This window comes from Eptesicus fuscus, chromosome 5 (assembly GCF_027574615.1).
Source record: "Eptesicus fuscus isolate TK198812 chromosome 5, DD_ASM_mEF_20220401, whole genome shotgun sequence".
NCBI classification, from domain to species: Eukaryota; Metazoa; Chordata; class Mammalia; order Chiroptera; family Vespertilionidae; genus Eptesicus; species Eptesicus fuscus.
In genome coordinates, this window is record NC_072477.1 from 26,136,069 (window position 1) to 26,257,964 (window position 121,896).

The 121,896-nt window shown below is 47.1% G+C and overlaps 4 protein-coding genes and 1 non-coding gene across 5 annotated transcripts; 2 read left to right on the plus strand and 3 right to left on the minus strand.

Annotated features, from left to right (window-relative positions):
- Positions 1-2,075: 2,075 nt before the first annotated feature.
- Positions 2,076-4,196, plus strand: CCDC177 (coiled-coil domain containing 177). The gene has a single exon (XM_054715474.1). The coding sequence runs from the start codon at positions 2,076-2,078 to the stop codon at positions 4,194-4,196; it is 2,121 nt and encodes a 706-aa protein (XP_054571449.1).
- Positions 4,197-39,171: 34,975 nt separating this feature from the next.
- On the minus strand, positions 39,172-65,133 carry PLEKHD1 (pleckstrin homology and coiled-coil domain containing D1). The gene is made up of 13 exons (XM_008138908.3): positions 64,985-65,133; positions 56,186-56,279; positions 55,767-55,856; positions 55,445-55,521; positions 54,509-54,600; positions 53,515-53,567; positions 45,008-45,102; positions 43,539-43,632; positions 41,659-41,837; positions 40,964-41,096; positions 40,483-40,627; positions 39,761-39,907; positions 39,172-39,481 (listed from the first exon to the last, which is right to left on the minus strand). The coding sequence occupies exons 1-13, from the start codon at positions 65,131-65,133 to the stop codon at positions 39,306-39,308; spliced, it is 1,524 nt and encodes a 507-aa protein (XP_008137130.1). The 3' UTR covers positions 39,172-39,305.
- An 8,800-nt stretch (positions 65,134-73,933) lies between these two features.
- On the minus strand, positions 73,934-109,543 carry SLC39A9 (solute carrier family 39 member 9). The gene is made up of 7 exons (XM_054715961.1): positions 108,752-109,543; positions 101,171-101,279; positions 87,981-88,181; positions 84,109-84,177; positions 82,506-82,591; positions 81,119-81,253; positions 73,934-77,887 (listed from the first exon to the last, which is right to left on the minus strand). The coding sequence occupies exons 1-7, from the start codon at positions 108,845-108,847 to the stop codon at positions 77,657-77,659; spliced, it is 927 nt and encodes a 308-aa protein (XP_054571936.1). The 5' UTR covers positions 108,848-109,543; the 3' UTR covers positions 73,934-77,656.
- A 394-nt stretch (positions 109,544-109,937) lies between these two features.
- On the plus strand, positions 109,938-121,670 carry ERH (ERH mRNA splicing and mitosis factor). The gene is made up of 4 exons (XM_008138911.3): positions 109,938-110,059; positions 112,829-112,916; positions 115,465-115,585; positions 121,179-121,670. The coding sequence occupies exons 1-4, from the start codon at positions 110,057-110,059 to the stop codon at positions 121,279-121,281; spliced, it is 315 nt and encodes a 104-aa protein (XP_008137133.1). The 5' UTR covers positions 109,938-110,056; the 3' UTR covers positions 121,282-121,670.
- Positions 115,178-115,284, minus strand: LOC114230693 (U6 spliceosomal RNA). The gene has a single exon (XR_003616659.1). It is a non-coding gene; the product is annotated as a U6 spliceosomal RNA (small nuclear RNA).
- Positions 121,671-121,896: the final 226 nt, after the last annotated feature.

Consider the following 121,896-nt stretch of genomic DNA (forward strand, 5'->3'; position numbering starts at 1 on the left):
TTTACATATATTCCTAATATGTAAATCACATCAAATCATTTCCCTGCTTTAAGCCTTTCACTTGCTCCTCACTGCTTGACAAAGTGAAGGTTATTAGCAACATGGCTCACCCTGCTCTGTTATATCCTACCCAACCTCCAACCCCCTCTCCCTCAAGGACTCCTCCTTCTGACTCCTGTGGCCACTATCACTCAAAATAGGGGTGAAGGGAGAAGGTGTCTCAAAATAATACTCACTAAATGGTACTAATACTCACTAATTTGTGTTATCTTGAATCAGGAAGTCCTAAAATGTTGCATTTAACACTAGTCACATATTATGTCTGCCTCAAACCTATCGGAATGTCCTTAGTTTTTCTTCAAAAATAACATCACAGCCGAGGCCGGTTTGGCTCAGTGGATAGAGTGTCGGCCTGAGGACTGGGGGGGTCCCGGGTTTGATTCCGGTCAAGGGCATGTATCTTGGTTGCGGGCACGTCCCCGGCTGATCGATGTTTCTCTCTCATCGATGTTTCTAACTCTCTATCTCTCCCTTTCTCTCTGTAAAAAATCAATAAAGTGTATAAAAAAAATAACATCACAGTTTGGATCAGGAGCCATATCTCTACCCCATTATTCACTATCAATTTTGCTTAATAATCCCCTTGAGAAATAAACCAAAGTATTCCCCAGTTAAAGTATTGGAATAAATATATAATATATAATGTGTGTGTGTGTGTGTGTGTGTGTGTGTGTGTGTGTGTGTGTGTGTGTGTTTTAATTCCTCTTCTTCACCCTAGCAAACCAACCAACACTCTCGAGTGTCCACCAGGAGGCGCCAGGGGTATCGAAAACCTGCGGTACTTTCATGGCTGGAGAGGCGGCGGTGGATGCAGCAGCGATGGAACCAATTCTCTTTCTGAGAATCAGTGAGAGCAAAGGGAGAGGAGCTGCGTTATTTTAGGGAAACCTTGTCACTCTCCCCCTTCCGCGAGTAGGTAGTGTGTGGGGTGTGTGCGGGCCCCATGGAGAGGCGCTGGTGGCGGCTGCAGTGGCAGCTGGGGCTCCTATCGAGGCTGCAGCCGGCAGTAATCCGACCCCGCCGGCGCGGGGACTGAAGAGGCGCAGGGAGAGCGGCGAGCTGCTAACAAAAGCCCTCCGCGCAGGGCCAGATCCCAGGACGTGCGGTGAGTGAAGCGGCTCGGGAACCGGGAGCGGCGGGGCTATGTGACCCCCTCAAATCCACCTCGCTGGGATACGGTGTGTGGGAAGGGGGGGACTCGGAGGGCATCTGGGGGCAGGTGTCTGAGCCTAGACTGGGGGTGGATGGTGCCTTTTTAGCACATCAGACTTGGAGGGGATCAGGTGCATCTGGGAGGACCTTCTTCATCCCCGGCAAACACGGGGGTGGTAGTGGGGGGAAGCGTGGGCACAGCTCCTAGCAAACCCTAACCAAGAGACAGGAGAAAGATCCATCACCCCTCCCGGAGAGGCCTTTTGAGATTGAGGCATTTCTCTCAGCCCTTCCATCACCTCTGGACCCCATGCCTGGGTCTCCTTTGGCAGGGAGAAATCAACCATAACTTCTTCCCTAGGCAAATGGGGTCTTCGCAGCAGTGCACTGTGGGGGATGAACAGGCCTCTTCCTTTTTTGTTCTTGAAAAGCTGCATCCCCGGTTGCCCGCCTAAGCTACAAACAAATAGGCTAATCCTCCCGGGAATCCTCCAGCGGCCTCCCTGCCCGGCTCCTGCCTGCACCTCGATTTTTTCACCTTAACTTGCAGCAGGAAGAAAAAGCATCTAACGGGCCAGACGCCCTGGGGAGCTTGGCCACCGCCTCTACCCGCACTCCGGGGCTCAGGGAGATTGAGGCTGCGCTCTGTGCACCAGTACCCCACCCCACCCCCGGGGCTGCCTGGGTTTTCAGGGCATCCTTATTATGATTTACGTTCCATGGGGCCTCTAAACCTAATGCCAAAGCGGCTTAAGTTGGGATGGGATGGATATGAATGGGGAGGAGGGAACTGCTCTCAAATGGACCCCACAATATCCCTCCATGTCATTCGCAGAGACCCCACAAAAGGACACGTTTCCGCTATGGTGGACCCCATACCTGAAGAGGAGAAGGCGGGAGCCGAGGCTGGAGGCTCCGGAGGAAACGGAGCCGCTGCGTCCGTGCCCCCTGGCGCCCAAGGGGCCGAGCAGCCCTCGGCCTCTTCGCCCTCGGCCTCGGCCTCGGCCTCGGCGGCGGGGCCCCGCAAGGCCGAAGTCCCATGCGCAACAGAAGGCGGGCGGCGGGAGCAGTCCCCGCTGCTGCACCTCGACCTCTTCAACTTCGACTGTCCAGAGGCTGAGGGCAGCCGCTACGTGCTGACCAGCCCCCGCTCGCTCGAGGCCTGCGCCCGCTGCGCCGTCAAACCAGTGGAGCTGCTGCCACGGGCCCTGGCCGACCTGGTGCGCGAGGCCCCAGGCCGCTCCATGCGAGTGGCCACCGGCCTGTACGAGGCTTACGAGGCGGAGCGGCGCGCCAAGCTGCAGCAGTGCCGGGCCGAGCGCGAGCGCATCGTGCGCGAGGAGAAGCGGCGCCTCTTCACGCCCTTGGGCCACGCGGCCGCCGCGGCCTCGGCCTCGGCCCCGGCCCCCAACGCGGGCAGCAGCAGCAGCTGCAGCAGCGCCAGCCTCCCGGCCTCGCCCGCGCCGCGTGCGGCCCGCAAGGCATCCTCCAGTCCGTCCCCGGCTCGGCCCCAACCTACGCCCGCGGGCTCGCGGGCTGGTAGAAAAAGCCACTCACTGGACTCACTGTCGCGCCGGCGTGAGGGCGCCCTCAGTTCTGAGTCCGGCGCGTCGTCATCATCCTACAGCGGGGAGAGTCTGCGGGAGCTGCGCTGGCCACCACGAGCGTCTGCCAGGAACAGCTGCCCCGCGGGATCCTTGTCCTCTGCCCCCAACCCTCTGGGCCGCCCCTCTGCCCTGGCCCTGGTGCCACTCACGGCCCGCAGCTTCAGCCTCGGCGATCTGAGCCACTCGCCGCAGACAGCTAAGCATGTGGAACGCATCGTGCGCCAAGTGCGCGCCGAGCGGGGCCTGCGCGGGGTCCCGGAGCGCGACCGAAAGATCGCGGCGCTGATGCTGGCGCGACACCAGGAGGAGCGCCTGTTGCTGGAGCAGCGCGCCGCGGCCCACGGCCAATGGGAGCAGCAGCGCGTGTGCGCCGAACAGCGCCGGGAGCGCGAGGAGCGCGAGAAGCAGCGTGCCCTGGAGAAGGGCCGTCGGGCCTGGGCCGCGCAGGTGGAAGAGAGGCGCGGCCGCCGGGGCCGCGAGGAGCGCGAGGCGGCACGGCGACGACAGCAGCAATGCGAGCTTAGCGAGGAGCGGCGCCGGGAGCTGGCCGAGCGCCAGACCCTGCTGCGGCGGGAGCGGGCTGAGCGCGCGGCCCGGGAGGACCGGTTGCGCAAGCTGCACCAGGAGCAGAACCTGAAGCAGCGGGAGGAAGGCCTGCAGGAAGGGCGCGAGCGGGCCGAGCAAGTCCGCAGGGAGCGCGCCCAGCGCGTGGCTTGTACCAAGCAGCGGCAGGAGGGCCAACTGCAGCGGGAGAAGCGGAAACTGAGCAGGGCCGAGCAGGCGCGCCACCAGGCGCTGCTTCAAGGCCGGGCCCGCCAGGAGCGCGAGGAGCGCGAGGGCCTCCGGAGCTCCCTGGAGGCCAGCTTGGGTCGCGCGCAGGAGAACTACGAGCACTTGGTGGAGCAGCGTACCCGGGAGTTGCGGGAGCGGGCCCGGAGGGAGGAGCTGCAGGGTCGGCGGGCCAAGGAGGCGGCGGAGCGCAAAGATCGCGAGCATCAGGCGCACCTGGAGGCGCTGGCCCGGGCAGGCGAACGGCGGCTGCAGCACGCGACGCAAGTGGCGGAGGAGGCGGTGCAGCAGAAGGCGCGGCGCGTGGGACAGAGCCGTTTGGAGAAGGAGCGAGCCCAGCGTGCCAAAAAGGAGAAGGTGGAGAGGGACGAAGACTGCCGCCGGCGGGAGCTGCTCCAAGCCATCGGGCGCAAGCTGGAGCGCAGCGAGCAGCTGTCGCGGGAGCGGCGTAGCGCGCTGGAGAGCGCACGCTCCACAGCCCGGGCCTCCTTCCACGTGCGCGAGAAGGTGCGCGAGGAAACCAACACGCGCTCCTTCGACCGCATGGTGCGGGAGGCCCAGCTGAACGCCAGCCTGGACCGCAAATGACCGACACCCGGCGAGGGCCAGGCTGCCACGCTCAGCCCCGCGGGGCATCCCGTGGCTACTTTGACCAAACCTTGGGAGTCCTCCGTTGGGTCGCAGCACATACACCTCTCGAATTTTCCGACCAATAAGGCAATAAGAGGACTAACACGCCAGACCTGTCATTTCGCAGCCTTTGTTTTTAAAAACTGACTTCGTACGGAGATGACAAAGCACAATCTTTGACCATATCCACCCGTAGTGGCTCCCGCACCAGCTTTTGCCAAGCTATCATTTTGGTTGGAATAGAAAGCTGGGAGACAGGGGCTGGGTCGGGACCGGGGAGGGTCCCTGGGAGAGAGCGCAGGGATGATGGCCCCTCTACGCAGCAGTCATCCCAGGCACCTCTCATACATTGATGTCTGAGACCACTGCCCTTACTGCAGCTGAGGAGGCATCTCCCTGGCTCCTCCATCTTTTAAAATATGGCAAGTTTCACAAAGCTCAGAGGCCCACAGGAAAGCACAACAACTGGAAGGTGTTAGGCCACACCCAAGTGACCCAAAAAAGCTATTGATTTTTGTATACTTGACTTTGAATCTGCCACTAAGAGCAAATTCTGGTCTTTGTCCTGATAGGTGTTTTTTTTTTTTAATTTTTTATTCCCCTAAACTTTCTAGTTAGACAATCATCTACAAATAATGATCAATTTGTCTTTTTCTCCCCTATCTCCTATTCTCCCAAGTGACACACACACACAAATCAGGTGATTTGGTAACGCTGTTTAGCTTTAGCGGGAGCCCCCAGCGCCTGGGGGAGGCGGGTTCCTTAGGCAGCGGTGTTCCACAGGATTAAGCGTTCTTGCAGGGTAGTTTCCGGGGAGGAGGGTCTGATGCCCACTTCTTGGTGTGGAGCTCACTTCTCACAGACAGCAGCCATGCCTTAAGAAGCAGAGCTACCTTATGTGCCTGCCCAGGCCAGTCCTGCCTAAACCTCCAGCCCCAGATGCAGTCCCAAGGGTTGGCCCTGGGGAGTTTAGACTGTAGGATTCCCTCCATGAAGGAATCATCACAATGGCCCTAAGGGCAATTGACTGTGGTGGCTGAGAGCTGGAATTGCCTCTTGGCTGTTGAGAGTTGTGCTCAGTGTGGTTAACAGTGTATCTTCTCCTCTCCTCCCCCTTTAAATCCCCTCTCACCTATGACTGAAAGTATTTGATCGTCTCTCTGTGCCTCACCTTTCCCACTGGCCAGTACTCTTCTCCTGGTACCTCAAGGCCTCCCAGATCCAAAGCACCACCTCAGTATTATTTGTTGGTCTTCTTTGTGCCTTTTTTGACCTGGAGTTGGGAGGCAGGGGGGCTGCTGTTGGCTTAGTTTGTTTCTGGGAAAATGGATGCCTAGTGTTGGAAGGAGCAGGGCACCACACACAGATGGTCATTTAGCCTCTGGGGGAAAATACTTGTAAGACCATGCCGCTCCCTGGTCCAAAAAGTCCTGTTCGGTTGTCTTCAGGCAACTTAAACCCCTAGAGAATTTCCCTTCCCTGAAGCCAAAATCAGCCCCAGCAGTACCCATACACTGACTCTGCCTTCATCAGGAACGATTACTTTTTTCATTAAACCAGAATCAGGAAATAAAAGTTACCAAAAAAAAAAAATCAGGGTAGGCATATATCATGTATATTCTGCTGGGCAGAATTGTCCTTAAAATGTCTGGTATTCACACACACACACACACACACACACACACACACACTCATACATGTTTTGTCATTTCCCCCAATCCTAATCACGTGCCAACAGGTACAGGAGTATTGTGCAGAAGGAAGCTGTGTTTAGGTGTTATACTTAAGATGTTATGAAACCAGAAAAGGAGATATGCCAAGGTCTATTTCTTGAGTGGGTGAATTTTTCCTCAAATTTTCTTCTTGTCAATGACCAGGATGTCAGTGAGCTGTAATTATTGGCATTATCTGTGAGTTGGGGGCATTTAACTAAAATGTTGGTGTGATACTGGTAATTACCTTGTGATTCCTGATTTGCAAGAGGGCTTTTGAAAACTTAACAGGAGGTTCTACCTAAAACTTCTTACTTCCAAAGTAGGTGCATTCATATGAGAAGACACAATCTGGTGTTTTGGATAAGGCACTGGAAGATACATAGGGGATCTTACCTGGCCCTTTATTCAGTTTGTTTTCTGACCTCCTGAGTGACTGGGCAGATCACTTCTCTGTGCTCGGCTTCACACAAACACTGTGAGGAGGAGTCAGAATCAAAGTGGTGCTCTCAGTGGTATGACTGTAGAGCTGTGGGTACAGTCACTATAAAGAGAGAGAGTCATGTGACCATACTGTTCCCAGAGAGTGTATTATACTGTCGTGACTTAGTGCAGAGAGGAATGGTCTTGGAAAGTATGTTGCAGATCATAGTGTCACATGTGGCACTGAATATCACCAAATGAGAGTTTTGCACGTAGAGAAAAGCACTGTGTAAAGGAAAGAACTTTTGGATTCTTAAAAACAACAACAAATTGCCAAAACCGGTTTGGCTTAGTGGATAGAGCGTCGGCCTGTGGACTGAAGGGTCCCAGGTTCGATTCCGGTCAAGGGCATGTACCTTGGTTGCAGGCACATCCCCAGTAGCTGGTGTGCAGGAGGCAGCTGATCGATGTTTCTAACTCTCTATCTCTCTCCCTTCCTCTCTGTAAAAAATCAATAAAATATATTTTTAATTAAACAAACAAACAAACAAATAATACCATATAGCTAAGTAGAATTAAAGCAAACACAGAAACCAAACCTAGAAATAATAAAGAATGGTTCTTCCAAATTTCAGATTATCCTCTAGAACAGTGGTCGGCAAACTCATTAGTCAACAGAGCCAAATATCAACAGTACAACGATTGAAATTTCTTTTGAGAGCCGAAAACCGACTTCTGCGCATGGGCCACGAAGTTTCAATCGCACTGTACGTGCATGCCCGCACGTGGTATTTTGTGGAAGAGCCACACTCAAGGGGCCAAAGAGCCGAATGTGGCTTGGGAGCCGCAGTTTGCCAACCACTGCTCTAGAATATAGACCCATCTCTGTATTCTGGAATAAGTGGTCATGTTGTTCTCTGAGGAGGAGCAATTTCCAAGATTCTTTGTTGAGCCCTTTACTTATATTCTTTTTTTTTTTAAATGTGTTTTTATTGATTTCAGAGAGGAAGGGAGAGTGATAGAAACATCAAAGATGAGAGAGAATCACAGATTGGCTGCTTCCTCACATCCCCCACTGAGGTTCAAGCCTGTAACCTGGGCATGTGCCCTGACCGGGAATTGAACAGCAACCTCCTGGTTCATGAGTTTACCCTCAACTACTGAGTCACACCGGCCAGGATATTTATATTCTTCTCTTTGAAATTATGCCAGAGAGGAAAATTGTTTCTTATTCTAAAAACCAGCAGAAGAAAATTGGAGGTGGAGGTGTGGCAGAGATAATGGTGGAGAATGGCTTGCTTCTCCTGATGTGACCATTGGAACAAGTGCCCAGAATTTGCCTCGGGGCACCATGCGGAAAGTTCTTACAATCCAGTCCTCACCACACAGCTTTGAAGTGGCCCAAGACCTTCACCTTAGCCCTCTTGGAACATCCTGAAGTGAGGCGAGGAGGAATGGAAAGTGTTGGAAGAAGCTTTAGTTTGGTTCATTACCAAAGAAACAAGCGGGACGCTGTTTCAGATGGAATCACACATGAAGCTAGCCCAAGCAGTGAACGATGCTCACACCACACCTGGACAGGAAGATGGAAATGTACTTTCGGAAGCACATGGACTTGGAGTCTTCAATGGGAGCAGTAAGCAGGATTTGCCAAAGGCGAAGAGTCTGGTGTTCAAAAGGCCTATGAGAATGCAGCTTGTGTTCATGCCATTCTGTAACACCTACTGCTTATTCCCCCGCCTTTAAAACGTCCATTGGAACACAGAGGTGACTGACTCTTCATAAGGGGCTATGTCTTGTTTACCATTAATTCCCCTGTAGCCCACGGTTTAGCACTCACACAGGGTAAGCACATACATACTGGATGGAGAGAGGGATAGACGATAGATGGATGACGAACAAAAAAATGGTGACCAGGGTAAATCTGTATAAAATAGATCATGTGGACAGGCCTCCATTCATTCAACAAATTTGTATTGAGTACCTGCTGTGTGCTGGGCACTAGTCTTGTTGCTGGGGAGATGGTCTCTGATCGTTGACCCCAGGAACCATTTATGCTGCAATGTCATGAGCAAACACCTTTATTTCCCCATTGGGCTTAATTACCTTCCCATCCTGGTATCCATTTACAGGCAGACCTGATGGTTCTTAAAGCACTAATTTCAAGCATTTTCACTTTCCTGAGAACACTCTCTCTGCCAACCAACCATCACTTAAGTCTTTGTTGTTCTCTTTCCCTCAGAAGAACCTTGATTAATCAAATCAAATTCATAAGGTCTTGTACAAATGCTTTAAATTATAGTCAGAGAGATTAATTACCTTCAGTGGAGCTGGGCAGGCACATAAGGTAGCTCTGCTTCTTAAGGCATGGCTGCTGTCTGTGAGAAGTGAGCTCCACTGAATGACAGTGAGCTCCCTGTCATTTCAAGGGCATTGGTCTGTGTTGCCTTTAGCAGGGGCAGCATAAATAATGATCGTGGACCTAGAGAACCACGTCTCAGGCTGTGCAAAGTCCCACGTCACCAAAATGGGATCAGCCCCATCATTCAGCTGTTCTCGCTGAAACAAGAAACTCAACATTTCAGAAGCATTTCCAGTTTTAAAGTCCCAACAAGAAGATTTCTGATCAATACTAAATCCAGGAGAAAGTTCAGCGAACCAGAATATCCCACTTCTTAAGGCTTCCAGGTGACGGGGGTGACACAGAGGTTGCTGTGGAGACTTGCCTCTGTTTTCACCGTATGACTGCATCTCCACCCCTGACACATTTGGCAGAGGAACGTAAGGAAACTTGGTATTTCTTGGCACAGGCTGGATAGGGGCTTTCAGGGACCCAACAGAAAACTCATAGTTCTAAAAATGTTGTTTAGGCCTTATATGTGACACATTCGGCTTTGGGTGTCAGATGCAGCGCCTACAGGATTACACCCGGTCATGTGCTTTGCAGAAGAGCATCTTGTCTGCTCACGTGTGTGCTCTGTCTCACGGAGCTCTGAGGCAGTCTCCACATGCGCCTCCTCCCAGCCCCTGCCTCCACCACCACCACATGCCCCCAGCCTGGTGCTGATTTGGTTTCACATAGGTCAGGATGGGACAGGGTGGAGTTAGTAGCGTATGTTAGGATGTACTATAGAAGGAGAGAGTGGTTTCTCTCTGAGGAACACTGGTAGTCATTGTTCCCAGTGTGATTCGTCAAATATCGTCGTGTCCCACATGAGCACAAAAACCTAGTCCAAAGTGATTTCTAACTAAATTAGGTGTCATTTAGCAGTGTTCGATGGCATGTTTTTTGTCAGACACCTGCACAATTCACAGGACGGGCAGAAAGATGATCTAGATCTACTATATTTGAGCGTGCATGTGCATGCACACTTCGGTAGGAACCAATCCCAGCATCAGCAGTCTTGCAGAGAGAGGAAGCCTGAAGCCATCTTATTCTCCCAGGGAATGGTAAGCTCTGGTAAAACTGAGCTGCCCCTTGGTGGGGGTCCCTTGATTCACCCACTTCCAGCCCTAAGGCCCCTTCAGGCTCTGGCCTATAAGCATGGCATCTATATTTCCCAAGTCCCATCCTTGAGCCACATGGGTGACAAAGGCTTCTCATACTGCTGCTACCCTTCTCCTTCCTTCTACTTGGTGTGAGAGACTGGCTGGGAAATGGAATTTCAAAGCCAAAATGTTGATATTTGGAACATAGTGTGACAGAATGCTAATATTTACAAAATTCTGAAAATCCAATCCATGGTCACCATACCTCCAAGGCAAAGCGTTTGGCAAAGGAGCAAGAGTCTTGATGTATCCAAACAATTACTAACTGTTCCACATGCCCCTCTCGTCATCTGTAAAATGGGGACAATAAATTCTACTTGGTAGGGAGTTGTGAAATGAGCTAATGCTTGGAAGGCAGCACAGTCCTGGCAGATAGCATTCAATTTGTGGATACTGTTATTCTGAACTTAGGAGGGTGGAAAGGGAAGGAATGGAGTAGGTTGAACTTCAGCCAGGTGGTATTGGTGGACACCAGGCTCGGATGACAGCCCTTTGGGGTTGTCTGTATCCCTGGCTGTGTGGCATTCCCCCAGCCATTCCAGAGGAAGGGGCTCTGGAGTAATGGGTCCCCAGGAATGTGCTGTAGTCTGTGGCTGGGGGAGCGAAGGGCGCCCTTGTTTACCAAATGTTTGGCAATAACATTGACATCTGATTATAATATTTGAAACGATGCCTAAAATGACAGGAAATTTTAAAATTTGCATATCTTTCTTGGGGGAAAGATGGTGTGTTTCTGTCCTGGTGAAACCCAAATTCTATGAAAGCATCTTTAGTAGAACCAAGTGGGAGACACTTTGGGAGAACCACTGTTCTGGGGGCTCTGGTACTGCAGGATGTGGCACCTGGCAGGGAATCTGAGGTGAGCAGCCATCGCAGCTATGACCACATGGGAATGAGGAAGAGGGTCCGCGACAAGCCCGTTGTGGGAAAGGGCTATTGGGCTCACTGTAAGAATAGATATTGGAGCAGGAAGGAGAGGTAGGTGTGCAGTAGCATCACTTCATCCTCAACAAATGACTTCCTCTGGGAAGGCTGAGAAAATGCCCAGCCTCCTTTCCTGCCACCCCCACCCCCACCCCACCCCCCACCCTCTAGCCTACAGACAGCTGCATGGAGGTCAGCTGCAGGACTGGGTTTGTAAAAGTCTGTTTTCCACTCTGGACATGTATCAATGCACAGAGGTACTGAACAGGTCAACTGGTCCATGCTAGCTCTCACTGTGCATTGAGAAGTGAGGACTCAGAGTCGGACAAGATTCCAGGAGCTCGCCTGCTTTGTCATCTTTCTTATTATTCCCCTTGGATACCCTATAGGGAGGCCCCAGTGAACCTTAGAGGCCTCCTGAGCCCTCAGCAAAATAGTAGAGTAGTCAGACTGTGCCTCCCACAAATATAGGCTTGTTTGAAGAGATCTCACAGGGTGAGCAAAACATATAGCCAAAGGGAGCAATTTGCTAATGCTGGGATTGCAGGGCTAATGATAACTAATGTGTACGAAGCATTTACATTGTGCAGATGACTGTTTTAAGAGCTGAATCCTCACAAGATCTCTATGAAGTAGGTACACTATCACTCCCATTTTACAGAGGAGAAAATTGAGGCACCAAGTTTAAGAAACTTGTGCAAGTTCACACACCTAGTATTGGGCAGAACTGGGCTTGGACTCAAGTTAGTCTGGCTGTATAGCAAATGCTTATAACTAGTATACTTGGCTCAGCCAAAAACTCTGGCCTTACACTTCATAGTCTGCCTCCATTGCCATAGGTTGGTTGAGAATTCTGCCTGGGTTCCCACTTCCTGCAGCTGTTGGTGGCAAAACAGCACCAGGTATTACACCTCAGTTCAGCAACCTTGGTACTTGAATTCTGGCTAAGAAATAATTCAGATCCAAGACTCAAACTAGAAGAGAAAGTTTATTTAGAAAGTGACAGAGGTAGAAGAAGTGAGCCTTAGAAGAAATGGGTTCATAAAACAAAAGAGGGGCCCTTGGAGCTTAGGAGAAAGAGAGAGACAAAAGGAAAAATAAAACAAAACAAAACCACGCCTGGGGGAGGGAATAGGGAAAGGCACAGGGCGTGCTCCATAGAGAGGGCCATGCTGGGTCTTCTGTCCTGAGGGCTTTTAAGGGAAGGATTTTAGGGGAAGTCCCAGGGGGAGATCTCAATAGAATCTTCATCAGCTTTCCAGGTGTGTCCTTTCAGGGTCCTGGTTTCCACTGACTGCTCAGTGCCAGGGCAGGGGGTCATTAGTCAATGTAGCTGGTCCTGAGGCAGCCATGGCATCACTTGTCTGCTTTTGCTGCTCTTCTGGATCTGGAGTTGAAAAGCAACTGAGGCCTGGATGCTATCCCTAGGGGTTAATGCTTAAGGGAGTCATCATACAAGGACCCATATAGGAGTCACATGAGGCTGCCAGAAGCCAATTTCAGCATGTCATAATTGCAAGAGTTTCATCAAAAGGTTGATGGAACTTGGGGACTCAACAAGGGCTGAATCACATATGTTATCACCTGTTGGAATGGCTAAAGGCATTTCCCTCAATCCTGAAAAGGTTGATTGTTTACTGCCAGACAGCTCAGGGCTCCTTAATCTACATGTTATTGCCTCCTGTTGGCCAAACACCTGGACAGCCAAGCCAATTTCCCAATCTGACAATGCTTCTGTACGAAACCCTACCCTTTGAAGTGTATCTCCACCTTGCCTTAGGACAATTTGTGTTAATAAAAAGCAAGGGGTCCTGAGACAAGGAGAATTTAGCTCCTTTAGCTAAAGCTCCTCTGACCCCCAATGCCTTTCAAAATTATCTTTTGTCTCTGGACTCCTACTTAATCTACACACAGCCTTTCTCCAGATTCCAGAACCCTTCTAGATGCTGGATCAAGACCCACTGGCATTAAATGATGCCCCAATGTCCGGCATTATAAGGCCACTCTTCAGCCCCTTGGTTCTCCTCCAAGAGGGTTTACCACATGACCAGAGATGCCAGGGGAGGGAAGGTTGGGGAGGGTCCAAGCTGCATGACCATCAGTATGAAAGGTCAGGGGTCTAATCCACAACCAGCGACATGCTAGGGGAGGAAAGGCTACCCTGGGGGCCAGGTCCTACTTTTCCCAGTTTTGCCTGTTGCTGGGCACTCACTCGGGGCTTTCTGCCCTGGTGACCTCCTGTACCTGGCCCATCGTCCCTGCTCAGCTCATGTCTGTCTAACTGCCTACCACATAGCCGCTAAAAGAAGTGAAAACAAATGACAGGGAGGGAGGGAAGTGAACTTCCCTGGGAAGGGGAAGAAATGATCTATGGATGGCTATTAAAATAAGTAAAAGCATCATTATGTCCAAGAAAGGAGAAAATGCAGTGAGCACATAGACATACATTAGGGGAATAGAAAGAGAGAGAGGCTGGGGAATACTAGGATGAATTCACAGACAGAAAACTTCAGGGGGGATATGAATGTTGTGAACACATGAGCATGGCTGAGAAAGTCACTGCCTCAGCAGAGGAACGACAGGCCCCTCGCTGCAGCCCCCTGAGGCGGCCGAAGCAAGGTCCAGGGAGGAGAAAAGCGAGCCGGTGCCTTAGAAACTGACAGTTGCTCTTTAGGTCCCGACTCAAAATGTGATCGTAGTCTATAGGTGTCAGGTCTACATAGACCAGGGGTGGGGAACCTTTTTCCTGCCAAGGGCCATTTGGAATTTTATCATATCATTTGCTTAATGTAATTCATTTAATATAAATTGATGTTTCTATGAAAAGCGCTCCTAGATTTATTGAATTTTGAGTCTTGCCTTTGAGCAGAGCTGGACCAAATACGGCCCAAGGGCTGACATTCCTCACCCCTGACATAGACAATGGTAGGCAAGCTGACTGTAAGGGGCTTTCTAAACATCACCAAAACCCCTAGCAAAAAAAGAATGTAACAAAAACATACAGTTTCTTGTGCTTGTGATTAAACCAGTTAACAAATTCATGAAATCTACTAGAAAGTACTTTTTAAGATATTTCCTCTCTCTCTGGGCACCAAAAGTGACCTGGTGCCTGCCTCAAGTAGCAGAAAACATATACAAAGCTCAAGGGAAAGGCAGTGTGCTTTGTGACCTTGAGGGAGTGACCTTGAGGTACATCATTGGGAAGGTGACTTAAACTGTACACAGAGTGCTAACATTTAGAATGACTTAGGCTATATTTGTCAGGCAAGAGAAAAATCTAGTACTGGTTTTCTTTAGTGTTCTTTTCATCTAGTCCTGAAGATGCCAGATTGACTGGAAACTTTCAATTAGGCTGAACAATATGAAATTGTTGATATTCAACTGTTTTTTGACCCCAAAAAAAGCAGCTGACAATGGGGTGACTGGTGCCCTAAATGAGCTGTCTGAAGCCCTTGCAGGAAGGGGGAGTAGGGGAAGGAGGGAGCTGTCCAGGTGGCTGGGGCATCCAGGCTCATGTGGGAAGAGATGTCCTATAAGGAGCTGGCACAGACAGGTCAAGGGCAGCCTGCTGGCGTGCACAGGCAAAGGGCAGCTTTTCTGCCTGTGTGACGCATAAATTTATGCTAGTGCATCTAAATAGGAGCTCACTTGGTCTCCCCCACAGACTGGGCTGAATGGCAGTTCATTTCCCTAGAATCTGCAAACTTTTCTGCAGAGGCTGTCGCCTTCTGCCTGATGCACGCTCCCAGGAGTCCTGCGGGAAGCAAGCTGATCAGCAGCTGCTGCCTGTCCGGAATACCAAACAGCCAACAGCCAGCAGTGCAGACTCCCAACTCCCTGCTGCAGCCCGCTCCCCGGGGGCTCCAGCTCCAGCTCCGCTCTCTAAAAGCCCTTTATCTCCATCCATTGTGGCTTTTCTACAAACCCACTTGTTTCAAGGTGGTAGAAATAAGCCCACAATTCAACAACATGTTTCTAAAAGTTTCTCCATGACAACGCAGGACCGCAGGCTGCCAGCTCGGAGCCAGTCAGTGAATGGCCCTGGGGGCAGACAACACAGAGATAGCACAGAGCAGCTGGAGATGCTAAAATTGCCTCAGCGGTAAGGCAGTCCTGGGGTTAACCTGCCCCAGATTCTGGGGACGCAGTGAGTACATGTCTACAGATGCCCAACAATAATAATCCATAAACCTTGACTTGAGCACAGAAGCCAAATAGTCCAGAGCAGCTTGGACTTTTCTTTTGTTTCTTAAATGATGTTTTGCATCTGAACAAGAGGTGGGAATAATGAGACTGCAGAAAAGAAGGACCCGGGTTTTTAAAGGGCTGCCAGTGCTTTGTGATGGGCAGTTTCTTTTTAAATCTCAAGTATTGTCCAGATGGTGTGTCTCGACAGATGTCGCCTCCCTCCGCCCCCTCGTTTCACTCTCAGCCACAGCTGATCTCACGTGGCCAGAGCCTGTGGACGGGATCTGTCCTCCCCCGCCCTAACATTTGATGGCATCAGTAACCTTGCACAGAATGTCGGGCAGCAGAGATGGCTGCTCAAGACCCACGGAGCGGCTTCCTAGGAGACAGCGTGTAGCTGGCAGTGTGTGGGGGTCATCAAGAAAAATCACAGCCCTGGCCGGGGTGGCTCAGTTGGTTAGAATGCCATCCTGTGTGTGGGAAGGTCGCAGGTTTCATTCCCGTCAGGGCACAGACCTAGGTTGTGGATTGGACCAACCAATGTTTCTCTTTCTCTCTTTCTTTCTCTCTCCCTCTCTCTCTCTCATTTTCCTTCTCCCCCTCTCTTTCCCTTCCTCTGTCTCTAAAATCAATTTTTTAAAAAGAAAGGAAAAAGGAAAATTATAAACAAACGAGAAAGCCAAAGGAGCAAGGTAGGGGCTTATCTGTGAGTTGGAAACAGAAGTGAAGACAGGAGCCAAACCAGATGACACTGATTTTCCTTCCCAACTCTGCCCTTGCATTTAGCTTCTTTAGGACTAACTGAGAAGCAGGGCCTCCAGACCTGCGGGCAGCCTTTAGTGGGAGTCAGGGGCTTCCCTGCCTTCCTCGTACTGCACCCCCCTCCCAGCCTCCAGCCTTCACTCCACCTGTTTATTTATTTTTTAAAAAATATATTTTATTGATTTTTTACAGAGAGGAAGGGGGAGGGATAGAGAGTTAGAAACATCGATGAGAGAGAAACATCCTCAGCTGCCTCTTGCACACCCCCTACTGGGTATGTGCCCACAACCAAGGTACATGCCCTTGACTGGAATCGAACCTGGGACCATTGAGTCCGCAGGCCGACACTCTATCCACTGAGCCAAACAAGTTAGGGCCACTCCACCTGTTTAAACAGAGCCCTCTTCACTGGTTGGTGGTTCCATGATTTGGTTTCAAAACAGGGGACACGAAAGGCTCTCAACTCCAACAGAATGAGAAGGACATACATCAGAGGCATTGAAATCAGATCATTTGCCACCAGTCCAGGCATCAAACAACTCCAATCTCAAGGCGCCTTGAGCCACCTATCCCCATTCTCCTGGGATTTTCAAATAGGACCAGGGCTCCCTCCATCCCGGTTCCCCTTTACTCTTCTGATGGGGTCAATGCTGAGCTCCTGCTCTGACCTCAATACCACCTTTGGCTGCAGGGTGGGGCGGTGGACGTCTCCCTTGGGTTGCTTTCTATGGTCAGTGACTCTCCACACAGAGCTGACAAGGGACGCATGCCAGCTTTGGCTCTGGGGTAACTAATTCATGGCTGAGGCTCCTCTATGTCATAGAGGGTTATTTTTACCTCCGAAGTTACAGGACCAGTTACATAACTTGCAGTCCCAGTGCAAAATGAAAATGCATGGCCTCTCATTCAAAAATCATTAACAATTTCAAGACAGAGCGTTAAACCAAGTACAGGACCCTTCTGAGCCCAGGGTCCAAATCGTTGTACCTGGTAGAAGAGGCTGTAGCCAAACATCAGGAGATAAAATTTCTGGAGTTTTAAACTTTGAGAGTAATTAGGACGTTCACAGTGGCAAAGCCAGACTCATATTAGCCAGAAGAAATTCCGACACCCTAATTTGTTGTTTTTCTTTATCTAATGCCCCTTCAGCTCCTTCCCTACACACGAGTACAAGGGTTGGGGAGTGTTTTTCTAGGACCATCAGACACGGGTGATAGGACACAGCCTTTCCCAAAGTGGGAGAGCCTGGTGTCTGCCCATTTCATTGAGAATCAGCCCTCTTGCAAAAATTGTTCAGTGGTTAAAATTATAGAGTCAGACACACCTGCCCTTGGGCCACCTTGGGCAAAATTACATCATTTCCCTGAGCTTCTGTTTCCCCATCTATAAAGTGGGGTCAATAATGGTTCCTACTTCACAGGTTGCTCTGAGGAGTAAATGAAATAAAACACAAAGGGGGAATAGCACAGTGTCTGGAACCTAATAATGTGCTCAATAAATAGCTTTTATGATTATCCTCTCTCTCTCTTTTTTTTGAAGCTTTGGTTTGCATTTACTGTGAAATGATTACCACAATAGGTTCGGCTAACATGTAGATACAATAAAAAGAAAAGAAAGGCCCTGACCGGTTTGGCTCAGTGGATAGAGCATCGGCCTGTGGACTGAAGGGTCCCGGGTTCGATTCCAGTCAAGGGCATGCACCTTGGTTGCGGGCACATCCCCAGTAGGGGGTGTGTAGGAGGCAGCTGATCGATGTTTCTAACTCTCCATCCCTCTCCCTTCCTCTCTGTAAAAAATCAATAAAATATATTTTTTAAAAAAGAAAAGAAAGAAAAAAAAGGGAAAATAATATTCTCCTTGTGATAAGAACGTTTAGGATCCCCTCTCTTAACTTTCTTATATGTTGTACAGCGGTGTTAGCTATAGTCATCATGTCATACAATACATCCCTACGACTTATTTATCTCATAACTGGAAGTATGTATCTTATGGCCACATTCCTCTAACCCCCTCTCCCCCACCCTCTATACCTCTGGTCACCACAAATATGATCTCTTTGAGTTTGGGTGTGTTTCGTTTGTTTTTTGTTTTAGATTCCTCATAGTGAGATCCTATAGTATTTGACTTACTCTGCCTGACTTATTTCACCTAGCATAATGTCCTCAAGGTCCACCCAGATAGTCACAAATGGTACGATTTCTTCCCTTTTTATGGCTGACAATATTGCACTGTGTATATACAGTATATACCACAATTCCTTTATCCATTCAACCATCAGTGGGCATTTAGGTTGCCTTCATGTCTTGGCCACTGAGAATAATGATGCCATAAACATGGGGGTGCAGACATATTTTTGAGTTAGTGTTTTTGTTTCCTTTGGACAGTCCCAAAAGTGGAGTTGCTGGATCATACAGGGGCAGGCAAAAGTAGGTCTACAGCTGTTCACATGGAAAAAGACATGAAGGTTATGATTATAACTAGAGACCCGGTGCACGAATTCGTAGATGGGTGGAGTCCCTCTGGGTGGCCTGAGGGGATCGGGCGAAATCCACAGTCCAACACCTTCTGAAGCTCCTACCTGCTGCTCCCACTCATCTCGGCCCCACTGCACCTGCCATGGGCTCGTGCCCAATTGTCCCAATCGGGAGAAGCGCTCGCCAGCCATGAGCCCTGCATCTGGTGCCCTCCCAAGGGGAGTGGCCTGTGGGATAGGCGAAACCAGCTCTCCAACATCCCCCGAGGGGTCTTGGATTGTGAGAGGGCACAGGCCAGGCCGAGGGAGCCCACCAGTGCACGATTGGGGCCAGGAGGAACTGCGGGAGGGCTCCAGGGCATGTCTGGCCCATCTCGCTCAGTCCTGATCGGCTGGACCCCAGCAGCAAGCTAACCTATCAGTTGGAGCATCTCCCTCCTGGTGGTCAGTGCACTGTCATAGCGACTGGTCAACCAGTCGACTGTCTGCCCCCCTGGTGGTCAGTGCTCATCATAGCGAGTGGTTGAGTGGCCTTAGCATATCATTAGCATATTACACTTTGATTGTTGAATAGTTGACCAGTCACCGGACAACCAGACACTTAGCATATTAGGCTTTTGTTACATAGGATAATAAAAGAATAAAATCTGTGTTTCACATACTCACAACTACGAACCTACTCTTGCCCATCCCTGTATGTTCTACTTTTAATATTCTTAGGATCCTCCATACTGTTTTCCATAGGAGCTGCACCAATTCACACTCCCACCATCTGTCCATCTCCACATCTTCGGAAAGCATTTCTCTCTTATCTTTTTGATGATGGCCGTTCTAAAAGGTGTGAGGTGATATCTCATTGTGGTTTTAATTTGAGTTTCCCTAATGACTAGTGATGATGATCATCTTTTCAGTGTTGGCCTCTTGTATATCTTCTTTGAAGAAATGTCTATTCAGGTCCTTTGCCCATTTTTTAATTGGGTTATTTTTATTTTTGCTATGGAGTGGTATGACTTCTTTATATATTTTGGATCTTATCAGATATATGGTTTGCAATTTTTTTTCCCATTCCGAAGGTTGTCTTTTCACTTTGTTGATGGTTTCTTTTGCTGTGCATGAACTGGCTCCCCATGCACACAGGGGAGGCCATGCAGCCTGAGCCGGGCTCCCTGGGGAGGCAGCAGGGCTCTGAGGCCGTAGGCAGCCCCTGGGGAAGGGCTTGGTGGCACCCCAGGGGCTCCGGTGCTCACTGAGGGGGCATTGGGCCATGTGCTCTATGGCAGCATCCCCCAGCCTATGGGCCCTCACTCCACTGAGATCTGGCTCAAGGGGCCTCTTAATCTCTTTCTTTAAGTAGGTGGTTCTAAAAGTTGAGCTCGGTTGAAACAAAGGTAACCAACCATGAGCTGAATTATTTTTCTTAGTTTCACTTTCAGAGAGAAAATGCTGGAAAGGATGCAGAGAGCCTGGCTAGAGGTCTCCACGTTCAACCCAAATCATAGACCCTAACAGTCAGTCCATTGGGATGGGGTCATTCACCCTCAAGCTCTGGGGGTACCTGCTCCATCAAAGCTGAATAAAGGCAGTTCTCTTCCTAATTCTCGGACAAAATTAAGTCAAAAATATAAAACTGTCGATTTTAGATTTCTTCCAGTACAGTTTTTCTTAAGACTTTGGTTCATGCCTCTCAATAGCTGTACTAGAATGTAGTGTAAAATGGTGACCACTTAAAACCAACATATACTGAGTATTTTAAAGTTTAAGATCACAAGGACTCGTGATTTCCACATGCTTTGTTACCTGGACAAGATGAACATGAACTTTGGAATAGTCATCTTGCAGCAACATTAGCTAATGTGAATCCATGAGGGGTGAGCCGAGGGGATTAGTGGCCCTAGAGGGCTGCCCTGTTTGATGGCTCATTTGAGAGTGGCCTCCCCTCCTACCTCACCTTCCCTGTGTTCCACTGGGGAGGAAATCTGAGCATGGAAATCTGCACTTAGGAAGCCCAGTCCTTTATATCCCCCCACAAATGGGTGGGATTCTGGCTCAAAGACCAGGGACAGTTACACCACCGTAATCTACTTGTCACAGTAGAGGTCATGCCTGAGACAAATGTGGGGGTTGAATGCCCTGCTCTGAGGTGGTGGCATCTTTTCAAAATCACCAGCCTCCTTCTCCTTCAAGGGGGATAAAGGATACAGCCCCCTTACTCTGGGAGCAAACTCAACCCCTACAGACCTACTTATACCCCAGGCTGAGGTCCCTGGGCCCACTGAGCCCTAAGGAAAGCGGACGGTGTTTCTGAGCCTACTGAGCAGTGGCATCACAACTGTGCGTGTTTGGAGGTCGGTTTGGGGGTATGGATGGTGCTGTGCATTCGGACCCCGAAGCCGGGACTACTGGGTGGGGAGGCAGGTAGACTGCTGTTCTCAACTTTCAGGCTTCTGTGAGAGCTGTGGTTTGTACAAAGAAACCCAAAGGAGGATCTGGCAAAAGAGAAGGAAGCACTAATAAAAAGCAGCAGCATCTAACGGATGCCAAGGCCGATGCTCTTGGGAAGTGTCTTCAAGGAAAGGCTGGCCTGGGGCCAGAGCTCCAGCTTTCGGCATCGGCTGCGAAGGCCTCAGTCCATTGGACGGCGCAGAGTTCCCTCTCCACAGTGACCAGAGAAATTCACCAGACCGCCCCATCCCAGACTTGTACACAGACCTCCATAGCTATATATAAATTGGAAACAAGTGATAAAGGAGTTTGCACACATTTTTAATTAAAGTTGATTATGGATTCTCCCCTCCCCCCCCCCCCCCCCCCCCCCCCGGCCTCACACTGTTTACCAAGAGGCTCTTTTCTTCCCCAGGTTTTCAAGGCAAAAATAAACGAGCGAGGGTAACTCCTGCTGCACCTCACAGACCTAGGCAAGAACCAAGGCAGTTTGCAAGTGTGTGGTACTACCATTGATTTATTCAACATTTACTAAATGTCTACAATATTCCAGATCCTAAGAAGAGAAGGCAGGTGATATGGTGGGCCTGCCTCAAGGTGCTGCCAGTCTGGTGGGGGTTGCAAACAAGCCAACTAGTCCTTTATAGGACCCTCTGACATGTGCTCCAGTGAGGACACGGATAAACGCTCACAGGCAGTGCTGGTCCTAGGAGCGTCAGAGAGAGCTTCCTAGGGAAAATGATATCTAAGCTGCGGGCAGAAGGCTGGAGGAGGCTTGTTTTTCTTTTGCATGATAGTCCATAGGTAGGTGGGTGGTCCAGGCTCGGTAGATGGTCCCACGGCACAAGGCTGTCCAGGGTCCCAGCTTCCTTCTCTCTTGCCTTGTCTTCTAGGGCGTTTTCCTTATTTGCATGATCAAAGCTAACCCACCAGCACCACTTCTACATTCCAGGAGAAAAGAGGACATAGGAGGCCAACAATTTCCTCTTGCAGGAAGAAGTTGCATATATCACTTTTGCTTCCATCTCACCAGCCAGAACTTAGTCCAGTTACCACTTCTGGCTGCCAGTGTGGCTGGAGACTATAGCCTCTGGCTAAGCAGCCAGGTGTCAAGCTAAAACTAAGAGGGGATAATGGACACTGTGAGCAATTAGAAATCTCTGTCGCAGCAAGGAGAGAATGGTCTATGGAATAGCAAATACCACAGTCAAGGGCAAAATCTGAAGAGAGTGCAATGGATTTGGGGAAGGACATGCAATGCACTATCTGTACTAAGTACCTTATCTACATTATTTCCTTTAAACCTCATCCTATATAATAAAGAGCTAATATGCTAACTAGACTGAACAACCTTTCGGATGTCCTTCCAGACGACCTTCCAGATGAAGCTGGGGCTGCGAGGGCCGAGTCCCTTGCACGAATTTCGTGCATCGGGCCTCTAGTAATCCAATAAATAAGGAGTGTTACCATTTTCATCTTATAGAAGAGAAAAGTGAAGATCAAAGAGGTTAGGTGATTTTTCCAAGGTCACAAAGCTGTAATGGTAGAGCTAAGATATTAATCTAAGTCCACTCAGCTCCAGACCTGTTGGTCTCTCCACAAAGCTGCACTTCCTCTCCGTAAAGCCACCTAGAGGGTAGGAGAGGCTATGGGAGACTCCGGGAGTCCCTGGCAGAACGGTGCCAACAGTGGGGCATGCAGGGAGTAAATGAAGACTAGGAGGCAGGGAGGGGATTGATAAGAGCCGGCAGGTAAATCCAAGAAGCAACTTCTGACACAGCCAACCATTTTTGAGTCTAATAGAATCAAAGTTCAGATTTTGCTTTGAGACCAAATTATTCTTAGTTCAGGTAGTTGCATTCTAGAATTTCAAGATGCTCAGATGTGAGGATGATCTTGATTCCCAAGCTGATCAACAGGATGACTTTGAAGGATCATCCATAGACATCTCCAATCCCACCCAAAGATGGAGCCCCTCCCACAGCATGCCTGAGGGCTGCTCAGCCTTGCCAACACCTCCAGCTAGAGTCTCTGTCAGAAAACTCTGGCTCCCCTGGTTCCCTTCTAAATGGTCCAGCTCAGAGGAAGATGGATTCCACACAGGTGTAGGGGTTGGGTGAGGCCCTATCTGCTGGTGTGTTTAATTCATCAAGCCACAGATTAAAGAATTCAGGAAGACCGGGGTTCAATCCATGCAAGGTCAAGGCTGTCTGAGTCCCTGCACAGATCATTTCTCTTCACTGTCCTTGGCCCAGGGCCTCATGAAATGGAGACCTGGGACTGTCTGATTCTTTCTTTTTATATTTTTATTGATTTCAGAGAGGAAGGGAGAGGGAGAGAGAGAGAAAAACATCAACGATGAGAGAATCATTGTTCGGCTGCCTCCAGCACGCCCCCCCACACACACCCCCCCCTGGGGAACGAGTCTGCAACCTGGGCGTGTGCCCTGACTGAGAATCCACCGCAATCTCCTGGTTCATAGGTCAACGCTCAACCACTGAGCCACGCCAGCTGGGCTGGACTGTCTGATTTCTGATGGCATTTCTAAACTCTATGAATGTTAGGTGTGTTCATTAATCTTTTCACCCCATAGCCTCACAACCACAACCTTGAAGAAAAATCACTCTGCAATTTGCAATGGATTTGGCCTATGAATAATTCAGCATGGCTCACAACTCAGGGGAAGTATTCGGTTTCTGGTGCTTCTTATCCTACAGGAGACAGTAGATAGCTTGCCACAGGGATGCATCTGCTTAGATTTGAGTGAATGGATGGGAGGAGAGAGGGAAGGAAGGAAAGATAAAAGGGAAGAGGACAGAGAAGGGTGGAGAGGAGGGGGAAGGAAAGTTAGATATAGAATCATTTCCTGCCTCAAGCAGTCTTAGAAGCTCCCAGGGACTTCAGCTCATGCTGGGTAACGAGCTGTGGTCAGACTGTGGGAGCCGCCTCGGGTGACAGGCCACCCTGTCTCCCAGGGCAGCTGCAGGAGAGCTGGTAATTGAGTGTGCAGCTCAGGTAGGAACTTGGAATCAGCAAAGCACCTCACAGAATGTCGAAGGCTGCAGGACCCTCCCCCCATGCGGGGTTGGCACTGTGCCAAGCCTAGAAGAAACAGGGACCTGGGTCCAGAGGCTGAGTTCCAGCCCCAGTTCTACCCTTCGTGGCAGTGGGACCTTGGGCAGGTCACTTGTGTGTGGTGGGAGCAGGGTAAGGACAGGATGGCAGTATCTGGCTAGAGACCCTGTATCCTCCAACCCTATCCCATCACAGGGCAGAAAAATGCAAACCCTTTATTACGGAAGCTTGTTTGCCCTGGTGGACCAAGCTGCCCCTTGTGAGAAAAGGTAGGCGGAGGCCTCAGTGAAGGAGCCTACCAGTATTTTTCTTTTCTCTTGAATTCACAAAACTACTTACCACTCCCATAGTGAGGAAAGGTGAGTTCCAGCAAAAACACGCCAAGGAAAAGTGAGCAAGAATTTCTGTCCAGGATGCAGGCAGAGCATTCCCAATCCACACACCTCACACTCACTCTGGGAGGGAAGTCCTGGGCATGGAGAAGGGCCCACAGTGGCACCCCTCCCCATCGTGTAGGCCGAGAGTATTCGTCACTCCCGGCATCTGTTTTTTCATCATTAATGTATGTCTTTTAAATATATTTTTATTGATTTCAGAGAGGAAGGGAGAGGGAGAGAGGGATAGAAACATCAATGATGAGAGAGAATCATTGATAGGCTGCCTCCTGCACGCCCCCTACTGGGGATCGAGCCCGCAACCCGGGCATGTGCCCTTGACCGGAATCAAACTCGGGACCCTTCAGTCCGCAGGCCAACGCTCTATCCACCGAGCCAAACTGGCTAGGGCTGTTTTTTCATCGTTAAAATGAAAACTGTAAAAGCACCAGCTTCTGTTTCTTCTTGGGGTGACTGGTCGGTGGGGGAGGGTAAGCGGAGGCGATGGAGGTGAAAGTGTGCTATCAACAGCAAGGAGGGAGCCTCACAACATTGGTTATTGTCAGTCCCTGTTTCCGAAAGCCCTCTCTGGCCTGGAGATGGACAGTGAGCATATGGAGGCTGCAGCACGCCCCCTGGAGGGCACACAGGATGTGGAATACAGTCCTGCCTGCAAGCTGCTAAATGCTTGTTGGGAACAAAACACATTCCTGCAACACCCTGAGCAACAGCCTGGAACAGGCTCACTGCCGCAGAGAGATGGTTGTATGCAGTGAGCATGCTTGTTTTAGAAGAGTCCCAAGGCCTCCTCCAATCCGGCACCTGGCATCCTCCACACCTTGGTGGAGTCACCACAACTCCCAGCCCGGTCCTTGACTCCACGGTCCCAGATACCCTTCCAGAGACGGATCCACCCTGGGAAAGAGGTGCATGCCAGTCAGCCCCGAGTCCAGACGCCAGTGCATTCTTTGCAGTGGAAAAGCACACTCGTTTGCATAGAGCACACATCCTTCTGCGATGGCGTGAATCCACTCGAGGGACCAGAAGGTTTCCTTGTAAAAAGAATGAAACCAGAGGGCACTAGTCAACTTCACGGGGCATCCCCTATTGCTCCATCACAACTGCATGGTGATTGCCTCCCACGCCCTTCTCATCCAGTCTCCTTCTCTCTGGGTGTCAGGGAACCCCGAGTCCTCATTTGGGTGGAACAGTCACTCTCCTGACAATCCTGTGTCTCTCCTTTTTCTGTCCTCCATGACCCATTCTGCAAGAAAACACCCAGCAAGGCAGATCGCAGTTCACCTGGTGGCATTCCCACACTGGACATCGGGTCTCCTTATTAAGATTTACTGTGAGCTGCTCTAACCGGTTTGGCTCAGTGGATAGAGCGTCGGCCTGCGGACTGAAGGGTCCCAGGTTCGATTCTGGTCAAGAGCATGTACCTTGGTTGTGGACACATCCCCAGTGAGGGGTGTGCAGGAGGCAGCTGATCGATGTTTTTCTCTCTCATCGGTGTTTCTGACTCTCTATCCCTCTCCCTTCCTCTCTGTAAAAAATCAATAAAATATATTTTTTAAAAAATTTACTGTGAGCCAAATTTCCAAGAACTGCCCCACCTTGTCCCCAGGCTTCCAGCCCCAGAGAGCAGCAGTTCATATATAGAAATAGAAATAGAAATAGAAATAGAAATAGAAATAGAAATAGAAATATAGATATAGACATAGATATAGATAATTAGTGATTTCAGTGAGGAAGGGAGAGGGTGAGAGAGATAGAAACATCAATGATGAGAGAGGATCACTAATTGGCTGCCCGCCCTCACTGGGGATCAAGCCCACAACCTGGGCATGTGCCCTGACCTGAATCAAACTGTGACCTCCTGGTTCATAGGTCGACACTCGACCACTGAGCCACGCCAGCTGGGCATGGGAGCAGCAGTTCTTTCCGTGATTGGCCCAGCTGTGGTCACTGCCCCAAGGGCCAGCTCTGTCCTTCAGGGGAGATGCCATCCCCCCAAACAAAGGAACCTCCCAGCAAACAGTTTCTCAGGCTCTGATTCTCAACATTGTAACACTCATAGCCCACCCACAGAGTCAATCGAGCTTTACTACTGTCTGTGGTTTGATGAAGGAAAAAAAAAGCTAGATTCTTATTATTATTTTCATTTTAAATTCTATTAGAATATTGGATGTATTTTCAAACTCAGTTCTACCCAGTCCGCGTGCTGACACCCTACTTCCTCCCGAAAGAATGTTCCCTTCCACCCCCACTTTGTCGTGAATCACTGTTTGAGGGTCATCTCTTCAAATGGACCTTCTCACTGGCACTGCAGTGAACCAATTTCCTCCGGCACTGGGAGTGCCAGTCCCGGTGCTAATATGGCCCACCTTTTTATGGGCGCAGGAGGGTCGGGAGAGGCACAAAATTCAATAGTGACAGTTGTTCCTTTTTTCTTATTCTGTTTTCAAATTCTGAGGGTGGGTCTGGGGGGAGGGGTGGCACCTCACTGAATATGGGGAGAGCTATTCTGCTACAGAAGGAAAGATAGGGACCCTCCACAGGGAGCTGAGGGGTTCCTGGGGAAGGGGGCCTGGGTGCCCTGGCTGGACCACCAGGTGCCTCCGAGAGAGAGAGAGAGAGAGAGAGAGAGAGAGAGAGAGAGAGAGAGAGAAGGGAAGCAAGGACGGCCCCCTCTCGCCAGCTCCACCTGGACCGTCTGCACAGAGCCCAGGCCCCTTCACCGCATTTCCCCGCACCAGGCGGTGAGAGCCTGGAGTCTCCAACCAACGTGCCCCTCCCCTGCGGCGTCGGGAGGACTGGTGGGGCATTTGGGGGAGTTTCCTCATTGTTAATTATCCCGTGACCTCCCAAGGTTGGGGCCCCCATCAACCCAGCTGCGGAGGCAGAGCGAGCGCCCGCCCTCCCTGCCATCTCAGGGAGGAAACCCAACCCCAAGCCCACACACCCGCCCCTCAGGGTGAGACAGACCCCACTAGCTGGGCTTGGTCACTCCGGCTCTCAGCCAGAGAGGACTCGCCTACAGCAAATACCATTCAAAACAGTCCAGCTTCGCTCTTTTCCTTAAGACCCGCCCATCAGGCTGTTGCCATGACAACCACTGCTGACCCAGCCTTCCGGAAGCTGCTGGAGCCTAGGGACAATGTGGTCCCGCGGGTGTTGCTGCTCCTCCGCATCGCTCACCCCTGAGAAGCAGCGAGGGAGCCACAGCCCACCGGCTGGGGGTTGCATGTGCATGCGTTCTCTCTCTCTCTCTCTCTCTCTCTCTCTCTCTCTCTCTCTCTCTCTCTCCCTCTCTCTCTCTCTCGCTCTCGCTCTCTCGCTCTCTCTCTCTCTCGCTCTCTCTCGCTCTCGCTCTCGCTCTCTCTCTCCTGCCTCCATCCTCTGCACATATTCTCATATTCTTCCCACCTTCCTCTATACTCGCAGATTGCCTGGGCAATTATAGATCTGCATTCTCCCCGCCCACAGCAGTGATTCAACCAAGTGGTGGGCATGTGACCTGAGCTGCAGGACCGATTTATTCCCTGTGATGAATACAGGGAATGTCAAGAAAGAACTCTCTCCTTGGCCAGCATGCTCAGTGGTTAGAGCGTTGGCCCATGCACCAAAGGGCCTTGGGTTGGATTCCCCGTCAAGGACGCATACCTGGGTTGCAGGTTCCATCCCCGGCCCAGGTCAAAGCGACCAATCGATGTGTCTCTCTCACATCAATGTTTCTCTCTCTTCTGTCTGTCTCCTCCTCCCTCCCTGCCTTCCACTCTCTCTGAAAAGCAATGGGAAAATATCCTTGGGTGAGGATTAACAAAACAAAACACAAAGGAGCTCTCTCCCCTCTGGGGTGCCAAGCTGGGGCTGCCCTGTGGTCATATCCTCTCCATATCCTCTGCAGTGGGAGACAGCAAGGCCAACACACAAGGAGAAGCGAAGAGAAGCAGAGAGGGAGCCACAGCCCACTGGCAGAGTGCCCAGTTCTAGGCCCCGAGGTCCCGGTTCCTGTGGCTCTAACACTCGCACTCAGAGTCCTCCGCAGCCTCGTAAGCCTAGCGTTCTGCCATCACAGCTGGAAGTGTCCAGATGGGTCCTTCTTTCCAAGTGAACTCATCGCAGTTACCACCCATCCACCCCTTTGGCTGAAGAAATCCCTTCCCCTCTCGGTGCCATACTTGGCCCCGCTCTCAGACGGGGAGGGTGCATCTTGTTCCCAACCTCTCTTCGCTCTAGTAACTTGTTAAAGGAGCCAGCGGAGGCAGGAAGGCTTAGAGGACCTAGAGCTCAGGAATATGTCACAGGATCCAGGGAGTGGCAGACATGGTTCCTGTGAAGAGCGGAGGAGGGGCAGAAAGGAGCCAACCCACAAAGCTGGCCTGAGGAGGGGAGACAACGCTGTGTGCGTGGCACTTGACATGTGGGCTCCTCCTGGCACTGCCAGCCACTGCCAGCCACTGCCAACAGAAAATGCATTCTGTGATCACACGGGGTGAGAGGGCAGCCACAGCCCCCAGCTTCCCTCCCTTTCCCGAGATTTTTCCCACTAATAATGGGCCTCAGCCTCGACTTAGCCCTGAACACCAAATGGAGCAAGCTGCAGAGCATGCATGTGTGTGTGTGTGTGAGAGAGAGAGAGAGAGAGAGAGAGAGAGAGAGAGAGAGAGAGAGAGAGAGAGAGAGAGAGAGAGGGAGAGGGAGAGAGAGAGAGAGAGAGAGAGAGAGAGAGAGAGAGAGAGGGGAGAGAGAGAGAGGGAAAGAGAGAGAGAGAGGGAGAGAGAGAGAGAGAAAGAGAGAGAGAGAGAGAGAGAGAGAGAGAGAGAGAGAGAGAGAGGGAGAGAGAGGGAAAGGCTCTCAAACAAGTGCTTAGAAATGGTAACTGAGATGTAGTGAGCATGACCATAAGCAAGACCCCCGTGACTCACTTAGGAGGGCTCAGGCGGTCCGTCCTACGGGCAGACGCTATGTTCTCGTCATCGACACAGGACAGTGTTTGTAGAAAGCTTTACAATCCACCAAGGTCTCCCCTAGCTTCAGCTCTCTGGATCCTCCGAACCACCTGTGAGGGAGTGAGGGCAGGTGTTACGGCTGCATTTACTTTTGAGGAATGTGCTTTTACAACCGAGGAGTCCAAAGGCCAGAAACGTCAAGTAATTTACCCAAGTCACGCAGCTGTCGTTGGTGAAACCTGAACTCCTCCCCAGGATGTCTGATTGCCTCTGTGCCGGTCACCTGGTCTGTATCCTGTCGGCGGGAGCCCTGCATTCCCAGCCTGGCACACACTCTACTGAGCAAACCGTCCCCTCCAGCCCCCTGCGCAGGCGGCATCGGTGGCGGTGCTAAGTGCTGGGTGTTACAGGCACTCCTGGAAAATCTCTTCTGCCCTACAATATCTCACGTAGAGATTCATGGTTTAGGATAAGCACCACAGGTCCCATGAACTGTTATAGAACCTGGTTACCTACGGGGTTAATGTTCTGTCATAAACGTCTTCCTATTCAATGATGTGTCTGGTATTTGGGACAGCATCCCCAGAGACAGTGGAATGGCTCCGGACTGCTGGGACTCTCCCCCACCTCCAGTGTTGCTTACACTGTGTGGCTCAGACTGCGGCAGCCCATCAGCACCAATATTTACCTTTTTTCCTGGGCACTCAGCCAGACTACATTTCCCAGACTCCCCTGCAGGGGAATGTGGCCATGTGACTGAGTTTCAGCCAATTAAATGAGAACAGAGGCGCTCTGGTCCATTTCCAGGCACAATGAAGAGGAGAAAGAAACCCTTATGGGTGGCTGAAGACTTTGACCCCAGGGCAAAGCCTCGGTTGATAACAGAAAAGGAGCTGCCAGGTAGGTCCCCGAATGACACGTAAAGGGCCTTCCCCACAGCCAGCCTGCACAACCAGGGTTTTCACTCTTGTTCACTGTCACAGCCCTGGCACCAGAACAGTGCTTGGCATATACTACATACCATCCAACTGAAGACATCATTGAATAGAAGGCACACCATTATTTTATGTAGCACCGACACCAAAAATGCTGCCAATTAAACTATGGCACTATGCTTTCCCTCAGAATTTTCATTTTGCCGTTATTGAAGGAGCCCTTTTAGACTTGGTTAGTACAGGTTTTCATTACAAATCACTCTTGTGCATAATACAATGGAAAACAGAAGTAAAATAACTGAGCTAAGGTATTTCTAGAAGTTCTCATTCCAAATCCGAGTCCTGTCTCTGTGAGAGCGACCAGGACCATCTTGTCTCACACGCTGCCGTCCTCAGGCATCAGTGATGCAGCATTGCTCAAAAGAATCCATAAAAGAAGTAAGTGTCATATGTGCTGGGCTCTGAAGCCAGCTTTACAACTTTGTGGGTCTGGCTGTATCACAAGTGCTGCCAAACATATCGGATTCACCACCTTCCCCACAACCACTGAGTCTGATTTATTGTGCGCATGCTCTGTGAGTATTGGGGGATTGATTATTTTATTTTGGCTAAACTATTTTTTAAAATATTTTTATTGATTTTAAAGAGATGGAGGGAGAGGGAGCGAGAGATAGAAACATCAATGATGAAAGAGAATCACTGATTGACTGCCTCCTGCAAGCCCCCTACTGGGGATGGAGCCCACAACATGGGACCCTTCAATCTTCAGGCTGATGCTCTATCCACTGAGCCAAACCAGCCAGGGCTTTGCTAAACTATTGACATGCATTCTGCATGTTTTGATGCTGGAACTTTTGATGTCTGCAAAGGCAATGACAGTCTCACCAAGAAAGCCGTGTGGCCAGCAGCAATCGTAAGGCTCCATCAATTAAAGATACATCTCAATTTCAGGCATTTTGAGTTATGGGAAGATGTGTCAAATAATTTTTAAAAATATGATTGTAGGTTCCCCATAAATATTTGTTGAATGAATGAACAGAGGAAGTCTAGTGACTGAAAAATGCTTTGGCCTTCTTAAAAAAAGGCCTTAAAACCTGGGGATCACACAACAATTCTTAAAAAGCTAAGGTGACTATCAATTAGGCAGCTCTTGTTTGGAAATAACAGAAAATGAATCAAAGTGGCCTCAACAATAAGGAAAGATAAATTAGCTCACATAACAAGAAGTCCTGAGATAGGGCAGGCCGGGTGTTGGCTGACTCACTGACAACTCAGTAAGGAAGGACCAACGCTCCTCGCCGTCTTTCTGCTCGGTTACCCTTGGCACTCCGGCTTGGTCCTCAGACCAGCTGCCCTCATGGTTTCATGTTGGCTTAGTTCTAGGTGTCCTATCCGGACAGGAAATGTCCAGTGGAAGGAAAGGGATTGTATCTTCCCTATGACTTTTTTTTTTAAAAATATATATTATATTGATTTTTACAGAGAGGAAGGGAGAGGGATAGAGAGCTAGAAACATCGATGAGAGAGAAACATCGATCAGCTGCCTCTTGCACAGTCCCCACTGGGGATGTGCCACAACCAAGGTACATGCCCTTGACTGGAATCGAACCTGGGACCCTTGAGTCCGCAGGCCGACGCTCTATCCACTGAGCCAAACCGGTCAGGGCCCTATGACTTTTTAAACGTGGAAAAACCTGTCCCAAGAACCGCTAGCAGACTTCTCGTCTCATTGGCTAGCCTGGGTCCCATGCCCACCCCTAAAGCATGTCCAGCAGAGAGGAGCAACCCAGAATTGGAGAAGAGCTGTGAGAGCATCTCTCCCCTCACCGTCATTTCACAAAGGGGAGTTAGACAGCTCGCTCCTCTCTGTTTAATCACTGGCACTGCAGGGCCACCCAGGACTCTAGATTCCCAGCCCAGGACATTCCCACTGGCTGCTCTCTCCCCACTCCCCCAGAGGATTCCTGTTCCAGAGGACACTGGACTGGGAATGCCCGCTGCCGGACAGGACAAAGGAATATGAAGGTCAAGAGATTGCAGCCTACAAGTGGTTGGAGGCAGCAAGCAAACGCCTGGTTGTTTTGCAAAGTCCTTAGGACGGAGGCTCCGATCCTCAGGCCCTGCTATGTCGGACTAACCAGACCTCCAGGCAGGAAGATTTCTCTGGAAACTGTCAGTTACCAAGCAGCTGAGTCAACCCCTTAAGAACTCATAATAGAAAAGATCTCGGTGGAGATTCTATAACATAGAGGAGCTCAATATTTTTGTGGAAGAAAGAAAGGGAGCAAGGGGAGGGAGGGAGGGATAAAAAGAAGGGAGGGAGGAAGAAAGGAAAGAAGGGAAGGAGGAAACTAATTTAAAAGGTTCGTAAGATAATTTACATATTAATATACAATTATTTGGATACTTGTATATGCTAGAAAGAACACTGGTCCTTTTTTGGTGTTTCTAATAATTGTGTTTATTTTATTCATTAGATTCCACATATAAGTGAAATCATGATGGAAATTTTAACTTGGGAGTTTCTTCAGTTTGATTTATTTTTTATCCCTTAAAGAACTTTGGATCCCTCTTCTTTCTGGTCCTTATGAAGATATAATGATGAGTTTCAGAGTTTTACTTTAGCTTTGGCCTGGCAGCTCCCTAATTCCCTGTTTCTGGAAATTTCTCCTGGGCTCCATGCTGTGTAGCCCCAGGCAAGATAAACCTTATGTGCACATCTCTCACAGTACCTGAGATGCCTGATCCTGGTCACAGGTGACAGTCTTTAGCCTCTTCAGCCCATGCCAGTAATAGACAGGGAGGCGAATACAGGGGAGGGGAGGGAAAGGGAGGGGAGGGGAGGGGAGGGGAGGGGAGGAGGGGGAGAGAGAGAGAGAGAGAGAAGAAAGGAGGAGGAGGAGGAGGAGGAGGAGGAGGAAGGAGAAGAGCACATTGATCTTGAACTCAAAGACCTGAACCTCCACTTAGAAGCTGTGTGACATTAGGCAAAACCCTTAATCTCTGTGGGTTTCATTCATCTATAAATCAAGGAGAGGGATGTTGTGAGAACAAAAAAGGTAAGTCAGTGTGAAAGTGCTGGTATACAACAGACTCTTCATAAGTGATGGTTGAAGTGAAGGTTTTTGTTTCATATCTTAAAGGAGAAAGTAACTGGGAGATTCAACACAAATAATGCAGAGCCTCGGCAGCAACACAAAGCCCTCCCAGCTCCCCCATTTCTCCAGCAGCTACAGCTCACTTTCCCACTGGAATTTGCTGGCCCAGCGCTGAGCATGCTGCCATCTGCTGGGAAGAAGGGGGAGTGACACCAAAGCATTAACACCAGGCCACCGTGAGGAACAACCTGGGAAAGGGGAAGCATGGGACCCAACTGTGTGACCCTCTCACCCTGGCCAGCAGTTTGTCAGAAAAGTAAGATTTCAATCAATTTTTCTTTTGAAAAGTGACAGGATATTATTTAGCCTTAAAAAGGCAGGGAATTTGCCCCCTTTCCCCAGCGGCCGGTAAGGTGCTCGGTTCAGGGAGCTCGCCTGCATCTACTCAGCCCTTATCCTGCACGACGATGAAGTGAGGTGACGGAGGACAGGATCAACGCCCGCATTAAAGCAGCTGGTGTGTATGCTGAACCTTTCTGGCCAGGCTTGTTTGCACAGGCTCTGGCCAATGTCAACACTGGGGTCTCATCTGCAATGTAGGGGCTGGTGGACCTGCCCCTGCAGCTAGTGCGGCACCAGCAGGAGGTCCGGCCCCTCCGCCGCTGCGGCCCCAGCTGAGGAGAAGACAGTGGAAGCAAAGAAAGAAGAATCTGAGGAGTCTGATGATGACATGGGCTTTGGTCTTTTTGACTAAACTAGCTCTTTTGTAACACATTCAATAAAAGCTGACCTCTGTTGCAAAAACAAAACAAACAAACAAAAAAGGAAGGAAATTCTACCCTGGCCCATGTGGCTCAGTTAGCTGAGCATCGTCCCATGCACTGAAGGGTTGCCAGTTGGATTCCAAGTCAGGGCACATGCCAGGGTTGCTGGGCTCAATTCCAGGGAGGGGGCATGCAGGAGGCAGCTGACAGCTGTTCGGCTCTCACACCAATATTTCTTTCTCTCTCTCCCTCTCCCATTCTCTCTCTGTAAAAACCAATAAAAATGTTTTTTAAATAAAAGGAAGTAAATTCCAACACATGTTACAACATGGATGAACCTCGAGGACATTGTGTTAAGTGAAATAAGCAGCTAGTCACACACACTCACACACACACACACACACACACACACACACACACACACGACAAATACTGACAATTCCACTTACGTGAGGTATCTGAGGTAGTCCAATTCACAGAAACAAAGTAGAATGGAGGTTGCCTGGGGGTGGGGGTAGGGAGAAACAGGGAGTAGTTTAATGGATGTAGAATTTCAGGTTTGCAAGATGAAAAGTTCTGGAGATTGGTTGCACAATAATGTGAATATGCCTTACATTGTTAAACTGTACGGTTAACATGGTAACTTTTATATTATGTATATTTTACCACAATAAAAAAAAACATCAGTAAGTGATAGGGATAAGCACATGGTAGGTGCCTGACTTCATGGCAGAGTCATGGTAAATATTTATTGAATGAAGATGAGAGGAAGTGATGCCGACGGATGGCCACAGACCACAGGGCGAACATGAGAATGGACACCTTTCCTTTCCCAGGAAAGCCTTCCAAGCAGAAGCAATTAGTCACAATTACCTCGTGGTGATAAACCAGTCTCTTTCCTATTCTCACCTCTAAACTAAAAAAAAAAGATAAAATAAATATTTTTTATTTCATTTGATAGCAGCATGGCACCAAATCCAGCCTGAGCCAGAATGTTCTGTTGATTCCAGGGTTGCAAGTTCCCAGATCACATAACTTGAGAACTGTAAGGGCTCTGAGCAGCTGGTGAGATTTGAGGTGTATAACCTACTTAATAAGAATTTTATGAATATGTAAGACATTTTGTTTTTTAATTTTTTAAATATATATTTTATTGACTTCAGAGAGGAAGGGAGAGGGAGATAGAAACATCAAAGATGAGAATCATTGATCGGCTGCCTCCTGCACGCCCCCCACTGAGGATCAAGCCCACACCTGGTTTATAGGTCGACGCTCAACCACTAAGCCACACGGGCCGGGCTGTATATATATAAGACATTTTAAATAATGACTGCAAAAGCCACAGCTGGAAAGAGGCGAATCCTGACCTTTTACCTTCAGAACCCGCCCCCTCCCCCACCTCCCATTCCTCCACTCCCACAGCAGCAGGCAGAGTGTGGCAGCTTCCTCCCCGCAGCTGCTAGTGGACAAGGTCACTGCTCTGCAAGAGCCAAGTTTCTCCTTGTGGTCAGTGACCCTCGAGGCCCATCAGCCATAAGGTAAGAGGGCCGGTGAGTCTGTTCACAGCAGGGCTCTCAGCCCTGAGGCAGGTGTCCGATCCTCCAGGGGGAGGAGGGCGGAGTACGACGAGAGCAGGAGCCCCAAAGGCACCAGCTGGCTCTGCTGCTGTCTGGGTGTCTCCTGGGGGCCCTGAGCGGGGCCCTGAAGTCCGGCCTTTGAGCAGCCCTGTCTCCCTCCAACTTCCCCACCTGACTGCCTGATCGTCCTGTCTCACCCAGAGGGACACAGAACGCCAGACTGTAACAAACATTCAGTGACAGTTGCGGGGAGAATTCACCACAAGGGGATTTAGTTTATTGACCCACAACCCCTAGGATTCCTGTGCTTGGAGTGCTTCCTAAACTGCCCCTGAGCACGTCTAACCCAGCAGGATGGAGAGGGGAGCTCATGAGTGGAAGCCCAAGTCTAGGGAAGGGAAGGGGAGAAGGGATGTGCAGAGCCAGGAACTGAATCTGGAACATTACATCACACCTATCCACACCTGCTAGGAAGTTTGAATAACCAGTCTCTCCCAGTTGCTTTGGATGTCTGGGAGTGGATCTGTTTCCATGTGTCAGGAACACGGTATCCGCCGAAACCGGTTTGGCTCAGTGGATAGAGTGTCGGCCTGCGGACTGAGGGGTCCCGAGTTCGATTCCGGTCAGGGGCATGTGCCTTGGTTGCGGGCACATCCCTGGTGGGGGGTGTGCGGGAGGCAGCTGGTCGATGTTTCTCTCTCATCGATGTTTCTGACTCTCTCCCTCTCCCTTCCTCTCTGTAAAAAATCAATAAAATATATTAAAAAAAAAAAAAAAAAAGAACGCGGTATCCTCTCCCAACGCCTGGCAAAGGACATTCCTTCACCCCATCCCCAGGGGCAGGGCGAGATAAGAGAAGTCAGCAGCTTCCCCGCCGCCCCCCCCCCCCCCACCTCCCCTCCCCCATCAAACCTGCAGGGTTTCTCGCTTTGGGGAACCCTTGCAGTGGCTCAGGGGTCTGAACAACACCATCCAGGCTCATCACAGAAGCATAAGGTTCCCCAGGGGCTGCTGGCCTTTATCTGAGGGCTCCAGAGCAGCTCCCTCATCTGGTGGGTTTGAATAACTACCTTCTAGTGATACCAGATCCGACACACCCAGAGACTTGAGCAAGTTTCTGTTCCATCGTCCTCTTTGATGAGGGGCTCCACATTTCACGTGGATGGGACCTGAGCACCCACAGGCTGCCCAGGTCCTGTGGAGGTGGGTGGGATAGGATGGTGGGGGGCAAGAATCACATCCTCCAGAGACAAGTACAGACAGTGGACCCTTCCCAGGGGCAGACCCCCGTGTTTTACAGGTCTCATGCTTCATCCATTAACATATCATTGGGGAAAAGCGGGTGACCACGGAACTATCATCCAAACTGGAGCACGTAGGATGGCAAACGGGGGAGCCATTCTTAATGTTCTGAGACACAGCACAAACCAAGACAGTCCCGGAACGACGACAGATCGTCTATCGCATCAGGAAATAAACCACATGGGAGAAAGCAGTCATCACTATTTCTTGCTCTTCCTTACACGATTACAAAACCAAAGCGTGGTCTGTGCTCAAATCAGAACAACACCCAGCTGATAGCCCTTGTTCCATGGGGACATATTTCTCAGTTAATTATTTAGAAGCCACTCCTAGGAGGAGCCGCCGCAGGGAGTACTTCCTCGCAGGCCGAGAAACTTGGGTGCATGTTCGAGGTCAAGCCAGCGTTTCTGTAATCCCACACTTGGCCTGCAGGTGGCAACATCTCTCCAGCAATGACCAACCACAAGCAACAGTGCAGGAAACATTTAATAGGCCAAGGAATAAGGGGTTTTGTTAAAAAAAAAAAAAAATCAAATCAATATATTTCCAGTAATCAATGTCCACCTTTGCATATTTTCATATAGTATTTTGCTCTTTTTCTATTTACAGTGCTAGGTACATAGTGACTTCTTAACAAATAAATACTTATGAATTGACCAGTTGGGTGAAGAGAACCCAGATTTGCCTGAGGCATGGTTAAGTACAGGATGGAACAGAAGGAAAGAAACTAGGGATTGCTGAATGTGCATGGAAAAACATTTTCCTTTCTGGCTAATAATTTGCCCGGAGGGACGGGGGGTGGGGGGGGGGATGGGGAAATGCATTTGAAAGTTTCCAAAAGATCTTTCTCCAAGAGCAAACCATTATTAATCTAATTCCTTAAAAACAAAGAAACAAAACATAAAACAGTAATCTTGCTTTTATCCATCTTCCCCCTCATTTCAAAGTCCATCCTACATGCATATTAGATACACTATTTGCAGGTGTATGCAGTTTTCTACACGTTTAAAGATTTTACATTTAGACTCTGATTTATTTAGAGGCGTTGATTCTGAAGCCTCCCCGTCTGCCCCCACCTAGACTCCGAAGAGATTGGCGGAAGCCATCCAAGTCCCCCTGCCCCTGAGGAGGGATCACTGAGGTTAGTTTCACCAGCAGGTCTGAGCACAGAGCAGTGGACACGAGTCAACAGCACTCCTCTTCCCCAGGGACCTGCGCCTCATGGGACTTACCCTGCAGCCATGTCTGTCTCTCAGACTAGGCTCCTCACCCGGTTTTCCAAGCAGCAGAGAACCAGCACCTTCCATACCACCAGTGTCCCTGAGCCCCCGATCCCAGAGAGACCCTTTCTGGAGAGACCAACGGACTCGGGAAGCTTTGGAGGGTGGCCCAGAGGGAGAAGAGCTGGGTAGGCTGTCCACGGGCGAGGGACACACACCGCCCTCAGCCTCATGGAGGGTGGTGGTTTTCCACAAAAGCTGCGATGGATGTTTCAGCTTCACCCCTGATGACACCGGGCCAACCAATGGCTACTGGCCATTTCACAGGCCCAGGCCCCCACCTTCCAGGGTTCATGCTCACACTGCCTCACTGGGTAAAGCCTCTGCAGGGCGAGGTGGGAGTGAGGCCACCAGAGCAGGGTCAGCTGGGAGGGAGTGGTCTGCGATCCCACGGGCCAGCAGGGCCCCCGCCGCCAGAGGGAGCTGCCTCCCTGTCCGACCAGGAGAAGACAGTGAAGGAGCCAGGGCCGCCTTCATCCACTCCCCGACTGCCCTGTGTCCTCTGGGAGAGCTCTGAGTGTCCTGGCTGCCCCAGCTCCCCGCCAGCCCAGAGTCCTGCGTACCTAAGCAGGCGGGATGAAGGGGGGAGGAGAGGGTTCCATCACCCTCACAGGTCTGAGGCTGTAGAGGGGTGAGCTCACCTGAGGAGGGGAGTGAGCGGGTGATCCCACAGCCAGGGCCCAACCTCAGGAAAGGTGGTACTGTGGGGTGGGGTGTGTCATGTACCCAGAGCTGCTGCGCTAGGTCTTTCTTTCTGCCTCACAATGTGGCCAACGTGAGGGCCCGTGACGGAGGGATGCCCATGGGTCGCTGAAGCAAAGAGAGGGTGAGGGAGCCCCTCGGGGAAGCAAAGATCAAGGTGGGGAGGGGAAGCCTTCACACACCAGGACGGGCAGGTGGCAGAGTCACAGAGAGGTAGACTGGGCACGACAGAGAGCTGTGGGCCCTGCCCACCTCACTCCCCAACCGAGAAAAAAAAGCCTCCACATGCAGCCAGGCCTCTTCCTGGCCTCATCCTGACAAACGGACAGCACCCAGCTGGGGCCTGCACGGGCCTGGCATAGACCCAAGGGCAGGGTCTGGGGTAGGGGTGGTAAGGGAGGTGGCATCCTTTGAGGGTGAGGCGCGGGCCCAGAGGAGAGCTGAGAGAAGCCAGGTAGAGTCAGCCTCCCCCAGCACGTCTTCCCAGCCCCACCCAGCAAAGACTTGGGAGGCCGGGGTGGGGGCAAAGCCATCACTTTCCACCCCGGGGAGGAGCAAGCGCTGAGGGCGGTCCGGGCTGGGTCACCATGATGTGGTAGATGGATTCCCGGAAGCGCTGGTCTCGGCTCAGCCGCTTGGCCACCTCCTTCAGCTCCTCTATGTTGTTGGCTTCCAGCTGGGAGGTCATGAAGGACTGGGACGGCTTCACTGGGGAGAGGGCCCCGCCGCTGGTGAAGTCCTTCCTCCACAAGGCGTGGCCCTGCCCCCCGACCCCAGCCCACTCCCTCCCTCACTGCTGCTGAGCTTCTCCAGCCCCTTCCCCCCCACGGGCTCCCGTAAGCCTGGGAAAAGCCCAAGGCTGGGGGGCAGCTTCAAGGCCACATTGGCCTCAGAGCTGGGCCAGCTCTCCCACCTGCCCTCTTCCTACGTGTCCCTGCGGCCTGGGGCCATCCCCATCCCACGGGGCACACAGAGGCCCACACTCACTGTCATTCCAGGTGCTGGACCGGCGCCGGTGGAAACGGCAGCTCTTGATGCGGCGAGTGGCCGCCTTGTGGATGTACACGGAGTTCTTCATGATGACCGGCATCTTGGCCTCCAGCTCGGCGTTCCGGATGCACTCCTCGAAGAACCCTGCGCCCAAGTTCACGGCGTTTCCCCTCCGGCCAGGCCGGCCCCGCCCCGCCCCGCCCGCCCAGGATCCAGGTGCCAGGAAATGAGAAACACTTAGAGCCCATCCTATGGAAGACCAGAGCCACCTGCTGGAGGGGGCAGAACTGCAGGCTTTCTCCCCTGCCCCCTCCCCAGGTCCAACAGCTGAAAGGAAGCAGCATCAAGAAGATGCTGGCAGGCAGGTGTCTGGAGAAACTCCATCAACATCTAGAACAGTGATGGCGAACCTATGACACACGTGTCAGCACTGACACGCGTAGCCATTTCTGATGACACGCGGCCGCATGCCGAGGATGAAACATTTGCTGCTCCTGAGGATGAAACATGTGCGACTAGAGTCTTGGAGTTAGTTTTTTCCTCAAAGTGACACACTACCCGAGTTATGCTCAGTGTTTTGGCGAAGTTTGACACACCAAGCTCAAAAGGTTGCCCATCACTGATCTAGAACGTCTAGTGCACACCAGGCCCCGTGTGGGGCACTAGCCCTGGTTCAGGCTCCACGGGCTGAGGGGCCGGGCACCGAGGGCAGCGCTTACTTTTCAGATGGCTCACGTCAGCCCGCATCCTCTCCTCCTTCTCCTTGTTCCGCACCTTGGAGTTGAGCCCTTGTTCCAGGCTCCTCAAGGCCGCCTCGGCCTCCCGCAGACGTCTCTCCAGGTCCATACGGACCTTCACCTCAGCCTGAAGGGAGAGGGACGGAGAGATGTGGGGTTTTGGGGGGCAGCTGCCATCTCCCCTGGAAGCCTTGCCTGATCAGCCCTGACTCAAGTGGGCTTTCTCGCCTTTGGGCATGGATGGAAGTTACCACCTCCTGCCTCCTGTCTTACACCCTTGACCAGGCGGCCTGGACTCGACCGCACACCCAGCAATGATGCCCCACAGAAGTGGCAGGCCCGCTGCGTCCCCTCAGGGCGGCTCTATCGCCTGCCCCTGGCTGGTCAGGTGGGCAGAGATAATTCAGGCAGTTGCTGGTAAAGTGCAGGGATGTGAGGGGAGTCTCCCGGACAGGGGAGGCACCTTGAGCTCCTGCTCGGCCTGCTGCTTCTGTGCTGTCAGCTCCTGCAGCGAGTTCTGCAGCGCCTGGGACTGGCTGGAATAGAACTCACGCTCCTCCTCCAGGGCCCGTGAGCGCTCCTCGTTCTCCTTCATCCTGCCCGGGAAAGGCACTGAGTCAGGGCTCACTCACCAAAGGGGGTTTCCCCTGGGAGGACAGCCCCTCAGAGAGAACTGGCTGAAGAAATCTGAGGCCCAGGCTTCAGGACCCCCGCCCCCCCAAACATTCTGGGTCCTGTCACCCAGGTGATGAGGGAGCAGTGTGGTCAGGTGAGGGGAGCCTGTCTTACAGTCAGAACGCCTGAGCCCTGGGTCCAGGTCTTGCTGGTTCTGTGACCTCAGGAAAGTTATAGGACTCAGTCTCCTCATCTGTAAAAGGGATCTCAGAGGACCTTCCCAGCAGGCCACAAAGCACTGTTATACGGACCGAGTGACTGTCTGTATAGCTCACACCTTTGCAAGAGATAATGATCCAGTCAGTTCTGGGTAGTGAAGGTTCTCTTCCCATTTGCCTGGTGGGAAAACTGAGTCCTGGGCAGAAGGAAGTGAGCGACCTATCTGGGCAATGGCAACTAGAACCCAAAAGTCCAGGTGTCCAGTTCAAGGAAATTACCGATCCCCAGAGCCCATCGTGGACCCATGGGTCCAGGGCTCCTCACCGCTTCTCTGCCAGGAGCTTCTCTTCCAAGAGCTGCTGCATCTTCCCCTCGATCTGCCTCAGGTTGCTATGGAGACCCCCATTGGGAGAGGGCTGCTCGCTCTGATTGGCCCGTGTCTGCAGTTGGTTCTCATTCTCCTCCAGCATTTCCAGGGTTTTCTTCTTCTCTATGGAGAGCTCCTGGCGTGGAGGGATGGGAAGAAGGGAGAGAAGGGAGAGAAAGAGCCTAATTTAGGTTCCTCAACCAACATGGTTTCCCTCACCTGCCTTCCGATTCCAGGGAGCGGTGCCCTCCACGCTCAGTCCTGTATGAGGGACACCTGGGATGTCTCCTTTCTTCCCTTGAGGTAAAAGCCAACCAAGATCTCCTTCCTCACAACAAGGCAAGGTTACCCCTCCATCGTGGGAGTCAGAGAGGAGCCCAAGGAGGCGTCTAGGGGAGGTGGCCCTACTATAACCAGGGGACACCAAGACCCAAGGGCACCCTGACCCTCTGGGGTCCTTGTTCCTCCAGCGGCAAGTGAAGGAATGTGTTGGCATCACGTGAAAAACACCCAACAGGACCAGACTAAGAGCTGGTTTATGTTCTCCCCATTTATCAGACTGAGATCTCGCACATCCCAGACATTCTGGAGTTGAAACCATTCAAGGGAACCACCTCCTATGATATGAAATGGAGAAAGATAGACAAATAAAGGCCCCACAAACACCGCCCCAGTCAGTGGAGACAGAAGAGAAACGCTTACAGTCTGCCAGGCAGTTCATTCATTCAGTAAACGTTAAGATCCCCCTGCCATGCCAAGCTCACTTTAAGTGCTGGGCTTGGAAAGGCCTTAAGACACAGCCTAGTGAAGCTCACAGTTTAGGAAACACAGCCTAGTGCAGTGGTCGGCAAACTGCGGCTCGCGAGCCCCATGCGGCTCTTTGGCCCCTTGAGTGTGGCTCTCCCACAAAATACCACGGCCTGGGAAGAGTCTATTTTGAAGAAGTGGCGTTAGAAGAAGTTTAAGTTTAAAAAATTTGGCTCTCAAAAGAAATTTCAATCGTTGTACTGTTGACATTTGGCTCTGTTGACTAATGAGTTTGCCGACCACTGGCCTAGAGTGTTCAGTGCCATAACGAAGTGCTGTGGGAGCCCAGAGCTCAGAGCAAATTCCTGCTACGCAGCAGCAGGGAAGCTTGACCAACGTGATGTCCAAGCTGAGCCTTAGAAGGATGAAAGAGTTCTCCATCCTTAGAAGGATGAAAGGGGTGAAAGGACATGTGTAGAAGGGACTGTATGGGCAAAGGTGTGGAGGATGAGGGCACATGGTTTCGGGCGGGGGGGCATGTGGAATAGGGGGTCGGTGTCTGCTCTGGGTGTGGAAGGGCAGCAGAGGGCAACAGTGGAGGAGAGGCTGGGGCCAGAGTTTGCACTTGCATGCCATCCTGGAGAGTTGGCTCTTTGTCCTTGACACATGCCACCGTCCCCCCCAGTTTCTGTGGTATCAAATGGAGGTGACCTGGCAGCTGATTTCCCTCCCTGCTCAATTTCCCCCTGGATCAGCTAAACGAATGAGCCACAAGAAGAAGGAAGTGGTGGGCGGCCCCGCCTCCCATCCTAATCAATCCTCCATCTGCATAAAAACGTAAGCACTGAAGAAGGTGGATTTCCTGAGGCCATGGTCATAGCAAGGGCAAACTCGAGTTTGCCCTTCTGGGTCCTGCTTTGGGCCTCACAAGTCGGCTAGAGTTCCCAAACGTCCACAGAGAAGAGTCCCTTAGGTCAGTGCCCCTTTGCGCCCTGTTACCCTTGCGGATGGCTCAGTAACTAGGGAAACAGAAAACAAAACAAAACAGTATCACGTGGCCCAAAGAACCACCCGGCCAGCGGCCCCTCACCTCCAGCGTCTGCTGCAAGGCCTCTGTGAAGTGCCTCAGCTCCTTTTTCTCTTGCTCCACACCCTTGAGGCATCTTGCAGTCAGTTCTAGCTCCCTGTGGGGACAGAGGGCATGCGTATGGCGGTGCCCACCCCTCCTAGTCCCCTTTGTACCTAGAATAGCTTGTTTCACCTCCCCATAAGGCTCAGTGGGGTCCTTGGAAGGCCAGCCCCTCCGCATGGCTGGGTCCTGCCAGCAGATGTAGGGACCCAGGGCTGAGATCCTAGCCCAGTGGGATTGAAGTCACTTGCTCTCGATACTCATGCATTTGTCAGTGGGGTAAACCCAGGGCCACCCACAGGCAGAGAAGCACTGGGGGAACATAGGGGTCTCACCCCGTCGTCCCTGGACAGTTCCTGCTAGAACCCACACTCACTGACATGGGACATGGCAGAGGCCTTTCTCTGGGGTGACAAACTCCTTGCTGCTTTCGTTACAAGCCTGGGCCCCCTCAGGCCACACCTGGTTTCCCCTCCTCCTGCTTGGAATACCTTCCCCTTTCTCCTGCCCAATTTTTCAAATCCATCTTCAGGGCCCAGCTCAGCCCCATCTCTGTTCAAGCCCATAAGGATGGTGCATATATCTTAATCCCTGGAACACAGGGCTGCCCCAGGCCTCCTAGCACTTGGTTATACATTATTGTGTTGATGTTTCCTGGGTGTCAGTCTGATTTCCCCCACCAGATCTTCAGGGAGAGGACTAGTCTTCCGTTCCAGGGTCTGGCACAATTCTGAAAGTGAGCAGGTGTTCGGCTATTTACTTGGTAAGATCCTCTGAGTTTCTCCCTCCCTCAATTATATGTCAAATGACTTCCTTTGTAAGATGGTTGCTATCGCTAATGATCGACAGTGATGAGGACAGTCATACCACCACCACCGTCCCCAGAGCAGGGGTCTCCACATTCCTGGACAGGCTGCGTCCGAATGACCTGCGGGGCTTTTTAAAAATACAGATAACTGGGCTCTACCTTTAGGAGACTCTAATTCTGTTAAATGATTATAATGTGCAAACTGGTTTGTACACCAGACACAGGACTAAAGATCTCAAGGGATACCACTAGCCAGAATGTGAAGGGATTGTGCGAGAGAGACAGGGAATGTTGGGGGTCTTGGCTAATCTTGTCCTGTCTGCCCTGGGAAAGGAAGGGCTGACAGCGGCAGGAGGGCTTGTTGCTTAGGGGAGGCCTGTCTGCACCTGCCCTTGCCTCAGGCCTCAGTGGGCAGAAGTGGCCTGTTTGTGTGGGAACTACAGCTTTTTCTGGGCACACTCCGAGGCCTGGAGCATTGGGAAGAAAGACCAAACCAAGTCATCACGTACAGAGGACCTCCTGGGCGGGGGCCTCTCCCCAGGGCTGACCAGGAGCCTGTGCCTAATACTGTGCTAGCCCGGAGGCACCGCCCTCCCGCTCCCCTCCAGGGCACCACCACCACCTCTTGATCTGCTCCTGCTCCATTCTCAGCTCCTGCACCACCTCCTCAAACTGCTGCTTCTCAGCCTCCAGCACCTGGTTAAGGCGCTCGAGCTCCTGAAGAGAATGGAGAGAAGCAAGAGTCACAGGCAGCAAAGGGAACCCCCGCTCTCACCCAGGGGACCCTCTGGGATTCAGCACAGCCTGGGGCATGCGCTGGACCAAACTTGAAATTGAGTCTTGCTGAGCCCTGGTCCCCTCAATGACAGTCTCCAAACCAAAACCTGTGATGACCTGGGCTCACTCAGCAAGCTGAAGGCAGGGTTTAGAAAGGATCCCAGCATTATTTCCTGTGACTGGACACGATGATAATTCTACATGTCACTCCCACCCTAAGGCACATTGGCTGGCCCTCAAGCCCCGGAGGATAGAGTGGGGAGAATGTATTTCCATTAAAGATCCCTGAAGTGACATCTACTACAAGTGGCAAAGAGAAGCCACTCCCACCCCAAAAGTCAGAGACGAAGAATTATTTTTTCTCACAGCATCTTCGAAGCCATGAGCACAGGTGGCCGCAGCCTCCCCTATACTCAGCTCCAAGGGGACAGAAGAGCCAGAAGCCTCCAGGCCACACCAGTCCCTCCAGGAATGCTGATAGCGTAAGGGTGTCCCATCAAGCATGTGGCCTCGGGCTCCTGTTTTCTGAGCTCCAATGACAGGTGGTGTTGGGGGTACACTTCACGTGAAGCTTGGCTAGAGAGAAGCCTGTTTGTGATGACAGCTTTGCTCCCCCACATTTCACACTGTTGGAAGGATATTACTTCTAGATCCACTTTCTTTCTCATCTTCTAGCTCCAAACGATACTCTCATTTTCCAGCCAGGGGCTTTGTTCTCAAGGGTTATGGAAACCCCACCAAGGAGTGGAGCTGGCTGGAGGGGGACGTTGCCATTGGCTTTGAGGAGATACAGAGAAAGAATAAAACCTAAAGGAAAGATCTGATTCCAAACCCCAAGCCCTCCTTTCCTAAGCTTCTTACCCAAAGAAGTTTTTCTTTCTGATCTTTATTGTCTCTCTTGGCGTGGCTCACTGATGGTCACCATGAGGGCTGCTCACTGGCATCCTGATGCCCCTCTGGGCACACCACACAGCCACAGTGTACCTGCAAAAGCTGGGCGGGCCCATGGGACTGGCTAAGGCCAATGGAATGTGAGCAGAAGTATGTCACTTCCAGGCAGATGCCTTTAAGAGACAGGGCCTGACACGCTATGTTCCCTTTTCCCCTCCATAGTAGCCACTGTTGTTGCAAACGCTCGAGGCTGGATTAGCCTGGATCCCTGAGAGGAGATGTGGAGCAGAGCCCCCAGCTGACCCAGGTGGCTGAGTGAGAAATAGATGGTCGCCGTTCAAAGCCACTAATATTTTGGAGTTATGTGTCATTGCAGTAGACACAGCCATATATAGACATAATATAAATATAATTAAAACCACCAGGGAAGCTAGCTGGCTCTTATAGGCACCCGGCTCTTATAGCTACCTGGCTTCTGATGGTACAGAAGAGGTCACCCAGGACCCAGCTGGAGGATGCCACCCACACCCTTGGTTTCTTCTCCCTGGAGAGCCCCTTTCTCCAGGACTCTGACTTACAAATATTTCCCTGTACTTACCATGACACTGGAATATCTTTTTATATATAGGTATATTTTTATTGATTTCAGAGAGAGGACAGGAAAGGGAGAGAGAGAGATAGAAACATCAATGATGACAGAGAATCATTGATCAGCTGCCTCCTGCATGGCCCCTACTGGGGATCAAGACCGAAACCCGGGCATGTGCCCTTGACCGGAATTGAACCTGAGGCGCTTCAGTCCACAAGCCGATGCTCTATCTATTGAGCTAAACCAACCAGGTCTGGGATATCTTTTGTAATTGAAAATGGGAGAAAGTAAATTATTAAAATGCCATGGAAATGTCCATACACTGTTATAAGAGTGTAAATAGGTACAAAGTTTCTGAAAAGCAATTTGGCAACAGGCATCAGGAGTCTTTTTCCCCTAAGGGAATGTGTTTCCAGGAAACTAGCTCATCTAATCAGGAGTCTTAAAGGTTTTTGCCCTTTGCATCAGTAATTCCACCTACAGGAATCTAGCCTAAAGATATTAGCCCAGCCAGTGTGGCTCAGTGGTTGAGCATTGACCTATGAACCAGGAGGTCATGGTTCAATTCCTGGTCAGGGCACATGCCCGGGTTGTGGGCTCAATCGCCAGAGTGGAACGTGTAGGAGGCATCTGATCAATGATAATCTCTTATCATTGATGTTCCTACCCTTCTCTCCCTCTTCCTTCCTCTCTGAAGTCAATAAAGAAAAAATATTTTTTAAAAAGAAATAATTAGAGGCCCTGGCTAGGTAGCTCAGTTGGTGAGAGAGTTGTCCCAATACAACAAGTTTGCAGGTTTGATCCCCAGTCAGAGCACATGCAAAAATCAACCAATGAATTTATAAATAAGTGGAACAACAAATCAATGTTTCTTTCTCTCTCATCAATAAATAAAAATAAAAAATAATTTAAAAAGAAATAATTATAAAAGTAGATCAGGAATGATGTATAAGGATGCTCACTGTGATGTAATTTATAATAGTGAAAACAGCCTAGATGTCCCAAAATAGAAGATTAATTAAATTAAACATCACGTATTAACGAATCAGTACATGGTCACTAAAACAGATGTTTCCAAAGAATGCTGAATGACATGAAAAATTGCTGGATGTACAATGTTAATAAAGGTATAATGAAAAAGCAGGCCATAAAATGGAATATCTGATATGATCCTATTAAGCTTAAGATATGTATATATACACAATACATGTTTAAAAGACTGAGAAGAAACACACAGAGAAGTTGACAGGAGCTGTCTGTCAATGGTGAGATCAAGGGTAAGTTTGTTCTCCACAAAGAGCATGATCTCTACCATTAGTAAAAGGCTCTGTATTAAAGAGGAAAAAGAAAGACACTCTCCACCCCGGCCGCTCACTTCTTTTCCGCCTTTCATTTCACCTGTATGGCTCCTAAATGAAGCTGATGTCCAGGTGCAGCCCGAGAATGCTGATTAGAGTGAAACCTCCACCCTATAAACTCAGAGCATCCAGAACCTTCTGCTCCTGCAGCCCAGGATGGCATGAGTGTTCGTAGCAACCTTGCCACAGCTGAGGTCGGCCAAGACCTGCTTCAGCGAAAGCCTTTCTCCATCATAAAGCATTTGTTCTGACTCTCGGGCCTGACTTAAGTTGGAGGGGTATAAGGTTGGAAAGAAGTCACCAGATGGCAAATCCCAGCTCAATGAAAGAAAGAACTTTCAAATAACGGAGCCATAATGCCAAGGTAACGATCACAGGATCAGGATCAATATCCATCAGGAAGGTCAGCAAAGAGCCTCACCTTGAAGTGGGAGGTATTTTCCGACTCCAGGAGTCTGTGTTCTGACTGGAGCACCCCAGGAAGCAAGAAACCTGCCTGACTGCCCCTGGGCACTGCTGGTTTCCCATGAGCCTGCCCATGTGCAAGGCTGAGCACTCACAGTTCAGCCAAAAAAGAAAAAAATAGGCAGGCTGCCCTCCTCCAGGGAGTGAGAGAGATGGGGACACAGGGAGCCAGGGACACCAAAGGGACCTGGGACTACGGAAGAACATGATCTTCTGGCCCCAGGCAGATGAGCCCAGGGTGGCTGCCCCTGCACTCTCTGCTCATGCCCTTTCTGCTACGTGGAAGGTATCAGGGCTGCACCATCTCACAGCACACATCTGCATGGGCCTTGCCAGTTCACCAAGCACTCCCTGCTTTCTATTTCGTTGAGCCTCACAGCGACCCAGGAACTAGGTAGGCACAGCCATTACTGTTATCAGAGCGTCGCAGATGGAGAAACTGAAGGTCCGAGAGACTAAATTGTCCCAGGCCATACAGTCAGTGGTAGAGTTGAAACTCGATGCCCAACTGGCGTGGCTCAGTGGTTGAGTGCTGACCTACGAACCAGGAGGTCACGGTTCGATTCCTGGTCAGGGCACATGCCCGGGTTGCGGGCTCGATCCCCAGTGTAGGGAGTGCAGGAGGCAGCTGATTAATGAATCTCTCTCATCACTGATGTTTCTATCTCTCTATTCCCTCTCCCTGCCTCTCTGAAATCAATACAAATATATTCTAAAAAAACACAAAACAAACAAACAAAAAAACACCTCGAATCTGGGTCTCCTGATCCCACACCTTTAGGCCAAGCAGCCCCTCAGAGACCAGAGAATCTCCATCTCATCACTGGCTATTGTCCCCAATGCCTTTCTAAGTGGCACAAGGCACACCCAGACAATCTCCGTGACCTGGAGTGGGCAGGGGAAAGGTGCAGGGGACAGCAGTTCCATTATATGGATGATTAAGTGAAGGAAGAAAAAAACCTTGACAGAAGGACTCAGTGAGTTCTATTCCTGATCTGGAGCAGGCAGCTGACCTGGACTGTAAGCCTGGGCACAGTCCTCTCCCTCCGGCCTGCCCAGAGCAGCCTTCACCTCGGGAACCAGCTGGGCCCGAGTGAGGCTCTCACATTCTGTACCCAAAACCCAGGGAGTTCACAGCTGATAGGCTTCCCTCCTTCAGCGTGCTATGGCTTTAAGCGAGGCCTGTGTGCAGTGGGTCCCCACTGCCCTCATTTCCTGGCTAAAGACCTAGATAGAGTGTCTAAATTTTCCTGCGGCTGACTGCTGCCCCAGATTTAGCCTCTCTGATGGATAAGTCTGTCTCTCTCCCTGCCAGTGGCTGTGTCTGTCACTCCATCCCATCCCCTGGCTTCCTGCGTTACCTGTCTTTAAGTCACTGACAATCCACCAGAAGTCTCACTTCTCAAAACGTACAGGACGGCGTGGGAAAACTCTACGGCGGAACCTAGAATGAGAACCTGGAGACACGGAGGCCCGACCACTGCTGTCACCATGCCAGTCCTCAAACCCATGCGATCCTAACACAAAGCCTCAACAGGTTTTGGTTTGGGAGTTTTGTTTGTTTGTATTTTTTTTTGTTTTTTTAATCCTTACCTGAGGATATTTTTCTATTGATTTTTTAGAGAGTGGAAGGGAGGGATGGGGAGAGAGAGAAAGAGAGAGAGAGAAAGAAATCTCAATGGGAGAGAGACACATTAATTTGGTTGCCTCCTGCACCTGCCCTGAGCAGGCCAGGGGATAGAACCTGCAACCCAGGTACGCACCCTTGACTGGGAACTGAACCTGTGACCCTTCAGAGCACAGGCCATGCTCTACCACTGAGCCACATTGGCCAGGGCGGATTTGGATTTTTTTACTGTTGTTAATTGACAACATGATGCTGAAGTCCAGCTGAAAGAATAAATGGGCAAGAATAGCTGATAAAATTTTGGAAGAATAATGAGGGTGAATTGTCCTACTGGATTAGTCAAGATGTAATGTAAAATTACAAAAATAAAATATGTTCATTCATTGTTAAAGGATCTTCTTTAAGAAGAACAAGAAAAAAGATAAAAATATGAATAATAAAATGGCAATAAATACATTATCTATCAACAACTACTTTAAATGCAAATGAATTAAATGCTCCAACCAAAAGATGTATACTAGTAGAGGCTGAATGGATAATAAAACAAGACCCTTGCATATGCTGTCTACAAGAGACTCACTTCAGATTGGAAAATATACACAGACTGAAAGTAAAGGGATGGAAAAGTATATTACATGAAAATGGAAACAAACAAACAGCTGTGGTAGCAATACTTATACCAGACAAAACAGACTTTAAGACAAAGAGACAAAGGAGGACCCAGCAATTCCACTTCTGGGTATTTATCCAAAGAAACCCAAAACACTAAATCAAAAAGATATACATCCACATGTTCATTGCAGCGTTACTTACAATAGCCAAGCTATGGGAGCAGCCTAAGTGTCCATCAATAGATGATTGGATAAAGAAGTGGTCTACATATACAGTGGACTATGATTCAGCCATAAAAAAAAAAAAGAATAAAATCTTGCCATCTGCAACAACATGGATGGACCTAGAGGCTATTGTGCTGAGTGAAGTAAGTCAGACAGAGGAAGACTAACGCCATATAATTTCACTTATATGTGGAATCTAAAAAACAACAACAACAAAATAAACGAAAAAGCAGAATAGAAACAAACTCATACCAGCAGATGCAGAGAACATTTTGACGGTTGCCAGATGGGAGCGTGTTATGGGGATGGGTGAAAAGGTGAAGGGATTAAGAAGTACAAATTGGGCCCTAGCCGGCTTGGCTCAGTGGATAGAGCGTCAGCCTGTGGACTGAAGGGTCCCAGGTTCAATTCTGGCCAAGGGCACAAGCCTGGGTTGCAGGCTTGATCCCCAGTAGGGGGAGTGCAGGAGGCAGCCGATCAATGATTCTCTCACATCATTGATGTTTCTCTCTCTCCTTCTCCCTTCCACTCTGAAATCAATAAAGAAATAGGTTGTTGTTTTTTTAAAAAAAGAAGTACGAATTGGTAGTTACAGAATGATCACAGGGATGTAAAGTACAGCAGAGAGAATATAGTCAATAATCTTGTAGTAAGTATGTGTGGTGTCGGACGGGTACTAGATTCATTGGGGTGATCCCTTAGTTATATAATGTCTAATCACTGGGTTGTACACCTGAAACTAGTGTAATATTGTATGTCAACTGTAATTGAAAAATAAAAAATTATTTAAAGTTTAAAAAAATGTTCATTCACTGAGTCACTCCACAAACATGTATGAAGCACTCGGCCTGGGCCAGGGACTGGGAATGTCTGGGGTGCTATGGGACATGACTGTGCGGCCTGTTTCAGAGACCAGTACGGGGTGGCTGGGAAGGGTGAGGAGTAAGCAAGAGTCAGGTCGAGAGACAGGCACTGAGCCAGGGCTGATGGCCCAGCCCTGCGACTGGCCTGGCAGAGGACAAGGAGAAGCAGCTGGGCAAAGAGAAGTGGCCCCCCGCTGTGGGGTTCTCTGGGCAAGCCACCCTGCAGCGTTGGGCCTCAGGCAATTCACGTGCAAGACGGGCCCATAATTAATAACAACTGATTGTAATGCTAACAAACACAGGTATTCATTAAGCACACATTATGTGCCAAACATTATTATTATTATTATTATTATTATTATTATTATTTTTAATCCTCACCGAGCACAAGCTTAGAGAGAGGAAGGGAGAGAGAGAGAGAGAGAGAGAGAGAGAGAGAGAGAGAGAAAGAGAGAGAGAGAGAGAAAGAGAGAGAGAGAGAGAGAGAGAGAGAGAGAGAGAGAGAGAGAGGAGGAGAGAGGAACATTGATGTGAGAAACATTGATTGGTTGCCTTCGTGTCCCGACTGGGACCTGAACAACCTTTCGGTGCACAGGACGATGCTCAATCAGCTGAGCTACTCCGGCCAGGCAATGTACCAAGTTTTTATATTTAACATCTCACTTCATCCTCACAACATCCCTAATAAGATCAGTTCAATTATGATCCCCATTGTTTTACTTTATTTTTTAATATGTTTTTATTGATTTCAGAGAGGAAGGGAGAGGAAGAGAGAGATAGAAACATTATGATGAGAGAGAATCATTGATCAGCTGCCTCCTGCACGCCCTACACTGGGGATCAAGCTCGAAACCCGGGCATGTTTCCTGACCGGGAATCGAACTGTGAACTCCTGGTTCATAGGTTGATGCTCAACCACTGCGCCATGCCAGTCAAGCTATTATCCCCATTGTTCACGTGAGAATATTGATGTTCAGAGAGGTGAGGTAACTTGCCCAAGGTCACACAGCTAGAAGTGGTGAAGGTGCAATGCACAGCCAACCTGGCTCCAGAGCCCCCACTGCTAACCACTACCCTACTCTGCCTTCCGGGGGGAAGTAATGATTCCTCAGAAGAACAAGCAAGGCCCAATGATGCACGGAGATTCCAAATGAAGTGGACTTTACCGGCTCCCCACCCTGAATTGAAGCAAGGGCCTCCTTAACCCCATAAGGCTGCCTCAAGCCAATGCTTGGTCCCCTCAGGACTTGTATTATCGACATTTAGAGAATGAAGGAATCCCTGAGATCATCCAACCCAATCACTCTCAAGGTGCCAGAAACCCCCCTATGACTAATAGAGGCCACCCCAGCCTCCTGTGAATATCACCAACGGCAAGCAGCTCATTACCTACCAAAGCAGCTAATAAAATCTGGGGATGGCTCTTTCTCTAGGTGGTCACCTACCCCTCTACGTTCCTCTCCAGGCCTTCACCAGAAGACATACTAGTTAGTACCCTTCCTGCCAAGAAGCTACGGCAAGTTTCAAGCACTGTCATCCACTGGCCTCCCCTGCTCTGCCGGTCAGATTTTCCAGACAGTTCCCTGGGTGCACAGCTCCCCCACATCACTCCTGAATGCCAGAAACATGAGCCAGAACACCTCGGCTTGGCTGTTCAGGGGTCCACGGATGGGGCAGGGGTGGGAAAGGGCGGCAATTCTGAGCGGCCTCCATGGGCGCCTACCTCTCTCTGCTCCCTCTGCAGGCAGAGTTCCTCGGTCTCCTCCATCAGTTTGTCTGCCAAAGTGAGCACACACACTCTCAGGAAAAGCCCACTCCAGACCCGGTCCCGAGGGGCTGATGCCGCGGTCACCTCTGTCACCCCCCCGGCATCTCCCAAGGAAGAGGCCAGCACAGCCGCACCAGCCCAGCCGAAGGGTGGGGCCGGCTCCTGGGGGTGGGAGCTGCTACCCTCCTTCCTGTCACTGTCCCTGCATTGCACAGCCTTGTCCTTGGAAGCTCGAGAGAGTCTCGGCACCCCCTCTGCACTAGTGTCTGCCTCGTGGGGAAGGGCGGGCCTGGGGGTTGATGGGTGTTTGGAGCAGGCAGAGGGGAACCAGTGTTGGGGCCCCAAGTGTCTAAGGAGGCGGCAGGGAAGAGGGTCCCAGGCGAAGGATCAAACCTCAGACTCTTCTTTCCCAAGCAGCATGCTAACCAGCCGGTCAGGGCACAAGGGCCTGGAACCTTGTGGTCAGGTTTAAAGTGGGCTGGGGTGTGAGAGCTGGAGGCAAGCCCGGGATCTGGGGTCCAGGGCAAGGCAACACCGACTCCGTTTACGGAGCCTTTACTGCGTGCCTGACACAGTGCTTACAGGCATTTTCTCATGTAACCCATCCCCACAGCACCTCCAACACAGCCAGGGACTATTTCTGTCCCCATTTCAAGGATGAGGAAAGTGAGGCTTAGAGAGGCTGTGCTGCCGGAAGACATACACAGCTGATAGATAAGTGACAACGCTGGGCCCAGAGCCCAGGCCCCAAACCACCAGGCCCTCCTGCCCCCTGTCATGCTGGCCAACAGGACATTGATTAGTAAGCTCTCCAGGCTCCAAGCTGGTGTCTGGCTCCTCGGAGCCTGCTAAGCCCCACTCAAGACACCCCCCCTGGGTCCTCCAACAGCCCCTGGCCCTGAAGTGCTACCGTCAGGGAGCGTCAGCCCAGCCCGTCCCTCCAGCCAACCTAAATACTCCTGCTTCTCCTTGGCCAACTGCAGCCCCTGGGCCTCCAGGCTCTTGATCATGGCCTCTCCCAGCTGGGCGTTCTTCCAAGTCCTGGGGAGGGAGGGCAGATGGGACAGAGGAGAGAAGAGGAAGAAACACAAAATCGTGAAAACAGAAGGGTAGAGGAGAAAGAGAATGTGCGTGTTTTGTACTCGCCCATCCCTTCTCTCCAGAATCCCAGCTCTCATCCACCCTGGCTCCCCTGGCTCTGGGCATGCCACCAGCATGGATCGGTGTCAGTCCCTGGAGGCCGGCCCAGGCTGCAAAGTGGGCCACCGTGGGCCGGACCAGCAGCACTTTTGGAGCAAAGAAGAGATTGCTTCCTGGCTGCTTTCTACAGCACTGAATGCCCACCACCCGGCGCAGGGCCTGGCACGGGGCATACACTCAGTGTTACTGGTTGAACTGAAAGCATGACCCAGCTCGAACCGGCAGGTGCCAGGACCAGAGTTTACGTGCGAATGGACTGTGTTGGGCTGGAGGTTTCTGTGATGTGGACCCTGATTTGCAAAGCTCTGTCTGTGCTAGGATTCATGGTGGGCCTGGGGAGCTGAGCTGGGGTTGGGAGGCAGCCAAGTCCTATGAGTGATGCTGGATTCACTGAGAATGGGAGACAAATGGAGTCCACGTCTGCCACCTGTGACCCTAGGCAAGCAAAGCTCACTTTGCTCAAAGCTCACTTAGGAGACCCCCACAGATGCTCTCGCCCACCCTAACCAACTCCCACAGCCCTGTCCTCAAGGAGGCCCAGACATTTTCCTCCACACCCTGCCCTCTCCTGGGGCCCTCAGTGCCCGCCGGGACCCCGGCAGAGAGAGAGAGCAGGGTCAGTCCAGCCCACACCCCTCCCTCCCCCTTCTGGACCTCAGGCTGCCCTTCTGCGGGGAGCACTTACACCTTCCCCGACTCCTGCAGCATCTCCAGCCACTGCGCCTGCTCAAACTCAGACTCCGCTGCCAGCAAGATGTTCCCCTGCCAGGAAGAGGGGCCACGGTGCACCTGAGAGAAGGCCGCTCTGAGGACACGGAGGCCGCCCCAGGCCTCTGCAGGCCCAGGGCTGCTCCCCGCACCCCGAAATCCTATGGCACTGACACCGCCCCCCTCCCCCCCCCCGCCAAGGCCAGGCCAATGGAGGGGTTGCCCCCAGGCACCTGGAGGATCCCAGAGAAGCTGCTCTGTCCCGGCTGAGCCCAGGCTGAGATGAGAGCTTTACTCACATGAAAGTCCTGGTGGGAGATTTTCATGGCATAGGGCATGCTGGGCTCTTCCTTGGCCTCCACCAGGCAGCCCCCCAGAGGGATGACGCCCTGAGAAAGAACCAGAACAGGCAGCTCTCACCCCACCCAGCCCAGGTCACTCAAGGCCTGTGGGAGCCCTTAGCCAAAGCCAGGTCCTGCTGAGGGCCCCAGGCTGGGAGCCAGACAGAACTCTCCCAGAAAGGAGAGGCAGGGCGGGGCAGGCTCTTGGGCACAGGAGGTTGGGGGCCCAGCCCAGGACGGGCAGGGGGGTCTTGTGCCCCAAGAAGGATTTGTTCTTCAGACTCTGTTAGAACACAGTCCTCCACCCTAACAGAACACCCTCCCTCAGTGTTCCCCTGGGCCCTCCCCACGGTGGCCCTGGGGAGAGGCCCCCTCACCTTAGGATGTATATTGAAGTGTTTATTGGTTTCGAAGCTCTTTTTCTCACTTTCAGAGTAGTAAAGAAGGAAGCTCTCTTTGATGATGAAAAACCTAGAGCAGGTGGTGAAGAAAGAGGGACAACCAGGAGAGAAGGGTGAGGTTTCTTGGGACAACAAGAGCGTCCTTGGGGGCCCTGCACTCACATGGGGAGTCCAGGGGGCTACCACGACTCAACCTCACCAACTCAGTTCCACATCTGGGCAAAGGCCTCAGCTGGCCAGCTGCCTGCTGCCCTAGGCAGCCCGATCCTCGCACCCGTGGGCAGCTGATGGGAGGCCCTCAGGGCTGGCTCCTCCATCCCTCTTGAGCCGCCACCCTCAGCACAGGAGGGCACCTGTGATACTTCCTCATGGGTATCCTCAGCCTCTTGAGCCATTGTCTCAAGTCCCTTAGGGTCCATCCCAGGACGGGCAGAAAGGGTGGGGGAGGGGAGAAGAAGACACAAGATTCCAAGATGGGTCTTTTGACAAGTGATCATGAAGGCTGGGGGTCAAATGACTGTGGGAACCAAGCTCTGGGGCCAGGCCTGCAGCCTGCACGTCACATCTGCACTTCTTTCGCTCCACAGCCTCCTTCTGGGACTCGGGTCTAACTTAGGATCTCTGGGCCCCTGGTGCTTTCTGACTGTTGGGGAGACGACAGCCTTGATGCCCATATCTGGAGCTCTGGCACCCACCTGGGGACCCCTGTAGGACTAATGACTGGAGCTGACCAAGATAAGATGATCCCACTGAGCCTTAAAGTCCCAGGGCTCAGCAATACACAGGGTGGCCGGCCCCTTCCCCCCAGGGTCCCTGCTAACGCCACTGGTGACGTGATGGGCCTGGGAGAGCTGGGAGCAGTGGTTAGCTGGAGCATGCTCAGATGGGCTCACACCAGCCAGCAGTGTGACTCTCCTCTGCTCTGAGTTCAGTGACGTTGGGCGTCACAGTGGGCATATTTACACCAGGAAAATCATCAGACGCTACAAAGCACTGTTCCACCCCAGGAGAGCCCGCTGTTAACCACTGACCAGCACACCTCTGTGAGGAGCTTGGACAGTTGCTGGTGGGCATGATGAGGTCAGTGAATCTCTGAAGACTCCCCCAGCCCTGTGACCTTTCCTGAGGCCACAGCTCCTGCGGGGAGGGTCCCGGGACTGTCGACAGCTCCATCTCGCCTCCCCCAGGAAAGTGAAGCACACTCTGTCCTCCGGTGTGTCTCACGCGCACCCATGTTCTCTATTTGCACTGACCCTCCCGGCCCAGCCAGACACCACATGGAGCTGTGGACCTCAGAGGTGACCTTTTTACCCCTAGTGGGGAAAGAGCACATGAATATCACCCTCCGCAGGATGGCGAGAACATTCTGGGGCCTCCAGCACCTGACCCTTGTCCATTCTCAGCTTTCCCCCCCGCCATTTCTGCCCACCTCACTACGTCCTGCATGATCCTGCTAAGACCACGCACTTCTCCCTGGAATGCCCTCCCTCTCGCTCTTCATCTGGCTGAACCCCTCACCCCTGGTGGCCAGCCCAGCCCACACTGCCGTCTGAGCTCCTTCTGCACTTGCTGGTTGGGCTGCGCACTGGCACTTAGAGCCCCTGCCACACCCCGTGTGCCCATCTTGTCCCAAGGACCATGTTGGGCTCCTGGAGGGCAGGCTATGCCCCATCAGTCCTGTGAGCTGAGAGACGTTTCTAGGGAACGTCACAGTCATTGAGAACACAGGTTTGGCATCACACAGAACTGCCATTTCCCAGCGGGGGTGGGGTGGGGGTGGGGGCCCTGGGCAAGTAAGCTCACCCTCTGAGCTTCAGTTGATTTGCCTGTAGAATGCGGGGGGCGGGGAGGGGGAGGGAGGGGGCACAATAATACCGACCTCATCTGATCATGGTGAGGATCAAATGAGATTGTGCTTATCACTCTACCAACCTGCAGAGGTTCTAGGACAGGGCTGAGTGATGCATCCCCGTGGTCTGAACATCTGAACACACAACACCCACAGGAAAGTGTGAGCCCAGCAGCACAGGTGGCCCCCTGGGGGCCCGTCTCCTCCCTTTTCAATTCCATTATGGACTGAATTATGTCCCCTCCCCCAATCCACATGTTGAAGCTCTAACTTCCAATGTCTGTCTGGAGATCGAGTCTTTAGGAGGTGCAGTAAGTCCTCACTTACTGTCATTGATAGGTTTTGCAACTTTAAGCAAAATGACATGTAACAAATCAATTTCACCTACTATAACAAGGTTAAATGAGGTCAAAAGAGTGGGGCCACAGTCTGACAGAATCATGGCCTTATAAGAAGAGGAAGCAGCCTTAGTCAGTTTGGCTCAGTGGATAGAGTGTCAGCCTGCGAACCAAAGGGTCCCGGGTTCAATTCCGGTCAAGGGCACGGACTTTGCTTTCAGGCTCCTTCCCGGCTGGGGCCTGGTCGGGGCTCGTGCAGGAGGCAATCGATGTGTTTCTCTCACATCAATGTTTCTCTCTGTCCCTCTCTCTTCCACTCTCCCTGAAAATCAATGGAAAACTATCCTGGAGTGAGGATTAGCCAAAAAAAAAAAAAAAGAAGAAGAAGAAGAAGAAGAAGAAGAAGAAGAAGAAGAAGAAGAAGAGGAGGAGGAGGAGGAGGAGGAAGCAGCCCTAGCTGGTTTGGCTCAGTGGATAGAGCCTAGGCCCACAACTGAAGGGTCCTGGGTTTGATCCAGGTCAAGGGCATGTACCTGGGCTGTAGACTCGACCCCCAGCCCTGGTCTGAAGCATATGACGGAGGCAACCAATCAATGTTTCTCTCTCTGTGTCTCTCCCCCTTCCTTCCACTCTCTCTAACAATCAATGGAAAAGTATTGGGTGAGGATTAACAAAAAAATTAAATAAAGAAGAGGGAGCATTCTGTCTTTCTCTGTCACATGAGGACACAGTGAGAAGGCAGACGTCTGCAAGCCAGGAAGCGGATCCCTACCAGAGCCTGACTTTGCTGGCACCTGACCTTGGACTTCCAGCCTCCAGAACAGCGAGGAAATGAATTTCTGTGGTTTAGCTGAACAGTTTAACAGATGTTGACGTCTATGGTATTTTGTTATGGGGAGCCTGAGCTGACAAACACAAATACCTTCTTGCTTTCCTGACTTCCGGAGCCTCCTCCCCACTCAGGGCAAAGCACCGTGCCAGGGACTTGGGTTGGGGGTGGCAGGCAGACGATCACTAGACACATGGGCAGAGAGAGAACAAGGGCTCTGGAATCCAATGATCTCTCTCCCTCCAGCCACAGCTTCAGGCAAGCTCCCAGGCTGGCTGAGTCATCCTTTCCCAGCTCCTCTACAAAATGGGGGTGCAAATCTCTGTCTCATGGGGCTGCTGGGAAGATTCACTCATTGATTTAAGGAATAGGCCCTGCAGAGTTGGGCTGGCTGTGCAAAGGCTGGAGATAGTCACCGTTAATTTAGGTGTTCTCCATCGCCAGCTGCCGTGCTAAGTGCTCTACAAGAATCAGAGTATTTGATCTATGTAACTCTCTTGGAAGGTAGGGCTTTTTGTTCCCATTTTACAGAGGAGAAAACTGAGGCTTAGAGGTTAAGGAATGTGTGCAAGGTCACACAGCTAGGGCAGAGATGGAGCTGAGATTGGAACCCACGGCGAGAGTCCCTGCTCCTACTCCGCACACCACAGTCTGCTTCCTCCCTCATGTTGGCACCTGGGCAAGAAACAGATGGACCAGAGGCGGTAGGTATCAAAGCTGGGGTAGTCAGGGTCGGAGCTCTGCCACTTACCAGCAGTGTGACCAGGGCAAGTCACCTAATCTCCCTGGGCCTCAGGTCCCTCAGTGTAACTTGAGGATAATAATACTACCTATTGCTCTTAGGATTGTCCAAATAATTAAAGGAGCTTGTTCACATAAAGTCTCAGAACACTGCGTGACATATGGTAAATATTCAATACCTTTGACTTTTATTAGTACTATTATTATCCATTATTACTAGGTTCAGTGTCTGCTGCAGCCTCCCCTGACCTTTCTCATTTGTGCGCACCCAGTTCCTACCGGCGGGAGCTCTTGGCTCCAGCCCAGCTGGCCAGCTTCCTGTGCCCCAAACACACAGCACTTTGCCTGCCCAACTCCAGTCCTGGGCAAGGCTCTGTCTTAGCCCCAGCCCTTAGGACCCTCCTTGTCTGCCCCACGGGGCTGTGGTAAAGACTGGAGAGTGTGTGGGAGGTTAAGGGGTCTGTGTCAACCTTGGCTGCCTCCTCTCTCTAGTCTTAAAAAATAGTATTTTCACCTCTAGATTAAGGAGCGTTTACAGGTGCCAAGACACACACTTTGCTAAGTGTTTTATTGACATTATCTTATGTAAATCTCTCACAATAACTCTAAAGATGGAGATACTTGTTTTCAAGTTTTACTGATGAGGAAACTGAGAGAGGCACAGAGAGATTAAGCAACCAGTAAGCGGCAAACTGGGAACTCCGTCTGCTGACAAGCCCATGTTCTGTGTTGTGCTCGGTGATGCCCGGTCCGCCTCATCCCCCGGCACTGCTGTGACTGCAAGCTTCTGGTCGGCACGGGTCAGAGAGCATGAAGGAATCACATGGGACAGCCAGGTGCTATGCTAGGCCCTAGGGCAGTGATGGGCAACCTTTTGAGCTTGGTGTGTCAAACTTGGCCAAAAAACTGAGCATAACTCGGGTAGTGTGTCACTTTGAGGAAAAAACATTATTTCGCAAATGTTTCATCCTCAGGAGCAGCAAATGTTTCATCCTCGGCATGCGGCCGCCTCAGCGGCCACGTGTCATCAGAAATGGCTACGCGTGTCAGTGCTGACACACGTGTCATAGGTTCACCATCACTGCCCTAGGGCTTGAGGATTCCCTTCCCTCAAGGAGCTTATAGTCAAATGAGGAAGAGAGAGAGAGAATAGAAATCAATAATCTAAAAAGTAACTAATGTTTATTGAGCTCTTTCTTTGTGCCAGGCCCTGTTCTAGTAGCATCATTATGCACGTTAACTCATTCATTCCTCACATGGCCTGGGTGAGGTAATGAGCACAGAGAAGTTAAGTAATATGCTCCAGATCACACAGCTGGTAAGTGGGAAGCTGGGGCAATTTAAATGTTTACTGCAAGACTGTAAGGAACCAGGACACCCAAAGGCGCTGTAAAGCACCAACTACCTGGTGACATTATAAAAGCACCATGACAGTGACACTGATACCCTGAGACACTATAAGTTTGGATGAGATACAGGAAGAGTGCAGACCAGGAGGAATGAATGGTTTAGGTGTCTGGCCAAGGGAATTCTGAGAGGAGGGTTTTGAAGAATGAATAGGAGTATCTTAGGAATAAGTGGAAGGGGAAGATGCGTTCCAGGCAGAAGGAACAGAATGGGTGGGGTGTCTCGGGGTTGCAGCCACCGGCTCCATGGTTCCCCTGGCACTTAGTGGATTCTGTGAATCAGCTCCCTGAGGCAGGGACCTACCAATGGCCCACAAGAGCGAGCAGCTGCTGGGCTGGACGCAGGACCCGCTGGCCACCTTACACCTGGGGGAAGGAGGGACAGGAGTGCCGATGAGTTCACCTATGTGCTGGACCAGCCCTCCATGGGGCTGACTCTGGCCGAGGCTGGGACGCTCCAGTCCTTTCCTCCTTGCCTCTGAGCTGCCAAGGTTTTTGCCAAGAGCACCCGTGTCTCCACTGCTCGCAGAGTAAGCGGAGGTCAGCCATCAACCTTACCCTCTAAACACCTCTCCCTGATTCTCTGTCTCTGAGAAGTAATGTTTTTGATTCCTTCCTCCTCTTGTTGCCCATGGGAAAAAAGCTGACCCTTCAGCTCAAGGGCATCTTCCCAGCCCAGAAAGGGAAGGGCTGCTTCAGTGGCAGGGACGGGAGGCCCTGAGACAGACCTGAGCGGAAGAGGTTTTATGAAACCCAGCTGGTCACAGCTGGCTCCATCCTGCCCATCCCTTATTTATGCAGCCCAGGAGCCTTTCCAGGCCCCCTCCCCTCAGCTGCCCAGCGAGGGCATCGATCGCCCTAATGGCACAGCTCTGCGGTTGGGGCCTGAGCTGCCCCCTCCCCAAGCCTTCCTGTGGCCGCTAATTAGCTGAGGTCTAGAGACTCCATTTCACAAATGGGGAACTGGGGCCCAGGGGGCTCTGCTGGGAAGCGAGGGGTCTAAGCGTAGCATCATGCTTCTCCCACCCCAGACTCTCTCTGGTTGGCTCTGTTGCTGACCCAAGGCTACTAAACCATGTGTGTGTGCAGTTCCACAACTGTGACCATGGACCCAGGCCCGAGTGGGCAGAAGGGATGTTAGTTCTTTCCTGAGCCCCAGAGGAAGGGGCGTCTGCACAGAGGCAGCTCTAGAATTCTTAGACCAGATGGTTTTGGAGTGGCTGTGGGGATGCTGAGGGATCCTGGGGTGGGGGGGTGCTACAGCTCTCCAAGCCCTCCCTGGCTTCCCTACTGTGCTTTTAGCCAGGAGCCTTGTCCCTGACACCGCCCACCCCTGGAATCAACTCTGGGTGCAGGAGCCAGGCCCCCACACCGTGGGTGAAGAGGGGTCAGGGACATACCCTGAGGGTCTCAGGCTCCTAACATTTCCTAGGGATGACATCAGGTGAAAATGCCTGGCAGGCGAAGTCTTGGATGACAAGACCAAGAAGTAATGCCAAGGACAAGAGGCAGACCCAATGGAGGAGCGCTGGCCGCCTGGAGCAGCAGAGGCAGAAGAGAGCGGGCAGGGAGGCGCGCTGCTGATGGATCTGAGCCTACAAGCATCTTTCTGCCCGCCTCCCCCGCCACCGGAGTGTCCTGGTAGAGACAAGGCTGCTCCTGACCAGACCCCATGGGACCTACCGCTCAGACAGCACGATGCTGGAAGCCCCTCCCAAGATGCTCCCCAGGCTGCCCCAGGCCTCCAATTAGGGGATCAAAGAGAAGCTTAACTTCGCAGGAACTCAAGGGGCCTACATCCCACTAAATCCCGGAGAGAAGCCTGGCGGGGCTAATACAAGTGTGTGTGCGAAACCAGCCACGTAAATGGTTTCACATTTGTTCTGTGGTCTTGTAGGAATATTAAATTATTCATCAAAATAGAACATCAGAACCACCACAACCACAGCCCCGTGATCGGCGGTCCTGGGGACATTAGCTCATGGAGTGGGATGGGAAAGAGCATCTGGACACGCTCCTCGGCTCCTGGCAGGGTCACAGCTCCAGGGAGCCGGGTCAGGGTCGAGTTCCATAGGCCACTGCAATATCGAATCTCAGCTCTGAGGTTGCCTTGAAGGGGGAAACTGTCCAGATGATCCATTGCTCCCAGCCAACGTAGGGGGCTCCCTGCAAGTTCAGGGCTGTGAGCTCCCCCTTCCTTCAATACCTTTCAGGCCCATTCCTAAGTGGAAAGCGGCTACTGCGTCTGGGGAGTGGCCTCTGAGGTGGGGACCAGGAAGCTAGTGCCAAAGACTAAGGCTGCTCTGACCCCCACCACACCTTCCAAGGGATCAGTCCTTCTGATGGGACCATCCATCGCTCCCCCACACCCCTCAGTCTCAACCTGATCCCCGCCCTCGGCTTAGTCCCTCCTTCAGTTCCAGCTTCTCTGCCTGAAGTGCTGGAATCTCTCTCTCTTTCTTGTTAATTCTCATCCGAGAATACGCCCCCCCCCCAACACACACACACACACACACACACACACACACACACACACTCCCCAGTGATTTTTAAAGAGAGTGGAAGGGGGGAGGGGAGGAGACGGAGGAAAGAGAGAGAGAAACATCGATGACGCATGGATTGGTTGCCTCCCACAGGGGCCCCAACCAGGCCAGGGATGAACCTACAACCCAGGTACCTGCCCTTGACTGGAATCAAACCCCCGATTCTCTAACTACTGAGAAACATCTGCCAGGGCTGGGATCTCTTTTCCCACGGCCCAGGTTTTATTTTTAAAAAAATATTATTTCAGCCCTAGCCGGTTTGGCTCCGTGGATAGAGCGTCGGCCTGCGAACTGAAAGGTCCCAGGTTCCATTCCGGTCAAGGGCACATGCCCGGGTTGCAGGCTCGATCCCCAGTGGGGGACTTGCAGGAGGCAGCCGATCCATGATTCTCTCCCATCATGGATGTTTCTATCTCTCTCTCCCTTCCTTCCTTCCTCTCAGAAATCAATAAAAACATTTAAAAAAATTATTTCAATGTCTGGCTGGAGGGGTTGCCAACATCAGCTCGTCCAGGCTGGGCCCAGATCCTCCTGGCCCTTCCGCCCTCCCTGCCTGAGTCTTTCAGAAGCGCCCTCAGTGTGCCGGGGAAGGGGGTAGGCAGAGGGTGGGAGGTCGGACACCCTGCGGCCGGGGGAGGGGTGCTGTGAAGGCGGCGGAATTGGCCGTGGGGGCCCCAGGAGGCCACCCTGGGCTGGAGACGGAGCTTCTCCTTCCGCAGCAGTCCGGCCCAACCGGACCCAGCTCGGCTCCTACCCCGGCCGCGAACTCTTTCAGCCCACACCCAACCTCCCACCCAGACTTAATCCCTTCCACGGAGAATTCCCACCGCCCCAGGCCAGCGGTCCCGCCCAGCTCCGCCAGCCCCGGGGAGAGAGGAACCCAGCCCAGCCTGGGCTCCACGACTTCCAGGGGACCCAGCTTAGAGAGAAAGGGGGCGAGCCCAAGGTCACAAAGGAAGGCAGAGGCAGCGCGGTCAGGAAGGGAAGGGGGGGGGGGTCCTGGGGTCCTGAGGCCCTGGGATCCCTCCCCTCCCCGGCGGCCCTCCCGGGGCGCGGGAGGCGCACTCACCGCCGGGACCACTTGGCGGACGGCCGCCCGAAGGGCCGCTTCCACAGCACGCCGTAGAGCTGCACTTTGGTGCTGATGTCCAGCGCGTCCGAGTCAGCCTGCTCCAGGGACGGCGAGGGCGACACCGAGTTGGACTTGGAAGTGAACATCCTGCCTCAGTGGGGCTGCCCCCGGGCCGGCCCACCCACTCCCCGGGCCGGCAGGGACGCTGGGTTCCAGGCGAGGGCGGGCGCGCGCGCGCGGCGGGCGGCGTGGGGAGGCGCCGTCGGGGCGCGTCTCAGACAGCGGAGACCGGGAGCCGCCGGGTCGGAGCTGCTGCATTAAGGCGCGCGGACCGGGAGCGCCGCGCCGAGGGGGCCCGGGGTGCGGGGCGCGCAGCCTGCGACTTGGGCTCCGGATGGGGCGGGCCCGACGGGAACTCGGCGGGAAGGGAGCGGCTCAGCATCCAGCCGGCAGCATCAGCTCCCCTCACCCCGCGACCCCGCAGCACACACCTCCCGAAGGCAGCCCCGATTCCGGGGGCCCCGATTGGCTGGGCGGGGCAGGTGAGCGAGCGGGAGGCCGGCCGCGAGCGCCAATCAGTGCGGGCGCCGGCTAGAAGGCCGGGCGCCGCGCGTCCGCGTCCGGAAGATCCCGGCGGGTCGCTCGGCCGGGGAAGTGGTCACTGCACCGCCCCAACCCCCACCTCCCGCACGGATCTCTTCCCCGGGGTCCTTCTTGCGTGCACCGCCTACATCGGAACTGGGAACGCGTCTGCTTTGCGATGGGCTTGGAGTCACAGGTTCCCTACTCGCCGCTGGGTGAGGGAGAGTGAGCAGCAGGGATGTGGGGTCAGACAGCCGGGCTTGGAATCCTAACTCAGTCCTCACGTAGCTCCGTGAAGCTGCGGTGAGCCTTGGTTTTCTCACGGTAAAGCGTAGATGCCTGTACCTCCTCGGCAGAGCGGTGGCCGAGTAAGACGTGGGTAATTGTCCGAAGCGCCGGCTCCAGAGGAGGCTCGGTCCCGGCCGGCGGCCGCTCCCCGCCCTCCCCGCCCCTTCAGGTGGGTTTCACTTTGCACCGCCGCGGCCTCGCCAGGATCAGATTTCTTTTCTCCCGAGCTAGGCGTCTGCGTCGGCGTTTGGCGCTAGGGCCAAGCCCGAAGGGCAGGTGCAGTGGGTGTCCGTGATTTATCTGCGCACCTGACCGGTGCTCCCTGGGGCCCGGCGCTGCATCCACTTCCGCTCCTCTCCGCGGCTTCAGGTGACCGTCTCACTTTCAGGCTGGGGCCGAGACCAGTCCGATCCCTGGGGCCCGCCCGCCGGAAGGCTGTGGTCCCTGCTGGCACCGCTCCACGGGCAAAGGCGTGAGCTTGCGCAGGAACAGGCTGCGGGCTAGACCTCGCTGTAGTCATCCTCCTCAGGCTGACCGGCTGCCGGCCATCTCAGGGCAGCCGCGAGTCAGTCACCTGCGCCCTCGAGAAAGCCACTTTCCCCTCGGCTTGGCTCTGTGATTCCTCGTATTTTAAAGAAGTCCGAACAAAAGTTTGCAAAACTAGTCTGAGAGCCAAGTCAGCTTCTAGATAGACTTAAACTTGTCCAACTTAAAAAAATGAGGTACAATTACTATATGATAAAATGCACAGATCTTAAGTATTTATTTGATGAATACTTTAAAAGCAAGATGCAAAACATTTCTAGCACTCTAGAAAGTTCCCCCGTGCTGCTCCTGTCTAGTCAACTCCATTATCCCCCACTCCCTCCCAGACAACCACTTTCTAATTCTTAACATTTGCACGCCTTTTTTTTTTTTTTTTTCACTTTTTTTTTTCAATTAAAAATTTTAATGTCGCCCTTGCCGGCTTGGCTCAGTGGATAGAGCGTCAGCCTGCGGACTGAAGGGTCCCAGGTTTGATTCCAGCCAAGGGCACATGCCTGGGTTGCGGGCTTGATCCCCAGTAGGGGACATGCAGGAGGCGGCCGACCAATGATTCTCTCTCATCACTGATGTTTCTCTCTCTCTCCCTTTCTCCCTTCCTTTCTGAAATCAATAAATAAATATATTTTTAAAAAATTTTAATGTCTAAAATGGCATCTTCCGCAGAGCCACCATCCTTTGCTCAGACTGCTTCTCGCATTTATTGCCTGCCTGGCTCCTTGTAGGCATCTGACTTTGTATCCTCACTAGATGCTTTCCCAGGCCTTCCCAGGTGTTACATTTTATGAGTCTAGTTAGGCAGGGGCCTCCCAAAGTGCTCCACACCCTGACACCTTCCTCTAACCAACCCTGGGCTTCCCAAGTCTAGGCAGCATCCCCTTGCTGCTCACTGTCCAAAGGGCCCCATCTGAACTCGCTGTGTCCCTGTAGAAAATTACAGGCCAAGCCTTAGCACAGGGCCCAGGGTCTGGGCTCAGTGATCAGAGACAGGTCTATGAACATGATGAGAGCCTATGGATAGAGCGCAAAGTAGACATTTCACATGTCTTTGGCTATTTTTAACATGTTCTAATGCTTGGAAATTTTTCCACTCTAGGAGTCCTGCTTTTTTCAGATGGAAGCTAGAAAATTTGTGTTGGAAGCCCGTGGTATGGAGATCAGGAGCTCCAGGACAGGACTCAACTCAAAGTTTAAAGTTGCAGGTGACAAACATGAGGAAAAACCATGCCCAGGCAACAGTTTTCTCAGGGGAAGGCGATACTAAAGGCATCTGACTTGCTTTGGGGGCTAGCTGTGGCTGCAAGGTTGTGTTCCCAAATGCAGCAAGCAGCATTTGCATTGACTGCAGTAGCAGCCACCAGTAGGTGGGCTCCTGGCTGCACACAAATGGCAGCTCTAGTGCTCTGTGATGGCAGCAGCATGGTTTTGGATAGCATTCCTGGAAGCTTCACCTCTGGTCAGGTGCCTGGTTCTCTAGCCCTGCCAATAGCCTGTATAATAAAGAGGTAATAAGCAAATTAACCCTCACACCCTCATAAGATGGCTACCTATGACCAGGTCGGCAGGGGGGTTAGTGAGGGACAACCAAATGACTGAACAAGCAGGCTGCATGGGGCGACCAGGCCAGCAGGGGGGTTAGTGAGGGACGACCAAACAACTGAACAGCAGGCTGCGTGGGGCAACCAGGCCGGCAGGTGGGCCGTGAGGAGAGACCAGGCTGGCAGGGGGACAGTTAGGGGTGACCAGGCCGGTGGGGGGGTGCATTGGGGGTGACCAGGCCAGTGGGGGGGCAGTTAGGGGCGATCAGGCCGGTGGGGGGGTGCAGTTGGGGCAACCAGGCTGGCAGGGGGGGAAGTTGGGGGCAACCAGGCCAGCAGGGGGGGAAGTTAGGGGTGACCAGACTGGCAGAGGAGGGCAGTTGGGGGTGACCAGGTCAGCAGGGGGGGCAGTAAGTGGTGACCAGGCCAGCGGGCGGGGGGGCAGTTAGGAGTGACCAGGCTGGCAGGGAGGGGGCAGTTGGGGGTGACCTGACCAGCAAGGGGGGTAGTTAGGGGTGACCAGGCAGGCAGGCAGGTGAGCAATTAGGAGCCAGTGGTCCAGGATTGTGAGAGGGATCCCGGATTGGAGAGGGTGCAGGCTGGACTGAGGGGACCCCCCCCCCCCATGCATGAATTGCATGCACTGGGCCTCTAGTCCTTTTAATAAATTAATTCCTTTTCTGCTTAATCAGGTCAATACCAGCTTTGGCTGCTTGGGATGTAGGACTAGGGATGAGCTCGTGAGTCATAGATGGGAGAAAGGCAGGGTACCTGGAAAAATCATTCTTAAGGGAATCCTTCCCAAGCAGAAGGGCGAGGCGAGCCCAGATGGTTCCTGTGAAAGATTCAGTGTCTTCAATAGAAGAAATAGAGCACAAGTTTCTTCAGTGGCAAAGAGAAACCAAGCTTGCCCATCCCCGCTGCATACAGGACATCTGAACTGACCTTAACTAATGGCAGGTAAGGCTGGTGGGAAGACTGCTCTGAGGCAAACAGCATGGGTTTGAAGGAACACTAGATACTTAAGTGGCTTCTGCTTTGTTCAACTAATCAGCCCAGGTGATGCCAAGGCAGGCCTGGGAGAAGCTGCCTCTGCTTCCATGTGCTCTCTGGTCCAGCTGGTGGGAGCGCCAAATGCCTGGCATAGTTCTGGAAAGACAAAACAAGCTGGGTGCCAATCCAGTGCCTCAGACCAAGTGTGGGCCAGGGCTGCCTTATCTTATCGGGAATTAGATGAGACCAGTCAGGGATGGAAACTCAGGGTCCTGAGAGCCCTACAGGCTCACACAGAGCTGATGTTGTAAATATATTATTTACATCTTGTTTATTGAGATATGTATTACTTTTACTTTTTCCAGATGAGAGAAATGAAGTTCAAAAAGGTTGTCAGGTCACTCAGCTCGTCATTTCCTGGAACATGACAGGCCCTCAAATGTGTTGAATGAGGGAAAGTGGCAGGATCAAGATACAGTTACTTGATTTGGTCTGAATCCTAAGCCCATGCCCATCAAGCTGCATCATAGTGCCATGTGAAGTGCAGTCTAGGAAAATGCTAGACCTCTCTCTCAGTCTTTCCCTTCTTTTCTAGTAATTTTTCTCACCTAAGACTCAAAGTTTCTGCAGAACTGAAGATGCAATTCTATTTGCACTATGACATTCCAGCCTCTCAGCTGTTTACGGACAGACTCCTAATAACGGACACACATTTTCTTTTTCTTATAGTCTTTATTTCCCCCATTTATTAAGGTATGATTGAAAATAAAAATTGTATATATTTAGGTTGTACAACATGATTTTTTTAAAGGTATATAATGTGATGATTTAATATACATATACATTGGGAAATGCTTACCACAGTCAAACAGTTAACACATCCTCATTACTTATTTTTGGAGCATGTTGAGGACACTTAAGATGTACTGTCTTAGCAAATTTCAAGTATACAATGCAGTATTAACTGTACATTAGATCTCCAGAACTTATTCTTATAACTGGAAGTTTGTACCCTTTGACCAATATCCCCTCATCTCTCCACCCCAGCCCCTCGCAACCACCTTTCTACTCTCTGGTTTTGAGTTTGACTTTAGATTCCACGTGTGACATCATATAGTATTTGTCTTTCTGTCTGGCTTCTTTCACTTAGCTTATGTGTTTATGTCCTTTCCAGATTGAGCTCCTTGAGGAGAGTGTCCAGGGCATGTAGTAGACGCTCAACAAATGCTTAACCAAACTGTCTTCACTGGGCCCTGTTCAGTTTCTTGTTTCAGTTTGCCAACCCATGAAGATTTGCCCTCTCAGGCCCTCAGCTTCCCTCATCTATAAAACAGAATCTGTGAGGTGGCTGCGAACTTATGTGAAGGCACTCTTTAGATGGCTGACTTGTCGCCTGCTTTTCATGTTAAGATGGGTTTAAGTCCAGGCTCTGCCATTAACTGTGTGAACTCAAGACAATCACTGGACTTGTCTGAGCCTTCCAGCTTGCTTCATGTAGTCCTCTTCTGCTTTCCAAATGCCTCTCCCACCTATCTACAGCAGGATCCACCAAGAAATCCTCGCTCCCCACCATCACTCCTGTGATCTTTCCAAGACCCAAAGATGATGTGCGCTTCCTATTTAAAACCTTTAGCTGGTCCTCCATTCCTTGACTCCAGCGCCCAACTACTGACCTTTGACTGCCACACCCTCCACAATCTGGTCCTGACCTATTGCTGGGGCTCTCCCCTGTTGCTCCCCATCCACTCCAGCCACGCTGGATCTAATATTCTGAGAAGCCACCATGTTCAAATGGCTGCATTTCCCAAGGCAAGGGTAGGTCTTAGGCTCCTTTAACTGTTGTAGAGCCTGGCTGCGCCCAGGGGACCCTGAGAGAGAGGAGGTGAGGTAGAGGACATCATATGCAGGTTTGAAGCCAGTAGGCCAAAGGATTAAGGAGGCGGAGGGTCAAAGGACAGCATGTCCCCTAAATAAAGGAGACAGGAAGAAGCAAAGGATAGAAGGGGAAAGTGGACATCCCTCCCAGGCCAAGGCTGAGCCTCTGTATACAACTGCAACACAGATGTTCAGAAGTAGAATAAAGGGAATCCTTGGGCCCCAGCCAGGAAGTGGGGGAGAGAAGCATGGATAAGGGGTAAAGTCACTAATCTCCACCTTGAGGTGCCAGAGGAGCCACTGGTGCAAGGATCTGGAAACTGACCTACCATGTCCATGAGTCATCCATGTGGTGACAGGATCTCAGAGGTCAGCCAAGACTACACTTGAGAAGGGGATCCAGTTGGGGTTGAGGCAGGAATTACAAAGACCCTTATCAGGCCCAATTCTCTGTCGATCTACAATTTTAAATCTGGAAACTTAGACATCATCCAGGGAACCGACAAATATTGCACACCTCTTGCCTCCCCTCTCCCTCAGCCATAGGCACTTTTATGCAGAATCCACATTCTGTGCCACCAGGCCTCGGCCCACATGGGTTCTCTTGGTCAGAAAAACCTTCCTACCTTCATTAGTTCATTCTACTCAGCCTTTGAATTTAGCTCTGGTCTCATCTCCCTGAAGACCCCACTCTGGGTTTCTTGCCCCCACATGTTCTCTGAGCACCCTATGCTTTCTAGTCTCCAGTCCTTACCCATTGGCCACTGTGTTCTCTTGTTTGAATCCTTCAAGAACCACAAGCTCTTTAAGGACTGGCACTAATCCCCACTCCCTGTAGGAGTGCCTGGTCCATAGGAAGGGCTCAATTAACTGAGTAAGAGGTGAACAATACTAAGTGGAGGAGAGATGGGGCTCAGTGTACTTCACATTCTATCCTCTGGAGAATATAGGATCTAGGCTCTCCTGTACCTGACAGCCATTGAGTATCTGATGAGAGTTATCAAATTCTGCCCAAGAGCCTTCCAGTTATAGGTAAACTGTCCAGTTCCTTCCAGGCCTCCTCAGGGTCCTAGTTTCCATCTCCTCCCACTGGGCTTCCTTCTCTGGTGACTCCTGAGTATCAGGATCCCTCTCTAAATGAGGCAACCAGAGTGGGACATATGCTTTCACTCACATTTCTATGCAATATTTATAAAACTGAGCAATGGCTAACACTGCAACAGAAATCAGTAGCTAAGCCAAGAATGGGATCCAGATTTCCCGGACCCTAAATCGGTCACACAGTACTTTACTAAAATTAGTTAGAACTGGATTAGTAACCTGAACCTACCTGTACACTCAGTCCCATTTGTTTTCTGACTCCTAACCTCCTTGCTAATACCCAAGCAGCCCTCACTGTGTGAGACAAAGGCGGAGATACCCCCAATGCCAGCAGCAGCTGGTTCTGCCAGGGATCAGGGCAGCAGCTGGTGGTGTGTGGGAGCATAGATTAGAAAAAAAGTGTCTCCTAAGGGCAGACCAATTCAATTAACATACTTATTGATTTCAGAGAGCAAGGGAGATAGATACAAACATCAATAATGAGAATCATTGATTGGCTGCCTCCTGCACACCCCACGTTGGAGGGTATCGAGCCTGCAACCCTTGGCATGTGCCCTTGGCTGAAATCGAACCGGGGGGCCCTTTAGTCCACATGCTGACCCTCTATCCACTGAGCCAAACGGGCTAGGGCAACAAACATTTTTGAGAACTAGCTTCTAGGAGCTCATATTTTATCAAGATAGAGGGACAAAGAGTTATTATAAAGCAGATGAAAAGGCCATTAGCGCTATAGAAACAAATAGAACAGGGTGAGGAGCATTGGGGTGGGGGTGGAGCAGATTACAATTTTTAAAAAGGCAGGCATAGGGGGCCTAATGGAAGAAGACTTTGGATCCAGACCTAAAGGAGGGGAGGGAGCTAGGGGAAGGACATTCTAGACACAGGGATAAGACACGAGGTCGTTTGTTACTTACATTATAGAAACCACACTGTTAAGACAGCTCTAGCTTAGAAGAATTAGAAACGAAACCAAATAGAATAAGGATTGCTGGCTATTTGGGCTAAACCTATATACTGTATATACATTTTTTAAAAATATATTTTTATTTATTTCAGAGAGGAAGAGTGAGATAGAAACATCAATGATGAGAGAGAATCACTGATTGGCTGCCTCCTGCACACTCCCTACTGGGGATCGAACCCAGGACCCGTCAGTCCACAGGCCGATGCTCTATCCACTGAGTCAAACCAGCTAGGGCCTGTATTTACATTTTGACCTCAAGGCAGCAGGACAAAAGGGCCATTATTTAATGTTGGCTCTCTAAGATTTCAAAGGCACAGGAGGTATGTAGGCACTTTCCCCAAAGGCTTCTGTAAGAGATGGCAGCAATCATAGTGCATGTCGTCTTCGCCTATTCATGAGGACAGGTTTCAGAAAACATGTACCTCTGGGCACAGTCTTTGTAACTTACTGCAGCACACGTGATATGTAAAGAAAACCAGCACAAAGTGGACCAGTAATAAATAATGGAATCTAATGACTAAACATACAAACTGCATATTTAGGAGATACATTGCTGTATATAATGCTTATCTGTATATGAGTTAAAAAATGAGCTTCAGTACTAAAGTCCACAGAGAAAGAAAACATCAAGTTTACAGATTGCACATCTAAATAAACCTCTGTTCCCAGGGTCAAGTGTCCACAGCCCCCATGTCCTCAAGATAGCATATCTTTATCCTTTGAAATGAACCCCTGTGATTGGGACCTGTTGCCTGCTTCTCCTTTCTGGGGGTAGATAACTATCTTCATAAATAATATTTGCTAACAATAGCAAAGACAAAAAAAAAAGAAAAAAGAAAACTGCCAATGAATTGGTATGTTTGGGGGCAGATGGTGTATGGAATCCTTAGTGTCCCCTCCCCCTTTCCTTCCCTCCTTCTCTAAAGAAGGTGCACACAGTGGGTACATCTTTCCTCTGCCCTTCAAAGCTCTTCATTACCTTTTCTGCTATTCAAATATGGGTCAAGTATGGTCATCAAACAGAAAAACAAACTGGAGAATTAATGAGCTACTCACATAAGGTATGCACTAATAAAATTTTAATATCAGAAAACAGCAAAAAAATTTTTTAACCATTCACAATTAAAGTGGAAAGAGACAAAATTATAAGGCAGCCATACATGGAATGATTTCATGTTTACAAAGGACCCAGAAAATGGGACATTTAAAATCACTCTCTGGCCACTGCACCAGGGGAATTGCAGTAAATCTCATGAGTTTCCCAACTTGCTAGAAGATGCTATCACAAAAAAGATGAAAGCCAAGTTCCTTATGTTAGGCTGAGCATATTCCTAATGGTTGTTCTGTCCTTTCCTACAAGTCACAAGTTTCCCTCAGGTCTCCGGAGGTGAATCTAGATGTCTCAGGTAAGGGGCCTCATCGTTGGTTTTAATTTCATAGCATCTCCAACAGTGCTCTCTGGGTGATCCGAACCATTCTGTATTGAGCAGAAATTCCCCTGCAGAACACCCACAGAGGGCTCTCACCTGGCACTGAAGCAGTTTTGGATGAATCCGGTCATTATTCTCGGTCTATCAAGGGGCCCTGGGGCCCCACATGCAAGAACATTCTTTGGGGTCTTGTGCTGTTGACATACAGTTCCCATGTTTAGTACTAGCTACCATGTGTCTAAGGGGCTTAATACACTCGATGCTGGTGTGTCCTCCTAGTTCTAATCCTTGAAAAGGAGAAAAACCAGGCAGTGACACTTCGTAGTAGGCAGGTAAGAAAACGCAATTACATTTTCTCCTTTTTACAAAAAACTGACCACTCAAAATGGCCACCTCTCTCTTTTTTTCTCAAGATGATTCAAAATATAGGAACAGGGCTGACTCAGCTGATTTGAACAGGGGGAAAAAAAAGAGGTGATTTGGGGTGGGGTGGGAAGAGAGAACACAGCCTCTGTAGACGGTACCATTTCTAACCCTACACTCCAGTGAAGAACCTTTGCCTAAAGAAAAGAAATCGGGCACTAGTGTGCACAGGAAAGCCACCGGACCTGGAACATTGCTGCTCTGGAGAACTAGGGCCTGAGAAGCAATTCACTGGAGAACAAGTGACGGGAATGGATCAGTAGTATTTTTTTCAATTTAATTTGCCACTGAAGAGGGTATGTGGAATCTGAAGAAAGTCTATCCCTACCAAGGAAAGGGAGTCAAATTGCAATTAAGATTAACTTTGGTTATGAGGAAGGAAGGACTATACTTTTCATCATCAATTGCATCTTTGGTAGCCAATAATTCCATCTGTGATCATGGCAGCCACTTAAGTATCGCAAATGTTTTCAAATGTGTGAGAGCATTAAGGCATCCACATCTAAGGAGGCAGTTTAAACAAGACAGAAACAGAACTGAAATGTGTCAGTAAGTGATCATCAATGTGGCCTCTCCTGGGACACTGCCCACCATGAACAAGTTCCTCCCCCAGGAAAGGGAGGTCTCTACCGCGCTGCTCGGTTCCGTGCTGCCTGAAGATGCATTTGAGCCCTGTAAGGTTAGTATGGCTATTTCTGTCTGCTGACCAGGAGAGAAATGAGTAGTTCCTGAGGCAGCAGCTTTAAAATCCGGGAAAGCCCACAGGTTCGGAGAGCTGATAGGCCTTGAAAGGTTTGCCTGTTAATGTGAGGTCCAGAGAGGAAGGCAAATTTAGAAGTTAGATGGTTCAATCCTTGCCAGAGTTCAAGGCCTTAACCAGCAAGATATTCTAGCTAAACTTTTAAGTGTGATGGCAAGGCACTGCTGAAAGAAGCTTTGGCCAGCAGAACACATTTCTCATCACTGCACACGACAATATGATAGAAAGTGCTACCATCCAAACCAGACACTAAAATACCCTACTCATTTAACAAAGTAAATATCCAGGGAGAATCAAGGCAACCATGTCATTCTGAAGGACCAGGTGAAACCCCATGACTCTCATAAGTCACTGTTATCGGGAAAGTCACTTGGACTTTCCATACTGTGCCTTCCGTTGGTTTTAAGATTGTATGCAATGGTTGCCAGCCACTATACAAAACCTAATCCTATTTATACTACTTTGGTCTACAGCCAGCAGAGGGCTCACAAGTTCTACAGCTGCTGACCCAGTGACAAATCTAGGAAGGAAAAAAATCATAGGCATGCTGGCATATGCGTCATATAAAACATTTTACAAACTCCTAAATCCATTGCCCTGAAGAAAATAGTATGGTTCCCTCTTTACGCAATGTGTTTTGAAATGGTATAGAAAATCAAAATAAATAATATAATATTATTATACACTTGTTTGATAACATAAGGTTTACAGGGATATTGGCAAAGACGAAAAAAATCATCCTAGTTTGTTAAACATTTTTACTATCTCAATTGTTTAAGTTACCAGAATATTAGTGATTGTGTCATCTCATCTAAGAGAAAGTGCTATTTTAAGGGTTTAACAAAACTGCATTTGACACAAAGGAACTTCATTGAAGGGAGTAAGAATAAGGAATAGAGACAATATTATCTTCATCATCACAGCTCGAGAAGTGGTTGTCCTGATGAGAACTGAACTCACACAAATACTAACATCGCCACCAGCAGTAAGCAGCAAATTGTAGGGAGGAGGGACTGGAGGGGAGAGTTAGAGGAGAAAAATATGGAAAAGATGAAGAGACAAAAGACATTATTTCAATAAGCTTTAAGTGAACAGACAAACATTCCCCATTTGTGATACACCTTGACTTTCTTCACTGCTGCAGGTGCTGAGGTGACACTGACTGAGCACCTCCAAGAGAAACCCAGTATTTTGCCAGAGGGACTGCTGGTCTGCTAAGATCAATACTTAAGAAGAAAAAAAAGGACAACTTAGGTTTTGATAATCTTACTTTTAAAAAGGTTGTTACAAAGATGTCAGTAACTATCCAAATTCACTTAAAATTTAACACCACTTAATTTCCAAAGATACTTTGGGATCTGACTGTTCTTGAAGGAAAGCCTCGGCCTGAACCTACTAGAACTTGGCTCCTCATAAGAATGTGTTGGAGGCAGGTGTTCTGCAAAGGAGAACTTGAAAAGAAATGCTACTAAATACGAGTCACCTCTTTAGAAGCCAGTCCCCTGCTGTTGCTCTATGGCAGGCTCTCTTCAAAGAGGCACGTGCAGAAGGAAGTTAAAAGTCCTCTAGACATCCCCTTTGCAGGGGATAGCTCTTGAGTATAAAGTCAATTTTCAATGTGTCTTGCCATCATTTTTTTGACTCAAGCCCCAAATTAACTACAGTTATCTTTAGCATCTAAGACAGCAGGCATTATGACCCTCTATCAAGGCATGTGGCATAGATGCTAAAGCACCAGTTTTACACGGTGAGACCCATCTTAAAAATCAATGCATAAAGTGGCAGAGCCTCTAAATTAAGAGATTTTGCTTAATTACAGAACACTGTACTGTCATAATTACTATTTCATTGTGAGTATGAAGTTCTCCACTTTTCCTTAGAACTGCATTCCATCTTCCCTGAGAATAGGGTTAAGAGAAACATCAAAACTCAAAATGCCCAGGGCCTTTTAAAAGACAACACAATGGAATGTCTAGATCCACTTGTAATGTGTTGTTTCTACTCTAAAAGCTTTCCTTTACTCCAGGTTTTAATCTCACCTCCCTCCAGACTCTAGGAATACAGGTGGAGAGGGACAAGGTGAGACAAGAGACTGAGAAAGTGAGCAGCTGTCGTGTCGGCTGTTCTCACTGGATGGCAAACAGCCATGGACTGAGGCTGGAACCTGAACATTTAATGCTGGTGTCCTATTGACAGGATGAGCGGGATGATGCAACCCAGAACCAGGGCTGCCACCTCCAGGCGGCTGAGGCCTCTCCCTCCAGTGGCATCGGATTTGTGACTGTGCCCCATTCCGCCCACCTCAGGGAGGACATGTACTGTGGCAACATAAAGAAATGTCCCGGCAGAGAAAAGCATGGCCACTCCAGTGGCATTGACCTCTGAAAGGGCTTCTTTACTGCTCTGTGAATTCAGAAAGAGAGAGAAGAAAAATTAAGTCAAGTACAATTCAGGGTCAGGAAGAAGTCCCAATGAAAAACCACTCAATATTCACAACATCTTGAGATGAGATTCAATTTTATGTTGTTTATGGGAAGCTTCCAAAGAAGGTTTTAAGGCTATAGGTGATGTACACACTTCAAGCCTGGTTGAACATGGTTGGTCTGTATTATTCATAAGATGGAATCAACAGTATTAATGCAGATATTAAATTTCATACACTCGATTCATTTACTAATATTTAACAAACTAGTGGCCCGGTTTACCAATTTCGTGCAATGGGGGGAGGTGTCCCTCAACCTGGCCTGCACCCTCTTCAATCTGGGACACCTTGGGAGATAACCAGCAGTCAGACATCCCTCTCACAATCCAGAACTGCTGGCTCCTAGCTGCTCCCCTGCTGGTTTGATTGCCCCTAACCACCTATGCCTCGGCCCTGCACCCGGGACCCAGGATTCCTTCCTCCAGCCGACCACAGGCACCCGGGATCTGGGCTTCCTTTCCTCTGGTTAGCCATAGGTGCCTGGGCCGGCTGCAGCCGCAGTAGATGGTGGGGAGGTGGCTTCGCCTGGGCTGCAGCCACAAGTGCTGGCGCCCGGGACCACAGGGTGGGTGGCTTCTCTGTCTACCAGGCTGTAGCCAGCCTCAGGCACTGGCACCTGGTTTCTCCATCTCCCTCAGGATGTGGGGCAGGTGGACATGAGGCTTCTGCAGCTGGCTGCGGCCTGGGATCACGAGGCAGGCGGCTTCTTCGTCTCCCAGGCCGCACCCTGCTCAGGTGCTGGGTTCCAGTTTCTCTGTCTCCCCTAGGACATGGGGCGGGTGGACGTGGGGCAGGCGGCTTCTGTGGCTGGCTGTGGCCTGGGATCATGGGGCAGGTGGCTTCTTGGTCTCCCTGGCCGCAGCCATCCTCAGGCGCTGGCGCCCAACTTCTCCAACTCCCACAGGCCCAGAGCGGCTGGGGGGTGGGGCCACCTCCATATTTGTCAGGTTAATTTGCATACTCACTCCTGATTGGCTGATGGGCATAGCAGAGATACAGTCAATTTGCATATGTCTCTTTTATTAGTGTAGATCAGTGATGGGCAACCTTTTGAGCTTGGTGTGTCAAACTTCGCCAAAAAACTGAGCATAACTCAGGTAGTGTGTCACTTTGAGGAAAAAACTAACTCCAAGACTCTAGTCGCAAATGTTTCATCCTCAGGAGCAGCAAATGTTTCATCCTTGGCATGCGGCCGCGTGTCATCAGAAATGGCTATGCGTGTCAGTGCTGACACGCGTGTCACAGGTTCGCCATCACTGTTGTAGATACTGCCTATGTACCAGGCAGTAGGCCAGATGATTGAGATACAGTGGCAATCAAGATGTGTACCTGCCCTCAGAGCCTAGAAACATCTCATAAGCTAATTTTAGCTTTTCTATTTCAAAAGTGGACCTATGGACTGAGACAATTAATTAAAATTTTAAGAAAAGATTATGCCATAAATATAACTCCATGCCTCCAGAATTATCCTACATTCCTGTCAGAAGTTCTAAAAACTTACACTGATCAATGAAGTGATAAATAGGGTACTATTTTAAAAGGAACTATATATTGTTCATGGACTGAAAAAAGGCTCTTCAGGTGAACTGAAAGGGGTTTTATAGCACCTCATTTGATGGCACACCATCCAGACCAACAAATTCTTGATTAACAGAGCTTAACCACTCTTTAACCATCTCATTTCTCATGTTCCTCTTAATACAAGTTTTACTATATCAAGTATGAACTGAATGATACTCAGAAGACTCAATGACCTTCAGAGAGTACATGGGGGAAAGTAGTTCCCATGAACCAGCTCTAAGTTAGTTTGGTTCTAAAATTTTCTCCTATTGCCTGTCAGTTGACATTTCAGTAAAACGGGGAGGATTGCTGCTAAGAACTACATACCTAATAGACAGGATTATAAGGCATGGGAAGGTCCATCTTGAACAACAGGGTCTGAGCTGACAAATGACTCATGCCACTTCAGGTGATAAAGAACTAGATATTTATTTATTTATTTAGTAGAGGCCCCGTGCACAAATTTGTGCACAGGTGGGGTCCGGCCAGCCTGACCTGATCAGGGCCAGATCAGGGCCAAATGGGTCTGGCTGGACTGGGTGTGAAAGGGGACGAGGGAGAAATTTGCATATTACCCTTTTATTATATAGGATTATGTAAGTATCATTAGTGTATAATATTGTGTTAGTTTCAGGTGTACAATATAGTGATTCGAGATTTATATACCTTACAAATATGATTGCCTCACCAAGTCTAGTAATCATCTGTCACCATGCAAACTGATCACATTATTGACTTTATATTCTCCGTCATCTTTTTCAACCATCCCCCCACTCCCCTCCCCTCTGGCATCCATCAGTTTGAGCTGTTTCTATGAGTCTGTTTTTATCTTGTTTGTTTATTTGGTTTCTTAGATCCCAAGGAACTGGATATTTAATATTCAGTTGTATGAGAGCTGGGAGTAGAAGAATCTAAGTCTTAGCTGAATGTAGACATATCTGCTCAACCCCTAACTCTTCTCAAAGCTGCTGCATGCTTGTCACTCATACTTCATGTGCCTACTTAAACTTTAAATATGCATTGTGATTTATTATGTATCTGTCAAAATTAGCATGTCTGGTTAAGTTTAAGTTATATTATTTTAAAGGTCATATATTTGTGCAAATATTTTTGGAACTTATGGGAAAAATGTTTTAAAATTAAATGAATTAAGGAAATGCTCTAAATTTATGAAGAGACTTGGAATTAAGACATTTACCTTGTACAGGTTTTTACTCCTAATTTTATCTTTCTTTCTTTCTTTCTTTCTTTCTTTCTTTCTTTCTTTCTTTCTTTCTTTCTTTCTTTCTTTCTTTCTTTCTCTATTTCTTTTATTGATTTTGTAGAGAGAGATAGGGAGAGAGAGAGGGAAACATCTATTGGTTGCTTCCCATATGCACCCGGACTGGGATATGTGCAACCTGGGATATGTGCCCTGATCGGGAATCAAACTCGCAACCTTTGGTGTATAGGACAACACTCCAACCAACTGAACCACACTGGCCAGGGCCTAATCGTATCTTTAGTTTGAGGAACTAATTTAATTAAAAATTCAATGTAAGAGACCCTAAGTTCTAGTACATAACAAAAGAATAGGAATGAGTTAGACTTACCTTACTTAGTCCTAGGAATGTCACCATGGACATAACTGGTGCTGCCAGTGCAAAGACCAGTAAGTGCTTTCTGATTCGATTCCGCTCTAGGCCAGCATGCATTAAGAACGAAACCAGCCCAAAAGCAGCTGGTGCCTGGAAAAGAAAATTTACCCCTTATTACTTCCGAAGTGTGGACTGCTTCTACATTAAGAAGTACGTATCATTTTATTCAATTTTCAGGAAAAAAAAAAAAAAAGACTGACTCTGCCTTTTAGGACTTAATGTTCTAACCTAAGAAAATATATTTGTGTGTGTGTGTGTATGTGTGTGTGTGTGTGCATGTTTTTGGGTAGCAGAAAAAGAGAAATGGTCAAGAAGAAAGTATAAAAAAATATTTATAAACCAAAATTACTATAAAATATAGAAATCTAGAGAGAATTTAACAGTTTGTGTAAGACCATAATAAACAAAATCCTTTTGCCCGGCCAGTGTGGCTCAGCGGATTGAGTGTCTTCCCATGCACCAAAAGGCCCCAGTTTAATTCCCAGTCAGTGCACATGCCCAGATTGCAAGCTTGATCCCCAGCAGGGGGTGTACAAGAGGCAACCAACTGATTTTTCTCTCATCGATTTATGTTTCTGTCTCATCAATGTTTCTATCGCTCTCTCCCTTTCTCTTCCTTTCCTCTCTATCTAAAAACCAATAAAAAATATATATTTTTTTATTTTATTGATTTTTTACAGAGAGGAAGAGAGAGGGACAGAGAGCCAGAAACATCGATGAGAGTGAAACATCGACCAGCTGCCTCCTGCACACCCCGCACCGGGGATGTGCCCGCAACCAAGGTACATGCCCTTGACCAGAATCGAACCCGGGACCCCCGAGTCCGCAGGCCGACGCTCCATCCACTGAGCCAAACCGGTCTCGGCAAAAAACCAATTAAAAATATTTTAAAGCCCTTGCCGGTTTGGCTCAGTGGATAGAGGGTTGGCCTGCGGACTGAAGGGTCCCAGGTTTGATTCCGGTCAAGGGCACATGCTTGGGTTTTGGGCTCGATCCCCAGTGGGGGGCGTGCAGGAGGCAGCTGATCAGTGATTCTCTCTCATCATTGATGTTTCTACCCCTCTCTCCCTCTTCCTTCCTCTCTGAAATCAATGAAATCAATAAAAATATATTTTAAAATATTTTAAAAATACAAATAAATACAAATAAAACCGCTTCAAGTGAAAGTTTAAGAAAATGATAGCAAAAAAACAGCGAGGACAGACTTATTCAATTCTCTATAATGAACTGCAATCATGAAAATAACTAAAACAATTTCCCATTCCAGAAAAACATTATGACCAAAGACAATTTTAATTATGAACATATTCAATATTAAATCTTACACCAAAATTTTGCTTACCTTATGTAGCATTATTGCCACAAACACAATTAACTGGACACTAGTCTGTGAAGTAGAAGCTGCTGCTCCCAATGCAACACCATCAGCTAAATTTGAAAAAAGCAAAACATAAAGCACCATATATAACAACAACTATAAATATCAACAACAACTATACAGTGTAGTGGTTGACTGAGTGAACTGTAGAATCAAGTAGAGCTGGATTTAACTCTAAAGTTTACTTAACCTTTCTAAACCTTAGCCTTCTCATCTCTAAAATGGGTTCAATAAAGTATATATTCTTAGGATTTCCATGAGGGTTAAATGAGATAATATATGTAAACAGCTTAGCACCTGGCTCACAATATTTGATATGTCAGCTATTACTTTTGATGTTATTGGAAAAAGTATGATACTCAAAAAATCCACTGATAAGCCCTGGCCAGGTAGTTCAGTTGATTAGAGTGTCATCCTGACACACCAAGGTTGCAGGTTCAATCCCCAGTCAAGGCACATACAAGAATTAATAAATGCATGAATGAGTGCAACAACAAATCAATGTTTCTCTCTCTCAAATCAATTTTTAAAAATGCAATGATAATCAAATTGTAATAACATAAATATCAAAGCATTTCAAAGGAAGCATCTCTGCATCTTGTAGATGCAAAAACAAAGACACAAGACTCTGCATAGTTGATATATACATAATGAATAAATGTTGGTTGAACGGATAGATTTTTTGTTAGAAAAGCATGTGATACTAGAAAGGTCCAGATAATAGTGTGCCACCTTCCAGTCTTGTTTGTCACTGACAGAATCCTACCATGGGATCGGTTTTGGTTATGATTCTAAGGCATGCCCAGTCAGCAATGCTGAGACTTCTGCACTCTATAGCCCACCTCTGATAAACTGACACTTTGGGTATATACTGGGCAGCAGCGCTGTTCAGTATAAAAGTGTTGCCCTAACCAGTTTGGCTCAGTGGATAGAGCGTCGGCCTGTGGACTCAAGGGTCCCAGGTTCGATTCCAGTCAAGGGCATGTACCTTGGTTGCAGGCACATCCCCAGTACGGGGTGTGCAGGAGGCAGCAGATCGATGTTTCTCTCTCATCAATGTTTCTAACTCTCTATCCCTCTCCCTTCCTCTCTGAAAAAAATCAATAAAATATATATATATTTTAAAAAGTGCTGGGGCTCTTTTAAGATGAGATTCTTGAGCAAAGATCAGCAAACTTTTCGTAAAGGGCCAGATAGGAAATATTTTAGGCTTTGTGGGCCATTTGGTCTCTTGCAACTACTCAACTCCACCATTAATTGTACAAAAGCAGCCACAGATAGATTATATGGCTTTGTTCCAATAAAACTTTATGTATGGACACTGAAATTTGAATTGTATGTAATTTTCATGTGCCATGAAATAAACTTTTTTCTTAACTATTAAAAAATAAAAAAATAAACACTTTTAAGTTGTCGTCCTGCCACTGAGTATACTAGGGCTTGTGCTTGTGGTGGGGGGCTTCATTAAGTAACCCTTCCCCTGAAGGCCAGCCCAAGAGTGGTCCATGTGGATGGTCCCTGAGATGTAGTGTCCCTCTATGCAACAGAAAAGAAAAGGGTTCCCTACCTGCAGCATGGACGACCAGACCCAGCGTGGTGGTGATTTTGGAATTGCTAGGCCTTGCTGCTTCTGGATCTGAGGTAAAAATAAGCAAGGCAGACATTAAGCAATGTGAAACAAAAACGGTTAGATGCCCTCTAACCTGGAGGTAGATGAATCCTTTGAAAGCTCTTCAAGTAGGTTATTTTTCTCACTACTGTCTTTTTTACCCTCATTCTTTTTCAGTTATATAGAACTTCATTATATGTACACACCAAACTTCATTTATCCAATCTCCATTATTAGACATTTATGTGGTTTTACAATAATAAATAGTCCTGCATTGAATAACCTTGTACATAAGTATTTTCATATTGGAGCCATGTTATTGGAATGGTTTTTTGGTAACTACATATGGAGTTTTGTTATATATTGCCAAATTCCCCCTCACAAGGACTGTGCCATTTTGCATTCCCACAGCAACAGATGAGAGCCTCTGTTTCACTATAGCTTTGCCAATAAAGTGTCTTGTTAAGCTTGTAAGTTTTTGCCTGACAGGTGAGAAATGGTATCTCAGCAGAGTTTTGATTTGCATTGTTCTTATTTTAAGTGAAAGTGAAGAATATCTCTTCATATGCTTAAAGACCATTTTTATGAACTATCTGTTTGCCTGATTTTCTACAGTTCTTTTTAGGCCAAGGATTCTTAATCTGGGGTCCACAGAGGAAAGCACAGGTAGAACATAGGGGTGACTGTGACCTTACCTTGGAAAAAAAAATGCATTTTTATATTTACTAACCTTTAATTAAAAATCAGCATTTCCTTTAATTATGAATGTAGACAATAAATTACAAATAATATCTGCACTACTTATATTTTGCCAGAACCCATATAATTTCATATTAGTTGCAGATATCTTGATATTACTGCTCTCACTCATCACTACTTTAAATTAAGCACGATTAGTCTTCCTGTCTGTAGATGCTCATGTGACAGAGCTGGGCAACTATCAGGCATCTCTGCACCTAACAGTCATTCAGCCGCCAAATGGTAAAAGTCACGGGATCGCTGCCCACTAGGGACCAAAATATCTATGCTGCTATCCAGCAGTTCCTATCTTCAAAATTCTGTCAATGTATTTGAAAAGAGATATCTGTAAACCTATATCTATTACAACTCCTTCAAGTTTATTTCTACTATGATGCCTTCAAGGCTGTATCATGGATCAAAGATGCTGACCTCACCAAAGATGAATTTGGTGATCTTAAGACAAAAAAGTTACTATGACTGGAATTACATTTTAAAAGTCTTAGAGAATTCTAGTTGTTCTTGAAAGAAGTTTATCTTTCCTTGATAAGCAAGCTACCAATGTGCCTACATATATTTGTAAGAAAATATCTTTGTGAATCAGGACTTTTTAAACTAGTGACCATGAAAACAAACATCCAAATAACTGGATGTTCAACTTAACACTTATATTGCCTTGATAAAGTCCATTTCACAATTTAATGTTCTTAGTCAAGCTAAGCAACAGTAGTAGCTGTCATACAGATTTCCTAAAAAATAAAACTTAACTCTGCTTCTGATTTAAATGTATTATCTCATTATTTAATGCATTGATAAGAAAGACATATATTACTAGATCACAAATTTGTTTTAATGTTTTGGTAACCATAATTCAATGTAATTGGTTTTCTCTGTACCCCTACCCACTATGCTTTACATAATAAAACCCTAATATGCAAATCGACTGAACAGCAAAAAAAAAAAAATAGTCGCTATGATGCGCACTGACCACCAGGGGGCAGACGCTCAACGCAGGAGCTGCCCCCTGGTGGTCAGTGCGCTCCCACAGGGGGAGCACCGCTCAACCAGAAGCCAGGCTCATGGGTAGAGAGCACAGTAGCGGTGGCGGGAGTCAAGGAGACCCGGACTGCAAGAGGAATGTCTGACTGCCTAAGCTGGTAGGCGCAGGTCAGGCTGAGGGAGGCCCCCCACCCCAGCCCCCACACCTCAGTGCAAGCATGTTGTGCACCAGGCCTCTAGTGCTTTACATAATTAAAAACATTATTCCAAAAAAAGGTCCACAGGCTTTTTTGAGCTCCATGGCACAAAAAGGTTTAACCCTTTGCACTCGCTTGCTTTTTCTCAATTCCTGCTACCAATGCTAACCATGTTGAGTCACACTTGACATCCGAGTACAAAAGGTTAGGAACTTCTGCCCCAGTATGCATATATGCATAACCCATGCACACAGACAATAGGGTGATGAAGGCCTGGGATAAGGGGGTGAAGGTAGGGAGGGTATCAGTGGGCTAGAACTAGAAGGGATCAATGTGGGAGGAGGGAAGAGGGACATATATAACTAGAGGCCTGGTGCACGAAATTCGTGCACGGGGGCGGGGGTGTGTGTGTGCCCCTCAGCCCAGCCTACACCCTCTCCAATCTGGGATCCATCTCACAATCCAGGACTGCTGGTTCCCAACTGCTCGCCTGCCTGTCTTCCTGATTTCCCCTAACCGCTTCTGCCTGTGAGCCTGATCACCCCCTAACCACTCCAATGCCAGCCTGATTGATGTCTAACTGCTCCCCTGCCAGCCTGTTTGCCCCTAACTGCCCTCCCCTTTAGGCCTGGTCACCCCTAACTGCCCTCCCCTGCAGGCTTGATTGCCTCCAACTGCCCTCCCTTGCAGGCCTGGTGCCTCCCAACTGCCCTCCCCTGCTGGCCATCTTGTGGTGGCCATCTTGTGTCCACATGGGGGCAGGATCTTTGACCACATGGGGGCAGCCATATTGTGTGTTGGAGTAATGGTCAATCTGCATATTATTCTTTTATTAGATAGGATAGAGGCCTGGTGCATGGGTGGGGGCCAGGTGGTTTGCCCTGAAGGGTGTCCTGGATCAGGGTGGGGGTTCCCTTGGGGCATGGGATGGCCTGAGCGAGGGGCCTGTGGTGGTTTGCAGGCCAGCCACGCCCCCTGGCAACCCAAACGGAGGCCCTGGTATCTGGAATTTATTTACCTTCTACAATTGAAACTTTGTATCCTGGAGTGGAGCCAAGCCTCCTGCTCGCTCCGTGGCCAGCAGCCGTTTCTGTTGGGGTTTGTGTATATCTTCTATAATTGAAACTTTGTAGCCTTAAGCGGAGGCCTGGGCCGGCCAGGGTGTGTGTAAAGCGGGGGGCAACCGTAGCCTCCCGCTCTTTCCAGCTCCGTGGCTGCTGCCATTTATGTTTGGATGTTTACCTTCAATAATTGAAACTTTGTAGCCTTGAGTGGAGGCTTAGGCCAGGAAGGGCAGGCAGAAAGCTTGGCTTCATCCATTGCCTGGGAAACCCAAGCCTCAGCTCTCTGTGGCTGTAGCCATCTTGGTTGGGTTTATTTGCATACTCGCTCTGATTGGCTGGTGGGCATGGCTTGTGCATGTAGCAGAGTGATGGTTAATTTGCATATTACTCTTTTATTAGGTAGGATACTTTCAACAATAAAGATTTTAAAAAATAATTAAAAAAAGAAAATTGATGAACCACTGTTACATGTAACTAAATGGATATTACCAACATATATTGAGTGAACTATGCCAAATAAAAAAATACAGTACTTAAAAAAAAAGACTCTGCCCCAGACTCTTAACTAAACTTGAAAGTATTAAGATAACCAGGGCAATACTCAATAAACACTCTCTTGTGTCACATGTCACAACTCACTAGCTCTCCCAACTGAATAAAATGCTCACACAACTCACTAAGTTCCCCCAACCAAGTAAAATGTTCACAGGAACCTGAAGAAGACAAGTTTTAGCACTAAATCAGGCCAGTGACACATTAAATTATTCAATCATTTGTGATTTTCTAAACTGCACATTTAATACACTGCCCAGAAAGCCTTGGAATCACTTACCATCAGTAGCATACACGTGGGAGCTGCCAATCTGGTCCACCAGCAACATGAAAACAAAGCCCAGTACGAGGGAAACACCAATGTAGGCATGCAGCTGTGTGTGGTGGTCATGGCTGTGCTCATGTTCATGGGCAACTGGTATTACTGCTGCTTTGTCTGATGCAATCACATCCTGTGTTTCACTCCCTTGGTGATGTTTTCCTAGAGCAGAATGAACCATAAAGAGAAAAAATGTTTTCCTCTTAAAATGTTTTCACATAGAAGCTTTCATTCTTCTGTATTTCAAACTCTACTTACTTTATTGCAAAATCATCCATTTCCTATATTGTAATCCAGCCAAATTCCTTCAACTTAAAGTTCATGATGAAAAAATTCCCAAGTGTCTTCTGCTTTTGGCATGCAGACCTTTTACCTGCCTTTTATCTCAAAACCTAGGAAATGGAAGCAAATCACCAAGCAAGAAAGCAATCTTAATCCCAAGGGATATGGTCTCCAAATCTTCCTTTTAAGCTGAGAAACTCATGCCAATCTCATCATAAACCACAGTAAGTTTTATTCTGATGAAAACAGGTGAATGATGAGCAGTAACAAAAAATAATTTCAAACTTATCTAGTTTTATATCTCGGTCAATATAAAAGTTGCAAACAAAGAGCAAATTGAAAATAAAATTTAGCTTTAAAAAATATCAGGGGCAATCGCTAACTAGAAACCAAAAGGGGAAGAGCGTTTTAAATGAGGCACATCCTGTCCTGAACGGTGTGGCTCAATTGTTTGAGCGTCATCCCATGCACCAAAAGGTAACTAGTTGGATTCCTGCAGGACACATGTATGGGTTGTGGGCTCCATCCCCAGTAGGGCGTGTGCAGAAGGCAGCATCTCTCACATGGATATTTCTCTCGCACATGGATGTTTTTTTCTCTTTCTCTCTAAATTTAATAAAAACATATTTTTTAAAAAATAGAGGCACATCCTGCAGTCTAAATTCAGTTCTAGAATTATCATGAGATTCGGAATTATAGTAAATAACACCTGGCTAAGTAATACTATTAGTTTATATTCATATATATGACATGTGAAACAGAAATGTGTCAATGCCAGAATCCTTATCTTTGTTGTGTTTCATGAATAGAGGCTAACATACTAGACATTTATCATTTATAATTAGATTAAGCATTTTTACCTTTAATTAAAGAAACTGAATATTTTAACTATTTAAAAGTCATTTTTGAGGGGCACAAAGCACATGTCATCTGAAGGTAATAAAAACCTATATATTTTTCTAATTACTGAAAGATTTTTTGTTTTTATAGCTTTTTTAAAGCTTCTTTTGATGTGGTAAATATACATAACAAAATTTACCACTTTAACTTTTGTTGTTAATCCTCACCCGAGAATATTTTTCCATTGATTTTTTAGAGAGAATGGAAAAGATAGAGAGAAACATTGATGTGATGAGAGAAACACATTGAATGATTGCCTCTTGCAAGTGCCCTGACCAGGGCCCGGGCCAGGGAGGAGCCTGCAACCAAGGTGCAGGTGCCCTTGACCGGAATCAAATCTGGGACCCTTTGGTCCGTAGGCCAACGTTCTATCCGCTGAGCCAAACCAGCTAGGGCTTACCATTTTAACATTTTTAAGTGTATAGTTCCCTAGTATTATGTACATTCAGATTGTTTTGCAACCAGGAGCACCATCTATCTCCAGTATGTTATGTAGTTAAGTGCTAAGTGCTCACTAAATATTTAGGAATGTAGTTATATATTAAATGGAATTCATTTGGGAGAATCTTTTTTTTTTTAATATATTTTTATTGATTTCCAAGAGGAAGAGAGAAGGAGAGATAGAAACATCAATGATGAGAGAGAATCATCGATCAGCTGCCTCCTGCACACCCCCTACTAGGGATTGAGCCAGCAACCAGGACATATGCCCTTTACTGGAATCGAACCTGGGACCCTTCAGCCTTCAGGCCGATGCTCTATCCACACTGAGCCAAGCCAGCTAAGGCTTGGGAGAATCAGTTTTAAACATTTTATGTTAAATATTCACCTGAATATCTGGTCACATACAGTACTGAGCAATAAAATAATACTGGGGGGAAGGAAGAGGAATGGGCAGGCAAAAAGCAGACACCAGACATTTTAGCAGACAAAATAAAAGGTAGAGGACATAGACCTTATTAGCCCATGATAATCCATGTTTCAGAATCCTGAGAGTAGAGCAGCGATTTTCACCTGGTGTGCCACAAAATTTTTAAAACGTGCAATGCCGGACCTCTTCTCCCTTAGGTTGTCAAATTAAAAAACGACAACAGCCAACATAACAATAGCCATCTGGTGTGAATGAATCAAAATTATAACTATTGTTTTTGTCAGAGCGGGAAAAAAGTAATATATTTTTTGGTGTGCCTCAGAATTTTAGTAATTAGTTTATGTGTGCCATGAGTTGAAAACCACTGGAGGAGCGTTGGCAGGATGGTTCAGTTGGCTGGAGCATCGTCGTGTTCTCCAAAAGGTTCAATTCCCTGTCAGGGCATATTCCTAGGTTACAAGTTCAACCCTCGGTCTGGGTGAACACCAGAGTCAACCAACTGATAGCTCTCTCTCTCTCTCTCCTTCTCCCTCTCTTCTAGTCCCTTCCTCTCTCTCTCGCAAATCAATAAAAACATATCCTCAGGTGAAGATTAAATAAAAAAGAAAACTGCTGGAATAGAGTATAACAAGACTCTTAAAGAGCTCCATTCTTATTAATGAATGATAGGATGAGTTAAACATAATTGGAAATATAACCCAATCTTTTTATTTAAGTGTAGAGCAAAAAGAGGAAAGATGATAAGTGTACCTCTCTAAAGAATCTGATATGTGGCATTCTTGGAGCAATTCACAGGAAATCTATTTTGAACCATTCCTGATGACAAGTTTTGATGATTATCTATTTACTAGAGGCCTGATGCACGAAGATTCGTGTAAAAATAGGCCTTCCTTCCCTTGGCTGCTGGCTTCCCTCCGGCACCCAGGACCCAGGCCTTCACTCTGGCCGCCGCCTTCCGCCTTCGCTCTGGCCCTGCCACCCTCCTGTAGCTCCCTCCACCCCGCCCCCCATAGCAGGCGTCCCGCCCTGCCCCGGCCACTCTGCGCCTGCGTGCCCGCGCTCCCCAGAGGCCCGGAGCGGCCGGGGTGGGGGTGGAACGCCTGCGTCGTTGCTCCCGGCCACCACCATCTTTGTCACGTCAATTTGCATATCCCCTCATTGGCTGTGGGCACTGCCGTCTTTGTCATGGAGTGATGGTCAATTTGCATATTCTGTCTTTACTAGATAGGATGAATACATCACATTTATATTTAGGTCTTTGACCCAACAGCCTGCTTTTTTAAACATGTTGCAAAGAATTTTGATGGTTTCAAATTTTAGCTGCACAGAATAAGCACTGCAGTATTCAAGAAACCATGTTCTTAAAACTTGTGTCTATGAAAAGACAGTTTTCTCACATGAATGCTGATAATCACCTCATTCCAGTGATTTTAGAGCTATAATTATAGAAGAACATGTGATTCTTTTTTACATCAATTAGTACTTAATAGTGCTTATTAAAGTGTCAGAGAGCTCAGTTAATTAACACGATATACTGAGCTCTGAAAAAATATGTTAATTATCATAATTGCAAGGTCCTCAAAAGAACTGAACCATGGGCTGTTGTAACATGTAAACAAACTCCTTTCTTTTTTTTTTTTAATACATTTTATTGATTTTTTGCAGAGAGGAAGGGAGAGGGATAGAGAGTTAGAAACATCGATGAGAGAGAAACATCGATCAGTTGCCTCCTGCACACCCCCCACTGGGGATGTGCCTGCAACCAAGGTACATGCCCTCGACCAGAATCGAACCTGGGACCCTTCAGTCCACAGTCCGACGCTCTATCCACTGAGCCAAACCGGTCAGGGCTAAACAAACTCCTTTCTTGAAGTTTAGAAAAAAGTTGGTTTGATCTACAAATAAAGAGAGAGAGAGAGAGAGAGAGAGAGAGAGAGAGAGAGAAGGTGTGTGTGTGGGGGGGAGAGATAAAGTAGCAGAAACAAATTATTGTGACTAAACTCATCAGTATGAAGAGAGATAACTTAATTTAAATAAGCTAACATCATGGTTGAGCTACCTCAAAATATTTTCATAGAGTGGAGTATTAGTATTTACTTTTTATAAAGAACTTTGAGGCCCGGTGCACAAAATTCGTGCATGGTGGGGTCCCCCTCAGCCCAGTCTGCACCCTCTCTAATCCGGGACCCTTGGGGGATGTCCGGCTGCTGGTTTAGGCCTGATCAACTGGCAGTCGGACATCCCTCTCACAATCCTGGACCGCCGGCTCCTAATCGCTCACCTGCCTGCCTGCCTGGTCACTCCTAACTGCCCCCCCTGCTGGCCTGATCGCCCCTAACTGCCCTCCCTGGCAGCCTGATCGCCCCTCACTGCCTCTGCGTGCTGGCCTGATCACCCCTAACTGTCCCCCTTGCCAGCCTGGTCGCCCCGAACTCAACCCACTGCTGGCCAGATCACCCCCAACTGCCCCCTCCCTGCCGGCCTGGTCGCTCCTAACTGCACCCCCCACTGGCCTAGTCGCCCCTCACTTCCCCCCACCCCGCCAGCCTAATCACCTCCAACTGCCTCCCCTGCTGGCCTGGTCACCCCCAACTGCACACCCCCACCAGCCTGGTTGCCCCCAACTGCACCCCCCTCTGCTGGCCTGGCTGCCCCCAACTGCTCCCCCCCGCCCCGCCAGCCTGGTTGCCCCACGCAGCCTGCTGTTCAGTCGTTTGGTTGTCCCTTACTAAACCCCCTGCTGACCTGGTCACCCCACGCAGCCTGCTGTTCAGTCGTTTGGTCATCCTTCACTAACTCTCCTGCTGGCCTGGCCGCCCCATGTAGCCTGTTTGTTCAGTCGTTTGGTCGTCCCCCCTGCCAGCCTGGTCGCAGGCAGCCATCTTGTAAGGGCATGAGGGTCAATTTGCATATCACCTCTTTATTATATAGGATGATGGGACTTGTGGTGCTAGTCAAAATGTAGTGAAGTTACTATAAAGAGATCAACCAATGAACTTGTATGCATATATGCATAATCTGGGACACAGACAATGGGATGAGGAGGACCTGAGGGGGAGAAGAAGGAGGAGGGCGGGGGGAGGTGGGAGCGGGATGGATGAGGTTAATGGGGGCGGGGGGGCAGGACCTATGTAATGCTTGCAACAATATAAAGTCACTAGAGCCTCTGTCATGTACTGATTAAAATAAATACCCTGTTCAAAAAACATCTAAGTACCTGAAGACTACATAAAGTAAGCAATATCAACAGGAGAGAGGGCAGCAAAAACTTCAAAAGAAACCCTGTCCTTCTGGCCAAAGAACCAGAAAAAGGGGCTGCTGAGAGGTACTGGTGGGAGAGGAATCCCCTTCCCCTCTTCCTATCCCCCTCTTTTCTTTCCCAGCCCTGACTTGAAGGCAGCCCCCATTGCAGAACTGCATGGCAGTAATGTAGTAGTTAAAACTCCAGTAATAAAAACAACAACTAAAATACCATCTTTCTGGCACAATAACTGGAAAAAAATAGCCCCAGTGGTCTGAAAAGTATGAGGGAAACTCAGTTATTCTGTTCTCTTTTCTCCTGTCACTTTGCCCTGAGGGCAGCCCAAGTTACATGAACTATGCAGTGACAGTACAGGCAGCTAAAATTTCTACAGAAACTTCTTTCTGGCCGGAGAACTGATGTGGGTCCCCTGGGAACCAGAGAATATGAGAGAAATATTGGAAAGAGCTGGGTGGGGGGAGCGATGTTTCCCCTAATTCTGTGTATAAATGATACAAGTCCAAGATGCACCCCACCCCTGAACTGAGTAGGGACATGACAGACCCAAAGCAGTATTGCAAAGGCTTTAAAAACTGAACTAAGTCTGGTGGCTTGGCACAGTGCTTGAGCGTTGACTTATCAACAAGGAGGTCACGGTTCCATTCTGGGTCAGGGCATACACCTGGGTTGCGGGCTCAATCCCCCGTGGAGGACAGGTGGGGGCAGCCGATCAATGATTCTCTCTCATCATTGATGTTTCTAGCTCTCTCTCCCGCTCCCTTCCTCTATGAAATCAATATGTGTGTGTGTGTGTGTGTGTATACACACACACACACACACACACACACACACACACACACATATATTTAACTGAATTAAAATTGGAACCATCACCCAAAAAAGGCAACAGAGAACTGGCAGTCTGACCGAACCACGTTAACTGCCTGCTAAAACGGAAAAAAACAAAACAAAAAAAATTCTTCAGAGGATTTTGAGAGGACCCAGAGTCTTAAATTATAATATTAAAAATGTCCAGGATACAATAGAAAATTACTTGACATATAAAGAAAAAGGAAAATATGGCCAATTACCAATGAAAAAGCTAACCAACCCAACCCCAATATAGTTCAGATACTAGAATACTGTACTCAAAAGACTTTAAAGCAGTTATAACTATGCTCTCTGAGGTAAACACCTTTCAAATGAATGGATGTCCTCAGTAGAGAATTAGAAATTATAAAAAGGAACAAAGTAGCAATTTTAGAACTGAAAATATAATATCTGAAACAGTAAGTTCACTGGATAGGATCAATAGCAGAATGGAGATGACAGAGGAAAGAATCAGTGAACTTAACCACAAGGGCAGAGTACCAATAGAGAGCACATGGCTCACAAAATCTAAAATGTCTACTATCTGACTCTTTACAGAAAAGGTTTGCCAACCTCTGGTTTAAATATACAAATTAGGCCCTGGTCAGGTAGCGCAATTGGTTAGAGCATCATCCTGATACTCCAAGGTCACAGGTTCGATCCCATCAGGGCACATACAAGAATCAACCAATGAATGCATAACTAAGTGGGACAGCCAATCGCCTCTCTCTCCCACCCCCCTTTCCTTTCTCTCTCTCAAATCAATCAATCAGTAAATTTTTAATAAAAATAAATAAACACACCAGTTAGAGGTTATCAAATTAAATTTTAAAAACATGATCCAACTGTATGATATTTATAAGAAACCCACTTTAAATATAATGAATGACAGATAGATTAACAGTGAAAGGATCAAAGAAGATATACCATATAAACACTCATCAAAAGAAAGTTAGAACCCTAACTGGTTTGGCTCAGTGGATAGAGTGTCGGCCTGCAGACTCAAAGGTCCCAGGTTCAATTCCGGTCAAGGGCATGTACCTTGGTTGCAGGCACATCCCCAGTAGGGGGTGTGCAGGAGGCAGCTGATCAATGCTTCTCTCTCATCGATGTTTCTAACTCTCTATCCTTTTCCCTTCCCCTCTGTAAAAAATCAATAAAATATATTAAAGAAAGAAAGAAAGAAAGAAAGAAAGTTAGAGCCTGGCTGGTTTGGCTCAGTGGATAGAATGTCGGCCTGTGGGATTGAAGGGTCCTGGGTTCGATTCTGATCAAGGGCATGTGCCTCAGTTGCAGGCTTGATCCCGGCCCTGGTCAGGGTTCAAGAGGCAACCAATCAATGTGTGTCTCTTACATTGATGTTTCTCTCTCTCTCTGTCTCTCCCCCTAACTTCCACTCTCTCTAAAAATCAATGGAAAAAATATCCTTGGGTGAGGATTAACCAAAAAAAAAAGAAAAAGCTGAAGTGGCTATATTAATATTATATAAAGTACACTTGAGAACAAGGAATATTACCAGGGATAAAGGGGACATTACATAATGATGAAAAGGTCAATTCATCAGTAAGACACAGCAATTCTAAATGTGTAGACACCTAACCAAAGAGCTTCAATATGCATAAAGCAAAAACTAATATAGCTGAACAGAGAAATGTACAAATCTACAATTGTACTTGGAGACTTCAATACTCCTATCGCAGTAATCAATAGAACAAGTAGAAAATCAGCAAGGATATAGAAGACCAATATTACCAAACAACTTGACCTAATTGACATTTATAGGACACTCTACCAAATAACAACAGAATACACAATCTTTTTAAGTGTACAAGGAACATTCAGCAAGATAAACCATATTTCAGGACCATTAAAAAAATATTTACAAATTTGTAAGCATTCAAATCATATTAAATATGTTCTTTGACCATAATGAAGTTAAACTAAAAATCAGTAACAGAAAAAATCTGGGGAAAGAACTGGAAATTTAATAATTCACTTCTAAATAACACATAGGTCAAAGAAGAATTTGGAAGGGAAATTAGAAAATATTTTGAACTGAATAAAGATAAAAATATATCAAATTCCTGGGATGCAATAAAATAGTGCTTAAAGGGAATTATAGCAATAACTGTTTATACTAGAAAAGAAGAAAGATCTCAAATCAATAAGCTTTTACCTAGAAAAATTAAAAAAGAAAAGCAAATAGGTGGAATAGGGTATGGGGGGGGGATAAACAATGATGGAAAAATGTTAAATTTAAATTTCAAAAAAGAAGAGCAAATAAAGCGTAAAGCAAGCAAAAGGAATAATAAAGAGCAGAAATCAATAAAATGGAAAGCAGAAAAATCAACAGGGAAAATAAAATCGATGAAGTCAAACGTAGTTCTTTGAAAAAAAGTAAAACCGATGAACCTCTAGCCAGAATGACCATATTAAAAAGAGAGAAGACAAATTATCAATATCAGGAATGAAAGAGAAGAAATTACTACAAATATTAAAAGGATAATAAAAGATTACTATAAACAACTTTATGCCCATAAATTCTTCACTTTAGAAGAAATGAATCAATTCCTTGAAAGACACAACCTTCCAAAGCTACTAAAGAAGAAATAGAGAACTTGAATAATCTCATATCTATTAAAGAGATGGAATTTATAGCTAAAAGCCTTCTAACATAGAAAACTCCAGGCCCAGATGGTTTCATTAGTAAATTCTAGCAAACATTTTGGGAATAAATATTTTTAACTCTATGCATTCTCTTCCAGAATACAGGAGAGAGAACACTTCTCAATCCTAAAGGCCCAGCATTATCCTAATAACAGAAACCATACAAAGACATGGTAAGAAAGGAAAAGCATAAGCCAATATTCCTCATGAACTGAGACAAAACAATCCTCAACAAGATAAAAACTCTCAGCAAAGTAGGAATAGGCAAAAATTTCCTTAACCTGAAAAGGGAATCTATAAACAACCTACATCTAACATCATAGACAATGATGAAAGACTGGCTGAGAACAAGGGACACTGTCCACTTCATTCCCAATCAACCTCATAATGGGTGGTATAGTCCATGCAATAAGGAAAGAAAAAAAAGCATATTGGAAAGGAAAACACTAAATTGTCTTTATTCATAGATGACATGCTTACTTATGTAGTAAATCCCAAAGAATCTATAAAAAACTTCTATAAAGAATAGTGAGGTTAGCAAATGTCTAAATACTAGAATACTGAAAAGAGAACAATTTTAAAGTATCATTTACAACTGTACTAAAAACATGAAATATTTAGGTATAAATCTAACAAAATATCTATAGATCTGTCTATTAAAAATGATAACACTCACTAAATAAACCAAAGAAGACCTAAATAAATGGAGAGATATATTATGTTCATGGATTGGAAAACACAAAATTCTTAAGATGTCAATTCTCCCCAAAGTAATCTACAGATTCAATTCAATCTCAATCAGAATCCCAGCATGATTTTTTTGGTAGATATTCACAAACTCATTCCAAAAAATTTTAAAATATATATGTTATTGATTTTTACAGAGAGGAAGGGAGAGGGATAGACAGTTAGAAACATCAATGAGAGAGAAACATCGATCAGCTGCCTCCTGCACACCCCCTAGTGGGTATGTGCCTGCAACCAAGGTACATGCATGCCCTTGACTGGAATCGAACCTGGGACCCTTGAGTCCACAGGCCGACGCTCTATCCACTGAGAAATAAAAACTCATGCTTACACAAAAGCCTGTACAAAAATGTTTATGGTGACTTTATTCACAATCATCCAAACTGGAAACAACCCATATGTCTTTTGACAAATTAAGGTTCACCCAAACAATGGAATGCTAGTCAGAAATAGAAATGTACAAACCATCCTATATAATAAAAGCCTAATATGCTATTTGACTGGTCATCTGTTCAACCAATCAAATTGTAATATGCTAATGATATGCTAAGGCTGCTCAACCACTTGCTATGACATGCACTGACCACCACGGGGCAGACGCTCCTACCAGTAGGTTAGCTTGCTGCTGGGGTCTGGCTGATCAGGACTGAGACAGACGGGCTGGACACTCCCTGGAGCACTCCTGTGGCCCCTCCCCAGCTGACCAACCTCCTGCGTCCCTCTCTGGTCCTGGTGGGGTCCCTCAGTCTGGCCTGTGCCCTCTCGCAATCCAGGACCCCTCGGGGGAATGTCAGAGAGCCGGTTTTGGCCCAATCCCACAGGCCAGGCCAAGGGACTCTACTGGTGCACAAATTCGTGCACAAGGCCTCTAGTTAATACATAAAACAATATGATAACTCTCAAATGCACTATGCCAAGTGAAAGAAGCCAGACTCAAAGGCTACAAGATTCCATATATATGACATTTGGAAAAGGCAAAACTACAGGGACAAAGAAGAAATAAGGTTTGACTACAAAAGGGCAGCATGAGAGAATGTTCTTTTGTGTGATGGAACTGTTTTGTATTTTGATTGCAGTGGAAATAACACAACTCTATGCATTTGCCAAAAATCATAGAGGTGTACAAAGTGAATGTAAAAATATGTAAATAAAAATAATAAAATAAATTTTAAATGATGGCTTAGGGCTGGAGACTAATCCATGATGAAAGGTTAGAGAGACAGGAATGCTTATTTTTAGAAAAGTAGGTTTATAAAGCTTGCTTATCTATTTTCAGATAAATCCACAGAAGTATTCTGAGTCAAAATCAGAAAAACTGAAAATAAAGGGATATAACCGAACACATAATAAACATTAAAACTATATCTGAAATATGGTATGTGAATTATATCTCAATAAAACTGTTATTAAAAAACAACTTACACCTTAAGCACTTCTTTCCTTTACCCCAGTGTTTCCCAAACTTGTCTAATAAAAATTATTTGGCAATTTGTTAAAAATAGATATTCCCAGGCCTTTTCTTTGGGGAGGCCAGGAAACTATATTTTCAAAATACACACCACCACCCCCAAGGAAATTTTATTATCAGACAAGTTTAGAAAACAACCCATAATTCTTTCTTAGCTACAAAGCCAAGAAAAAAATTTTTAATTGTCTATTTAGTCATGGTCTGAATGTTTCCTAGTATACCAGGATATTATCACTACAGTGGAATAATTACACTCAGAAAAATTCAAGCTGATCCACTGGGATATGAAAGAAAACTTTGATTGACACATATTCACTTTAAATCTTAGTTTAAACTTTTCTATAATTTTAGGTATGAGTTTTATAATGAACACAATATATTAATAGAATAGTACATGTATATCTTTTTCCCCAATAGGATGTGTGATCAAAAAAGAGTAGGATCACTGTTCTAAGGTTCCTTATTATTTTTCTCCCCCTAAAGCTGACAAGTCCTCAGCCTCTGTTTTATTTTTCAATAAGACTCCCATAATCCTTACTCTTTACCATTTTGCCCATATGCATACCCCAGGTATGAGAGATGTGAATAACTATTTGTTATAATGTATCTAGTAAAAAATAGTATAAAAAAAATTTATACTATTCTTAAAAGTCCAGTCGACTCTTGGCATTAGAAGATTCAGCTCACCAATTTAACAGCAGTGGTTCCTAATCCTTCACAGGTATCTGTGAAGTTTCATGACAAGTAGCAATCTGACTTTGCTGAATCACAAATTTGAATCAAGTTATGTTTTCAAGCTGGTGTGAAGGACCAAATTATTTAGCGGGTGAGTGAACCAAGCCGACTGTCCAGCATTTGTTCTCACACAGCTATACTGTTCTCTGCTTGTTATTAGTGTCAAGAGAGTCCTCTTCAGATATTTAGTTGTCCTTTACTGCAAAGGTCCTTACCAATTATCTACAACCTTGGTCAGCAAACTGTGGCTCGCAAGCCACATGCAGCTTTTTGGCCCCTTGAGTGTGGCTCTTCCACAAAATACCACGGCCTGGGCGAGTCTATGTTGAAGAAGTGGCGTTAGAAGAAGTTTAAGTTTAAAAAATTTGGCTCTCAAAAGAAACTTCAATCATTGTACTGTTGATATCTGGCTCTGTTGACTAATGAGTTTGCCGACCACTGATCTACAACAAGCATGTCAAACTCGAGGCCCACAATGAATACTTTTGTGGCCTAGCCAATATACCGGTATGTAAGAAACGTTTTAATAAAAATTCCATAACTTAAATTTTTACAATATCCTGTTATACATAATTATTAATAACGAACTACAATGTTTGCTAATGACTGATTACTATAATCATGTTGCATTCATTTCCCTTATGCATCTTACACACAGGTGCGCCATTTCTTTCTACTAATACTAGCAGTGAATATTTTAGCAGCTGATTGCCGCAAATTTTGCATTATGCTTATTAATTTGTGCAGTTATTCAGTGTCTGGTAAGTTAATGTTCAAGAAAAAAATTAATTTTTCTTAAAATGTTCTAGTATTTTATGGTAACGATTACTCATTTATTTCAGCCCTTTGTGTTCAGCATGTCTCTATCGAAATAAACCTACGTTTCTATGAAGATTGAAGCTTTTGTTTTTTTGCAGCCCACATAAACTTAAACCTTGTTTATTTGGCCCGTGTTAGCCTTTGGGTTACACATGCTTGATCTACAAAGTTTACTATAAAGAGTCCTTAAATCCAAATGTGTACTAGTATATCTACATAGTTTTTTAATTAAAGAACACTAAAAATACTCATCATGTAGGACTTGGGGAGTTTTTAAGTGGGCATTAAAAAGGTCAGTCATACTTTGAAAGACTGAAATTCATGCATTATTGCAAATAAATCTTAAGTGGTACTCATGAATTGGGGCATTCAAATCACACACTGCTAAGGATGTGTTCAATGTTTAAGATGTCAAAAGATATATTTTAAGAACTCTTTTTAGGGTAGACTTCTATGGCAAACATCCACTGAGTTCAGAAGAAATACCATTAAGCTCCTTTCAACCCTCCACGTCAATAACATATTCCAAAGAAGGCTTTTCTCTCTCTCACCCTCAAGGATATCTTCATAAAGTGCGTGTACTCCTTCAGGCACGATGACAGCCAGTGCAGTTCCACAGAGAAGGCCGGCACCCAAAACAGTCACTAGTTTTAGTCGCTCCTGGAAAGAAAATAAAAGAAAACTGTTGAAAAGATTGATGAAAGAATGGAAAAAAGTTTCTGAAGTATGCAATCAAGACTGAGCTCTGCTCATTTGTGAGACTAAAATCTGCAATGGCTAATGAAAATAAAATAGGGTCAGCTTCATGAATAATTAATGCCAGTTAAAACATAGAGATGTCATTTTAAAATTTACCAGCTTTGCAATGATGTAGGAAAACTTTTCTACTATCCATGACAGGGAGAAATGATCATACTTGTCTAACACTGGCAGGAATGTGAATTGCCACAACCTATCTGAACCAGAATTTGGCAATTTTAGATTTAAAGTCTCAAAATGTGAATTCTTTGAGCCAGCATTTTCACTTCTAGAAATTCACCCTAAGGAGTTATGCCCAGGTAATGTGGCTCAGTGACTAAGTGTGGATTTACGAACCAGTAGGTCAGTTTGTTTCCCAGTTAGGGCACATGCCCCCGCTCAATCCCCAGTGGGGGGCATGTAGGAGGCAGCTTATCAGTGATTCTCTCTTATCATTGATGTTTCTATCTCTCTCTCCCTCTCCCTTCCTCTTTGAAATAAATAAAAAAAATATATATATTTTTTAAAAACATCATTGCCATGGGTTGTCATTTCAGTTTTCAGTTTTTCTTAATTTCTTAACTACCTAAATCATTTTAGTTGCAATCAGACTTATTTTAAGCACTACATATGTGGCTCCATGTTATTTGTATAGATTATTTGTTCACATAATTTCACAGCTTGGAATTCAATCTCAAAACTGTATGTTAGAATTAAAATGCTGACAGGGTCTCTCTTTTGCTTATGGTAAATCACCAAAAAGGTGTATTTGAAGGAAGAACTACATATTCCAAGTGCAGTTCAAGATGAAAAGTGAGTTCCCAAAGTAATAGTTTCTGTCAGAGAAATGAAATATTTGCTCAAGAAAGACATGAACTCTGCAATACATTGGTTTTATGCATCTCATTTTACAATTTCACGGCTGTAGCCTGACTGAGCCAAAGGACTGACCAGACGTATTATTTAAAACAACAGCTTGTGCCGAAACCGGTTTGGCTCAGTGGATAGAGCGTCGGCCTGCAGACTCAAGGGTCCCAGGTTTGATTCCGGTCAAGAGCATGTACCTTGGTTGCGGGCACATCCCCAGTAGGGGGCGTGCAAGAGGCAGCTGATCGATGTTTCTAACTATCCCTCTCTCTTCCTCTCTGTAAAAAATATTAAAAAAATAAAAAATAAATAAAAAATAAAACAACAGCTTGTACTCATTGCCATTAACTATCAGCTCAAAGCTTTGAAGTCAGTTTAATTTTCTTGGCAGACACCAGGACAGTTAAGTGGTTTTTCTTTCCTTGTTCACCGAAATAGTCAACAAATTGTTTGGTCACGCTAAATATAAGTCAATAATTTTTAAAGCTCTTAATATTGAAAATAGTTTATTCCAACCCCCCTTGTACCATGCTTTCAATACTGAACTCATCAACTGTAGTTTCCTAAAAAATTAAAGATGCACGTTTTGTTATAAAACTAACCTATTCAAAGCTCTACGCACTGAAGAGATGAAACTTTTAGGGTACAGACTAAACTCTTGTTCAAGCAACAAAAGCTCTCTCCATATTCTTACAAACAAACCTGCTTCAAGGAGATACTTCCTAATGTCAACTTAACTACTGCACTATCTGCTAATGAAGGAAATGAAGGAAGCTCAAATACGAACTTGGTTCTTCAAGTCCTGATAACTGAGACAAGATGCCAAAAAGTTTCCTGTCTCTGAGTAGCAGCTGTGTGACCCTGAGCAAGTTCAGTTGCTCAGTGGTTAGAGCATCGGCTTGATGACCAAAGGGTCTCAGGTTCAATTCCAAGGCAAGGGCACATACCTCAGTTGCAGGTTCGATCCCTGGCCCTGGTTGGGCATGTGTGGGAGGCAACCAATTGATGTGTCTCTCTCTGTCTCTCTCTCCCACTTCCCTCCCTTCCACTCTCTCTAAAAATCAATGGAAAAAAAATATCCTTGGGTGAGGATTAAAAAAAAGGAGCAGAGATGATGACTACTATTACTACTATTATCATGTAGGAATAGTATATTAGCACACAGCACGGAGTAACTGCCATTATTGCTTATCTTTAACAGCATCAGTAGCATGCAGAGGAAAGCTTCTAAGCCACAAGAACAACAAAGTAAAACCCAGATACTTGGCTAAAAGTACAAGTGAGCAATGCTATATTTGCCATTTGCCAGCATCATATAGGCTTTCCATGTCCTAATGCATTTGACATAGAGGTAATAACAAGCAATACTTTATTAATGCCACTTCCTCCAATCTTGGAAAACAAGACTAATTCCTTCTCTTTTTGAATAAGAGTCCTTTCTAAATATAAAAGAACTAAACAAAAGTGGAAACCCTATAAGACTGTTCTGTGTGACTACAAAAACAAACAAAAGCCCGTTGGGAAAGAAACTGGGAAAACATTGGCAATAAATATTGTTATTACTATATAAGATGTTCAACTGAGCCCTAGCCGGTTTGGCTCAGTGGATAGAGCATTGTCCTGCCAACTGAAAGGTTCCAGGTTCAATTCCGGTCAAGGGAATATGATTGGGTTGTGGGCGCGATCCTCAGTAGGGGGCATGCGGGAGGCAGCCAATCAATGATTCTCTCTCATCATTGATGTTTTTATCTCCCTCTTCCTCTCTCCCTGAAATCAATAAAAATATATTTTAAAAATAAATAAATTAAAAAGAAAAAAGAGGTTCAACTGAACTGAGAAAATTAAAATAACAAAAATGTGTTTTTATCTATCAAATTAGCAAACGCATTTTTAAAAAACTGATTGTCCAGCCCTAGATGGTTTGGCTCAGTGGATAGAGCGTCAGCCTACGGACTAAAGGGTCCCGGGTTCAGTTCCGGTCAAGGGCACATGCCTGGGTTGCAGACACAATAATTCTCTCTCATCATTGATGTTCCTCTCTCTTTCCCTCTCCCTTCCTCTCTGAAATCAATAAAAATATATTAAAAAAAACCTGACTGCCCAGCCAGCATGGCTCAGTGGTTGAGCACAACCTATGAACCAAGAGGTCATGGCATCCCCGGTCAGGGAACATGCCCGGGTTGTGGGTTGGATCCCCAGTGTGGGGCATGCAGGAGGCAGCTGATCAATGATTCTCATCATTGATGTTTCTATCTCTCTCTCCCTCTCCCTTCCTCTCTGAAATCAATCCTATATAATAAATATGCAAATCAACCGAATGGCAGAACAACCAGTTGCTATGGCGCATACTGACCAACAGGTGGCAGACGCCGAATGCAGGAGCTGCCCCCTGGTGGTCAGTGCACTCCCAAAGGGGGAGCGCCGCTCAGCCAGAAGCCAGGCTCACTGCTGGCAAGCGCATCGGTGGTGGAGCGCAGCGGCAGTGGCGAGGGGTCCTTAGCACTGCCTCAGAGACGGGATCCCGCCCCTGAGGCAGTGCTAAGGACCCCTCGGGGGATGTCCGACTGCTGGCTTAGGCCTACTCCCCGTGCAGGCCGGGCTGAGAGGATCCCCCCACCCAAGTGAACAAATGTCCTGTGCCAGGCCTCTAGTAAAATACACTAAAAAAGTTTTCAAAATCAGTACTCGGAATAATCTCAACATTTAAAAAAAATATTTATGTTCTAAATACAGTGTTAAGGCCTGTGCTTATATTATTTCATTATATTCTCAAAACAATCCTATAAGGTCATTTAACAGAGCAGAGTTGGATGTTAAATAACTTGTTCAAGTCGTGACACTGATTCTGAACTATACTACCTGTCTCAGATAGTTCCTTTTGAAATTAGTGGCCATTATTAATCATCTTAAGTTCTTTATTGACGTTATCTGCATACTTATGGATTTATACTGTTTTAACACATAAAAAATGTGTCATTATAATCCAAACTAGTCTGCAATGATAAAAGTACAAAACTAAGAGAAAGCCTTCAAAAAATTTTATAACAATACGATCATTATAATTACTAAAGGAGTCATTATATGTCTCTTCAATTTAATAGCACTGCATTTGGGCCTGTATTTTGCATGTTTTCCCCCCACTTCATTTTCTAAGTATTTCATTTTTACAAATATATTGGGTCTTCAATGGAATGGAAATTAAAAACAAAAACTGGTCATTTACCAGATAGCTTGAGGAATATTGCCCTAGAGATCTGATGCAAATGTAGCTTGTTTTCTCTTACCAGCTCTGTGACAAAAAGAAGACATGCTCAGGTAAATAACAATCCTCAGGTAACTGATCTAAAATCTCACTTTAGCCATTGTTAATATCTGAATTTCATCATCAATCAGAGCATCTGTTAAGTTGGGTTTATACTAGGCAATGTTAAGTTGTAGGCTCTCAAAACAAACATGTAGTATTTACATTCAGAGCCAAAGAAAACTGCTCATTAACAATTGAATCTAAAAAACATTAGATAGTACTAAACTAGTGTGTCCAACTCCTTTACCAGACAGGAGTAAAGCAGGGGTGGGGAACATCTGGCTCAAGGGCTGTATACGGCCCTTGAAATCATTTGGTCTGGCCCTGCAGGTTTGATTTCGGTCAAGGGCACGTACCTTGGTTGTAGGTTCAATCCCCAGCAACCAATGTGTCTCTCTCACATCAATGATTCTCTCTCTCTGTCTCTCTCTCTCTCTCTTTCTCTCTCCCTTCCACTCTGTCTAAAAATCAATGGAAAAAAATATCCTCTGGTAAGGATTAACAAAAAATAAATAAAAGAAAAGCTAGGAATCTAGGGAGCTATTTTCTAAGGGTAGAAATTGTGCTTCCCACTCCCCATGAGTGAAGTTTATTTTTACATACTAGTATTTATCATCTCACTAATTTCATAATACTTTGGTCGATAATAATAGTATAATTTACCGAGAAAAAATGCTTAATTACTAGGAGATAGAAAACACCAGTTAAATTCTAAAATGTCTCTGACATGTATAACTTTCATTTTATTCTAACAGTTCAAAATGCATTGGTCTTGATGTAATTAACAGATATTATAAATGCCGATTTATAGCATTTTAAGACCTACAGTTGGAAAAGACCACAAGGCCATCAATTTAGAATGATATAACATACTAATTATCTTTATTACACCACTTATGTACACATTTCCTTTCAGTGAAAAACAAAATAGCATATATCTGCATATTGCAAAAATCACCCAAGAATAGTTTGAGAAAATACAGAATTTGGAAAAGTCCTAAGCATTTTATAGAAATAAATTTTATCAGTTTCTTATTTGAATTATAATTCTTGATATATGTCACCTCGATCCATTTTTAAATATATGAACCATTGCCCAGCCCAGTGGTTGAGCATCAACCTATGAACCAGGAGGTCATGGTTAGATTTCCGGATCAGGGCACATGCCTGGGTTTCAGGCTCCATCCCCAGTAGGGGGCGTGCAGGAGGCAACTGATGTTTCTATCTCTCCCTCTCCCTTCCTCTCTGAATTCAATTAAAAAATCTTTAAATATATATATGTGTGTATATATATACACACACACACACATATATATATATGAACCAACTTAAGCTTACAAATGTCAGCCCTATTAATATCAATTCAATTCTAATGTAGTTTTAAGAAAATATAGTTTAGCCTGGCTGGCACATGGCTCAGTGGTTGAGCATCAACCTATGAACCAGGATTCCAGGTCAGGGCACATGCCTGGGTTTTGGGTTCCATTCCTGTGTGGGGCGTGCAGGAGGCAGCTGATCAATGATTCTCTCTCATCACTGATGTTTCTAGCTTTCTCTCCCTCTCCCTTCCTCTCTGAAATAAATACATACACATATACATATATACATATACATATATATATTTGAGAGGAAAGACAGCAGGCTCACAAAGTACTGGGCAGGCAGGTAGTCAAAATGAGTTCAGAAGCCAAGAAGGACAGCGACAATCTACTGCTACTCAGCTCTAGCCAACTGTTGCCTTGAGGGAATATGGACAAAAAACAACAATAATAAAATCAAACACTCTGCTAATCTAACAAAATAAGTCTACCAGCTAAGTTTGGCATGTGGGCTACCAGTCTGCTACATTGGCCACAATGGACAGTGGCTACAAACTGCTCTGCCTGAAAAACATAGATTTAAAAAACAGCTCCAGAAGGAAACTTGACTCGGGGTGCTAAACACACACTACAACATACAGATAATGTATTATAGAACTGTACACCTGAAACCTATATAATTTTATTAACCAATGTCACCCAATACAATAAAAAAGTAAAAAAAGAAAGAAAGAAACAGCTCTGATTCTAGCATACTTCATTAATTTGTCCAAGTTAACATAATCTGAATCCTCATCTGTATCTCACTGAGTTTTTAAAACAAAGTTAGGTAATGTATGCGCTCAAAAAAAAATTAGCTCAATGTTAGTATTAGACACCAAAAGGAAACTGAAAAGCAGCAGCAGCAACTCAAGCCTCCTTTCCACCTGGCTGTGGCTCTAACTGTGTCTCAAACTCATCAGGCCTAGTCTCACCTTCTTTCCCATCCACAGCCTATCAAGGCCTACCTCACACCTCAGCTATAACTTTTCCTTTCTACTTCAGGCTCTCTCCTTTTCCCTATCGTGTGGAAGCACTTTCAGGACTGGCAGTAAAATGGCCTATTTTAGTCAACTCCAGGTCATACTTATGAGATCCTGTTGCCCCCAATGTAGCAGTTTTTCTCCCTAAATCTTTGAGCACTGTCTTTATGGCAACCTGAAGAACCTACAGTATCTCCATTTTTCATTGAACAACGCTTTTCATCAGTCTTTCTTTCCCCAGTTAGTTAACGTTTGTTCAAGTAAAGACAATTAACCAAAATTTTAAAACATATTAACAAAAATTTCATTTCTAAGCAAATAGATTTGAAAACAACTTCAAATATCCATTCCAATGCTCTTCTTTAAAAGGAAATGAGAGTTAAGAACAACCTAATTAAAGTTTTTTAAACTATTTTTTTCTTTCTCCATTCTAACACAGGCATCCAAAAAACTACCTCTCTTTTTGATATTCTCAAAAAAAGAAGTTATATTGATAGTAATTCATATGAACAAACAACATTCACCATTTATATTTCTTCATAGCAATCCGGAACCTTCATTCCTGGAAACTTCTGAGAACCAAAAGAATGTTAGTGCCTCTCTCCAGGAAAATGCACAGAGCTCCAGATTTTTGTCTGCAGTTCCAGGGAGTTGGGAGTACCCCGGGATCTGCAGTGGATCCACCCCACCCGGGGTTAAGAACTCTAAAGCTGAATATAAGGCTCGTTTCTATTACTAAATGTTATGCACCTTTTAAAAAGATAGCCTCCCTTAATAAGACCTTTAGCTCTGAGATTAACTCGAGGAAGCAGCTTTCCTTTACAACTCGCACTACTTTCTAGCAGCCGTCGGACAGCTGACGAAAAATTGCGACTTGCTTACCTCCGAGAAATTAACAGCCAAGGGAATGATTCCAGCCACGTAACATCCCGCCAACATAGCCAGAGACAGCAGACTAATGGAGATGAAATCATCCATTCTGCCCTCCTCGATGCACCCACCACCACCGGACTACAGATTTTCAGTGGCTTCACAGGGTTCTTACACGCGTGCAGTGACTCCAAGAGAACAAGAGGGACTTTCCAGTTCCTTCGTCCTTCCTACCAGCAGCTGTGTTCACGGAGCACCGTTCTCTTGAGCGTACCTGGAAACAGCCCCTTTTTGCTGATATTAGCACCAGAGGGAACTTTCAGCAACCTTAGGCCCCCAGCCCCTGAGTTTTCAGATTCCAGTCACTGGATTCCGGTGGGTTAACTAACAGAGATGGGAAAAGTCAATGGGGGGGAATACGCGAAGAAGCGATTTCTTCAATGGTCGGAATGAGAACGGCACAGTGGGCCCACTCTTCCCACAGACAACGTTGCAGGTGGCAGCTGGAAAAAGGAGAAAAACCCAAGCGAACTTGTTCGTTCTCCCGGCACCCCTTAGCTCTTTGGGGCACCCTGCCGGTGATGCCCCCAGCTGGAACTAGCCCACCAGTCCCGGCAAACTCTCCTTCGAGTTTCGAATGAGGACAGGAGTCCCGTAAGTCTCTGAACGAAGAGATGGGAGTTCAGCAGCGAATCCGATACAGAGCTCTCTCTGCCCTATCCCCGGTGCTCCCCATATTACTCCTCTCCGCTGGGCTTTGACCCGGAGCCACAGATACTACAGCAGCCATGGCCGCCAAGTGGCACCTCTTCATTATATCCACTTCCGGATTGCCTCATCGCCCCCTCCTTTAAATGGGTACTTCCGGGTAACAACTGACCTATGGCCCGGCATTCTTACACTGCCGCCATTTTTGAGCAACTATTTCCTCCCGCCCCTTTCTAGTCTGTGCTCGGCCTTTTAAATAGTGACTTGTGTCCCTATTTACATCTGTGATCACGTTAGCCGTATGTCTAACAACGAGAGGGCGGACAAGAGTTTTGAGGGGGGGAAAAAGTTATTTTCCACGTTCCAAAAGATTCTCTGTGTAGCTTCTCGCCCTTATCCAAGATGGCTGACACAGAGCCGGAATCCGCTCTAGTTGCCGGAAATAAGTGAGACTCTACGGTCCAATTGGCTCTTTCGCGCTGCGCTTCTGACGACTTCCGGCAGCTCCTCTCGCGGGGGTTGGCTGTTGGCGGCGTTGTGGTTCAGCTCGTGTGTGGCGGTGTGTCGGCGGCGGCGGCAGCGGCAGCGGGAGCGAAAGAGTTTGGCGCGATGGTGAGAAAAGTCTTAGCGGCTCCCCGAACCCCCAGCCTCCGGGTGACTCCAGCCCCCGTACATCTTTTACCCAACCCATCTAGCGCGAGCGTGCGGCTCCCCGGCCCTCCGGCTTGTGGGTCGACCCCTTTCCCTTCCCGCCGCGGAAACGCTGGGCCTGGCCTTAGGCCCCGAGCCCGGGTCCGCCCTGTGGTTGCGCGCCCTCCTGCTGGCTCCGGCGGGGCGTGCGGGGCCAAGGATGCGCTTTCTGAGGGTGGCTGCTTGGTAGAGTCACACGTAGGGATGCCGCTCTTTCCCTTCTAACGCCTCAGCCTTCTGTAGGAACAATGGCCGAGGGGATGTCTGAAAACCTGTTCCCAGAGCTAACAGTTTGAATTGATTGCCCCCGGGGTTTGGGCCAGGAAGGGTGGTCTTTGCTTTGTAGTGTGCTTTCGCAACTATTTCCCCCACCCCCTTTTTCATTCTGTGCTTTGCCTTTTAAAAAATATTTGTAACTCTTTCTCTTTTCCAAGACCCTTGGTGCCTGGTTTGGCGTTACTCTCAGCCCTCAAGCCAGTTCTTACCCGCATTTACATTCTGTTGGAAATGGTGGCTGAAAAGATAGGCTCAGCCTGAGGGTCCAGGTTCCTTAGAATCTGGCCCGGGTAGTAGAGGAGTGGGTGGGTGGGCGGGCGTTTTTCTTTTCTTTTATTTATTTATTTATTTTTTTTAATCCACTAAAGAGATGCTCACAGGGATTAAGAGGCTACTAAAAAAAAAGAGGCTACTTCGACTATCCTTTTCTGGTTGCTGCAGTTACTGTTAACAGGTTATGCAGCTGTTGTTAAGAAGGCACCTTTTCAGGTTGTACTTTTATGAATTAAGGTATTTCAATATTTGGCCCAACATAGTCTCCCAAGGAGGACTACTAATTAGAAAATTGGGTTTCCAGTTCCTGTTTTGTCATAACTAGCTATGTGACCTTGGGTAAGTCATTTTACCTCAGAGTTCCCTTCTTTCTCTACCTTTTATGTCACTGTTTGGTATTGTGTTACAATGCTTAGCTTAAAATCTTAAAAAGTGGCAGCAGTTAGTATTAGCCCCTTCTCGATGGATAAATATAAGTGATAATTCCTTATAAAATTAAAAATTAGAATTCATATTTAAAAGGAATGATTACTGCTTCAAAAGCCTTAAATACTTTTGCTTTTTAGTTTCTGTCAAAGCTAATGAGAAAATTGTATGTATTGTAGTATTTCTTCCTCCATAAAATTACTGATAATTTAGGGTTCATGTCTGTCAGAGTTGAAAAAAAAGTTAACACAGCCAGATTAACATTCATTAGAGTGAATCACAGCTGCTTGGTAATCAGAGAAAAGGGATTTTATTAAAGGTAATTCTGCATAACTTTTTCTTTCTGATTATGTTTCACAATCTTATTTTTCTGTTGTGGCAGATACATTTATATAAATATGTATTTCTGTTTGCCTAAATGTAATGTTAACGTAAAAAAATCATTCAATCCTGTAAAGAATTTTTGTGTGTTTACTTGAGCCAAACTGTTGACAATTGCCGGGAAGCAGAATCTCAACGTAATGGGATAATGTCTGGAGCAGGGCAGTTTTTCACCTTGTTTTAAAATGTAAGTGGGTGACATGAACTCCATTGGTGATAGATTAGGGAGGCGGCAGAAAGCAAAGCGGGGAGACCTCTGGGATTGGATAAAAAGTAAAATGATAGACAACATGCTTCTTTTACTTAGGTGGGTACAGGATAGTTAACAGCCAACAGTTAATGCAATGCGGGGATTTGTGGTCTCTGCAGAGTGGTAGAGTCACACGTAGGGGCCCAGTGCATGAAATTCGTGCACGGGCAGGGTCCCTAGCGGCTTCATTCTGCACTGCCCCCTGGGGCCTGTGCTTTGAGGGGTCCGGAAAAAGGGAAATTACTTTGACACTCCATCGATAATGTTATTGTAGATGCAAAAAGGCAGTAGGCTCAGTTAAAGTAAAGATTGACCTTTGTTAGGGAAGATAACCAGCCCAGGATATGACCACCCACCGTAACTGCTTTTAGGTAAAGTTTTAATTTCAGGCCGTCCTTTATGGTTACTTCAGGTCTTTGAGTTTGGGAGACCGCCATGCAGGCCTTCCCTGAGCTTGTTAGGTTAGCATGTGGCCCCTTTTTTGTCCACAGTACTCATATATTTAGTAGTGTTGGTTCTCCCGAGAGAGAAGCCAGGGACTAAATCTATCCAGAAGAAGGAAAAAACTGTAAAATAAATTATTGGGATTTTTAATAAAACCAAAAGGTTCCGAAAATACCTCCAATAAGAAAGTGACCAGACTGATTTGGAAAGTATTATGATCTTAAACTGGGAACAGGAAAGCACTACCCCTTAAAAAAATAACCATTTTGGCCCTGGCTGGTTTGCTCAGTGGATAGAGCGTCAGCCTGAGGGCTGAAGGGTCCCAGGTTTGATTCCAGTTAAAGGCACATGTCTGGGTTGGGGCCTGTGCATGAGGCAGCCAATCAATGATTCTCTCTCATCACTGATGTTTCTATCTCTGTTTCCATCTTCCTCTCTGAAATCAATTAAGATATGTTAAAAAATAATAATCATTTTTACTACAGTTGTAAATTTGGTCATTTCTTAGTATTTTTAACCCTTGCTTTTGAGCAGTAAGTATTGAAAATAGTGAGATTTGCCATGAAGGTCTTTATATCATACTCTGAATTTCTCAAATATGAATTAGAACCTTATATTGAAATCACATTTTTCCCTTGTAGTCTCACACCATTTTGCTGGTACAGCCTACCAAGAGACCAGAAGGCAGAACTTATGCTGATTATGAATCAGTGAATGAGTGCATGGAAGGTGAGTTTAAACACTAATCAAGGGGTAGAGATCATTTTCTCCTGACATTCACGACTAAAATATGTCTCATTTAGGAACTGGGTTTGTTTTGTCCTCCAGATTTCTTGTATTCTTCCTTTGAGCAGTGGAAATAGATACTTAGGGACGTTGTTAGAAATAAAAATTAACTCAGAATAAAGGCAAATGGAACCAAATCAGTGTAATTTGTTGTGTATTTGATAAGCTTATACTACTGTGAAGAGAACTGTTAGCCCTTAGTGTTTCTTTACTTGGTAAACCATTAGATGAGAACATGTAGATTACATCGTCACTAATTTTTATTATATTTAATCATATATATATATATATATATATATATACACACAAATATATATAATAAAAGCCTTATATGCAAATTGTCCCTTCGGGAGTTTGACTGACAGGGAGTTTGATCACTCAGTATGATGTGGGCTGACCACCAGGGGGCAGTGCAGAATGAAGCCGCTAGGGACCCTGCCTGTGCACAAATTTCATGCACTGGGCCTCTGATTACATCATAGAAACCAGTTGTACATGCCCTGTACCCTTTCTAGTAAGTTGTCCTTTGTTTTCCTATATAGAGTTTATAGTCACTATTCTAGCTGCTGCTAGGCATGCCCCTGGATTTGTTGCTATCTAATGCTAACTGGATTCTAATTAAAATCTGTTTGTTGGGGGTCAACATTGGGTAGACCTATGGAAAAAAAGCTACTTATAATAATTAGAGACAGCTTCTAGATAGCTGGTACCGTGCCATTCACCAATTTTTAAATTGAGTTGTTTTCTTATTGAGTCTTAGGAGTCCTTTGCATATTTTGGATAACAGGTTCTTTATCAGATACTAGTGGCCCGGTGCATGAAATTCATACACTCGGGGCAGGGGGTAGGGGTCCCCCAGCCTTGCCTGTGCCCTGTCACAGTGCAGGAGCCCCGCAATCCATCGCCCCAAAGAGGTAGGCCCCACCCACCCATCTGGGGCTCTTTGATGGATTGCCCCAAAGAGGTAGGCCGGAGCCGGGGGTGAGGGAGGGTCCTGCCTCCGCACCACACGGATCCGAGGGACCCCCCATGTGAGGGCATCCCGACCATTTGCATATTACCTTTTTATTAGTATAGATAAGATTTTCTTTTTCAGTTTGTGACTTGTCTTTTCACTTTTTAAATTTTTATTGATTTTAGAGAGGAAGGGAGAGAGAGATAGAAATATCAGTGATGAGAGAGAATCGTTAATCAGCTTCGTCGTGCACGCCCCACACTGGGGATCAAGCCCATAGCTCGGACCATGTGCCCTGACCCGGAATCAAACCCGCATGACCTCCTGGTTCATAGGTCAACGCTCAACCACTGAGCCATGCTGCCCAAGCCTTTTCACTTTCTTGATAGTGTCTTTGAAGCACAAAAGGTTTAAATTTTTATGAACTCTGGCTAGCAACTTCAGTACAATGTTGAATACAAGTAGCAAGAACAGATATTGTAATGTTCTTCCTCATCTGAGTGGGAAAGCATTTAGTCTTTCACTGTTAATTATGATGATAGCTGTGGGTCAGTGCAAGTATTTGAAGTGGAAATGGACTAGAAAGGTTATGTTGCATTTTGTAGGAACAAGAGAGGAGTATGTCACTGAATAAAAATTAATAATGTGCCTTTTAGATAATTCTGTTCATGTAGGCTTGCTATCAGTGATTTTGCTTGTTTTATTGTCTTATTATATCGAGTACTTACGTGCTTATTCTGTGTGCTAGAGCTTTTTATGCATTATTTCATATACTCTTCACAAGAGCTCTATGAAGATACTGTTATCTCCATTTGACAGTGTTCAGGAGATTGAGTCAAGTCTGAATCCAGAGTCAAGGATGTTAAATACTCTGTTTTGATAAACTCTTCCTCGTTGCCAATTTTGTTTTGTTGGGGGGGGTGGGGGGTGTTTTTTGTTGTCTGTGGTATCTTTTTTGCATTGTATCCAATTTTGAAAGCAAAATAGAAAAGCATCTGTTTGTCATCTATCATTCCTAAGTGGTGATTTTCTTTACTCTGAGGCTTTAGGAATATTTATTTATTGAAAAGCCTGATAAGACCCTTTATTTAGTCCTCACTTGTTGGAACCATCATATGACAAGTCTTTAAAGTCCTTTTAGATCCAGTTGTCAAGGATGCTGAATTACGTGCCTTACACCAGGTACCAATTGTAGTTATCATTTTATTAAGGCACAAAACACTAACATTTTGATGAATTTATAAATTTTTTTAATATGGACCATTTCACAAATTTGTGTGTCATCCTTGTGCAGAGGCCATGTTAATCTTCTCCGTATTGTTCCAATTTTAGTATAAGTGCTGCCAAAGCGAGCACTATACATTTTTTTTTTTTATGAAATAGCTAGCTAGTGGTAACAGTTAAAACAAATGTGGCCAACTAATTTTCCCAGCCCAAGTTTATGAAAATAAGTATTGTAATATCATATAACACTGTTTGTATCCAAAGTTTAAGCAATTGTAAGATCTTGGTTTCCTTCCTCCCCCATTCTCTTAGGCGTTTGTAAAATGTATGAAGAACATCTGAAGAGAATGAATCCCAACAGCCCCTCTATCACATATGATATCAGCCAGTTGTTTGATTTTATTGATGATCTGGCGGACCTCAGCTGTCTTGTGTAAGTATTTACCACCATGTATCTTAAGTTAAATTTTTCTGTTGTTTATTCATCTGTTTGAGGTGGTTTATGGTGTTGGAGCTCACTCTGTGCCTGACACTGATCTTTGCATTTTGACTGCTAGGTAGTAACTAATATTTCCTCTACATATGGCTCATAAGTTATGTTGGCAACATAAAGACAGGAAAATGTAAGAACTTTGCTAATTTGATACAGTTTAGTATGCAAAGAGGATGCTAACTAAGAAGTTCAAAGTTGTGATTCTTTTTTCCTTAAACCAAACAATCATCTTAGTTTTTTTTTTTCTTCCCCCTTGTGGTCTTTATCCTTAAAGGCTTTGGGTTAAAACTAAGGTTATTTTGTCTTCATAGCACTATTTTTAAAATGTAAATATATGCAGTACTGAAATGGAATTTAATTTTAATTCTACCCAGTGTTAACCATGTATATTTTGGTATGTTAGAATGAGATTTTTTTAGAACCACATTTTCTATTCTCAGTTTTGTCAAATTAATTTTTTTTTCATGCAAGACAGTATACTAGAAGTAACTGTTTTTCAGTGGTGAAAAATATGTAGGCCCTAATTTTAAAATAAAAAGCTCGGAAAGCTATAAGAGGCCAACAAAGCTGCAGGTATTCTAACAAGAAAAGAGGAATTGTAGGCCGCCAACAAGGAGAGCCGAGAACTGATAACATGATCTAGTAGAGAGTGAGAAATTGATGGCTATAGTTAAGATCATGGACATTTCAGTAACAGTAAAGTAGGGAGTGCATACAGATGTAGAAGTTTGGGGAAATTGTTTTCATTTTCTCAGGAAAATAGGAAGCAGGGACACCATTTAGAGTTGAGGGTGAGGAAGAAGGAATTGAAGGTTTATGAAAGGCAGGAAATAATCTAGGAGGGTGAAGGGGTTAGGGAAATGTGTGATTTATGAGGTATCTGATAATAAATTTAAAATGAAATAAATCATTGTGATAATGGGTCTTTTCCTAGTCTTTTTTTTTATTAATTTTTTTATTGACTTTAGGTGGAGAGAAGGAAACATCAATTTGTTGTTCCACTTATTTATTCATTCATTTATTGATTCTTGTATGTGTATGTGCCTTGACAGGGGATCAAACCCAAAACCTTGGCATATCGGGACGATGCTCTAACCAACTGAGCTATCTGGCTAGGGCCTAGTCACTTTTAACCTGATAGTTACAGGTAGATAATTAGTAAATATATTGTTAAAAGTTGAGGGTATATGTAAGTGAGTATTGTGCAAGGGACTGAATGACCATTAAATAAATGTTAGTGCGGTTTGGGGGGTGTGGAGACAAAAATAGGATCAATTAATTATAGGTCAGAGTAGGGTCCAAGGGTTGTTGAATGAGATGCTTGAAATTGGGATATTGATGTTGATAGTAATAAGGTAAAGTCAAATCTCTTTCTCCAACATCTATCATCTGGAACAATTTGTTTCTCAACCAAGTTCTTCACAAGACAGAAAAAATGTCTCCTTTGGGGTTGACCACCCTTTCAAGCTGATACATCAGCATGACAAAAAGCATCTCTTGGGCACCTAACTAAAACAACAGGAAATTGTGCTGTGAATATTTTAATGATTTTTAAAATTTTTTATTTGCTTTTGTTGCTGGCAAAATGAACAATTAGCACACTTTTAAAACATAAGAGGCCATCAGGAGTGCTGATGTTGCTAAGGGTATGAAAGTGCTCTGAAACAACTATCACAAGCAATTGAATAAGTAGAAAAATTGTTAATTTGGATAAATCAACCAGTGATAGCATTTAGAAGGGAAAATTGAAGATGCTGTAAGACAACCCTACACTGAGTGCTAAAAGTAATTCATTTAATGCTAGTAGGGGGTGGGGTTCGATAAATTTAAGGAAAGTGTTTGTTTATAGATTACAAGCGGTACATTAGACATGTACTGTAAGAAAGGTTAAAATGGAATCATTTGGGGGTCTGGAACAGATTAATTCTAATTTACATTATTTCTAATGAGGGAAAATGATTCTGTTTGCAAACAAATCCTTTTTTGAACATCCTTCCAGAATGAATTAAGTTCGAGAACCAAGGTTCAACTGTATAGGGATCTGGCCAAGGAAAGGAAGGAGAAAAATTCAAGGAACTGAAAGGCCCAGATCTTGACATTTCATCTACTGAATATGAAATCACTGATACCATATATTTACTTTCTAGAATTTAATGTGAGAATAGGGAGTGGGATGCTGAATTACTTAAATCGAAGGATCATGCTTTAGTCACCATGAGAAGTTTTGGTTAAGAGCTAGCTGGAGTTTCAGAATTAGCCATAGCTATACTTGAATGCTGGCTCTGTCTTTGGCTGGTTACCTGGGGCAAGTTAGTTTAATATTGCTAATCCTCAATTTGCTAATTTGGAAAATTTAGATAAATTTACCTCACAGGACTACCTGTGAGGATCCAGTGCTTGCTTAGCACAACAGTATTGGCTACATAGCAGGAACTCCATTGTTAATCCTCACCAGAGGCTATTTTTCTATTGATTTTTAAAGAGAGGAAAAGACAAGAAATAATTGATGTGAGAGAAACACATCGATTGGTTGCCTCCTGCACGCACCCTGACCAGGGCCCAGGCCAGGACGGAATCTGCAACTGAGGTACATGCCCTTGGCTGGAATCAAACCATGGACCCTTCGGTCTGCAGGCTGACGCTCTATCCACTGAGCCACTAGGGCAGGAACTCCATTTTTAAATAGAGTGACAAAATTAGGGCAGGGTTTTTATTTTTTCATATATTTTTTTTTATTTCAGAGAGGGAGAGAGAGAAACACCAATGATGAGAGAGCATCATGGATTGGCTGCCTCCTACAGGCCCCCTACTGGGGATTGAGCCCGCTACTTGGGCATGTGCCCTTCACCAAAATCGAACCCAGGACCCTTCAGTCGAAGGCAGCTAGGGCTAGGGCAGGGTTTTTAATTACAAATCAATTTATTATTTAAAATTTGCCACAAATAGGATGATAATTTTGAAATGCCACAAGTGAGTTAAATTGTACTGTTAACTAATAAGGTGTTGGGGTTTTTTGACAGTGAAAATTACACGAAGTAAAAATGGTTTTAAGAGATACACTGCAGCGCTAGAAGTGTGCTCAGTGGTTGGAGCATCGGCCCACAGACGGAAGGGTCTCGGGTTCGATTCCTGGCCAAGGGCATGTACCTGGTTTGATCCCCTTGGTTGGGGTGCATGCAACAGGCAGCCAATTGATGTGTCTCACTCACATCACTGTTTCTCTTTACCATTTCCCCCTCCCTCCCTTCCACTTTCTCTAAAACTCAGTGGGGATAAATCCTCGGATGAGGATTAACAAAAAAGAGACACACTGTAAGTATGTCATTATGACAGTTATTCCATCCTGCCCTTCCCCTTTTTCTGGGATTCTGACTTGGCTGTTGTTTACTCCTTAGGCCAGGAATTGAGTCCAATTTAATTTTTTTTTTTATATTTTTTTAGAGAGAGGAAGGGAAGGGGAGAGAGAAACGTCAATGTGAAAAACATGGGTTGGCTGCCTCCTGCCCGCCCCCTACTGGGGATAGAGCCTGAACCAGGCATGTGCCCTGACAGGGAATTGTACCTTTAAACCTTGCAGTGCACAGAAGGACACCCAACCAGCTGAGCCACAACAGCCAGGGCAAGCCCAGTTTTGATTTGTAAATTACTGTGTACTCATTAAGTTTACTTGGCAGTGATAGGACTTTTTATAAGATGAAAGTAACAGGTTTTAAAATATGTAGGCTGTTTTTGTTTGTTTAAAGACAAAAGGGACATTTTTATTCTTCGTTATTGTAATGAGGAGGTACTCATCAGAAAGACAGCCTGATAGCAGTGATGAAGACACTGGCTGATTTCACCTCTCAGCCCCATAGTTTCTATTCTATAAACCTGCAGTCTGAGCATAACACGAGGCCAAATGATTCATCTATGCCAACAACTTGGGATTTTATAAATGTACTTAACATTTAATTGTCTCATTTTCAAGCACAGCTTTCCATAAAGAAAGCATTATTACTTTTTCTTGAGTTGGAAAATAGCCTGTAAGTTGATGGATTCCTAAATGTTCACTACCAAAGCGATCTTGTTGGGGTGAGGGTGTAGTCTAAATAAATAAGGCTGTTCCACCCAGATATTATAGTTCTGAAAATTTCTATTCCTTTTTTAGTTCTTTTCCAATGTTAATATAAATATTTTAGTCTATTCTGCCATACCTTGAAGTAGACTACATTACTACTTAATTAGGAAGTGGGGGGGGGGGGCGGGCGGGCGATATTCAGCCCGCCTGGTGGGGCTCAGTGGTTGAGCATCAACCTATGAATCAGAAGGTCACGGCACATTTTTAGAGAGAGGAAGGGAGGGGGAAAGGAAGGGTCAGGGCACATGCCCAGATTTCGGCTCTATTTCCAGTGTGGGGCATACAGGAGGCAGCTGGTCAGTGATTTTATCATTGATGCTCTCTCTTCCCTTCCTCTCTAAAATCAATAAAAATATATTTTAAAAAGGATATTCAAATAAAATTGTTTTACTTTTTAGAATTCTCTCATTGTAACAAACAGACATTAATAAAAAGCCAAGTGTTTATTTTTATTTGGTTAAGCATTTTATAAAAGAAAGCTTGTTCATTTTTAATAAACCACTCAGGGAAAGACTATGACAATGCCTTTGGAGTTTCTCTTGCCAAAAATTGGAGTGCAGTGGTACCAGTGAGGACTCTGCTCTCACAGGGTTGTAAAAAGGATTGAATTTAATTTTTTGCCAACCTGACAAAAAAAAAGTATAATTTTGATTCATTCACACAGAACGGCTATTAGTGTGTTGGCTCTTGTCGTGTTTTTATTTGGGGCATACCAATTGAAAATCGCTGTCCTAGGGCCGTGGTCGGCAGCAAACTTCGGCTCGCGAGCCACATGCAGCTCTTTGGCCCCTTGAGTGTGGCTCTTCCACAAAATACCACGGCCTGGGCGAGTCTATTTTGAAGAAATGGCGTTAGAAGAAGTTTAAGTTTAAAAAATTTGGCTCTCAAAAGAAATTTCAATCGTTTTACTGATTTGGCTCTGTTGACTAATGAGTTTGCCGACCACTGTCCTAGGGCGTCCCTGAGGGTTTTTTTGTTTGTTTGTTTTTAGGCAAACTGCACCTTCGCATCTATTAGATGCCATACAGTGTTTCTATCAGATGGTACACATGGCTTTAAAATTCAACATGTAATCAGCTCTTCTACATTTTTTTAAAATATTTTTTTATTGATTTCAGAGAGGAAGGGAGAGGGAAAGAGATAGAAACATCAATGAGAGATAATCATTGATTGGCTGCCTCCCTCACGCCCCCTACTGGGAATCGAGCCCGTAATCCGGGCATGTGCCCTTGACTGGAATCAAACCTGGGACCCTTCAGTCCACAGGCTGACGCTCTATCCACTGAGCCACACCAGCGCTCTTTCACATTTTCATTAAGTATGACCATTTGTGTATCTGTGCCAGCATTGGGTAGTTATAATTTGGAGTTTAAAAAAAACATGACAATAATTGTTAATTACTTTTCTATTCCCCAGTTACCGAGCTGATACCCAGACATACCAGCCTTATAACAAAGATTGGATTAAAGAGAAGATCTACGTGCTCCTTCGTCGACAGGCCCAACAGGCCGGGAAATAGTTGTGTTGGAAGCATTTGGGGGTTGGGGGTGGGCTTGGAACACAGGTGTGTACAGCTATCTGTAGTGAAGTTTTGTATTATAGTAATCCTGTTTCCATTTTGGTACACTCTAGCCAGGATTGAATGTGTTATATGATATGTGAGAATCTTGTTCAATCTGAACTCCCATCACCCCCTCTTTTTCTCTTTTTTTTACTTAAACATTGTTATGATGACTTAGAAGGAAGTTTTTCTTTGTCAGTTAATGTTGATTCCAATCCTTCATATCTGCTTTATAACATTCACTGTACTAACCCTTCTTCAAGTTGGGGTGGGGGGTAGTGACACAGTTTAATTATGTGCTAAGATAAAGTCTTAGTGAAAAAACAAATAAATGTTCTTTAGTTATATTTTTCCCATGGTTGATTTTTATTTTATTTATTTATTTTTACAGTTTTTTGGTCTCTAAACATGAACATTGAATTTTCTTGCAAAGCATTAGTGTCAAAACCAATAGACTGCTACAGAATTTGAATTTGAATTTTGATGTGATTTATGTGATGCTAACAAGCTTTTACCTTAGTATTTTTCTAGCCTTGTGAGTCTCATTTGTAGATCCAAGGTTTACTGTGGATG

Coding starts and splice junctions, on each gene's coding strand:
- CCDC177 (XM_054715474.1), top strand. CDS start 2,076: ATGGTGGACCCCATACCTGAAGAGGAGAAGGCGGGAGCCGAGGCTGGA.
- PLEKHD1 (XM_008138908.3), bottom strand. CDS start 65,133: ATGTTCACTTCCAAGTCCAACTCGGTGTCGCCCTCGCCGTCCCTGGAG. Junction 53,568..54,508: donor GGAGAAGCAGGAGTATTTAG/GTTGGCTGGAGG, acceptor TCACTTTGGCAG/ACAAACTGATGGAGGAGACC. Junction 40,628..40,963: donor AGGCCGAGCAGGAGCTCAAG/GTGCCTCCCCTG, acceptor CTCTCCCTTCAG/GCTGAGGTGAAGGTCCGTAT.
- SLC39A9 (XM_054715961.1), bottom strand. CDS start 108,847: ATGGATGATTTCATCTCCATTAGTCTGCTGTCTCTGGCTATGTTGGCG. Junction 82,592..84,108: donor TCTGGTCGTCCATGCTGCAG/GTAGGGAACCCT, acceptor TTTCAAATTTAG/CTGATGGTGTTGCATTGGGA. Junction 81,254..82,505: donor TGGCAATAATGCTACATAAG/GTAAGCAAAATT, acceptor TTTCTTTTCCAG/GCACCAGCTGCTTTTGGGCT.
- ERH (XM_008138911.3), top strand. Junction 112,917..115,464: donor AGTGAATGAGTGCATGGAAG/GTGAGTTTAAAC, acceptor CCATTCTCTTAG/GCGTTTGTAAAATGTATGAA. Junction 115,586..121,178: donor GCGGACCTCAGCTGTCTTGT/GTAAGTATTTAC, acceptor TCTATTCCCCAG/TTACCGAGCTGATACCCAGA.